The 127,207-nt window shown below is 43.0% G+C and overlaps 1 protein-coding gene across 1 annotated transcript; it reads left to right on the plus strand.

The window, feature by feature from the left end:
* Positions 1-4,220: 4,220 nt before the first annotated feature.
* cep120 (centrosomal protein 120) lies at positions 4,221-101,597 on the plus strand. Its single transcript, XM_055633123.1, is given in 22 exon segments — positions 4,221-4,334; positions 6,482-6,638; positions 14,851-14,901; positions 15,302-15,353; positions 16,319-16,460; positions 22,452-22,612; positions 26,744-26,809; positions 26,811-26,942; positions 28,975-29,199; positions 35,344-35,584; positions 37,989-38,157; positions 45,001-45,150; positions 49,831-50,013; positions 55,866-55,962; positions 59,432-59,593; positions 59,903-59,992; positions 63,002-63,094; positions 64,857-65,018; positions 72,969-73,091; positions 79,908-80,006; positions 95,531-95,676; positions 97,877-101,597. Coding segments are annotated over 22 exon segments (2,988 nt in total). The 5' UTR covers positions 4,221-4,285; the 3' UTR covers positions 98,115-101,597.
* The last annotated feature ends 25,610 nt before the right edge of the window (positions 101,598-127,207 follow it).

Raw genomic sequence — 127,207 nt, forward strand, 5'->3', positions numbered from 1 at the left:
GGTGGAAGGCACACAATTTGGCCAGTCCTCCTCCATTTTCCCCCGTGGTCGGGACCTCAACCCTCCGCAGCCGCCGCTGCGGGCGTCCAGATGGTAAGGACAAGGTACGAGTCCAGGTAAGTCCAGAGTCGGCTCTTCCCCACCGGAGACCGCGGCTTTAAGTTGATGTAGGCCGCAGGCCGGCGGCCGAAGATTTAAAGTTCCCTCCACGCCGCAGCCAGAAGCACTGCAGACTGCAGGGCCGGCGGTCGAAGCTCCCCTCCAGGGGTGATGTTAAGTCCATACCGCGCCCGCGGTAGAAGACGGCCAAGGGCCGGCGGTGGAAGCTTCTTCTTACCCTGGGTCCCCCCCGAGGGATCCCGGGCTGTAGACGCCGCGCCAGCTGGAGCTGTGCAGACCGCGGCTTCATGCTGCCGGCTGCTGTGGGCCAGCGAAACGGAGCGTTCCCCTCCAGCGAGCCCCAGCGAGGGCTCGCCCGCTCCGCGTTGACGGTCCACGCTGCACCCGCCGCTGGAGCCCCGAGCCCCAGGCGCGTCTCCTTGAAAGGCCGCGCCGATCCTCGCTGTTAGGCCATGCGGGAGGCGACCTGGAAAAAGTTGCCTCTCCTTGGAGGAGGCGACCAAAACGGTTTCCCCCTCACCCCCCCCACACCACCCCCAACACAAAACACACAAAGAAACATTAAAAACATACTTTAAAACAGACTAAAAAAATTTAAAAAAGTTGAAAATAACCAACGCGCTGCTGACAGGGCTGCCACCATTGTAGCGCCCCCACCGACCCCCAACTGCAGATGCTGGTTATACCAAAGATAGACACAAAGTAACTCAGTCGGTCAGGCAGCATCTCTAAGTTGTCCTCCCCTCTCCAATGAGTCCAGCATCTGCAGTTGCTCGCGTCTCTCTAAAGGGAGGTTTCACGGCAGTCGGGTCATGACCCATGACCCGTACTGTTGCTACGCTACTCCAAGTGGAGTACACGCGATGAACTACAGGTAGGCACTGACCATTGTTTCCAGCGTGGTGGGCCCATTAAAACCCGCTGAAATTGTCAATTTTGCACTGTAAATAATTATGGAAATCAGGATAAGCATAAGAGACATTTAGCCTACTTCAGAATTCCAAAAGTGAGGGGAAATGACAGTAGATAGAAGCGAGAGCTGATGGGACAACAACAGCCAAAGTTTGGCCTTTGGCCGTTTGCTCACTGCATTTCATCAACTAAGGCATTATTTGTGGGGTTTTTTATTCCTTTGGCCTTTATAGCCAAATTACAAAATTTTCCAGCCAGATTTATCACTTCTGAAACTATTGTTTCAGAAGTGATAAATCTGGCTGTAAAATTTTAAAATCGCCCATGGTTCTCAAGTGGGTTTTTACATACAAAAAGAAAACGTCTCTGAAGTAAAATTTACAGCCAGATTTATCACTTCCGAGACTTTTTAGATACCAAAGGAATCAAGAAAAAACGCAAATAATGCCTTACTTGATGAAATGCAGTGAGCAAACGCGATAATTCCCAATATTTTCAATTCCGATATCTGCACGGCCAATGTTCGCCAAGCACTTTAGCTGTTGTTGTCCCTTCAGCTCTCGCTTCTCTTTACCTTCATTTCGCTTCACTTTTCTGCGGTATGAATTCTGAAGTTGGGTACATGTCTCTCACACTTACCACGACTTCCACAATTTTTTACAGCGCAAAAATTCATTTTGGTGGTTTTTAACAGGTAGGAAAGTACGCGTTTCTTGCATTAATAACATATACCGGAAGTTACGGATGTCCTCCAGATGGATTGAGCGGCTCCGTGCGTCAAGCCCTATGACCCAGTGACCTTACGTGCAACCCCCCTATATACACTTTTGTCGAGCTAAACCGTGGCAGCTTCAGCATTTTGATCTTCCACAATGCTTTGCCTCAGATGTTGTTGCCGAGCTTAGCGGGACAGGCAGCATCTTTGGGGAAAAGGAATAGAAACGTAGAAATTAGGTGCAGGAGTAGGCCATTCGGCCCTTCGTGCCTGCACCACCATTCAATATGATCATGGCTGATCATCCAACTCAGTATCCTGTACCTGCCTTCTCGCTGATCGCTGATCGCTGGCGGCGCGACTCTGGTCAGCAGCGGCCTCTGCAGCCTGTCCGCGTTTTTATTATTTTTTGTCTGTTTTTTTTATGTAGTTTTTGTTATTTTATGTTGGGGTGTGTGTGGGGGGGGGGGGGTGGGGTTGGGGTGGGAGGGTGGTGGAAACTTTTGAATCTCTCCCTGCACTGGAGACCCGACTTTTTCTCGTCGGGTCTCAGTTGTCGTTGGGGCCGCAACGAGGAGCGGCCTCCAACAGGAAGAAGCCGGGGACTCAGGTGCCGACTCACCTCACCGTCGCGGAGCTGGCCAAGACCGGAGCAGGTGGAGCGGTGGAGGAACGCTGCCGCTGCCGCTGCTGCTGATGCGGAGGCTGCTGCTGCGGGTCTGTGGACGGCGGCACCAGGAGCCCGCGGATCCCTGGAGGGAGACCGCTTTTCGGGGCTCCTGCAACGGCGACTTCTCCCGCCCGAGTTGCGGGGTCGAAGAGCTCCTGGAGCGGGGCCTAGCACCACTGCCCCGCGTGGCTTGGAACGGCCGCGGGACTATGCGAGCGCACACCGGGGTCTTTAACACCAAGACCCGGTGCGCGACCTCGCACCACCCGGCGTGGCTTTGATGGCCGCGGGACAATCGCCATCGCCAGCCGGGGGCTTTGACTTTGACTCTGACATCGGGGGGGAGAGAGTGCAGTGGAGAGATAAGTTTTTTTGGCCTTCCATCACAGCTATGTGATGGATGTTTATGTAAAATGTAATTATGTTGTGTCTGGGGTCTATTTGTGTGTAATGTATGGCTGCAGAAACGGCATTTCATTTGGACCTCCAGGGGTCCAAATGACAATTAAATAGACTATTGACTATTGACTATATACCCCCTGATCCCTTTAGCCACAAGGGCCACATTTAACTCAATCTTAAATATAGCCAATGAATTGGCCTCAACTACCTTCTGTGGCAGAGAATTCCACAGATTCACTACTCTCTGTGTGAAAAATGTTTTTCTCAACTCGGTCCTAAAAGATTTCCCCCTTATCCTTAAACTGTGACCCCTTGTTCTGGACTTCCCCAACATCGGGAACAATCTTCCAACCCCTGCATTCTAGCGAGTACAAGCCGAGTCTATCCAGAATAGGGTTTGTCTAACCAGAGCCATCACCAGGTGCCGCTACAAGGTGATGTTTCGTGTTGAGACCTTTTTTCAGACTGAGTCAGGGGAAAGGGAAATGCAAATTTGGAGGAACAGCACCTCATATTTTGCTTTGGGCAGCTTACAAGCAGGTGGTATAAATATTGATTTATCTAACTTCAAGTAACCCTTGCATCCCCTCTCTCTCTGTCTCTGTCCCTGTCCCTCGTCCTCCCGAACCGTCGTACTAATTTCACTGTGTTTAAGAAGGAACTGCAGATGCTGGAAAATCGAAGGTACACAAAAATGCTGGAGAAACTCAGCGGGTGCAGCAGCATCTATGGAGCGAAGGAAATAGGCAACGTTTCGGCCCGATACGCTCCCTATTTCCTTCGCTCCATAGATGCTGCTGCACCCGCTGAGTTTCTCCAGCATTTTTGTGTATGAATTTCACTGTCGCCCTGGTGAGTCTAACTGTCTGCATAACTCGTGATCTACCCCACAGCCAACAATAGACCATTGTGGGCTCCACATTGCCTTCATCCATCGGATTTACTTCTTTGCATACCTTTCATCATCGCTGAGTAAAGCTACTCCAGCATGTTGTGTCTATGTGCGGTGTGAACCAGCATCTGCAGCAAAGATACCTCTGTAATGAAGAAGGGTTTCGGCCCGAAACGTCGCCTATTTCCTTCGCTCCATAGATGCTGCTGCACCCGCTGAGTTTCTCCAGCATTATTGTGTACCCTCTATAATCTTTGATCTGCAGTTCCCTCCTCCACCTCCGGGAGGTGCCGCCGCGCCGCGCTGCACTGACGGTCCGGTGGGAGGCGCCGCGGGCCGTGTGACGCAGCTTCCGGCCGTGTGCGTGCGGGTGCGCGTGCGGCTGCCGTTAGGGCCGGAAGTTGATGCGTTTGAACGGAGAGGCGGCAAAGGAGGTGGCGGCGGCGGGGAGTCGGCGAGTGGGAGGGGCCAGAGTGCGGAGCTCGAGCCGGGCACCGCCCACCCGCCCGCGCCCGCGCCCGCACCCGGACCCACTGCGTCCGCACCAGCACCAGCACTCACTGCGCCCGGCGACATGGGCTCCCGGTCCGAGCAGATGCTCATCGTCGTCTCCATCCTGGAAGGTGAGAACGAGAGAGAGATAGGGACACAGCAACAAGCCCGACCCCTCCCCCCCCCACACCCCTCGCCCCCCACACACTCACCCCTCGCCCCCCCACACTCACCCCTCGCCCCCCACACTGCCCCCTCGCCCCCCACACTGACCCCTCGCCCCCCACACTGACCCCTCGCCCCCCACACTGACCCCCTCGCCCCCACACTGACCCCCTCGCCCCCCACACTCACCCCTCGCCCCCCCCCCCCACACTGACCCCTCCCCCCCCACACACTCACCCCTCGCCCCCCACACTGACCCCTCGCCCCCCCACACTGACCCCTCGCCCCCCCCACACTGACCCCTCGCCCCCCCACACTGACCCCTCGCCCCCCACACTGACCCCTCGCCCCCCCACACTGACCCCTCCCCCCCCCACACTGCCCCCCCCCTCGCCCCCCACACTGACCCCTCGCCCCCCCCACACTGACCCCTCGCCCCCCCACACTGACCCCTCGCCCCCCACACTGACCCCTCGCCCCCCACACTGACCCCTCGCCCCCCCACACTGACCCCTCGCCCCCCACACTGACCCCTCGCCCCCCACACTGACCCCTCGCCCCCCCCCACACTGACCCCTCGCCCCCTCTGACCCCTCGCCCCCCACACTGACCCCTCGCCCCCCACACTGACCCCTCTCCCCCCCACACTGACCCCTCGCCCCCCACACTCACCCCTCGCCCCCCACACTGACCCCTCGCCCCCCACACTCACCCCTCGCCCCCCACACTGACCCCTCGCCCCCCCCCCCCCCCCCACCCCTGACCCCCGCCCCCACACTGACCCCTCCCCCCCCACACTGACCCCTCGCCCCCCACACTGACCCCCCTCGCCCCCCACACTGACCCCTCGCCCCCCACACTCACCCCCTCGCCCCCCACACTCACCCCTCACCCCCCACACTGACCCCTTGATCCCCACACTGACCCCTCGATTCCCACACTGACCCCTCGCCCCCACACACTCACCCCCTCACCCCCCACACTGACCCCTCGATCCCCAGCCTCGGTTCCTCTCCCCGCATGATCCCTTACTCCTCGCAGTCTAGGTTCATCTCCTACATGACAAACACCCCTTACTCCCGAGCTTCAGTCCCCCCCCCCCCCCCCCCCCCCCCCCCCCCAAATGCTCTCATCTCTGGGTCCCTGGATACCTTCTTCCTATTCCCCCTCCCTCCACTGTAACTAGTATAGCCACAATACACTGATAATAATAGAAATGACAGTTTTAGTTGGAGAGTGGGTGGATTTAACAGTGATTATGATTCACCTTACGTTGTGGAAATCCAGCAGTACACAAGCTTCCAAATGTATTTTAAAAACATTTTTCAATCAAGTAATAATATTTTTAACGTGTTTAATAACTAGAAACAGTATTACATTGGTTTAATTATGACTTCAATTAAATAAGTTATGATAAAAGCATGTGGAGGGGTTTAGGAGGTGTAAGGAACTGCAGATGTTAGAATATTGAGTAAAACACAAAGTGCTTGAGTAACTCAGCGAGTCAGGCAGCATCAATACGGAATGGACTGATGACATTTTGGTTTCGGACCCTACTTCAGATGAAGGATAATCCTGACTTGAAGTGTTGCCTGTCCATTCCTTCCACCAATCCTGCCTGACCTGCTGAGTTACTCCATAACTTTGCTTTTCATTTATGATCTGGGACTTTTCTGACGTTTTGAGAGAAATTGTCCAATGGAAATTTCTCCGGATAAGATGCCGTGCACTTGGACTGCCTCTACATGAATATCATATCTTTTCATTGTGGCAGGACTGGATATTTCTGTAACTTAGACAACTTTTTATTTGTCCTGTGTTTAAGTTGCTGTATTGATGCGACTCCTACCTTACTATTTGTAAAGATTCATTGTGAAATCAATTTGAACAGTCTAATTCAGTTTCTAGTTGTATTCACATTTTTTTCAGTGATCAAAAGGCTTTTATCTTTTTCTAATTTGTTTCACAATGTTGCTGGTTTCCAAGGAGATCCAATCAAATATAGCCAAGCTGCAAATTAAAATTTGATCCACAAGCTCAAAATGTTTGTATTATTTAGGAAATACAAATCGAGTAATCTTGTAACTTTGTTCCTATTGATTTTTTGTATTAGGACGGTATTTTCCAAAACGTCATCGACACAAAATTGTTGTTGAAGCCCGGTTTGATGGAGAGTTACTGGCCACAGACCCAGTTGACCATAAAAGTCAGCCTGACTTTGTTACGGAACTTGCCTGGGAACTTGACAGAAGATCATTGTATCAGCACAGGTACATAGAATAAATAAAAGGGGAAATTGTTTCTCACTTATGCCGACTGACATGTGCATTGTGCAGGAGGTAAAAACTCACAGTCATATAACGTGGAAACATCCCCTTTCAGCCCAACTCGTCCATGATGAACAAAATGCCCATCTCAGTCTCATTTACCTATGTTTGACCCATCCTTTTGAGGGGGATTTCAACTGCGCTCTTGTAATTATGTCCTGATTAAAGGAGACGTCAGACATTTGGAGGTGGACCTGTGCTATCCCTTGTGGAAACAATGCCATTATCTATATTACTAAAAGTCTCATCTTCACCACTTCCTGGTGCACTGTATGTTGATTTTAGAAAAAACGCTGCCACTTACGGCTTTAATTTTTGGCCATCTTACTCAGTCCCCCTCCGCTGTGCAGGACAAGAGGATTTTTCCCATCGTTGAAAAATAAAAGAGTTATTTGTGTTTAAAAAAATGTTGAGATTCTCTCTCCTTAAGGCCACGCCCCTCCCGGAGGGACTATAAAACCCGGAATTGTGGAGGCGCCTCAATTCTCTGCAAGATTGGGGAGCGAGAGGTCGCAATTCTCAGTCTGAGCTGTGAATAACACTGAACACATGTGCACTAAAATATGAGTGGCTTTACTGACCTGTCAGTGCCCTTAATGTGGTTTGAAAATGTAGTTTGAAAATGCAAAAGTGTGTTTTGGTTTGAAAGTGCTAAAGCTGTGTTGCCTTTGGTTTGAAAGTGCTGAAGCTGTGTTGACTTTGGTTTAAAAGTGCTAAAGCTGTGTTGCCTTTGGTTTGTGTAAAGAGCTCAAACTCACACGGGTTGAAACACAAGCATCGTTATTGTTCAGGTCATCAACTACACAGCAGGTCATCACACGTTCACACTGCTACTCTAACTGGTAGACAGCGGGTAGGATCTTGCACTATGAATGTTATAATTAGGCAGGGTTATAATTACTAAGCATTCTAATTGACATATGCTATAGCCAATCTACATCTCTTCTATAAATGAAAAGTAGATCAAGCGTTATCAGTACGTTCAGTAAATAAGTTGTTAAATGCAAAATGCCACATCTAATCAATCAATCAATCAATCAACCTTTATTGTCATCTTGCAAGCAACAGTTGTTACAGTGCAAAATGAAAAGACGTTTCCCAGTGAATAGCGGAGCATCGCACATGAAATTTAAACACTTCACACATAATAACACTTAAAAACAATCCAGTCCCTGATGGAACAGTATAAATAGTTAAAAGCAGGTAAAAAAAAACACAATGTTAAAATTCAATAAACCAATCATAAAAAATGTCCGGGGCCGCTGATTTGAGTGGCCAGTGCCAGTATTAAAGTGTCCGTGCCAGCCGCAGAGTCAAGTCAAGTGACTGTGGGTGCAGAGTGACTGTTTAGCAGCCTCACAGCCTGTGGTAGGAAGCTGTTTAGCAGCCTCGTAGTCCGGGCTTTGATGCTACGATATCTCTTGCCTGATGGCAGGAGATCCAGGTGTGCGTGGAGGGGGTGCAGTTTGTCCTTGGCAATTCTCTGTGCTTTCTTCAGACAGCGGCTCTGGAACAGTTCTTGTACCGAGGGTAGGGAGACGCCAATGATCCTCTCTGCTCCCCTCACTACCCTCTGCAGAGCCTTCCTGTCCGAACAGTTGCAGGTGGAGTACCACGTATTTATGCAGTACGTGAGTACAGACTCCACCGTGCCCCATAATAATGAGGTTAAACGTAGTCGCCGTATCTAACAGGCAGCTTACTAACCCGCCCGGTCCTTGTACGGTAGGGAACTGCCTCATCAACCTTTTCTTCCGAAAGGTTTAGGGCACGTTTGGGCAAGCCAATAAGGCTCTGGGGAGACACCGTAGAGGAAGGCCGTCGTGGGTGTACCGGTGAACCGGTTACAAAGGGAGAAGGGGGTGCAGATTGACGTGTTGAGTGGTGCGAGACAGCAGCTGCAGACACTGGAATGGCGATCACTTTATGGTTCAGTGGAGAGGCGTCAGGACCCTGGAGCGCCGGACGTCATTCCTTCACTGCAAGGAGGTGTTGACGGTTGCAACTGTAGATGGTGCTGCCGACATCGTCAAGGTAGGAGCGTGGCTCCTTCGCAGGGCCATGGACGAACCCCAGTTTGGTATGTCCTTTGTCCGTCTGCAAACAAACCACTTGGCCTTGGATCGGTGGCTTGTGGTTTGCTGGTCTTGTCGTAGGCACGTTTCTGCGCGTCACGATTGGATTGTACGCACGTTTGAATTACAGTGGGGCACAAAAACGTAGGCTTTAAGTGATCCTGTGTCACGGGCAGAGGAGGTCTTGTTAGCCGGGACATCAGTCGTTGGGCTGGAAGCACTGTCCCCAGCAATGTTCCTCGGGTTCAACAGGTCTAGGTAGACGTCAGATTTTGCCAGGAAGGAGCGTTTCATAAGTTGTTTAGCACTGCGAACAGCGCGTTCGGCAAGTCCATTGGACTGTGGGTACTCTGGGCTGCTGGTGACATGTTTAAAGTTCTAGCACTTAGCAACGTCTTTGAACTTCTGGCTGTTAAATTGAGTCCCGTTGTCAGTCTGAAGGCGAGCTGGAATGCCATGTATGGAGAAGTGCTGCTGGAGTTTCTGGATAACTATTTCAGAGGAGATGGTTGGTAGAAAATTATTTTCGAACCAACTCGAAGATATCAGAAGCCACGGACGACCAAGGTAGGGAGGGGTGTCTGCGATGTGCATGTCTTTACCTTTTTTGTCGACAATGCGGAAGTCGAACCGTTGTAGCTGCATCATCATGCCTTGAAGTCTTGCTGGGGCTGCATGGATCGGTTTGCTCAGGATTGTGACCAACGGTTGGTGGTCAGTTTCTACCGTGAAAGTTTTGCCGAAAATGAAGTTTATAAATTTGGAAGCGGCAAAAACCAAGGCAAGCAATTCTTTCTCTACCTGGGCATAGCGCTGTTTGGTATCCGTTGGTGTTCTTGAAGTGAAGGATACTGGCATGACATCGCGGTTGAAAGGGGTCTGCAACATGCAGCGCCTAGTTCATACTGGGGTGCGTCGCAGGTGATGGTATCTGGCAGGTTGAAATTAAAGTAGGACAGAGTGGGTGCACTGGCGAGCTGTAGTTTTAAAGTCTCAAAAGCTCGCTGGTGGTTTGGGTACCAGGGCCAGGTGTTGTCCTTGTGGGTTAGTTGACGCAGGGGCGCTGACAATTCGCTGAGATTGGGGATAAACTTTTCTAGGTAGTTGACCATGCCTAGAAATCGTTGCAGGCTGGTGACGTCAGTTGGTACCGGCAGCTAGTTGATTGCTGCAGTCTTCAGCGGATCTGGTTTCAGCGCATTGCTGGTGAACACTTGACCTACGTAAGTGACTTCGGGAACCCTGAACTTGCACTTCAAGTCAAGTCAAGTCACATTTATTTATATAGCACATTTAAAAAACAACTCTCGTTGGCCAAAGTGCTTTACATTTGTTATAAGAATAGCACAACAAAACAGACTACATACATATATACATGTAGCCCTCACTCAGAGGACGTCAGGAAAGGCTTGGGAGTATAGATAAGTCTTTAGTCTTGACTTAAAAGAGTCGATGGAGGGGGCAGTTCTGATGGGAAAGGGGATGCTGTTCCACAGTCTAGGGGCTGCAACCGCAAAGGCGCGGTCGCCCCTGAGCTTATGCCTAGACCGTGGGATATTCAGCAACCCCAAGTCGGCCGATCTGAGGGGCCTGGAAGTGGAGTGGTGGGTGAGAAGACTTTTTATGTAGGTGGGGGCAAGCCCATTGAGGGCTTTGTAGACATGGACTTCAGTGGGTTCAGTTTTAAATTAATGTCTCTGGCACGATCCAGTACTTTACTTAGGTTTGCATCGTGCTCAGTGGCATCACGGCCATCAACTAGGATATTGTCAACTATGATGGCACAGGGGAATTCTGCAAACAGTTGTTCCATTGCACGCTGGAAAACTTCGCTGGCAGAGTTGATGCGAAAGGGCATTCTTAGGAAACGGTAACGTCCGAACGGGGTGGCGAATGTTGTTAATGCCAATGAGGCACGGTCTAACGGAATTTGCCAGAGTTTTTGGTATACAAGACTGAGAAGACCGTTGCGTTACCGATTTGTGCTGCAACGTCTTTGATGGTCCTGATGGGGTAGTGTTGCCGTTTAATTGCTGTATTCAAATCTTTAGGATTGATGCAGATGCATAACTCCTTGTCTTTCTTTGTGGTGACAACCATGGTGGAAACCCAATCGGAGGGCTTGCTGACTTTGGCGAGGACTCCAATGGAGACCATGCGTTTAAGTTCATTCAAGATTCAAGAGAGTTTATTGTCATGTGTTCCAGATAGGACAATGAAATTCTTGCTTTGCTTCAGCACTACAGAATATAGTAGGCATGAATACAGAACAGATCAGTGTGTCCATATACCGTTATATAAATATAGACTCGCATGAATAAATAAAACAGATAATGGGCTATTAATGTTTAGAGTTTTGTTTGAGTTTATTAAACTCAATAGCCTGATGGCTGTGGGGAAGAAGCTATTCCTGAATCTGGACGTTGCAGTCTTCAGGTTCCTGTACCTTCTACTTGAAGGTAGCAGGGAGATGAATGTGTGGCCAGTATGGTGTGGGTCCTTGATGATGCTGCTAGCCTTTTTGAGGCAGCGACTGCGATAGATCCCCTCGATGGTAGGGAGGTCAGAGCCGATGATGGACTGGGCATTGTTTACTACTCTTTGTAGTCTTTTCCGCTCCTCGGCGCTCAAGTTGCTGAACCAAGCCATGATGCAACTGGTCAGCATGCTCTCTACTGTGCACCTGTAGAAGTTAGAGAGAGTCCTCCTTGACATATTGACTCTCCGTAATCTTCTCAGGAAGTAGAGGCGCTGATGTGCTTTCTTTATAATTGCATCAGGTATCTCGGACCAGGAGAGATCTTCAGAGATGTGCACGCCCAGGGATTTGAAGCTCTTAACCCTTTCCACCATTGATCTGTTGATATAAGCGGGACTGTGGGTCCCCATCCCACCTCTTCCAAAGTCCACAATCAGTTCCTTGGTTTTGCTGGTGTTGAGGGCCAGGTTATTGTGCTGGCACCATTTGGTCAGTCGGTCGATCTCTCTTCTATATTCTGACGTCCCACAACATTGGTGTCGTCAGCGAACTTGATGATGGAGTTTGCACTATGACCAGCTACGCATTCATGAGTATAGAGTGAGTGCAGCAGGGAGCTGAGCACGCAGCCTTGGGGTGCACCATGCTGAATGTTATTGAAACTGACACCTTTCCACCAATTCGAACAGTCTGTGAATGAGGAAGTCGAGGATCCAATTGCAGAGGGATGCGCAGAGACCCAGTTCTGCGAGTTTGGTAACCTGCTTGGAGGGGATGATTGTATTAAATGCCGAGCTGTAATCAATGATTAACAGCCTAACATATGAGTTTTTGTTGTCCAACTGGTCCAGAGCCGTGGAGAGCCAGCGAGATTGCATCCACTGCGGTAGGCGAACTGCAGTGGATCCAGGTCTTTGTCGAGGTAGGAGTTGATTTGCGCCATGATCAACCTCTCAAAGCACTTCATCACCAACGATGTTAGTGCCGCTGGTCGATAGCCATTGAGGCACATCACCTTGCTCTTCTTGGGCACCGGTATAATTGATGTCCTTTTAAAGCAGGTGGTAACCTCAGAAGTGAGAGACTGAAAATGTCTGTAAAAACTCCAGCCAGTTGGTCCGCACAAGTTTTTAGAACACGACCGGGTGAAGAATTTCCCCTCCGTAAGCATGTAAAGTGGAGGAGTCTTTTTTCATGAGCTCAATGGTTCTTATCTTGTTGAACACTTTGAGTGACATGACGTTCACGCGGGCGCCGTTATCGACTTTGATGATCAGAGGTTTGTTATTGATTATCATGGTCACAGCAGGATCAGTGACTTTGCCTGGGGTGCGCAGGCTTGGGGAAAGTACGGTCGACTCAGGGTCTGTGTTATCAGAGTCGTTCCCGTGACTCGTCGTGTTCATGGGAATCTGAATCTGATGGGTCTTGTTGGATCGGGTGCAGCTTCGTGCTTGGAGCTGTACCACTAGATCGACAACAATTTGCAAAGTGGTTGAGGTTTTTGCAATTATGACATACTTTCCCATGGGCCACACAAAATTGGTGCCCCCTGGGGTGGAAATAGTTACAGTTTGTGCACCCCGTGTTTAGGCATGTTCTGAACTTTGCTGGACACATTGAGAAATCTTTGCGGAGAGTAACTAGCCAAATTCACATTTAACTGTTGATTAGGATTCGCGCTATCAAAATCAGCCAGTGGTGCAACAGTCTCAGCCATCCGACAAGCATGAATAGCCTGCTCTAAAGTCAATTTTGCATTCCGTAGCAGTTCAGCTCGCAGCTTTCGGTCGCTCATTCCTCCCACAATTTTATCTCGAACTAGCTCATTTGTTAGGTCACCAAATCTGCATCGAAAGCTGATGTGTCTCAGGTCACTGATGAATCGTTCCACAGACTCATCAGCCTGTTGCACTCGTGCAAAAAATCTTGTTCTCTCAAGGATTCTGTTAGAAGGCAGGTCGCACAATTCTTTAAACTTTCTCTGCAACACCATGGAGTTGTCTATAGATTCTGCTGGCACCAATACCTGTCCATTCACATCCAGTTGAGCAGGTGCAAATTCGAACGAGTCAGCGCGAATCATAGCCTCCGAAGCCTTCAAATCATCGGTGAACGTGCGGATATAATGAGAGTAGTCCTTCTCAAACATTTGCCATCGCTCGGCGATATCAGAATCAAACACAAGCGGGCTAGGCTTTCGACAAGAGTTAGCCATATCCCCAAATTTAAAAAAAACTGGTAAACAAAATAAATTGCGGTAAACAGATGCGGGGTAGACCCGATAATCTGACACCATGTAAATAGCTCAAACTCACACGGGTTGAAACACAAGCATCTTTATTGTTCAGGTCATCAACTACAAAGTAGGTCATCACACGTTCACACTGCTACTGCTACACTGGTAGACAGTGGGTAGGATCTTACACTATGAATGTTATAATTAGACGGGGTTATAATTACTAATCATTCTAATTGGCTAACATGCTGTAGCCAATCTACAGTTTGAAAGTACTAAAGCTGCGTTGCCTTTGGTTTGAAAGTCCTAAAGCTGCGTTGCCTTTGGTTTGAAAGTGCGAAAGCTGCCTTGCCTTTGGTTTGAAGCAGTCTCGCCTAATTAAAGCTGCGTCGCCTAATTAAAGCTGCCTCGCCTAATTAAAGCTGCCTCGCCTAATTAAAGCTGCCTCGCCTAATTAAAGCTGCCTCGCCTAATTAACGTTGCCTTGCCTTCTATATAATTAAAAGTCTAATCTTGACGACTTCCTGTTTGCGCTTTATGTTGATTTTAGAAAACACGCTGCCACGTATGGCTGTCATTTTTGGCCAGCACAACAGGCTTGAGTGACTGCGCCACCAGCCCAAGAATCCATTCGGCCCACAATGTCCACATTAGCCCTCTGGAAACTAGTCCCCTCAGCACACAACACCAATACTAGCTCTCCAGAAAGCGCCCCACCCCCCCCCACTGGCCACCAATATTGGAATTGGTGGAGAGGTGGAATATTGTGTTGGAGGACCAGCCCTCCCGGGTGATGCTGGGACCCAACAGGTCCCACTTAGTTCCTATTAAATGTTTCCCCTCTAACCATGACCCTATGGATTCTAGTTCTTTATTTGCCCAACCCTGGGAAAAGGATTGCGTGCATTGACCCTATCTATCACACTTGTAATTTTTAACCTCTATAAAATCACCCTCGGTCTCCTACACTCTGTGGAATATAGTCAGCCTGCCCAACCTCTCCATAAAACGTACTCTCACATGTCCTAGCAACATCCTCGTAGATCCTTACTGCCTTGCTTCCATCTGAACGGCATCTTTCCTATAACAGGGTCACCTGAACACAATACTCAAGTGCAGCCACAACAACTTCTTGCACAACTGCAACATAACTTGTCACCTTCATCTTGTGTACCTATGATGCCATGACTGAGGAAAATCTTGGAACCATCTCTGAATAACCAAACTGGTGTTCAGTTGGTGGTGTTTCATCCGTATGCATTGCTCGAAATCTATGTATTTTAATTGATGTATGTCTCTCTTGTAGGTTACAACGAACACCCATCAAGGTGTATTGTTATGCAATTGATTCTTTTTCAACAGCGAAGGAGTCGGTAGGTTACATCATTTTGGATCTGAGGTCTGTTCAAGAGGGTAAGCAGGTATGTTACGTTTCTTTTTTAAATTTAAGGTACAAGGAAATTTCAATGTGTGTTTACACATCTTGGGTTGATTAGTCATCTGGTATTTTTATATTAATAGTGATGATTTTTTCCCCAAAAAAAACTGCACTTTATGATAGGTTCAATCAGTTAGGAACTTTGAATATAACCAACTCGTTCTGCGCAGTTCAGTTGGAAATTGTCCAATGGAAATTTCTCCGGGTAAGGTGCCGAGCACATGAACCCGGTGTAGTTCTAAATATTGTAGCCAAGCCTTATTCCTAATTAAATATCCAGCTCTGAATTAATATTTATCCTTTCTATTTAACAGTGATTCATTGTAGTTACTGATTTAATTACATAAAATACTCAACAAATGTGGTTTATTACAGATATTTGAAGAAGTCAATTGGAAAAGTTCAGTTTTTCCTTGGAACAGATGAGGTTAGCAAGAAATTTAGTAGTTGCTGAATATGATATTGCACTGATGTCTTGTTATTTTGCAGTCGTAGAAATTTTGTGTCATATATGTATAATTTGTTTTTGTGTATTTGTCTGAATCTATGTGCCTGTGATGCTGCTGCAAGCAAGATTTATCATGGCACCTGTACTTCACCAGACTGTACATGTGACAAACTCTACTTGACCATGTGTACAAAACTGAAATTACATACAGTAAGATTGAAACAGCATGTAATTTCTTTTCTTGAAAAAAGCTTAGCTTCAATTTTTTAAATGGCATTAAAATTATCTGTTGAATTGCACAAGCTAGCTGTAAAGTCAAGTCATTAATTGTATATACTCAAGTATAATGCAGTATAGGTGCTGGCGACAGTAGCACAGACATGGAGTCAAACAGCACGCAAAGACAAATTATACTTAAATCACACAAATTCTAAAGGACTGTGGACAGAAAAAGACCTCAAACAAAAATACATTTCAGCAAAACACAATTGGAAGACAAGTCCATAGCGGTGCTAGAAGTGGTCTTTGGTATTCCCCTGCTAAGGTAAGATCAGGGTTGTGTAGGTCAGTATAAGAACGATGGTTCTCGGAAAATAGCTGTGCCTGAACTTGGTGCTAATGCTACATTAGCTCCATTTTTTATTCTCCCCACATTCTCATGAATTCCTTCCAGATTCTACCACTCATGAGAGACATTTTAATGGCCAAATAATCTACCAACTCGCACATCTTGGGGACGTGTGAGGTAATCACAGCACCAAATTGTGAAAATAAGATAAACTTAATTATTTTTGTAAAGTATAAAGTTATTTTATTTGCTGTATTAGTATTTTTTATTAAAAAGCTGCTATGTTAATGTATATCTATCAAGATGCTTTCTGTAAAATCTTAAATGCTGCATCTGTTCCCACTGCAAATTTCATAATTTGAAACATTTATCTTAGGCTCTTAAATGGTATTCCTTGCTCAGTAGCAAGTACACAAAAAGTAAGCCCGAAATCAAGATTGGCATTGTCTTGGAGACTGATGCTAAACCACATGTGGAAGCCTTTAAAGCTAGAGAGGCACCACCAAGGGAAGGAAAAGGTGGGTGTATTTGTTTGTAGTTCATAGTGTTCTCATCGAAATGAAGACACAGTTAGGAAACAGATTTACTCGGTCTGTCCATGTTATTATGTTGATATTAGACTAAGTGAGACCCGTTGGGTCCCAGTCTCACAGGCCTGGTCCCCCAACGCAATCCATTCCCCAACGCAATATTCCACCACTCACCTGTTCCCCCAACGCAACCCGTTCCCCCAACCCAATATTCTACCAATCACCCATTGCCCCTTACTGCGCAGGCGCGGCTCATTTCCCCTCATCCCCGAGCACTCCCTCCCCCTCCACTTCATGTGTGGGTGGGGAGGGAAGTGGAGTGGGATGGGAGGAGGGGTGTGGGGGGGGGGGGGGGGGGGGTGGGGGGGGGGGGGGGGGGGGGGGTGGCGAGAGGGTGGGTGTGGGGGAGGTGTGTATGTGGCCAGGTGCGGTGTGGGGGGGGTGTGTGTGTGTTGTGGGGCAGGGGGGAGGTTGTGGGGAGAGGAAGGGGGTGTGGGGACGGTGTGAATGGGGGGGTGTGTGTGTGGGGTTAGGGGGGGGGGGGGGGGAGTTGTGGTGGAGAGGGGTGGGGGGGGTGACCGCGGAGAAAAGATGGAAGAGCCATGGGGGAGAGGGGGGCATCACGGCGGAGAGGGGAGGAGCCAGCGAGGGGGACCAGAGGGGTAGTGGCTGGAATTGGCGGTGAGATGGGGATTCACAGTGGGCGCTGGTCGTTCTCCACCGGGATCAGAGTCTGCTTTCCGTTTGGCGACATCTCCGACTCCGTGCTGGGCTGGGTCTCCCACGCTGGGTTGGGTCAGTTCTCCGATGCTGGGCTGCTGCTTGGGGCGGGGTTGGGCTGCTTCGGGCTCCTCCAAGTCCGGTTGGAAACCTCCGCCGGCCACCCTCAGCAACAGTAAAGACGCGATGGCGCAGGATAGGGCGGACCGTCCCGGGGAGTGACGAGAAGGGACTAACCCGCGTTGCACTGACTGGCAGGAGAAGAGATCGATCTGCGCACGTGGGGTTTTTAAGATTTTTAAACCGCGTTAATTTTTACGACATCCAACCGATAGGAACGAAACTTTGCACTTCTTGATTAGTGCAGGTGTCCGAGGTTATGGGGAGATGGCAGGAGAATGGGGTTTGGAGGGAGAGATATCAGCCATAATTGATTGGCGGAGTAGATGTGATGGGCCGAATGGCCCAATTCTACTACAATCACTTAAGATCTTATGCATTCAGATTTGTTGTATCAGCTATGATGATTGCAGCAGAGTGAGATGCTATCATTTCCACAGACTGGATCCACCAACCTGTCCACAGAGTACAGCAAGACCATGATCTATCAATGTTTGCCTGGCTGTTAGGGAGTGGCTTTGAAGAGGCTGGTGGCTTCATTCCTGACTAGCAAATGGCCAGCTGCTGGAGATTGTATGGCCGTCTGGATTTAGCGAGGGCTCGAAGAGGGTGGGCAAGATTGGGGGGGGGGGGGGTGTTGCTTAAGGAATAGGAATAGATTGCAAGCAATAAACGTTGGGGAGGATGTGAAAGATGGGCAGAGGTAAAGGTTGTGGGCACAATTTTATATATGTGGATCTCTGCATATATTTGCTACGTCTGTGCAACAGAGATTAGGACCTCTTTGCCTTTGTGTCAAGACATTGCATTGTTAAGGTCAAGTGGTAGATGGTGTGGAATAGCTGCCCAAGAATCTGTCACATTTCAGAATGGCATGTGAACAGTCATTCTCAATGTTGAGGGACTGACGAAGAAGTGTTAGCAAACCTTCAATGGTTTCTCTCCGCCAGTGACAATTGGAAGAGCAAATATGTAAGGAGATAGCAGAGATTAGTAGTAAGCACAAGGTAGTGATTGTCGGAGATTTCAACTTTCCACACATAGACTGGGAAACACATTCTGTAAATGGGCTGGATGGGTTGGAGTTTGTAAAATGTGTGCAGGATAGTTTTTTGCAGCAATACATAGAGGTACCTACTAGAGGAGGGGCAGTGCTGGACCTCCTGTTAGGAAATGAGACTGGACAGGTGGCGGAGGTATGCGTTGGGGAGCACTTCGGGTCCAGTGATCACAATACCATTAGTTTCAATATAACTATGGAGAGGGTCAGAACTGGACCTAGGGTTGAGATTTTTGATTGGAGAAAGGCTAACTTTGATGCGATGCGAGATGATTTAAAAGGAGTGAACTGGGACATTTTGTTTTATGGGAAAGACGTAGAAGAGAAATGGAGGACATTTAAAGGGGAAATTTTAAGAGTACAGAATCTTTATGTTCCTGTTCGGTTGAAAGGAAACAGTAAAAATTGGAAAGAGCCCTGGTTTTCAAGGGAAATTGGACATCTTGTTCGAAAAAGAGGGAGATCTACAATAATTATAGGCAGCATGAAGTAAATGAGGTGCTTGAGGAGTATAAAGAATGTAAAAAGAATCTTAAGAAAGAAATTAGAAAAGCTAAAAGAAGATATGAGGTTGCTTTGGCAAGTAAGGTGAAAGTAAATCCAAAGGGTTTCTACAGCTATATTAATAGCAAAAGGATAAGGAGGGATAAAATTGGTCCATTGGAGAGACAGAGTGGACAGCTATCTGCAGAGCCAAAAGAGATGGGGGAGATATTGAACAATTTTTTTTCTTCGGTATTCACCAAGGAGAAGGATATTGAATTATGTGAGGTAAGGGAAACTAGTAGAGTAGCTATGGATACTATGAGGTTCAAAGTAAAAGAAGTACTGACACTTTTGAAAAATATAAAAGTGGATAAGTCTCCAGGTCCTGACAGGATATTCCCTAGGACGTTGAGGGAAGTTAGTGTAGAAATAGCCGGGGCTATGACAGAAATATTTCAAATGTCATTAGAAACGGGAATAGTCCCCGAGGATTGGCGTACTGCGCATGTTGTTCCATTGTTTAAAAAGGGTTCTAAGAGTAAACCTAGCAATTATAGACCTGTTAGTTTGACTTCAGTGGTGGGCAAATTAATGGAAAAGATACTTAGAGACAATATATATAAGCATCTAGATAAACAGGGTCTGATTAGGAACAGTCAACATGGATTTGTGCCTGGAAGGTCATGTTTGACTAATCTTCTTGAATTTTTTGAAGAGGTTACTAGGGAAATTGACGAGGGTAAAGCAGTGGATGTTGTCTATATGGACTTTAGTAAGGCCTTTGACAAGGTTCCTCATGGAAGGTTGGTTAAGAAGGTTCAACTGTTGGGTATAAATGCAGGAATAGCAAGATGGATTCAACAGTGGCTGAATGGGAGAAGCCAGAGGGTAATGGTGGATGGCTGTTTATCGGGTTGGAGGCAGGTGACTAGTGGGGTGCCTCAGGGATCTGTGTTGGGTCCTTTGTTGTTTGTCATGTACATCAATGATCTGGATGAAGGTGTGGTAAATTGGATTAGTAAGTATGCAGATGATACCAAGATAGGGGGTGTTGTGGATAATGAAGAGGATTTCCAAAGTCTACAGAGTGATTTAGGCCATTTGGAAAAATGGGCTGAAAGATGGCAGATGGAGTTTAATGCTGATAAATGTGAGGTGCTACACCTTGGTAGGACAAATCAAAATAGGACGTACATGGTAAATGGTAGGGAATTGAAGAATACAGTTGAACAGAGGGATCTGGGTATAACCGTGCATAGTTCCTTGAAGGTGGAATCTCATATAGATAGGGTGGTAAAGAAAGCTTTTGGTATGCTAGCCTTTATAAATCAGAGCATTGAGTATAGAAGCTGGGATGTAATGTTAAAATTGTACAAGGCACTGGTGAGACCAAATCTGGAGTATGGTGTACAATTTTGGTCGCCCAATTATAGGAAGGATGTCAACAAAATAGAGAGAGTACAGAGGAGATTTACTAGAATGTTGCCTGGGTTTCAACAACTAAGTTACAGAGATAGGTTGAATAAGTTAGGTCTTTATTCTCTGGAGCGCAGAAGGTTAAGGGGGGACCTGATAGAGGTCTTTAAAATGATGAGAGGGATAGACAGAGTTGATGTGGACAAGCTTTTCCCTTTGAGAATAGGGAAGATTCAAACAAGAGGACATGACTTCAGAATTAAGGGACAGAAGTTTAGGGGTAATATGAGGGGGGAACTTCTTTACGCAGAGAGTGGTGGCGGTGTGGAATGAGCTCCCAGTGGAAGTGGTGGAGGCAGGTTCATTAGTATCATTTAAAAATAAATTGGATAGGCATATGGATGAGAAGGGAATGGAGGGTTATGGTACGAATGCAAGCAGGTGGGACTAAGGGGAAAAAATTTGTTCGGCATGGACTTGTAGGGCCGAGATGGCCTGTTTCCGTGCTGTAATTGTTATATGGTTATATGGTGAGAGCAGTGTTTCCACAGAAGCTGCAAGTATCATGATTTTAATATATAAGCAAGAAACACAAAGGAAGATTTAGATCAGATTGAGCTGTTATTGTCACGCCTTGTAGGGTCTGGATAGGCAATTAAAAACTACTTGTTACGTTAGTACAGGTGCACAACCTTTTATCCGAAAGCCTTGGGACTAGACACTTTTCGTAATTCAGAATTTTTCGGCTTTCGGAATGGAAGATTTTTAGCGTAGATTTTAACGGCTGGCGCAGTGGCAGAGTGCTCGGCTCATATCCGCAAGGTCGCGAGTTTGCGCCTCGATCCCGGCAGTTACTCGATCGCGAGTTTGAGTCTTCAATGTAGTTTTTTCTTGCAGAATAGGAGAGAATAGGGAGGGTTAGGTTGGGATCATTCTCTGCGAGATGATCTTAGTGCGGGAGACAAGTGTAGGAGAGGTGTACTGACTGTGTGGGCAGAACTTTGGAAGTGATTGCCCACCATTCTCAAAAGCCGCTGTGTCTCCCTGTCCCTCCAACTCCAGAGGAAGCCGCTCCCCGATGGGCCGCAACGGCGACAAGTGGCACTTCGCCCACAGCCCGAGCTGCGCCCCCTCATCCGCAACCCGGGTTCCTCTGGAGTTGGAGCGGGGCTGGGCTAGAATTGCTGCTGGCTGTGAGTCTCTGGGATCTCCGTGCTTGCAGTCGGTGTCCCGTTGGTCCTGACGTCTCCGGCCACCCCCCTGGAATGGAGCTGAGACTGGGAACTTTACCGCCCTTGCCCCCTCCCTCTGCAACTGCAAACAACCCCACAGTTCCCAGTCTCAGCTCCTGTACAGGGGGGTGGCCGGAGACGTCACAGCCTGAGCTGCGCCCCCTCATCCGCAACCTCAAGACCAAGACGCACCTTGCACACCATCAGCTTCGGTCCCTACGGGGAGCGTGTTCCTCTGGAATTGGAACGTGGCTGGGCTGCTGCTGGCTGTGGGTCTCTGGGATCTCCGTGCTTGCAGTGGGCCTGGGGGTCGGTGTCCCGTTGGTCCTGACGTCTCCGGTGACTGGCACTGGCGCCGACGTGAAGGCAGTGCAAAGCCCCCGCGCCGGTGCAATGGGCGGGGAGCTGGAGAGGGGAGGGAAGGGGTCACACATATGGCCGGGAAGCAGAGGGGTGTAGGTGGGGTGAAACTGAAGGGAGCGACAATTTGCTGCTGCCTGCCCACTGAGTTAAAAAGTTCCCACGCAAGACTCACGATACACTGTGTATCGTGAGTCTACCGTGGGAACTTTTTAACTCAGCGGGCAGGCAGCAGCAGATTGTCAATTATTAACCCTCACCTTCACTTTTATGAATGGGGATTTAGTTCCCCTTTCTTCGAGGACCGACCGGAGGTTCCGCTGTCACCTCTGCGGGTCGCCGTCGGTGAACGTCTTCAAGGGCCTTTCTTCAAGGACCGAAAAAATGTCCGCTATTCGGAGCTTTTCGTTATTTGGATCGTCGGATAAAAGGTTGTGCACCTGTATAACATAATTTAATTTTTGAGACTGCAGTCTAACCAGCCTGTACAAATTTGTTCTTTTGTTCAAATACTGTAGATTTAAAGTCACAATGTTGAAAAAATAATAATAAAACCCCTTTCTACCCTATTTTCATATTTCATAGTAATAGAAACATTGCCATGTTCCTTGCTGGATGTGGACCCCAAATCTCTAACAGCTATTCTAAATGAAGAAGAAAGCTACTATCAGATTGGTCCTGGAGAGTACTGCACTGATTTCTTTGTGCTTTCTGTGACAATTGCATTTGCCACACAACTAGAACAGGTTGGTGAAAGCTTCAGACTGGAACATGAAAGTGCAATATTAATAAAGTTATTATTGCTGAAGCATGTTACATTGTGCTTAGAAATTTTAAATAAATTCTTGGTAATAATGTGCAGGTATTGTTGGACTGGTGAAAAGGTTGAATTCCTGGGGAAAGTTTTGTTAAGTAGAAACAGTAAAAGTGCTTCCTGTTATTTTTGTTTTGATTGCATTCTGAAGTTCAGTAATCTTAGAAAAAACAAACTCTTCAAAAAGCTCTTTGAATATCTGAAATAGTGAAAGCAGGTGAAAGGAGAATCAGAGCTGAGTAACTTGTCATTTCTTCAATGTAATACATTGCCATGGATTTATGATTAACTATCAGACAATAGAATTAATGGCCATTTATGGATTGACAATAAATAGGTGCCATAAACAATAAGAACTGTCCTTGCTTACACAAAAGATTGACTGGGAGGAATCTAAATATATTTCTATTTCATACAGTCATAAGGAATAGGAGTAGAATTAGGTAATTCGGCCCAAAACTTTACTCCGCTATTCAATCAATCTTTCACTTTTCTGTATGTTTCAATTAGGTCCCCCCACCCCCCTCATTTTTCTAAACTCCAGCAAGTATAGGCCCAGTGCCGACATACAAACAGACTATATTTGGAAGGGTATATAGATATAGGGGGTGTTCGCAGTTAATAAAAAGGGGTTTCCTGTTTAAAAGCAACAAAAGCTTTTCACTGAAGCTTGATGCACGTGACAATAAACTAAACTAAACTCAATAAAATAAGGAATATTTCCTGAGGGTTGTAGCTCCTTCGCATTTTCAATTACAGAGACCTGTGTAGGCAGATTCATTGAGCATAGTCTGGATAGGGATGGATACGTGAACCACTAAAGATTCAAGGTATGAATCTTTAGTGGTTCTGAATATCATGACAGCAAACATTCATTAATTTAGCACTCAGTCATAGAAACATAGAAAATAGGTCCCTTCGAGCCTGCACCGCCATTCAATATGATCATGGCTGATCATCCAACTCGGTATCTTCTCTCCATACCTCCTGATACCTTTAGCCACAAGGGCCACATCTAACTCCCTCTTAAATATAGCCAATGAACTGGCGTCAACTACCTTCTGTGGCAGAGAATTCCAGAAAAATGTTTTTCTCATCTCGGTCCTAAAAGATTTCCCCCTTATCCTTAAACTGTGACCCCATGTTCTGGACTTCCCCAACATCGGGAACAATCTTCCTGCATCTAGCCTGTCCAACCCCTTAAGAATTAGGGTCTGAAGAAGGGTTTCGGCCCGAAACGTTGCCTATTTCCTTCGCTCCATAGATGCTGCTGCACCCGCTGAGTTTCTCCAGCTTTTCTGTGTAACCCTTAAGAATTATGTAAGTTTCAATAAGATTCTCCTCAATCTTCTAAATTCTAGCGAGTACAAGCCGAGTCTATCCAGTCTTTCTTCATATGAAAGTCCTGACATCCCAGGAATCAGTCTGGTGAACCTTCTCTGTACTCCCACAATGGCAAGAATGTATTTCCTCAGATTAGGAGACCAAAACTGTACACAATACTCCAGGTGTGGTCTCACCAAGACCCTGTACAACTGCAGTAGAACCTCCCTGCTCCTATACTCAAATCCATTTGCTATGAATGCTAACATACCATGTGCTTTCTTCACTGCCTGCTGCACCTGCATGCTTACTTTCAATGACTGGTGTACCATGACACCCAGGTCTCGTTGCATCTCCCCTTTTCCTAATCGGCCACCATTCAGATAATAGTCTACTTTCCTGTTTTTGCCACCAAAGTGGATAACCTCACATTTATCCATACTATACTGCATCTACCATGGATTTGCCAACTCACCCAGCCTATCCAAGGCACCTTGCAGCCTCCTAGCATCCTCCTCACAGCTAACATTGTCCCCCAGTGTCATCCGCAAAATTAGAGATGTTGCAGTACCTTGCGGTGCCCCACTAGTCACTGCCTGCCATTGTGAAAAGGACCCGTTTACTCCTACACTTTGCTTCCTATCTGCCAGCCAGTTCTCTATCCATATCAATACTGAACCCCCAATACAGTGTGCTTTAAGTTTGTATACTAATCTCTTATGTGGGACCTTGTCGAAAGCCTTCTGAAAGTCCAGATATAACACATCCACTGGTTTTCCCTTATCCACTCTACCAGTTACATCCTCGAAAAATTCTATAAGATTCGTCAGACATGATTTACCTTTCATAAATCCATGCTGACTTTGTCCAATGATTTCACCAATTTCCAAATGTGCTGCTATCCCATCTTTAATAACTGACTAGCAGTTTCCCCACTACCAATGTTAGTCTAACTGGTTTGTAATTCCCCGTTTTCGCTCTCTCTCCCTTTTTAAAAAGTGGGGTTAAATTAGCTACCCTCCAATCCTCAGGAACTACTCCAGAATCTAAAGAGTTTTGAAAAATTATCACTAATGCATCCACTATTTCTGGGGCTACTTCCTTAAGTACTCTGGGATGCAACCTATCTGGCCCTGGGGATTTATCGGCCTTTAATCCATTCAATTTACCACTTCCCGGCTAACCTGGATTTCACTCAGTTCCTCCATCTCATTTGACCCCCGGTCCCCTGGTATTTCCGGCAGATTATTTATGTTTTCCTTAGTGAAGACAGAACCAAAGTAGTTATTCAATTGGTCTGTCATGTCCTTGTTCCCCTTGATCAATTCACCTGTTTCTGACTGTTAGGGACCTACATTTGTTTTAACTAATCTTTTTCTCTTCACATATCTATAAAAACCTTTGCAGTCAGTTTTTATGTTCCCTACCAGTTTTCTTTCATAATCTATTTTCCCTTTCCTAATTAAGCCCTTTGTCCTCCTCTGCTGGACTCTGAATTTCTCCCAGTCCTCTGGTAGGCTGCTTTTTCTGGCTAATTTGTACACTTCATCTTTTGATTTGATACTATCCCTGATTTCCCTTGTTATCCACGGATGCACTACCTTCCCTGATTTATTCTTTTGCCAAACTGGGATGAACAATTGCTGTAGTTCATCCATGCAGTCTTTAAATGCCTTCCATTGCCTATCCACCGTCAACCCTTTGAGAATCAATTGCCAGTCTATCTTGGCTAATTCGCATCTCATACCCTCAAAGTTACCTTTCTTTAAGTTCAGAACCCTTTTTTCTGAATTAATTATGTCACTCTCCATCCTAATGAAGAACTCAACCATATTATGGTCACTCTTGCCCAAGAGGCCATGCACAACAAGACTGTTAACTAACCCTTCCTCATTACTCAATACCCAGTCTAGAATACCCTGCTCTCTCTTGGTTCCTCTACATGTTGGTTTAGAAAACTATCCCGCATACATTCCAAAAAATCCTCTTCCTCAGCACCCCTGCCAATTTGATTCACCCAATCTATATGTAGATTGAAGTCACCCATTATAACTGTTTTACCTTTGTTGCACGCATTTCGAATTTCCTGTTTGATGCCATCCCCAACCACTGCTACTGTTAGGTGGCCTGTACACAACTCCCACTAGCGTTTTCTGCCCCTTAGTGTTTTGCAGCTCTACCCATATCGATTCCACATCCTCCAAGCTAATGTCATACCTTTCTATTGCTTTAATCTCCTCTCTAACCAGCAACGCTATCCCACCTCCTTTTCCTTTCTGTCTATCCCTCCTGAATATTGAATATCCCTGGATGTTCAGCTCCCAGCCTTGGTCACCCTGGAGCCATGTCTCCGTGATCCCAACTATATCATAGTCATTAATAGCTATCTGCACATTCAACTCATCCACCTTATTACAAATGCTCCTTGCATTGAGACACAAAGCCTTCAGGCTTGTTTTTACAACACTCTTACCCCTTATAAAATTATGTTGAGGATTCATTGAGGATTACCCATACACGGAATGTATTCATTTAAATCTGGAATGTATAATGTGTAATTCTGTAATATGGAAAAACTAATGGATTCTTCGTGTATTTGATAAGTAAGCATGGCGGTTTAATACAGTACATAAATTATGTTTTTAATTAACAACCTAAAATGTTTTGAATTTCTGTATTGTTAAGATAAAATATGTAAAAAATCTAGTCACAAAAAAATAATACTTTGTGCTTTTCCTAGTTAATTCCAAGTACAATTAAGCTTCCAGATGAGCGACCTGAATTTTTCTTTTATTATTCTTTGCTGGGGAAATGATGTCACCAATGATCCTTTTACTGACCTAATAAACCCAAATTTTGCTCCTGAACGAGCTTCAGTGAAGATTCGGAGTCAAACAGAAATTCTGCGTTTATTCTTCGCTTCACAACCAAATCTGCAGGTAAATTTTATATTCTATGTTTCAGTTCACCAGATATAGTAATTAAGTTACTAGACTAACCTTTTGGAGACCTAGACGTACAACCTAGAGACCCAAGTTCAAATTGCACTATTTAAATTCATTTAATTTGGTTGATGCCCTGGAGTTGCAACAAAAGCTTATTGGTAATGACAAATATACATGTACCAGATGTTTATATTAACCCTTCTGGTTCAGTAATGTCATTCAAGGGAATCCAAGACTGAAGGAGGCACTAGAATTTTCTCACTAAATTTTTGCTCCCTGACTGCTTTATTGTGAAAAGGAAATCCTAACACCAACTTTTCATTTATACCTTTCCATCATTTAGTATTTGCATGCAATGACTGCTTGAAGTCTGCGACTCATGAACATCACCAGTTGCTGGGTGTCTTATCTGGTGATGCTCTGCCAGACCTGCATTGCAGCCATCTTTAGCTTCTGCTTGTTTTGGGGGCTAGTCCCCTTCAGTTTTCTCCTCACTATATAAAAGGCATGCTCACTTGGGTTCAGATCAGGTGATTGGCCACTCAAGAATTAACACATTTTTTTAATCTTTGAAAAACTCCCTTATTGCTTTAGCAGAATGTTTGTGATCATTGTCTTGCTGTAGAATGAATCGCTGGCCAATGAGTTTTGAGGCATTTGTTTGAACTTGAACAGATATGATGTGTCTTTACACTTCAGAATTCATTATACTACTACCATCAGCAGTTGTATCATCAATGAAGATAAGTGAGCCAGTACCTTCAGCAGCCATAGCTCATAACACACCCACCACCGTGTTTCACAGATGAGGTGGTATGCTTTTGATCTTTGGCAGTTTCTTCTCTCCTCCATACTTTGCCCTTGCCATCACTCTGATATGTTAATCTTCGTCTCATCTGTCCACATTTGGTGATTGTTCTGTATTATTGAGAGAATTTTTCTGTCATCAGCTGTGGAGGTCTTCCTTGGTCTGCCAGTCCCTTTGCGATTAGTAAGCTCACCAGTGCTCTCTTTCTTCTTAATGATGTTGCACACAGTTGATTTTGGTAAGTCTAAGGTGTGGCTGATGTCTCCAACAGTTTTATTCTTGTTTCTCAGTCTCATAATGGCTTCTTTGACTTTCATTGGCACAACTTTGGTCCTCATATTGATAAACAGCAATAAAAGTTTCCTAAGGTGATGGAAAAAATGGAGGGAAAGACTAGGTGCTTCTTGTGTATGGCGTGCACAGTCTAAAGTTGTAGGACAACTTGTTCTATTCTATCTGATCTTATTGGATTGTGCTCACCAGGTTGATTGCATTCATCGAAACAGGGCAGACCACGTGACAGTTGCCATCTCCCACCCCAGACTAGGTGCTGAAAGCTGTCTTATACCTGCGTTAAAGAGGCAATTAAACACACCTGAGCAATTACAAATACCAGTGAAGTCATGTGTCCCAAACATTATGGTGCCCTGAAATGGGGGGGACTATGTATAAACACAGCTGTAATTTCTACATGGTGAAACAAAAATGTATAAAATTACCCTTTAACATAATCTGACAACATGCACTTTAACCACATGTGATTTTTTTTTTCTATTACAAATCTCAACTGTGGAGTACCGAGGCAAATAAATAAATGATGGGTATTCATCCCAGACATTATGGAGGGCACTGTTATCTTTTTATAGTGTCTATTTGGTGGTAATGCATTGAAACAGAGTATTCAGTGCATTATATCCACTCTCTCTATCTTTTTGAAATAATGTGGTGTGCTCATAAGGTAATGCAAATTCTGCTTCGATCTCTGATTAAGAATGTTTCTTTTGAAAGGCCTATTAGCCTTACGTACGTCCAGCTTGTATTGATTACCTTAAGATTTAACTTGAAGTAACATCTATTTATGTCCCTGCATCTCTCTAGTGAAATCGTACATTTTAAGTAATTAATAGTAAAATAAATGTTATTTTCACTTTATAGTAATGTTTCCAATTGATGAATGAAAATGTAAATTAATTGATATTTGTCTTTTTAAAACTTTAGATACATTTGTGCTGTGGAGACAGGTCACTGGGCAGCACAGAGATATCATTAGCAGGATTATTAAAAGGAAACAGTGAAATACTCAGGCATCCTGCAGCAGTTGAAGGGGCCTTTACTTTGGTGCCACCTGAGAAAAAAAAACAGAAGTTACCTCCTCTGCCACTTGATCTGTCACCTACAGTCGGAGTTTCAGTTGCTCTTAAAAAGGAAGGAATCATTTCTCAGGTAATTATTGTTGGCTTTATTTCTAACATTCCAATTATTATAGTACAGTCATTATGAAATTTGTAGAATAATAATTACTGGTTTGTTAGGGCCTTTTGTAATTATATGAGGTAGGGTCTTGCGATTATGTAAATGACCATTGAGGTAACAATTCTTCCTTCTCAGAATCAGTGGCCTGTTGACGCAAGATTGGTTAAAGTTCACTGGTGAAAAGGGCAATCAGTGGCCTCTGTTGCAATATTGATCAGTTCATGGACCGACTTTGGACTGCACCACAGTGGGGTTGATGGCAATTTTCTAGGCTGGGAAACTGATAAACATTAGTAATCCCTGGCAGAGTAACTTTGGGAGGGCAATGGATGTCAGTGGCAAGAACACCATTTATTGTACCCCAGTGTTCATTCAGGTGGTTTTACTCCTATCCTGTTGTCAGGATTGGATCGACCATTGATATATCTTAAATTCAGAATGGTGTGCAACTTAGCCTGTCGACCTTGTCCTTGGTGGTGGGGGTTGCAGCTTTGAGTGGGGCTATCATTGGTAGTTACTCTTGCGATGGTAGAGCAAATCGGTGTTTATACTTCAATTCAATTCAATTCAATTTATTTGTCATTTGGACCCCTTGAGGTCCAAACGAAATGACGTTTCTGCAGCCATACATTACAAAACAAATAGACCCAAGACACAACATAATTTACATAAACATCCATCACATCGCTGTGATGGAAGGCCAAAAAACTTTATCTCTACTCTACTGCACCCCCCCCCCCCCCCCCCCCCCCCCCCCCCCCGATGTCAGAGTCAAAGTCAAAGCTCCCGGCTGGCGATGGCGATGGCGATTGTCCCGCAGCCATTAAAGCCACGCCGGGTGATGCCAGGTCGCACACCGGGTTCTTGGTGTTAGAGCCCTGGCGGGCGCTCGCAGAGTCCCGCGACCATTCCAAGCCGCGCGGGGCGGTGCTGTGAGGCCCCGCTCCAGGAGCTCTTTGACCCCGCAACTCGGGCAGGAGAAGTCGCCGTTGCAGGAGCCCTGAAAAGCGATCTCCCTCCAGGGACCCGCGGGCTCCCGGTGCCGCCGTCCGCCAGACCCGCAGTTGCAGCCTCCGAATCGGGCCGCAGCAGCGCTCCACCCGCTCTGGACTCGACCAGCTCCGCGACGGTGAGATGAGTCGTCGGCACCAGAGCCCCCGGTCTTCCTGTTGAAGGCCGCTCCTCGTTGCAGCTCCAACGACAACGGAGACTCGACAAAGAAAAGGTTGGGTCTCCCGTGCAGGGAGAGATTTAAAAGTTACCCCCACCCCCACCCCACCCCCCCCACACACACACCCCAACAAAAAATAACAAAAACTACATAAAAACATAGACAAAAAATAATAAAAACGCAGACGGGCTGCAGAGGCCGCTGCTGATGAGAGTCGCGCCGCCTACTGGTTGGATGGATGCCGCTCAACTGGTGTGGTGTGTCATATATATCGTCTTGAGCTTGAAAGTTGTTGGCACTGCGTTCATTTAGGCAATGACAATTGCCATGGACTTGATGTAATAAATGTCTGAAGAAAGGTCCTGACCTGAAATGTCACTTGGCCCTTTTCTCCAGAGATGCTGCCTGATCCACTGAGTTACTCTAGCACTTTTAGGTCTAGCTGCAGCCTTGGTAATGGCTGTTGTGATAATGCAAAGCACTGTCTTAGCTATGGAGCGTAAAGACTTTATAGAGTTTTACAGACAGTTTGTTACTCCTGCCTCTGACTACTTTGTTTTGCTTTAAAGGTTGATAGTTCATAGACTTGAAGCAATTTGATATCATCCCTGTTTATAGATTAAACATTTGTAGCTGTACCTCTTCCTGTCACCTTCATCATTTTAAAGCTCCGCATCTAAATTCATTGTACAGGATCTTACCCTAAGTATAGAATTGTCTAGGTATATCAACTTGTCATTGCAGTCTCCCAGCTTTCGAGATAACATGATTGGATAGTCTAAAGGCTTGGATAGAGTGGATGTGGAGAGGATGTTTCCACAAGTGGGAGAATCTCGGACTAGTCATAGCCTCAGAATTAAAGGACGTTCTTTTAGGATGGAGATAAAAACATAGAAATTAGGTGTAGGAGCAGGCCATTCGGCCCTTCGAGCCTGTATCGCCATTCAATATGATCATGGCTGATCATCCAACTCAGTATCCCGTACCTCTCCATACCCTCTGATCCCCTTAACCACAAGGGCCACATCTACCTCCCTCTTAAATATAGCCAATGAACTGGCCTCAACTACCTTCTGTGGCAGAGAGTTCCAGAGATTCACCACTCTCTGTGTGAAAAAAGTTCTTCTCATCTCGGTTTTAAAGGATTTCCCCCTTATCCTTAAGCTGTGACCCCTTCTCCTGGACTTCCCCAACATCAGGAACAATGTTCCTGCGTCTAGGCTGTCCAACCCCTTAAGAATTTTGTAAGTTTCTATAAGATCCCCTCTCAATCTCCTAAATTCTAGAGAGTATAAACCAAGTCTATCCAGTCTTTCTTCATAAGACAGTCCTGACATCCCAGGAATCAGTCTGGTGAACCTTCGCTGCACTCCCTCTATGGCAATAATGTCCTTCCTCAGATTTGGAGACCAAAACTGTACGCAATACTCCAGGTGTGGTCTCACCAAGACCCTGTACAATTGCAGTAGAACCTCCCTGCTCCTATACTCAAATCCTTATAGAGATGAGGAGGAATGTCTTTAGAGGGTGGTGAATCTGTGTAATTCATTGCCACAAAAGGCTGTGGAGAAAACGTCAGTGGATATATTTAAAGCAGAGATAGATAAATTCTTGATTAGTACAGGTGTCAGAGGTTATGTGGAGAAGGCAGGAGAATGGGGTTAGGGAGAGATAGATCAGTCATGATTGAATGGCGAAGTTGACTTGATAGGGCCATGTGACTTAATTCTACTCCTGTAACTTATGATCTTATAGATACATAGAAAATAGGTGAAGGAGTAGGCCATTCGGCCCTTCGAGCCTGCACCGCCATTCAATATGATCATGGCTGATCATCCAACTCAGTATCCCATACCTGCCTTCGCTCCATACCCCCTGATCCCTTTAGCCACAAGGGCCACATATAACTCCCTCTTAAATATGGCCAATGAACTGGCCTCAACTACCTTTTGTGGCAGAGAATTCCAGAGATTCACCACTCTCTGTGTGAAAAATGTTTTTCTCATCTCTGTCTTAAAGGATTTCCCCTCTATCCTTAAGCTGTGACCCCTTGTCCTGGACTTCCGCAACATCGGGAACAATCTTCCTGCATCTAGCCTGTCCAACCCTTTAAGAATTTTGTACGTTTCTATAAGATCCCCCCTCAATCTCCTAAATTCTAGCGAGACATAGTATAGTAGCTCTGGCACAATGGTGTTGAATGCAGAGCTAAAATCAACAAACAAAATCCTCGCATATGACCCCTAGCGGTCTAGGTGCTGGAGGCTGAAGTGGAGGCCCAGGTTCACTGCGTCATCCACAGATCTATTAGCCCGATATGTAACCTGCAGAGGGTCCAGCAGGGGGTTTGCGATATTTTTCAGCTTGGCCAGCACAAGCCTTTCAAGGGTCTTCATGACTACAGAGGTCAGTGCGACAGGCCTGTAGTCATTAAGACCAATAATCCTTGCATTTTTGGGTCCAGGGACAATAGTGGAGACTTTGAAGCTGGCAGAGACAGTACAGGTTTGCAGCGACTGGTTAAAAATGTCTAGAAATCGTGGATGCATTGGTGATAATTTTCCAATGTTCTATAGACTGAGGATCGGTTCCTGTGGATTGGAGGGTAGCTAATGTTATCCCACTTTTTAAGAAAGATGGGAGAGAGAAAACAGGGAATTATAGACCAGTTAGCCTGACTCGGTGGTGGGGAAGATGCTGGAGTCAATTATAAAAGATGAGAGCCGAACATTTGGATAGCAGTGACAACCTGGCCCTTAACTCCAAGAAGACCAAGGAGCTCATTGTAGACTTCAAAGTCTAAGGGCGGCACGCACACCCCCATCCACATCAACGGGACGGAGGTGGAACGTGTTTCCAGCTTCAGGTTCCTGGGGGTCAACATCGCCGATGACCTCTCTTGGACCCACAATACCTCAACTCTGATCAAGAAGGCTCACCAGCGTCTCTTCTTCCTGAGGAGACTGAATAAGGTCCATCTGTCTCCTCAGATCCTGGTGAACTTCTACCGCTGCACCATCGAGAGCATCCTTACCAACTGTATCACAGTGTGCTCTGTCTCCAACCGGAAAGCACTGCAGAGGGTGGTGAAAATTGCCCAACGCATCACCAGTTCCTCGCTACTCTCCATTGAGTCTGTCCAAAGCAAGCGTTGTCTGCGGAGGGCGCTCAGCATCGCCAAGGACTGCTCTCACCCCAACCATGGACTGTTTACCCTCCTACCAACCGGGGCGCTACAGGTCTCTCCGTTGCCGGACCAGCAGGTCCAGGAACAGCTTCCCTGTGGCTGTCACTCTACTCAACAATGTACCTCGGTGACTGCCAATCACCCCCGCCCCCCCCTCCCCGGGGGTCCTTGTACATCAGTCTATGAAAGTAAGCATGCAGGTACAGCAGGCAGTGAATAAAGCCAATGACATGTTGGCCTTTTTAACAAGAAGAATTGAATATAGGCGCAGAGAGGTCCTTCTGCAGTTGTACAGAGCCCTAGTGAGACCACACCTGGAGTATTGTGTGCAGTTTTGGCCCCCTAATTTGAGGAAGGACATTCTTGCTATTGAGGGAGTGCAGCATAAGTTTACAAGGTTAATTCCCGGGATGGCGGGACTGTCATATGCTGAGAGAATGGAGCAGCTGGGCTTGTACACTCTGGAGTTTAGAAGGATGAGAGGGCATCTCATTGAAACATAAAATTGTTATGGGTTTGGACATGCTAGAGGCAGGAAACATGTTCCCGATGTTGGGGGAGTCCAGAACCAGGGGCCACAGTTTAAGAATAAGGAGTAAGCCATTTAGAACGGAGACGAGGAAACACTTTTTCTCACAGAGAATGGTGAGACTGTGGAATTCTCTGCCTCAGAGGGCGGTGGAGGAAGGTTCTCTGGATGCTTTCAAGAGAGAGATAGATAGGGCTCTTAAAAATAGCGGAGTCATGGGATATGGGGAGAAGGCAGGAATGGGGTACTGATTTGGGATGACCAGCCATGATCACATTGAATGGCGCTGGCTCGAAGGGCCGAATGGCCTACTCTTGCACCGATTGTCTATTGTCTACTCAGAACGTCAAGTAGCATCTGTGGTAAATTGCTAGACGTACCAAGGATCCCCTACGTGTTTGTAATGTTCTAATTATCTTTGATCCTCCAAACTGCCTTCCTGCATCAAGTACTATGTACAATGGTTTGTACCTTTTTTCTAAAAAATGCCTGTAATTAGGTTTTTCATTCAGCAAGAAATACATTGTATTTTAAGAATTGCTCTTAAACTTGGACTGTTTTCTCTGGAAATCCAGAGGTTGAGTGAGGGGAAACCTGATAGAAGTGTAGAAAATTAGGAGCGGCATCAATGTGGCAGATAGACAGAACCTTTTTCCCCGGGTGCAAATGTCAACGGAGAGAGAGAGCAAAGTTTAAAGAGATGCACGGAGAAAGTTTTTTTCCCCTCAGCGGGTGGCGAGTGCCTGGAACACACTGCCATGAATGGTGTTAGATACAATATCAGATGATCATTATATTAGATGAACAGCCATGATCATATTGAATGGCAGTGCTGGCTCGAAGGGCCGAATGGCCTACTCCCGCATCTTTTTTTCCATGTTTCCAATAGTGACTTTTCAGAGGCTTTTTAGATAGGCATATGGATATGGAGGGACATGGATTATGTGCAGGCAGGTCTGATTGGTTCATCTTGACCTTGTGTTGGGCGTAGTTATTGTGGGCTGGGCTATGAGTTATTGGAATTAATAATTAAAATCCTGTGATTAAAAAAAATAAATATAATATATATATATATATATATATATATATATATATATTTTACCTAAATGTCTGTGATAAATGGGCATTCTTGATGCTGAATTTTCATTCTTCATTATTTAATTTCTTGGGATTTTTGTGCATTTACTGTGGGTATGCATGATAGTTGATATTTCTTTCTGCTTAAAGCCATCTAGTCCAGTTAAAATGGAACCTGAGCCCAAGTCTCCAGTTATGCAGAGAATTATGTCTCCTCAAAACGCAAAGACCCCTGACCAAGGCAAGCCTTGCTCTGCTGACCAGGTGACAAAGGTCGTTGAAGCTGGAAGTTTGACGCCTGAGCGTAGTGATTCTCCTCCCAGCAGAGATCAGGCAACAGAAAATGAAGCAAATAGTCTGCAAGAAGAGGCGAACAAGAAGACTCACAATGGTGAGTAAAAACCAGTACAGGTGCACAACCTTTTATCCGAAAGCCTTGGGACCAGACACTTCTCGGATTTCGGAATTTTTCGGATTTCCGAATGGAAGATTTTTAGCGTAGATTAGGTAGGTAGCGCGGGCGGCTTGAAAAGTCTGGAGCGGCTGCCTCCTCCCCGGAGACCGGGGAATCATTATATATCATTGCTTAAATGTTAGTCAGTTAGTTTGGAGGGATTTTATGTGGTGGGGGGGTTAAGGGGGAAACTTTAATTCTTAGTCCCCTACCTGGTCGGAGAGGCGGGGAGCGGGCAATGCCTTACCGGGTCGCTGTGCAGTAAGCTCCGGAGCGCTGTGGCCACCGACTCCCAACATCGCGGAGCTGGGGGCTGCGGGCGTCCGGCCGCAGGCGGCGCCGGTTGGAGCTCCAACCCCGGCAACTCTACCCCTGGCTGCGCGGCGCTCCAAATCCAGCGCCGCCCGCGGCCGGACGCCCGCAGCCCCAGCTCCGCGATGTTGGGAGTCAGTGGCGTCGCAGCGCTGGGATACCAGCGGGGAGCGTGCAATGCCTTACCGGGTCGCCGTGCGGTAAGCTCCGGAGCACTGTGGCTACCGACACACAACATCGTGGAGCTGGGGCTGCGGGCGTCCGGCCACGGGCCGCGCTGGATTTGGAGCGCCGCGCAGCCAGGGGTAGAGTTGCCAGGGTCGGAGCTCCAACTTGATCTGTAATGAGTTTCATTAGAATTCAATGTTAATCCAGTATTCTCTTCATCCTCATCCAACATCTCTTCATGGTGTTCTTTTCCTAGATCCTCACCACAATTGCACATTGTTGCATCAAAGAAAAATGATATTTAATATCAGTGCAAACATATGAATACTTGTTCTGGATGATCAGTTTTGCTGGACCAACAGAGTTCAAGGCCTTCGAGAGGAGTCGAATGGTACTTGGACGATCCAGTCGGCTGGAGTCCCAGAGCCCCTGCCGCTGGTGGCAAATTTGACACACGCCGATTGGCTGTGGAAGTCAGCTACGGGAACGGACCTGCTGGCTCCGGCCGGGCTGGAGTTCCAGAGCCCCTGCTGCAGTGGGAAAATTCTTCTCACAGATTTGCTGTGGAACTCCCAAATGAGATCGAGATCGGCTGCTTCATCCAGCCTCTACACCACATTTTCAGGGGGGTTTACAATGTACTCGTAGTTTTGTCCAGATTAAAGGCGGTGCCGGACCACAAGTTGCTGGAAAATCGGTGGTGGATCTGTAATAAAGTGGATGGTGCACTCGAGTTAGACAGGATGTCTAACAAGCTGCCGGACTAAATTATTGTAGGTGAAAGGGGAATAATATATCAGCATGGATTGAAGATTGGGTAATGGATAGAAATGAGGGGAGGACTCCAAATGAGAAACTTTGAAGTTGGGAGGCAATGACCATTGCTGGTGGTCCAGCTTTTCATAATCTTGGTATGGGTTTGGATGAAGGATTCAAATCCATTATTCCTAAGTCTGCTGATCTGTAAAGCTAGATGGCAGTGGGTGGTCTGCAGAATGACATCGGGGGGAGGGGGGTATAGGTAAGTCAAATTAATGCATAAGGCAGATGGAATAAAAGGTGGCAAAATCATTCACTTTGGTAGAAAATATAGAAAGGCAATAAATGGTGAAATAATTTAAAGGTTGTTGGTGTTTATAACAACCTGGGAGTCATTAATATGAATGGCATGAAAAACATGCAGGTGAAGCTAGCAGTTAGGAAATAAAATGGTACGTGGACCTGTTTATTGCTATATAATTTCGATTTGAATACAGGTGGCTTGCTCTGATTATTTAGAGCTATTTTGAGACCACATCTGTAATGTTGTGTACAGGTGTTATCTCCCTACCTAATTAATATAAAGAGTGAAGGTTGACTGAATTCCACAATGGTGAGTTTGTATGAGAGAATAAAATAAGAGATTTCAATGAATTATGCAAAATTCCTTCAGGACTTGACAAATGGATGTGCTGTTGATGTCCAGCTGTTATGTCTAAAGCGAGAGGTCACATTATCAAAATAAATGGTTGTCAAGTTGTTTTCGCTCTGCCACTGGTGAATCTTTAAAATTTTCAACCAAGGCCGAATGACAGAATTCTGACTTGTGAAAGAAGGCATCTATATATTTAGCTATTGGATTTAGATATTTAGACATTTTATATTTGTAGATATTAGGGAAAACAAGAGATGGGGTCAGTGCAGGGAAGTGCACCGAGGACAAATTCACCATGTTGAATGCGAGAGAAAAAAAAAATGTTTTTGGCCAACAACCATGTCCTTATTACGTTACCAAATACAGACCCATTCAGTGTAGTAAATCCAAATATGGAATAACATTGTTTTTTAATATTTTATTTATATTTGCTACATCTTATCGCAGCTCCTGCATTGGACTCCCAGTTTCGTCCAGCTCCAGCTACTAATGAATCTGATTCTACGTCAGCACCAAAGATCTCCATTCCGGCATCAGCACACCATTTCTGCTTTGCTCTGGATATAAGAAGTATTGCACAGTTGGATGTAAATTTTGCCATAAACTGCATAGTAAGGTAAAAGACTTGTTAGATTGAATTTCATTTAATTCTATGAAATACAAAAAAATTTCTAGTCTTGACAATGTGCATAACAATACTAACATGTCAATCTGACATTTGCATCCAATTTTCATATATTATCAATTTGCTGACCATCCTGGACATCAGTGCGGGTATATGAAAATAGATGATATATCCTACATATAAGAATATGTGGTGCCTGGAGTAAAAGATGAGAAATTCAAATGTTACATTGATTTGGAAATGGGGTATAAATATCACCATGACCGCTCAGAACTAGAGGAGTCTTTGTTTGCTTTCTGAAACTGAATGTTCTCTTTCTTGTGGATGAAATGTTGGTAGGTGAAGAACCATGTTTAACAGGCACGGATAAATTGATTATTAGTATATTCTAAAATGTTGCATAGAGTTTGGGTGTGATTTACCTGGCCACCTTAACTTTACCTTAACTATTGTGTGCGGCCAAGAAAAATAACTTGCCAGATTTGAAAATGAATACACCAAATGCAATGTCTTTCGGTTCTTGAGGTCTGGCCAGATTACTATTGTAGATTAAATTGTTAAGAATACTCGTGTCTGCAAACTCAGTTACATTGCTCCTATAATTAATGTACATTAAACTTTCACATGCCCAAATTCCTGATTAATAATCCTCTTGTTCCGCTTACATATTTAGAAATATTTGCAAAATGTTATTTATTTAGTGATTCTTTAATGAAATCCTGTAATGGTAGATTAATAAAACCAAGTACATGTATTATCATGTATAATAGTTAATCATTAACAAATGTGTGTATATTGTAACGTCGAGTAGATAAATATTTGGAATAAAGTGTACCATTGTGTCAAACAATCTATTAATTTTCTGGTTATGTCTACTCTATAGAATCTTGAAAACTTTGAGGTTGACTTTCAATGTCTGTTCTCCAGCATAAACTATCCTACTTTCCCTTTGGCCTAGATGCCCCTTTGTTTAATTGTATTTTTCTTTCCAATACCAAATTGTTATTCTAATTTATCATTTGGTTAACTGCAATGTTGTGCAGAAGGCTTCAACAGTCCATGACTAAATTATATTCAAATAACGTGGGTGTATATCAGCTGAAATATATCAGTGAACCACATCGAAAAATGTTCAGTTTTATAGAAACATTTTTGAACACATTTGCTTATGTTCTTGAAAATAACAAGATTTATTATTTCAGTGACAGCATAACATTGTGGGTTATGTTAATAGAGGTTGTGAAAGTCACAAAAAATTTAGTTTCATTTTTTTGGGTAATATTTTATACACACCTTTTTCTAATTATTGCAAATTGCTGAATATTTAGATGAATTTTTGCAACTAATCCGTGGTAAAAGGATTACTCTTTCAGCATCAGTGGAGTATTGTTATTCAATGTTCATAGAAGCATACAAAATAGGTGCAGGAGGAGGCCATTTGGTCCTTTGAGCCAGCACCGCCATTCATTGTGATCATGGCTGATCGTCCCCTATCAATAACCTGTGCCTGCCTTCTCCCCATATCCCTTGACTCCACTAGCCCCTAGAGCTCTATCTTAACTCTCTCTTAAATCCATCCAGTGACTTGGCCTCCACTGCCCTCTGTGACAGGGAATTCCATAAATTCACAACTCTGAGTGAAAACGTTTTTTCTCACCTCAGTCTTAAATGACCTCCCCTTTATTCTACGTGTGGCCCCTGGTTCTGGACACGCCCAACATTGGGAACATTTTCCCTGCATCTAGCTTGTCCAGTCCTTTTATACTTTTATATGTTTCTATAAGAATCCCTCTCATCCTTCTAAACTCCAGTGAATACAAGCCTAGTCTTTTCAATCTTTCCTCATATGACAGCCCCGCCATCCCAGGGATCAATCTCGTGAACCTACGCTGCACTGCCTCAACCACAAGGATGTCCTTCCTCAAATTAGGAGACCAAAATTGTACACAATACTCCAGATGTGGTCTCACCAGAGCCCTATACAAATGCAGAAGAACCTCTTTACCCCTATACTGAAATCCTCTTGTTATGAAGGCCAACATTCCATTAGCTTTCTTCACTGCCTGCTATACCTGTAAGCCAACTTTCAGTGACCGGTGTACAAAGACGCCCAGGTCTCGCTGCACCTCCCCCTTACCTAACCTAACCCCATTGAGATAATAATCTGCCCCCTTGTTTTTGCCGCCAAATTGGATAACCTCACATTTATCTATATTATACTGCATCTGCCAGGCATCTGCCCACTCACTCAACCTGTCCAGGTCACCCTCAACCTCCTAACATCCTCTTCACAGTTCACACTGCCACCCAGCTTTGTGTCATCCGCAAACTTGCTAGTGTTGCTCCTAATTCCCTCTTCCAAATCATAAATATATATGGTAAACATTTGCGGCCCCAACACAGAGCCTTGCAGCACTCCACTCGCCACTGCCTGCTATTCTGAAAAGGGCGCGTTCACTCCTACTCTTTGCCAACCAATTTTCTATCCATGCAACACCCTACCCCCAATACCATGTGCTCTAATTTTAGTCACCAGTCTCCCATGCGGAACCTTATCAAAGGCTTTCTGAAAGTCTAGATACACTACATCCACTGGCTCCCCTTCATCAATTTTACTTGTCACATCCACAAAAAATTCCAGAAGATTAGTCAAGCATGATTTCCCTTTCATAAAACCCTGTTGACTTGGACTAATCCTTTTCCTGCTATCCAAATGCCCCATTATTACCTCTTTAATAAATGACTCCAGCATTTTTCCCACCACCGAAGTCAGGCTAACTGGTCTGTAATTCCCCGTTTTCTCTCTCGAACCTTTCTTGAAAAGTGGGATAACATTAGTTATCCTCCAATCCACAGGAACTGATCCTGAATCTATTGAACATTGGAAAATAATCACCAATGCATCCACTATTTCTAGAGCCACCTCCCTGAGGACCCTGGGATGCAGACCATCAGGCCCAGGGTATTTTTCATCCTTCAGTCCCATTAGCCTACACTATACTATTTTTTGCCTAATGAAAATGTCTTTCAGTTCCTCTACCCCCTTAGATCCTCTGTCAGATCCGAAGTACCTATTCAACTATTCTGCCATTTCAATACAATACAATACAATTTATCCTTGTTGTCCATAATAATTTCACCCGTGTCTGCCTTCAAGGGGCCCTCATTTGACTTTGCTACTCTTTTTCCTTTATCATATCTAAAGAAGCTTTTACAGTCTTTTATATTCCAGGTCAGCTTCCTTTCATACTTCATCTTTTCAGCCTGTATTGCCAGTTTTGTTTCCTTCTGTTGTCCTATGAAAGTTTCCCAATCCTCTGGCTTCCGGCTACTCTTTGCTGTGTTATACATCTTTTCCTTTAATTTTATTCTATCCCTAACTTGTCTTGTCAGCCACGGTTGCCTCCTACTCCCCTTAGAACCTTTCTTCCTTTTAGGAATGAAATGATCCTGCATCTTCCGGATTGTGCCCAAAAATTCCTGCCATTGCTGTTCCACCGTAATTCCTGCTAGGATTCCTTTCCAGTCTATCTTGGCCAGCTCCCCTCTCGTACCTTCATTGTCCCCTTTGTTCAACTGCATCACTGACACTTCCGATTTAACGTTCTCCTTCTCAAATTGCAGATTAAAACTAATCATATTATGATCACTACCTCCAAGCGGTTCCTTTACCTCGAGTTCTCTTATCAAATCTGGTTCATTGGACAACACCAAATCCAGAATTGCCTTTTCTCTGGTCGGCTCCATTACAAGCTGCTCTAAGAATCCATCTCAGAGGCATTCTACAAACTCTCATTCTTAGGGTCCAGAACCATCCTGATTTTCCCAGTCTACCTGCATATTGAAATTCCTCATCACCACAGAGGCATTACCTTTGTTACATGCCAGTTTTAACTCCTGCTGCAACTTACACCCTACATCCGGGCTACCATTTGGGGGTCTGTAGATAACACCAATTAGTGTCTTCTTGCCTTTACAATTCCTCAACTCAATCCACAGTGATTCTTCCTCATCAGTCCCTATGTCTTCCCTCGCAAGGGACTGAATTCCATCCCTCACCAGCAGAGCTACTCCCCCTCCTCTGCCCACCTGCCTGGTCTTCCTATAGGATGTATAACCCTGAATATTAAGTTCCCAGGCACGATCCTCCTGCAGCCATATCTCAGTAATCCCCACAGTGTCATATCTACCAACCTCTAACTGAGCCTCAAGCTCATATACTTTACTTCTTATACTTCGTGCATTCATATACAATACTTTTAATTCCTTACGCATCTCGCCTTTCACATCGATCCCTATTACACTTGTCTATACGCTCCTATCCCTTTGTGAGCTTCCTTTCCCGTTAATTCTGGGGTCATTAACCATCCCTTTACTCTCTTTCCCTTTAACTCCGTCCTCGACTATCCCATTTGGCACCCCACCCCCCTTATTCAGTTTAAAACCTCCCGTATAGCAGTGGCAAACCTGCCTGCCAGAATGCTGGCCCCCCACCTGTTAAGATGCAATCCGTTTCTTTTGTACAGTTCCCCCTTTTTCCAAAACAGATCCCAGTGATCTAAGAATCTAAATCCCTTCCCCCTGCACCAGTTCCTCAGCCACACATTCAGGTCCCATATCTCCCTGTTCCTGCTCTCGCCAGCACGAGGAACTGGAAGCAAACTGGAGATAACAACCCTGGAGGTCCTGCTTTTCAACATTTTTCCGAGCTCTCTAAAGTCACGCTGCAGAATATTCTTTCCGACATCGTTTGTGCCGACATGCACTACCACTTCCGGCTGTTCACCTTCGCCCTTGAGGATTTTCTGCACTCTGTCCGTGACTTCCTGGATCCTGGCACCAGGAAGGCAGCACACCATCCTCGAATCCCGTCTGTTCGTGCAGAAACCCCTGTCCGTACCTCTCACAATGGAGTCTCCAACTACAATGGCGTTGCCTGACGTTGGCCTCTTTGGTTTTGGCTCAACAGCCCTTTTTGGTTCGCAAGCCAGTCCGCCGCTCAGTGTGATAACGTCTTCTGTCCCGACAGCTTCTAAGTTGGTGAACCTGGTTCACAAGAGGTACAACACCCGCAGACCTTTGCATTCCATGTTTCCCTCCCTTTCTCACCATCACCCACCTTCTCTCTTCCACTACCTTGGGTGTAACAATCTTACTGTAGGACTTGTCGAGGAACGACTCCGTTTCTCGGACGAACCTGAGGTCATCCACTTGCTTCTCCAATTCCCCAACATGGTCCTTCAGGAGCTGTACCTGGATGCACTTCTCACATTTGTAGCAGCCAGAGGCACCAGCAGTTTCCTTGACCTCCCACATGCTGCAAGCATCACACTGAATCATCTCCTCCTTTCATCTCTCCTTGTCCAGTGTTTTGCATAGCCTCTTCTCCGAAGACTTTCAAGCCAAAGACTTCCTCTTTTCTCACAAGGCTGCTCCCTAAGACCCGTCCTGCTTATATTGACTGATAAATTGCCTAATTTACCAATTTACAAACCAAATTCCTCAATTTTTAACTGTTTTCCCCCTCTGCCTCAATTCTGACTCTCCTCCCATTCGGGCTGGAGCCAATCCTTGCTTTCTCCTGCTTCTCTTTGTTGCTGAAGAATAGGCTTGTTGTTCAAGAATCAGTACTGAAATGATAGAAATAGATAGGCGGGCAGGAAAAGAAAGAATGCTTCCAGAAGTGTATGATGCATCTTGTGGATCAGAGGTACCTAAAAATGTTAGTAAAATCAGTGCCTGTATGTCTGGCTGGGCACGAGTGGAGGACATGCCTGACTGATCCTCCTGTCCCAGAGGGGGAAGAAAGGAGGAAAGGTAAAAACAAAAGAACAAACCAGTTAAGCTAATATCACAGATGGGTGACTGACATAGACGGAGAAATCAAGGTACTTGAAATAGCAACATTAAATTTTAAGTCCGGCGGTATGATTTATTTGCCTATATTAGTCATCCACCTGTGATATATTAGTTCAGCTTGTTTGTTTATTTTCCACAGTTATCGAGTTGTGCAGCACAGAGAAACAAGCTCTTCGGACCATGGTGTTCGTGCTGCCCACCACACCCATCCAGGCTTATCCCATTCCAAAGACATACGGGGATCACTGGTCTACGCAGACACGGTGGGCCGAAGGGCCTGTTTTTCCGCGCTGTATCTCTAAAATTAAAACTAAACCACTTGGCTGCATTAATTTCCAATCTCTCTGCCCTCATTTGGATACCTACCCAATTGTCTCTTAAATGTTGTTAGTATTACAGTCTTCACCACCATATCCGGCAGCTCATTCCGGATATTAGCTATTTTGTGTGAAAGGTTTACCTCATGGATCCCCTTTAAAACTCTATCCTCTCACCTAAAACCTATATTCTGTAGTTTTAGACAAAGTCAAAGTCAATTTTATTCGTGACATCCCTGACACCGGCTAGCTACCTTATCTTGGTCTCCTAATTTCATATCAGTTGTTGCTCTTTCGGTAGAATTGGCAAAAGGCCACGGAGGTCTCTCCATGTTCAGCTACAGCACAGACAAATTTTACCCACTGTTTGTTTTTAAATAAATGTAGATGATGTCCCCATCCTTGAATGCTTAAGGAATAATAGCCAGATGAGGCCATTGGGCTCCTTATTCTCATTAAATATGTTTGATTATTGGCAAAAAAAAAAACAGGGTGGCAATCACACAATTAAATTTGTTATTGTACTTTGTTCCCATTGTGGAGGTGCTGGGATGTTACATTGGAATTTAAAAAGTGCTTCTGTTGTTGGCGTCGTTCTCAGCCTATATTTACTTATTATTATTATGTTGACTCTTTTTGCTTTTGATTTGCTGATTAGATACACCTACCCGTTTTTTGGAACTGCGGCTCCAATCATGACAAATCCTCCAGTAGAAGTAAAGAAAAATATGGAAGTGATCCTTCCTCAGTCATTTTGTGCATTTGACTTTGCAGCACCACCTCATCAATTGCAAGATACATTTTTCAGGTACAATCATCAATGTTTATTTAGTATTTTATCTTATCACATACAATAATACATAGACATAAGTTGTACTCCCCATACCAGTCATGAACCATGAAGTAACTTTATTTTTCTTGACTTTGGGTTATTCAGATGGGAATTATTCAGATGGGAAATAATTAGGCCACCAAAGAGTAAAATGCTGTGAATACTGGTTATAGTGGCAGATCATTATATCATTCAAGGAATTTCTTCCTCTAGCCACTATGTTGGAGGTAAAGAGATAGCGCCGTTACGCATGGGAGTTCGCCACGAGACATTCGAAGCCATCCAAAGATAAATCTTTAAAACACAGTCTCTTGATTAATAGTTTCTTTATTGTCGAAGTTAAAAACAGCGAAATATTCATCCAAACTTCTTCTTGTTTAAGTACATTTTAATCTTACTCGTACTCAAACTTTGGCATTTTGCTCCGAAATGGTAGAATATTCCGACATGGTCGAAACCTATGCCATTCCCCCATGCTTCTTTGACTAAACTAAAAACAAACTAGCTTCTGCGCAAGAATCTCAGCAACAAACATGCCTCCGAACTACGTAATAAATCCCACCCACATAATTACAGGCAGACAAAATATAAAGGCAAATGGCCATAATTTATAATATTAAGCCAAATGGCCACTACATACCGGCCCCTAATTGTTCTGAGTATATAACAAGGTAAATACTAATAGACATCAAAAAAAGTAGCTATGAAGGCTTAACATATATCAAAAACAAATAATAGCATGCATTATATATCCGCATTCATAATATCCATGAACTTTAACTCTTCCCTGGACATTTCTTCAGATTCCTTACTGGTATTTTCATTGAAGTCATGATTGTATTGCTTGATCAATCGCTTTTCTAATTTACCAGTAAATATTTGATTAACAGCAGCGGCATTCCCGCTTTCGTTGTTCCTTCTCAAGGAGCCATAGATAACCCATCCTAGTAGGGTTTTCCCAGCAAATGGTCCATCACCTTGTCTTCTCACAGTCTGTATAGGTTCCAATGCCTTCAAAGCATTTGTTCCGATAAGTAGGTCAATACCAGAATTTATTTTAGGTATCTTGACATCCTTCAAGTAAGGCCATTGTCTCAAGTCCTCATGTCTGGGTATATTTTGATGATCAACAAGCATGGTCTCATATGTAAACACTTCAGATATTGGTATAAAATTATCTTCATCCAGACTAGATATTTCCATACTTGTAATGTAATGACTACAGCCAGGATGTTTAGGTGCTAAAAATCTCTGAAATAGGCAGGCAAAAAGGCATAATAAAATTACAAAAAAGGCACGAAAAAGGAATTTATTGACTAAAAAGGCATAAAGCATTTATTTCCACCACCAAAATATGGTTAAAAATTATAATTATAAAGGTATACTACATTAAATGACCAAAGTTGCCTGGTTGCACATAACTACCAGCATTTTTTCACATTATCTGCTGTTAAACTATGCCGTGCGTCAGACAGAATATGCTACAGTTGTGAAAAACTTCTTTCTACCCCAGCTGGGGTCACTGATGCATACCTGAACCAAGCTACAAACTCTACATTCATGTCGATATCTTGTGCATTACAACTACCTTTGAGAACTTTAGCTATGTTTTGTATTTCTTCAAGATCTTTCTTAGCTAAAATCACCCTCTCACATTTGATTTGTATGTCTTCCCCTACATCGCCAGGAACTTTAAGTACAAAGTAAAGCAAGTGAAGATGTAAACAACTGAGCAATGGTTGAGCTCTTTAACTTCTCCATTACTTACGATGTCAAGAAATACTCCTTTGATGGTTGACCTCCCTCCAGTGGATGACCACATTGGCAACAAATCTCCCCACAGCATCAGTCTATTGAGATCCATATTTTGTTGCATGCAACTTCATCTCTAATTTTCTGCACAACAATGTTATTGCTGTCAACATAATTTCTCCATAATGATGACTTGCTTGGTATATGTTCCTCTGTGTATTTCCCTAAAAAACCTGAGAGATTTGTTTTTCAATTTCCACAGTGGAATTCCAGCATCAATGAATGCGTTACACAGATCACTCGAAAACTCAGATTTGCGACTGGAGCCAGCAGTAAATGTTGTGAGGAGACAAGCTCGCGTATTTCCTACCTTCTCTTGCTCTGCCGCCAACTTGTGTTTAGCTGTCTGTACATGCATGGAGATTAAATCTTTTTGTCTCATGATTCGCTGCTTTCTCACATGCGTTGCAAAACAGCACACAGTTGTCTGTAGCGAATATATCACTCCCATACACTCTCACCAAATCGTTCAGTTTTTTACAAGGGGTTGACTTGACTAGGCCTTTTGACGCTTTGCGGGGTAGATCCTACAGGCGCAGGGATGCAGACCTCTACAGGCAGGCCAAGAACAAGCTAAGAAGAGGAATTAGAGCTGCCAAGGAAAGATATTCTGAGAAGTTGAGGAGCAAGTTCACAGCAAGTGACTCTTCAGTGTGGAAGGGCTTGCAAGAAATCACAAGCTACAAGAGGAAAAGCTCTTTGGACAATCGTCAGCTGACCAACGACCTGAATGAGTTCTACAGCAGTTTTGATAAACAGAAACTTAACCCTGGTAACCCCAACCAACACTTCACACCTACTCACAGCTTGACTCCAGTTTGAAAAGACTGGACCCTTCCCCAACTACTTCTCCCCAATCACCACTTCACACCGACTTAAAGCATGACTCCAGTTTGCAAAGGCTGGACCCTTTCCCACGCACCCTCTCCAATCATTACTTAACACCCACTTGCAGCTGGGTTTCGCCCCGGTGGTGTAAATTTTCTTGTAAGTTGCGTTAAAACGACAAAAAAAGCTGATTTAGGCACTTTCATGATTATGAAAAAGGCACTATCTTCCTGAAATCATCAAAAAAGGCATGAAAAGGCACATGGCATTTATGGCAAAATCCTGGCTCTAGTAATGACTAACGCACTCCTTCTCTTCATTCATGATACGCAACAGAATCTTAACCTTTTCTCATGTAATGTCCAGCCTTCTCATAAAGCTTTCTGTGCAAAAGGTAGCCACACGTCCATGATCCAAAAGTGCATACGTTTGCAACACTGTATTCGTAACAAGTAACGGTAAGATAGAGAAGATACAGGCTTCTACCCCGGCCCCAATATGAGCAGTTATCTGAGGTGAGGTGACAGCATCACTAGTAGCTGGCTTCTCCTTCTGTTCTATTTGCACCGGCTTCTTCCTTACAGTGTGAAGTGCTTCAGGATGATTTTGCTTGCACTTATCACAAGTTATAGGACTCTCATAATCTTTAACCATGTGTCCTTTTTTCAAACATCCAAAACAGATTCCCTTCTTTAAGAAGCCCATCTTTTCTTTATATTCCTTCTTCTTGAATCTTCGACACCACCTGTGACCAACTTCATCACATAACAGACAAAATCCTTTTTGCTTGATAGTACATACATCTCCTTTCATTCCACCTGTCGTGTCCACAGGTAATAAATATAGTGATAGCAAAACTGCCTCCCTTAGGTCCTGATCTTCCTTTAGTTTCAGTAAAGGTAGAACCTTTGACTGTTGCAATTGGTTTATAATCTTGAATACTCCCGTGGTGTGGATCTAACATGAATCGTACTTCCCTTTCCAAAAAATCCACCAGGTCTGGTAACATGGCTACTCAGTTCTTCTTTTCCATTATTCAGCCTGCTTGGTTTTATCTATGGGTTTATCTCTGCACTTTTCTCTAAGTCACCTGGGCAGTTTTAGAATGATGGCTCTAGTATTACTAACAAGATTCATCTCCTCCATGTGGTTGAGATTTTTCATCGAGCTACAACAACCTCTAAGAAATATCGCAAACTCACTTAATGGCTCCACATCTTCTGGCTTTATATCTTTCCAAGCATAGGCCTTCTTCATGTATGCATTAGCAATCCTCTGTTCATTACCATAACTTTCTTTATGTAACCTTATTGCCTCTCGATAGCCGTGGCCTTCAGGCCTATTTAGACAACTTTCTACATGTACCTTAGCACATCCGCTTGTGTAATACGTAATAAATCCCACCCACATAATTACAGGCACACAAAATTTAAAGGCAAATGGCCATAATTTATAACATTAAGCCAAATGGCCACGACACTGGTGTCTAAATTTGATTTTGCATTTGAAAACATTTTAAAGCATTGAATTGTTAAATTGATAATCAAGGACCAATCTCACCCCGGTCTGTGCATCTTCTCTCTCCCATTAGGCAAAAGTTTGAAAATGCATACCTCCTGTTTCAGGGACACTTTCTTCCCAGCTGTTGTCAGGCAACTGAACCGTCCTCTGACCTGCTAGAGTGTGGTCCTGACATCTCGTCCACCTCATTGGAGACTTTTAATTATCTTTAATTGGACTTGCCCTAAACATTATATCCTTTATCTGCACACTGAACAGCTTGATTGTAATCATGTGTTGTCTTTGAGTGGATAACATGCAACATAAGATTTTCAGTGTACCTCGATTCACATTACAATAATAAACTAAAGTGCAGTTAATTAATGTATTATATTATGATTATATATTTTGCTATTTTTACAGACGCGTTAAGCTGCCACAAATAAGCATTTAAGTGTTCTGTTGCCGGCACATATGACAATTCTTGACTTGACATTCTTGAATCTTTTTCTTTAGGTTACCATTGTTGATTGAAGTGTGGCACAAGGATAAGATGACTAAAGACGTGTTGTTGGGAATAGCAAGACTGAAATTGTCACACGTTCTAACAGTGGATAAAACCCGTTTTTTGGGTCTATCAGGTGATCAGTGTTGGCGTCAGACATACAGTGAAAAGATTCCAGTTGTAGCAGCACAAGGGCAAGTATGATTGTTAAATTGGTACAGTAAATCATTAACGAGAGTTATAATGTTTCATTCATAATCCTATATGTATGTAACATAGCAAGTACAGATCTTTTACTGGTAAATACTGTTTTCCTCGTCCTTGTCTTTCATGGGAAGTGGCATAAATTACAGCCACATGATATTTTTCTGTATAGCGCGGAAACAGGCCCTTTTCCGCGATCCCCGCACATTAACACTATCCTACACCCACTAGGGCCAATTTTTACATTTACCAAACCAATTAACCTTCAAACCTGTTCGTCTTTGGAGTGTGGGAGGAAACCGAAGATCTCGGAGAAAACCCACGCAGGTCACGTGGAGAACGTACATACTCCGTACAGATAGCACCCTTAGTCGGGATCGAACCCTGGTCTCCAGTAAGGCAGCAACTCTACGGCTGTGCCACCGTGAAGGCCCTATAATCTGTAGATTTATTTCATAGTCTTTTCTGCTATCTTTGAAGCCATATTATGGTAATTTGAGACCATGAATGGCAATGAGCAAATTGTCTACAAAAACATCTTGCATGTTTTATCTTTTTCTGCAACTTTTAGCATTATGGTTTTATCTTTGTCTTAGTATGATAACATTTGCATTAAGGTAAATTCTTGAAATTTCCATGTCTTATTCTCTCAATTTAATTTGATCAAATTAATTTGATCAAATTAATCAAAAATAATTCTCTATAATTTCATTAGTTTTCCAAGCTATAACTTCAAGCAACTAAATGTTCTGGCAATCATAATAATGTATTCCTTAGACTTTATATTAACTCCTCCACAACTCTTATTGAATCTTTAAAAAAGGGCATTGTGACAATGATGAAATGGAAAAGTCTTCAGGAAATGGCAATTTGGATGCCAAAAAATTCTTGTGCCTTTCCTTTTTATTTCTTCGTGGATTATTAAAATTGGTGAATGCCATGATGTGCATGTCCTGTAATTTAATTGAATAAGTAAATTAAACTTCTTCAGATTTTGTGCTTCAACGTGAGTTGACCAACCTAGATTTTTGGATAGGATTTGTAGATTCAATTACAAATAATAGATTGCTGCAGAATTCAAGGATGTTATATTTAATTTCACTTTGTTTGCTTTCTGTAACTTGTGCACTGTCACTGATCAGTGAGCTGTTACTGGCTAAGTGTGTATGTTTTCACAACATCTGTGCTAGTAAAAATCAATTAACGAACAAAACGACACCAATCTAGGATAATCCTATAATCTCCATGCCACTCTTTGTGTGGGAATATTCAGTCAATCTACACTAGAGGGCAGTGCTCACAAACTTTTCCAGTCATATTGCTGATATGATTTACAGATCGTAATGCTGATTGTTACTTATTGTCTTATTAGCTGACGGGTAAAGCCTGTGCAATCACTTAATATTATTGCCAAAAAGTTACCGTTACCATATTTTATATGGTAGGGTCTCGACCCGAAACGTCACCCATTCCTTCTCTCCAGAGATGCCGCCTGTCCCCGCTGACTACAGCTTTGTGTGTCTATCTTCGGTTTAAACCAGTATCTGCAATTCCTTCTTGCACCATATTTAAAATCTGAAATGGTTAGGCAGAAAAATGACTTTACATTCTTGGTAGGGAATAGTTTAGTTTAGAGAGAGCATGAAAATGGGTCCTTTAGCCCACTGAGTCCACGTCAACCAGTGATCACCCATTCATGCTAATTCAATGTTAACTCTCTTTCCCACTCCACAATAGGGTAATTAACCAATAAACCTTATTAATAATAATATAGTAACAGTAAAACCAAGTTTCCTGGATCGAGGAGCTCTGTAGAACAGGGTTTGCCTCTGGGTCATATAGCCTATTCGTGACTTTTTCCCCAAAATGTTGCAATCGGCTAATAATCTATTCCATCATGAATTGACTACTGGATGCCATGTATGTACACAGGATGGCGATTTTGTGGGGAGGGAAAGGCAGAGCATTCTTATGACAAATATATGGAAAAGTGAGATGCATTTTTGCTAATTGGAGAAACTGCATAAAATGGCTGAAGTAATAAATGATCAGAGGGAGTTATTGATCACAATTTTTATCTCGACTACTGGTATTTTTTTGTGATATTGGGTGACAGAATGGGTGATTGAGCACAACAATTAAAAGCACTTTTAGTCATAGTAGATGAACAAGAAGTTTGTTGCGAAATAGAAAGTAGTCCGATATACCTGGGTTGTCTCTGTTTTGTTCACCCAAGCAATACAATTTCTTGGACTCTAATCTTTGAACTATTGCATTCTGAAAACGGGTTTGAGAATGGTAATGTTTTGAGGTTGGGTGACATGTAAGTTTTATCTCTTTATTTAAATATTAAGGATTATATATTTATATTGGGATTCCAGAAATAACTTAAGATGGAAATGAATCAGCTTCTTGCAAAAGAATGCAAGTGGTGATTTTTAAAATTCACTGGAATGGCCCATTAATACGATTCGTGCCCAGAAGATTAGTTTTATCTACTGACAGAGTTTATGATCCCTTGACTTGTAAACTGAAGTACAAACCGTACAGTATATTAAATATGTATATAAAACATTTCAGTATATAAAATATATATACTATATAGCATACAGTGCCCTCCATAATGTTTGGGACAATGAGCCATCATTTATTTATTTGCCTTTTGTGCTCCACAATTTGTGATTTGTAGTAGAAAAAATCACATGTGGTTAAAGTGCACATAGTCAGATTTTAATAAAGGCCAATTTTATACATTTTGGTTTCACCATGTAGAAATTACAGCAGTGTTTATACATAGTCCACACATTTTAGGGCACCATAATGTTTGGGACACAGCAATGTAATGTAAATGAAAGTAGTCATGTTTAGTATTTTGTTGCATATCCTTTGCATGCAATGACTGCTTGAAATCTGCGGTTCATGGACATCACCAGTTGCTGGGTGTCTTCCCTGGTGATGCTCTGTCAGGCATGTATTGCAGCCACCTTTAGCTTATTTTCTATGTTTCTATGTCTAAGATCAGGCCACTCAAGAATTGACAATTTTGTAGCTTTGAAAAATTCCTTTGTTGCTTTAGCAGTGTTTTTTGGATCATTGTCTTTCTGTAGAATGAAACCTAGAAACATAGAAAATAGGTGCAGGAGTAGGCCATTCGGCCCTTTGAGCCTGCACCGTCATTCAATATGATCAACGCTGATCATCCAACTCAGTATCCTGTACCTGCCTTCTCTCCATACCCCCTGATCTCTTTAGCCACAAGGGCCACATCTAACTCCTTCTTAAATATAGCCAATGAACTGGCCTCAACTACATTCTGTGGCAGAGAATTCCAGAGATTCACCACTCTGTGTAAAATATTTTTTTCTCATCTTAGTCCTAAAAGATTTCCCCTTTATCCTTAAACTGTGACCCGTTGTTCTGGACTTCCCCAACATTGGGAACAATCTTCCTGCATCTAGCCTGTCCAACCCCTTAAGAATGTTGTAAGTTTCTATAAGATCCCACCTCAATCTTCTAAGTTCTAGCGAGTACAAGCCGAGTCTATCCAGTCTTTCTTCATATGAAAGTCCTGACATCCCAGGAATCAGTCTGGTGAACCTTCTCCCTACTTCCTCTATGGCAAGAATGTCCTTCCTCCGATTAGGAGACCAAAACTGTACGCAATACTCCAGGTGTGGTCTCACCAAGACCCTGTACAACTGCAGTAGAACCTCCCTGCTCCTATACTCAAATCCTTTTGCTGTGAATGCTAACATACCATTCGCTTTCTTCACTGCCTGTTGCACCTGCATGCCTACTTTCAATGACTGGTGTACCATGACACCCAGGTCTCGTTGTATCTCCCCTTTTCCTAAACGGCCACCATTCAGATAATAGTCTACTTTCTTGTTTTTGCCACCAAAGTGGATAACCTCACATTTATCCACATTATACTGCATCTGCTGCCATGCATTTGCCCACTAACCCAACCTATCCAAGTCATCTTGCAGCCTCCTAGCATTCTCCTCACAGCTAACACTGTCCCCCAGCTTCGTGTCATCCGCAAACTTGGAGATGTTGCATTCAATTCCCTTGTCCAAATCATTAATATACATTATAAATAGCTGGGGTCCCAGCACTGAGCCTGGCGGTACCCCACTAGCCACAGCCTGCCATTCTGAAAAGGACCCGCGTACTCCTACTCTTTGCTTCCTGTCTGCCAGCCAGTTCTCTATCCACATCAATACTGAACCCCCAATACCGTGTGCTTTAAGTTTGTATACTAATCTCTTATGTGGGACCTTGTCGAAAGCCTTCTGAAAGTCCATATATAGCACATCCACTAGTTCTCCCTTATCCACTCTACTAGTTACATCCTCGAAAAATTCTATAAGATTCATCAGACATGATTTACCTTTCATAAATCCATGCTGACTTTGTCCAATGATTTCACCTCTTTCCAAATGTGCTGCTATTGAACTGCCGGGCCATTGAGTTTTGAGGCATTTGTTTGAATTTGAGCAGGTAGGATATGTCTATACACTTCAGAATTCATTATGCTAGTACCTACAGCAGTTGTATCATCAATGAAAATAAGTGAGTCAGTACCTTCAGCAACCATACATGCCAGGCCATAACACCCCCACCATCGTGTTTCACAGATGAGGTGGTATGCTTTGGATGTTGGGCAGTTTCTTCTCTCCATACTTTGTTCTTGCCATCACTCTGATTTAAGTTAATCTTCGTCTCATCTACCCACAAGACCTTTTTCTTGAATTCTTCTAAGTACTTCTTGGCAAACTGTAACCTGGCCATCCTATTTTTGCAGTGAACCGGTAGTTTGCATCTTGCAGTTTCTGTTCATGAAGTCTTCTGCAGACAGTTGATGTCATTAACAAATCTGCACCTGACTCCTGAAGAGTGTTTCTGATCTGTCGTACAGTTGTTTGGGGATTTCTCTTGATTATAGAAACATAGAAATTAGGTGCAGGAGTAGGCCATTCGGCCCTTCGAGCCTGCACCGCCATTCAATATGATCATGGCTGATCATAACTCACCAGTGCTCTCTTTCTTCTTAATGATTTCAACCAGATGATTTTGGTTAGCCGAAGTTTTGGCTGATGTCTCTAACAGTTTTATTCTTGTTTCTCAGTCTCATAATGGCTTCTTTGACTTTCATTGGCACAATTTTGGTCCTCGTGTTGATAAACAGCAATAAAAGTTTCCAAGGGTGATGGAAAGACTGGAGGAAAGACTAGGTGCTGAGAGCTCTCTTACACCTGTATGAGGGAGGCATTTAAACACACCTGAGCAAATCTGACAATGTGCACTTTAACCACATGTGATTTTTTTTCTTTTGTCAAAAGCCTCAATTTATTTATCTTGTGTGAAGGAGATGGCTATGATAAAACATTTCCATTTGTCTATTGTTGAGGAAGATAGTTAGGGTGTGGGGGGGGGGGAGCGATTCATGGGAGGGAGTAGGTGGGATGACAGATGGAATCTACACTCTTTCAAAGCAGTTCCTTTAGCACAGGATTGTTATTAATAGGAAGAAAGTACCCAACAATATAAATGTCATTTTGCACGATGAGTTAAACCATAAACTGCTATTTAAAAAGATTCACTGTTTGAAAGGCAATTATTGCACCATGAAGAACGAGTTGCTGTTGCTAATGTAAACTCTAAACATTGGTTTCAGTGCACTCCATTATATTACAAAGTTTGGGATAGTAAAGTTATTGCGCTTATTTTGTTCTCGATTATTTAACGTGATCTTTGTGAGTAGAGTATTTTTGAATTTGTATACTTGAGAACTTTTTTTGGAAGGTTTTTTGCTGACACAGTTCCACTATTTTAACAGGACAAGTAACAAAATTGCCGAACTGTATTACTCCATGACTTTGGAAGATTATGGTTTAGTGAAAACACAACATATCACTGTGTCTGATTCTTCGCAGGTAAGCACATGATATAATTGCACGACTTCAAGCCTGACATTTTGATTATGAACTGGATAGATTCATTTTGATCTGCATTTCTTAAATACTGTTGTGTTGCCAGCTCAGCACACATAGAAACATAGAAAATAGAGAATACTAGAGATTCACCACTCTGTGTGAACAATGTTTTCCTCATAATTTTAAATGACTCTGGTTGTCACTAAAATGAGAATTTGCTATTGTCTGTAAACTTAGAACAAATTGGATTAAATTGCTGCCCATATGTCTGCATTAAACCTATCCATTTGGGAGAGGAGTATTCTGCCACTGTTTTCTCAGTTTTCATGTACTTTATTTCAAGTTTTCTCACAGATGGAGATAATTTTGCGTATAATGTATGACAGCTCTATCCATTCTCTTGCCCCATTCTCATTAATTTTCATGTTACATTATCTTTCATGCCCGACTCCAAACCCTTGATTTTCCTGCCAGCCTACTGTGTAGACAATGAACTACCAGCATGCCTTTGAGATGTGTGAGAAAACCAGAGCAACTGGTGGAGAACCATATGTGTACTGGGAGAGCATGCAAACTCCAACACAATAATATTCACTCTTTGGAAATGTTCTGCGGAAATAAATAAATATAAAATATGAAGGGGATATCAATTTTAAGTTTTAATCATTCAAGACTGCAGGACAATAATATGACATCACTGTGTTGACAGTTTGGTGGTTGCAGCCGAGTCCTTCCTTTGCCAGTCCATATATGTGTCTGAGTGCAGCACTGCTGTCCTCTTTGTCTGCAAGGTATATTCTCTGCACTTCATTGGGGAAGCTTACATTCACAAGGCCAGCTGGTTCCATAAAGTAATCCCATATCATCACACTTTAATATTCCTGAATTCCTACACCACCTTCCTCTCTTGAACGCTGCTCCTCAAACCCCATAGTTTCCCTGGTATTGCCACTTCCTAAGCCCTTTTCTGCCTCGGAAATGAAGAGCACAACGATTTGCTCAGAGATACAGTGTGGAAATGGGCCCTTCGGCCCACTGAGACCATGCCGACCATCGTTCTATTTTATCCCACATTTGCATCCTACAGACTAGGGGCAATTTGCAAAAGCCAATTAACCTACAAACCTGCACACTTTGGACTGTGGGAGGAAACTAGAGCACCTGATCGCGCAATCATAGGGAGAACATACAAATTCTGCACTGACAACACCCGTAGGCATGATCAAACATGGGTCTTTGGTGCTGTGAACCAGCACCTCCACCAGCTGTTCCAATATGTCGGCATTTGTCCATCCTCTAATTTCACTTCACCTCACCTGTTGTGCAATGGTTGTGGGTCATTTTGTTATTAAAATGACAATCATAGAGTCATACAGCATCGATATAAGCATTTCAACCCAACTTGTCCATGCCAGCCAAGATAATAATAATAATAATAATAATAATAATACATTTTATTTATGGGCGCCTTTCAAGAGTCTCAAGCACACCTTACAAAAATTTAGCAGGTAGAGGAAAAACATGTAAGGGGAATGAAATAAATAGTAGAGACATGACTAGTACACAAATTAAAGACATAATTCAATTCAAAACACAATATGAGGCAATTCATGCACAGATGAAAAGGGAGGGGGACGTGAGGCTAAGGATAGGCAGAGGTGAAGAGATGGGTCTTGAGGCGGGACTGGAAGATGGTGAGGGACACGGAATTGCGGATCAGTTGGGAGAGGGAGTTCCAGAGCTGCCCTGGAGAAGGCTCTGTCCCCAAAACTGCAGAGGTTGGACTTGTGGATGGAGAGGAGACCGGCTGATGTGGATCTGAGGGACCGTGAGGGTTGGTAGGGGGAGAGGAGGTCAGTGAGATATGGGGGGGCCAGATGGTGGCGGGCTTTGTAGGTGATGCCGCATCTTAGATAGTCTCATTTGCCTGTTTGGCTCAAATCTCTCCAAACATTTCCTATCCATGTACCTGTCCAAGTGTCCTGTAAATGCTGTTATGATACATGCATCAACCACCTCTCTGGTAGCTCATTTCATATATCTACCATCATCTGAGTGGAAAAAGCTTCTCCTCGAGTTCCTATTACATCTTGCCCCTCTTGCCTAGCCTAGGTAAGGCAGTACATTCACCCTCTCTATTACCCTCACGATTTTATACTTCAAAGATCACTCCTCGGCCTGCGATCCAAGGAATAAAGTCCCAGCCTGCCCGTCTTTTTCCTCTGGCTCAGGCTGTTGAGTCCTGGCCACATCCTCATAAAACAACTCTGCACTCTTTCAAGTTGAATTACATCCTTCCTAGAGCAGGGTGAGGGAAACCTAACACTGTTCTCCAGATACGGCCTCACCATTGTCTTGTACAACTGTAACATAACTTAATATGAGAGAAAAACATCCTAAAGAAACACATCTGCTTATAACTTCGCATTAAATAGGAAAAGGATTCTGCATTACAGAAAATTGTGCGAAGAATACTTTTCTCGGAATGCAACCCCTCTGAAATGTGAGGGTTTTTTGTCTTTGGGGTAAGGATCAAATCACTGCGACGGAACATCACCATCGGTGTTTTGTGCTCTCTGTTCCAAATTAGTTTTGACACAAAAATGTGATAAGGAAATTTGAATGGGAAGGAAGGTCTTAATCAATGACTCGAGTCAAATGTGGCACAAAGTAAATAAAGGGAAATCTTAAAGGAATTATGAAGACCATTGACTTATCATCAATATAATTTAGACTTTGAATATGCACTAGATTCTAAAGTTGGTTTAAAGATTCTTCTTACCTTTTGAGTAATTCACATTTTGGAATAAGGGTGTTTATTTAATTTATTTATTTAAATTTAAGAAATAGGGCCCGTCTCACTTATCATTACTTCCCTGTAGAAGAAAATTATTAATAGGCATATGGCATATTCTTAGGTTTTGCAAGAACATCTATGGCAATGAATAGAAACTGATGTTACATTGTTTAACAATGTTTATTGCATCAGTTAATGCAAAGCTGTATTAACAGTGTTGTTTCAGTTCAGTGTTAAGTGGATTACAAAGCTTTTTGAAAAGGATAGTTTGGGTAGATAACCAGGTGGTGGTGGATTCCAACTGCTAAAATTCAAAACAAAATGATGGAATATTGACACAAAAAACCAGGGCTGGATTCTACTTGGCAGGCCAGGCATCTGAATTGAGGAATTGTGTATTTAAGATCGAAATCTGGAAGAATGTTTTTCCATTTCAAATGTTTCAGAAATTTGTAATTTCTCAAAAATACTAAAATAATTGTGGTTCCAAGGGTGAGATTTTTTTTTAAATCAATAAATGAACAAGCCTGATTTAATAAATTGAGATGCAGAGTGGCTGCACTGGAATAGAAGAATTGTTCAGAATGACCTACTACTACTTATGGGTAAATCATGATCTGCTTAGAGCAGACATTTTCTGTGTTAATTTGGTGAATATCTGTTTAACATTAGAGCGCAAATATTGGACTACAACAACCATCTGATCTTCCAACTAAGCCAGTTCAGGCTTCGGAGTTAGTCGCTGATACTGAACCACGTGAGACAATGGAATATAAAGCGGCCTTTGAGTTGGAAATATGGAAAGAAATGCAAGAAAACTTGTTTGAGAACCAGGTAAATGCTTTTCTGCATCAAAGTAATTATTAAAGGGCAACTGGCTTTCTGTTCAAAGTATACTTAAATTGTTCTGAAAATAATTTCATCGCATCAAAATATATATATATAATTCAGTTCATGTTTTTTTTTAATTAAATATGTTTGCAATATAGAAAAGTTAAATATTTTGGAGTCCTTTTACTTTTTAGTCCTTGTGATTAATTGCTTAAATGGTTTTTCTGAACAAAATACATTTTTTAAATTTATAGTTATAGTATAAATACTACATTTTTTGTGAATGAGACGTATTGTTTTTTTAACCCATAGTTGAAACAAAAAGAGCTGGCACATATGCAGACCCTTGGTGATGAATGGAAGAGGAGAGACCGAGAGAGGGAAGCTCTTGTGAAGAAAAAGGTAAGGAAGGGAGGAGAGAGTTGTGTGGTGGCAAAGTCGTTTTATTCTGGTTCCTTGCACTGATCTGCATTTTCATAGTTTTAAAGGTTTGGTACAATTTTACTGTCAATGTTAACCAACATTACAAGAATACTGTGTTTTATAACCAGTTGCTTTCCCAACCTAACTTGAATGGCTTATGCAAAGGAATGCTGGTGGTAGCAATTGTGAAGAGGTGTGGTATTCATTTTCCACTTACAGTGCCCTCCATAATGTTTGGGACAAAGACCCATCATTTATTTATTTGCCTCTATAATCCACAATTTGAGATTTGTAATAGAAAACATCACATGTGATTAAAGTGTACATTGTCAGATTTATACATTTTGGTTTCAACATGTAGAAATCACAGCAGTGTTTATACATAGTCCCCCCCATTTCAGGGCACCATAATGTTTAGGACACAGCAACGTCATGTAAATGAAAGTAGTCATGTTTAGTATTTTGTTGCATATCCTTTGCTTGCAATGACTGCTTGAAGTCTGCGATTCATGGACATCACCAGTTGCTGGGTGTCTTCTCTGGTGATGCTCTGCCTGGCCTGTATTGCAGCCATCTTTAGCTTGTGCTTGTTTTGGGGGCAAGTCCCCTTCAGTTTTCTCTTCAGCATATAAAAGGCATGGTCAATTGGGTTCACTTGGCCACTCAAGAATTGACCATTTCTTACCTTTTAAAAACTCCTTTGTTGCTTTAGCAGTATGTTTGGGATCATTGTCTTGCTGTAGAATGAACCGCCGGCCAATGAGTTTTGACCAAGCAGATAGGATGTGTCTATACACTTCAGAATTAACTATGCTGCTACCATCAGCAGTTGTATCATCAATGACGATAAGTGAGCCAGTACCTTCAGCAGTCATATATGCCCAGGCCATAACATCTCCACCACTGTGTTTCACAGATGTGGTTGTATGCTTTGGATCTTGGGCAGTTATTTCTCTCCTCCATACATTGCTCTTGTCATCACTCTGATATGTTAATCTTCGTCTCATTTGTCCACAAGATCTCTTTTAAGTACTTCTTAGCAAACTGTAACCCGGCATCCTATTTTTGCCGCTAACCATTGGTTTGCATCTTGCAGTGTAGCCTCTGTATTCCTGTTCATGAAGTCTTCTGCTGACGGGTTATTACCAAATCCACACCTGACCTGAAGAGTGTTTCTGATCTGTCGGACAGGTGTTTGAGGATTTTTCTTATAGAGAGAATTCTTCTGTCATCAGCTGTGGAGGTCTTCCTGGCCTGCCAGTCCCTTTGCGATTAGTAAGCTCACCAGTGCTCTCTTTCTCCTTAATGATGTTCCAAACAGTTGATTTTGGTAAGCCTAATGTTTGGCTGATGTCTCGAACAGCTTTATTCCTGTTTCTCAGTCTCATAATGGCTTATTTGACTTTCATTGGGATAACTTTGGTCCTCATGTTGATAAACAGTACTAAAAGTTTCCAAAGGTGATGGAAAGACTGGAGGAAAGACTAGGTGCTGAGAGCTCTCTTATACCTGCATTAAGGAGGCAATTAAACACACCTGAGCAATTACAAACACCTGTGATGCCATGTGCCCCGAACATTATGGTGCCCTGAAATGGGGGGCTATGTATAAACACAGCTGTAATTTCAACATGGTGAACCCAAAATGTATAAAAATGGCCTATAATAAAATCTGACAATGTGCAACTTTAAATTGTGGAGTACAGGCGCAAATAAATAAATGACGGGTTTTTGCCCCAAACATTATGGAGGGCACTGTATTCTCAACAGCAGCAGGTGAATAAAACGTATTTAATGCACTATGAATTAGGAACTATGCTGGGTGGTCGTATAGACATTGCTGTATGAGTTCATCAGGGTAATGTCCAAAAGGGAAACCTTAACCATGTAGCCATGTTATTGATAATGCCGTTGATTGTCAAGAACTGCAACATCAACATCTGAGTGGAGATATTCACTTGTCCAGCTCAAGATATTAGAACTAGTAGACTTGCTCAGCCTTGCTGCCACCTCGCAGTTATATTTATATTTTCCTCTGAGCGCATGGATTTCTTCAGGCTATTTTGGTTTCGTCTCGGAATACATGTTGGTAGGTTAATGGTCTACGATAAATTGCCCCATATGCATGATGGTAAGTTTTAGAATCCAGGGAACGTTAATGGGAATGTGTGAAGAATAGAATGTAATTGGTGCAAAGGAGTGCTTGATAGTGAGTTTATAGTTAGTGGGATGAAAAGCCTGTTTCCATACTCTTGACATATCTGGATTAGCAATAAAAAGGTGGTGACTGCAAAAGCAGATCAATAAGTGTTATCTTACAGTGATTGGTGTGCAACTTCCCACCTTTAAAGCATTTCCTCAAAGTGCACGGTTCAAGCCAGGAATGTGATGGACTATTCGCCAGCTGCCCAGGTAAATGCAGCTCCATTAGAAATTGTGAACCATGACACCATCCGCACAGACCTGACATCCTATCCACCGCCATAAACATGGATTGTGACTTAATTATTCACAATTAACAAAATATTCTATAGTTACTTGCCTTGGTTACTCTGAGAACACCTTCCAACTCCATGACGTTACCACCATGGAATGCAAGGACAGTAGATACATGGGAACACTGCCAGGTACAGTTTTTTAGTGAGGTTTAAAAGCTATCCTAATGTATAAATCTATCACTGTTACTTCATCAACGCTGGGTCTAAATCTTGGAAACCGTAACCATAAAGCAGGGAATAACATTACCAGGATGGTGTGGTTGCAGAAGGCAAATCACTGCTACATAAGGACTATTGGAGATGGTCAATAAACATGTGTTATCAGTGTGAAACACATTCTGTAAATAAATAATGACAAGCATGGACATTTCATAATTAAAATAATTACATTAATAAAATTCATTTTTTAGAAAGGCGTATTGCAATGTGTTTTGTGGATTATATTTGCTATTGGAAAGGATTTCTACATCTGCATATCTTCATGATGACAGGTGGTTGAATATGCTGCACTGGAGGAACAACTACAAAAAACTTTGGCAGATTTGGAAGAAAGAGAGCGCCACCTTGGTAATGGTGAAATAGAGGTAATTGTATTTAAATTTATTTTCTGCACTACTGAACTTGATTAAAGCCTTTCTATGAGTAAATGCCGCTTTATTGTCACATGTACGTAAGTAGTGAAATTCTTTATTTTTCCATACAGTTCAGTGACAATCCTACAGTATGCATTATGGTGCAGGCGCCTAAAACCATGATTTAGGCACCATCTTGTACCCTTCAAGTTCGCTAATTTAAAAATAGTGTTAGTCTTAATGTCCATCAAGGTCCATTATCCTGACGGCAGCACCATGTCAGAGTTGCAGGGGTCGGCCTGGCGATGTGTCCTTGTCTTCCACTAGCTCTATTATGATCATGGTGGACCAATTATATGTGCAGTTTTATTTTGAAATTTGATATCTTGGGAGCAAGAAGGTTACTGTTGTAGGGAATTATAGTGACATTAAAATTAGATTTATTCTATATTTCCTTTTCTCCTATAAAAAAGGCCTTGTTGATAGTAGGTGGGGGTCTTCTGTATATTTGCCTAGCAAGAAGGAAGAGCAATATATGCCTAGGTCAACAAGATGCATCGTATGAATCTTTTGTTCCAGTGGTGTTGCTGCTTATGAACTCAAGTAATTTAAAAACGACATAGTGGAATTTGCTGCTGTAATCCGGTAGTGAGTTGCTGTAATCTAATGTATCGTGAAAGGGATTGAAGCTTATGTAAGGGCACTAATGAAATGAACTGCTCCCTTCTGGATATTGGAATTTCTGAATGCTGCATTTCTTGGGCTTACCAGATAATTGAGTAATAGTCACACTCGGTTTTGATTAGAGATGGGTAGAGCAAACCTGAAGAGTTTGGGGCTAGGTCACTTGTCTGCCTCCTCAACCTCTCAGTATAAGACCTGCACCTAAAATTAATTGTAGATGTTGTCAGTGCAGAGCAGAATGTAGGAGAGTGGCCATTAGAACTTGTGAAGGAATTAATAACTGCGACCCAACAATATCCAAAAACACAATAAGCTGGGGAAGGCAGCATCTCTGTTGAGAAGAAACGGGTGACGTTTCGGGTCGAGACCCTTCTTCAGACCTCTCTCCAACAATATCTGCAATCAGTTTGAGCTAGGATGCCGTTTGAATCCATTGAAACTTTGCCCTGTGCTCTTGTCAATGAACAGTTTGGGAATTGTCACTGAGTCTCTACTTAGGAGTTATTGAAACTGTCAACTCGTACAGTTTCACAACCCTCCAAATCTTTGTTTTTCTGTCATTCTAACCACTTGTAAATTCACTCCGTCATTAATAGGTATAGAATCAATGAGAATTAATTAACCATTTCTTGATGATCAAGTTGATAAAGAAAACCATTTGGATATTTTTAGTTTTCAAGGTTTTTGGTTTCATAAACATTTGTTTTGTTGGCATTCAATGACAGAACTAGCAAAATATTGCAGATTCTGGAAATCTGAAAGAAAAACCCAAGTAAACTGTTGTGATGACAGACTTTTGTTTCTCTACAGATGCAACGTGACCTAAATATATCCAGCCTTTTGTATTTTTATTTCAGTATTTGAACTGAAAATGCAGTTTTGAGTTGAATTTCCAGCTGTTCTGCGGCTTCCTCGTGTTTGTTTTGTGAGAGGGAGGAAGAATAAGAATCTTTGTTTGGAATCTGTGATTGGAATTTGCAGTTTTTGAAGATTATTTATCTATTTGGGAATGTGTAAACATACTGCATATTATAACTATTCTATCAGGGCAACATTTCAAAGTAAACTCTTGACATTATTCCGTGTAAAGCTGCAGAGACTGCGGAAAGAATTACAAGATGATCACGATCGGAAGTTGCGCGAAATGCAAGACACCACACGACGCTCCACTACAGATGCTACCCATCAGGTGGAATTGGAAAGGTTGAAGTTCAATCAGTTGCAAGACGATAAGTTGCGTTTGCAGCAGCAAGTAAGGAAAATAAATAATAAACAAAGGCAAAATGAAGTCTTAATGGTCTAATGGTGTGAAGGTTCTTTATTATGTTCATCCAGCTTTCTTGTTAAGCACAACATTTTAATTTTGTCTTATCTCTGTCTTTGACAGTAGTAATCCTAGGATACAGTATTTCTGGAAATTTTCATTTTGTTTACATTCAATTTGTCTTGTTATTTATCAGATCATAGCATCAGGGATCCACATCTGAATTCTTAATAGATGCCTTTTCACTTCTACATCTGATTTCCAGAATGCAGTTTACTGACCACATTTCATTGTACTTCTGATCTTTAAGTTCTCCAAGACTGCTGTTTGACAATAATCCCACAATTTCTGAGCTACAGTGTTCTTCATAATATTTGAGACAAAGGCCCATCATTTATTTATTTGCATCTGTACTCCACAATTTGAGATTTGTAATAGAAAACATCACATGTGGTTAAAACCCACATTGTCAGATTTTATTAAACATAGATAAAAACATAGAAAATAGGTTCAGGAGTAGGCTATTCGGTCCTTCGAGCCTGCACCGCCATTCAATATGATCATGGCTGATCATCCAACTCAGTATCCTGTACCTGCCTTCTCTCCATACCCCCTGATCCCTTTAGCCACAATGGCCACATCTAACTCCCTCTTAAATATAGCCAATGAGCTGGCCTCAACCACCTTCTGTGGCAGAGAATTCCAGAGATTCACCACTCTGTGTGAAAAATATTTTTCTCATCTCGGTCATTAAGGCCATTTTTATACAGATTGGTTTCACCATGCAGAAATTACAGCTGTGTTTATACATAGTCCCCCCATTTCAGGGCACCATAATATTTGGGACACATGGCTTCACAGGTGCTTGTAATTTCTCAGGTGTGTTTAATTGTCTCCTTAATGCAGGTATAAGAGAGATCTCAGCACCTTGTCTTTCCATCACCTTTGGAAACTTTTATTGCAGTTTATCAACATGAGGCCCAAAGTTGTGCCAATGAAAGTCAAAGAAACCATTATGAGACTGAGGAACAAGAATAAAACTGAGAAACAAGAATAAAAATCCACAAACACCTGTCTGACAGATCCTAAATACGCTTCAGGAGTCAGATGTGGATTTGTCAATGGCCACAGTCCGCAGAAGACTTAATGAACAGAAATACAGAGGCTACACTGCAAGAGGCAAACCACTGGTTAGCCGCATAAATAGGAAAGTGGACAGATGAGAGGAAGATTCACTTATATCAGAGTGATAGCAAGAGCAAAGTATGGAGGAGAGAAGGAACTGCCCAAGATCCAAAGCATACCACCTCATCTGTGAAACACAGTGGTGGGGGTGTTATGGCATGGGCATGCTGAAGATACTGGCTCACTTATCTTCATTAATGATACAACTGCTGATCCGACAAAAAACAGTGCAATCAACGAGCTACCAGCACCCATGATGTGCTTAGACTGCACAGATTCCTTGGCATGGTTAACTACCTGAGTAAATTTATTCCAAACTTCAGTGAAATATCAGCCAAACACTGCGCCAGCTTACCCACAAAGACACTGTTTGGGCCTGGTGCGAGCAATAGCAGAGGGCGTTCGACACTCTTAAGCAGCAAATGTCTTGTTCAAGATTCAAGATTCAATTTATTTGTCATTTGGACCCCTTGAGGTCCAAACGAAATGACGTTTCTGCAGCCATACATTACAAACAAATAGACCCAAGACACAACATAATTTACATAAACATCCATCACATCGCTGTGATGGAAGGCCAAAAAAACTTATCTCTCCACTGTACTCTTCCCCCGCCCCCGGATGTCAGAGTCAAAGTCAAAGCCCCCGGCTGGCGATGGCGATTGTCCCGCGCCCATTAAAGCCACGCCGGGTGATGCAAGGTCGCACACCGGGTCTTGATGTTAGAGCCCCCGGCGTGCGCTCGCAGAGTCCCGCGGCCATTCCAAGCCGCGCGGGGCGGTGCTGTGAGGCCCCGCTCCAGGAGCTCTTCGACCCCGCAACTCGGGCGGGAGAAGTCGCCGTAGCGCGATCCCTGAAAAGCGGTCTCCCCTCCAGGGACCCGCGGGCTCCCGGTGCCGCCGTCCGCCAGACCCGCAGTTGCAGCCTCCGAATCTCTGGAGGTCGGGCCGCAGCAGCAGCAGCGCTCCACCACCGCTCCACCCGCTCTGGACTCAGCCAGCTGCGCGACGGTGAGGTGAGTAGTCGGCACCGGAGCCCCCGGTCTTCCTGTTGGATGCCGCTCCTCGTTGCAGCCCCAACGACAACGGAGACCCGACAAAGAAAAGGTCGGGTCTCAGTGGAGGAGATTTAAAAGTTACCCCCTCCATCCCACCCCACCCCCACCCCCCCACACACACACCCCAACAAAAATAACAAAAACTACATAAAAACATAGACAAAAAATAATAAAAACGCAGACGGGCTGCAGAGGCCGCTGCTGACGAGAGTCGCGCCGCCTACCTCTCCTACTCTCGCTTATTTTGATCCTAAATGACCGGTCACACTGACGTGACGCTTCACAACATGGACTAGGCGCAGCATGTCTTCAAGATGACGGTAGCGGCAGCAAGCCTGTCGCCTATGCCTCGCGGACCATGACTGACACAGAACAACGCTACGCCCAAATGTAAAAGGAGCTGCTAGCAGTCGTTTTCGCCTGCAAGAAATTTAATTACTTTATTTTCGGACATACGGTCACGATTGAAACCCCTGGTCAGCATCTTTAACAAGCCGATTCATGCCTCTCCAGGATGCCTTCAACGGATGTTGCTGCAACTTCAAAAGTATGACATTGTTCTGACCAATACACGTGGTAAGGATATGCACCTGACTGACACTCTCTCGCATGCACCCCGAAAGACCTGCGAGGTTCTGCCTTCGCTGATGCAGGCTTTATAATAATGAAGCCTTTTATTCCCTCGTCCTTTGTGGAAGGCCTGGTTGCACACACTGCTGCTGACAGTACCTTACGGTTGCTCGCTTCCGTCATTAAGCGCGGCTGGCCAGACAAGCATTACAATGTACCGCTGCCAGCTCGGCCTTTCGTTGCCGTCCGTGATGAGTTAGTACGACAAGATGGTATTATTGTAAAAGGCCAGAAGGCTGTAGTCCCTGCTTCGCTATACTGCAAGTATTTTAACGCTGTCCATGCAGAGCACCCAGACGCCGAATCAACTGTCCTATGAGCGAAAAACATGTTTTACTGGCCTGGTATGGCTGAATACATTCTAGAGAATGTGGCATCCTCTGCAGTGTAACAGCTTAGCACCTTAGCAACAAAAGCAACCACCTCTCTCACACCCGGCTCATGCCCTCCTGTGGTCTACAGTGGCAACTGACATATTTGAGTGGCATGGCAAGCAGTACTTGGTACTTGTCGACTAGTATTCCGGCTAGTTTGACACCAATCTTCTTAGTAGCCCCACTTCTCATGGGGTGGTTCTAAAACTCGCTCGCCATTTTGCAGACCACGGAGCTCTTTGCATAAAGCTATCTGATAACGGCAGTCAATTTACCAGCCAGCACTTCAAAAGAGTGCTGCACGCCGGGGTTTTTGCCTCATCTCCAGCAGCCCTGAATATCCTCAGTCGAATGGACTTTGCTGAACGATCTGTCAAGATTGAAAAACAGCTAATGGAATGATCCCACAGAGCTAATTCCGATGTGTACCTGGACCTGCTCAACCCACGTAACATCTCCCGCGACCCCATCTTGGGTTCACCTGCTCAACGTTTATTGTTAAGGCAGTCCCGAGCCACGTTGCCTGTTGCAGATCAGGCATTAATCCCGCAGGTGGTCCCACCATCAGAAGTCCAGTTCAGGCTGCAACCAAAGCGTGACATTCAAAAACAGTGGTATGACAAAACAAGCAGACCGCTGCCTCCATTAGCCAAGGTATTTTGTTTGCAAACTGACAAAGGTCATGGCTGTATCAGTGTAATTTCTGGAATTGTGTCTGCGCCACGCTCATATTTAGTCAATGCTGATGGCGGCACCTACAAACCTAACAGACAACATATCCTGCCTGTGAATAAGCCGGCTCCACTTCCGTATTATCCGGACCGTACAAGTGTACTTCTGTCCACGTCCAGCGGCATCGGAAGTACAAGTGTACTTCTGTCCACGTCCAGCGGCTTCGGTCCAGTTGTACCAGTACAACAACCTAATTCTAAAACGACTACTCTGCCAATGGCGATGCTTCCTCGGCCTGTGCCAATGTCCCCTCACCGGGAATGCCGTTTCAATCTCCACCACCAATTACAACCACCGACTCTCCCTGGTGGCGAAAAACTGAATTGTTTTTTGTCGCACACGTGCTGGTCATGTTTGCAAGCTCACCGTGAAGTACCCGGGCTACGTTTGATTTTCCTCCAGCCTCTTATCAATTGCTATTTATGCCTTACTTAGTCAATGGTTTTTTTTAATTGACATTTAATTCTTTAAGAGGGAGGATGTAGATCAGTGTCACTCATGCTATGAGTTATACTGTGGCTCCGCCCACTGGTTTAATAGTAAGCACTTTTCCCTCTCTTCCATAGTCTTGAGTAGTATGTTAAGTGAAGTTACCTATGCTGTATTGCTAATAAAAGTCTTTGGGTCTTAATCACTGTACGTGAGTTAAGTCATTCCAACACAAAGGTTTTGTTCACTTGACCTGCAGCTTGATGTCAATGCCTGTTTTCACATGTCCATTGTCAGATAATTCCTAAGGTTTTCTCATCATCAGTGTCTATTCATGGAAATGTTTACTGCTTAAAATGTAAAGTAGCATTCATCATTTTGTCCTTGACTGAGTTCAGGTTCAAGGAACAGAATTAAGCCATTCAGCCCATCAAGTTTACTCCACCATTCAATCATGGCTGACCTATCTTTCTCTCTCAACGCCATTGTCCTGCCTTCTCCCCATAACCCCTGACATCTGTACTAATCAAGAACCTGAATCTCTGAAGTCACCAATCAAACTTGGAGTTTACTTAATGACTAATGGCTCGAAGGGCCGAATGGCCTACTCCTGCACCTAATCTCTATGTTTCTAAATGACTAACGCCTAATTTATATTGGGCCTCAGCCTGTACAAAGAAATCATCCTTGCCACTCAGAAGAGTAGGATCTTCCAGTCCCACCCCGTGATTGAAGCCCATAGTTTAAATTGATAGTTCAGTGTGGTATTCAATTGTCTTGATTCTCAGTTTGGGGGGAATTATGTCGCATTACAGCATGGAAACAAGCTCATTGGGTCATCAGGTCAATTTTGACCATCAAGCAGCCTTTTACGCTAATCGTTTTCTGTCAAAGCTCATTGGTTTAAAATCCCATGTAATAATTTGAAGAGCAAAAGGGTTCTCATGCCTAAGGGTGGGATGAAAATAATATTTATCATAGAAACATAGAAAATAGGTGCAGAAGGAGGCCATTTGGCCCTTCGAGCCAGCATCGCCATTCATTGTGATCATGGCTGATCGTCCCCTATCAATAACCCGTGCCTGCCTTCTCCCCATATTCCTTTACTCCACTAGCCCCTAGAGCTCTATCTACCTCTCTCTTAAATCCATCCAGTGACTTGGCCTCCACTGCCCTCTATGGCAGGGAATTCCATAAATTCACAACTCTCTGGGTGAAAAAGCTTTTTCTCACCTCAGTCTTAAATGACCTCCCCTTTATTCTAAGACTGTGGCCCCTGGCTCTGGACTCGCCCAACATTGGGAACATTTAACCTGCATCTAGCTTGTCCAGTCCTTTAATAATTTTATATGTTTCTATAAGATCCCCCCCAATCCTTCTAAACTCCAGCAAATACAAGCCTAGTCTTTTCAATCTTTCCTCATATGACAGCCCCGCCATCCCAGGGATCAATCTCGTGAACCTACGCTGCACTGCTTCAATCACAAGGATGTCCTTCCTCAAATTAGGAGACGAAAACTGTACACAATACTCTAGATGTAGTCTCACCAGAGCCCTATACAACTGCAGAAGAACTCTTTACTCCTATACTAAAATCCTCTTGTTATGAAGGCCAACATTCCATTAGCTTTCTTCACTGCCTGCTGTAACTGTAAGCCAACTTTCAGTGACCGGTGTACAAGCCGCCCAGGTCTCGCTGCACCTCCCCCTTACCCAACCTAACCCCATTGAGATAATAATCACCCCCCTTGTTTTTGCCTCCAAAGTGGATAACCTCAGATTTATCTATATTATACTGCATCTGCCACGCATCTGTCCACTCACTCAACCTACTAGGTCACCCTGCAACCTCCTAACATCCTCTTCACAGTTCACACTGCCACCCAGCTTTGTGTCATCCACAAACTTGCTAGTGTTGCTCCTAATTCCCTCTTCCAAATCATTAATATATATGGTGAACAGTTGCAGCCCCAACACCGAGCCTTGCGGCACTCCATTTGCCACAGCCTGCCATTCTGAAAAGGACCCGTTCACTCCTACTCTTTGCTTCCGGTCTGCCAACCAATTTTCTATCCATGTCAACAACCTACCCTCAATACCATGTGCTCTAATTTTATGTTTATGTTTAATGTTTTATGTATCATTCCTAACTGTCACTATGTCATTTTGCCGCTTGCGGGCAGAGCACTAAGGAAAATTCCTTGTATGTGAATACTTAGCCAATAAACTTATTAATTCATATTAACTGAAAATTTTGTTTGAGGTAATAGCCGTTTATACTCAACAAATAATAATCTAAGTGATAAATGTACCTTTGTAATTGTCAAGCAAACTTTTTCTGTGCAAAGAGGAACAGATGGGATGATAAATAAAATTCTAATCAACTAATAATTGCTCTTAATTTTTTTTTTGTATCTTAAGCCTTGCACAATTATTTATCAACCACATCAGATGCCTTTTATTTTCATGTGTATTTTGCTATTTCATAGGTTTTATTTGATAGATTGAATAATTAGAAATTAGTCATGAGGTTCACTTAATTAAGTTTTTGTTACTCACGTAGGACACACTTGAGTTAAAATTAAAAGCCACTTCATCTTTGTTGCATTTTATTAGCTTGACTGCCAATCTTTTTTGGCAATTTGACATTGAGTCATAAAGTTACAAGCTGTTCGTCAAGTACTTTTTTAACATTAAACTTGCTAATTAATTGGAACTAAATATGGATTTCGAGGTTGGCAAATGCAACCTTGCTATAAACTTGCTATAATTAGGAGTTTGCTTTCCAACAGCATTACTCTTTGAAAATGTTCTGTTTTTACATGTTGGGATTGTCTGCTAAGCATGATGCATTTTTCAGACTGCTCTTGGATTGTAATCCGATACATTTCAGGCATTCAATTGCTAATAGTTTTCTGGAAACTTTATCTCAAATCTGCATTAATTTCAATTTTGTTTTTTATTGCCAAGAGTTCAAAAGCAGGTTTTCTTTCTGGAATTTGTTGCGTAGATTATTGGGTCAGAGGCATTGAGGATCATACAATCAATCAATATTTTTTTTATACATTGTTATTGCTTCATTTGTGGCTGAAAAACAATTTTTAATTTTCCTGGAAAAATGACACATGGAAGTTAAGTTTTCAGTCTATTAGCTTGACTGCTTGATTTAGTAACAATCAAATACTGACCATATAAATGTTAAAGTGGTACTTTATAAACAACCAGATAAGTGTTAACTGAATAGATGGATAAATAATGATCTGCTACGGGAGGATTAGCCCGTTATATGTCGCTGCTTTGTATCGCCGCCTGCTCTGTCAGCAGGATGTAAACAATGACATTATTCACTCATTTTTTAAACCAGAGCTTGATCCGTGTTCAGATTTCTTGCTGTTGTCTGCATGTACTTTAGTTGAGTTAAAAGTCCATTTATTTTGAATGTGAATTTTTAGAGCATCTGTTCAGTATCTAAAGGATAAGCTGACTTCCTTTGTTTCTTGTCTTTTTTTCACTTCCATGAACTCTCTAAAGCTCCATGAAGCAGAACAGAAGTACAAACTGCTTGAGAAGGAGTTTCATCAGTACAAGGAGCAGCAGAGCAGCAAGCCTGAAATTCGACTTCAATCAGAGATCAATCTTTTAACTCTAGAAAAGGTAGAATTAAATTTGATGTCTACAATATATTTTCAGATTTCCGTTCACTTCATATGATTTTATAACAAAACCAAATTCTTGTACTTTTTTGTAAGTATGATGATGGAATGCATCTCAATGAGCATGGTCCACATCAGAGATTCATTTTCCGCATTCACCCTGACATTGCAACTAACTTTTAAGGTTAACTAGCTAACTCCTTGCACCGTGCCTTGCACAAAGCAATGTTGATCAGTGACTAAGCTATCATCAATGAAAACTTAAGTTTTGTCCATAGGTTGTCCTAAATGACAGTTCATGCACAAAGACCTTTGCATGACCAGCCATGATCACATTGAATGGTGGTGCTGGCTTGAAGGGCCAAATGGCTTACACCTGCACCTATTGTTTATTGTCTTTTTCACCATTTTACATTTTCTCTAATTGGAGACCATTTTAAGCAGCAAAGGAATACATAATCCAAACCACGTACCATTTTAATGAAAGTCACCAACACATTCAAGTGAGAAACCCCAGCAATGGCCTGTGTACAGCTTGAGGGTAAGCCATGAATTTCTCTAATGTCAGAGTCAAATGGTATGGTACGTCACTCTGTTCAATTCCACTAATTGTGGGATGAAGTCTGGGAATTGCCAGCTGCCTGTTATCACAAACCAATCCAATCTTTTAACATTAGAACGCTTAATTTGACTGTTCCATCAAATAAACTTGATCCACTGAATATCACGTTGGTCAGCTGGACTAGATAAAATAACTGCAAGTGATTACATATTTGAATGTTTGCATGCTGCATAATTTTTGTGTTCCTAGAAATGTATAAATTAACTTAATTTTCAATAATATTCATGGGAATGAAAGTAAGTATAGTGATTCTTCTTTAGATTGAAGATGGGGAATCTACAGTGACCTTTCAAAAATAGTTGCTGTGACAGTGCCTTCTCCCATCGCCAACATTCCTCCTCATGGACACCGCTTGCCAGCCTTCTACCCTCTCTGTACCTTTTTATTTCCAAGTGCCGGCACGACATAAGCTGTTTTGACTTCTCCACTCCAATCTTGCCCCATTTGTACGCACAACCCTCCCCTCACTCAGCAACAATCCCAGCATTGTTAGTAAACCCGTCAACAAGGCAGGTGCCTTGTAGTTGACCTCTACTGTGCTGAGGTCAGGTACCAGCTCTCGGACATCTCGAATGTACCCCTTGTCCATGACCCCACAGACGAACACCAGGCCATTATGTCCCACGCTGCTATCAATCTCATCATCTATCATTATCTCCCACGCTGTTATCACTCTCATCATCTCTGGTGGTTTCCCCCCTCCACAACCCTGATAGTTCCCCTGCCCTGGCAGACCCACTGCTACTTTCTCCTGACCTCCAAAACTCTTCTCCAAATACCTTGAATCCATCCGATCCCCCCTTGTGCAGTCCTTCTGACCTACATCAAAGACACCTCACATATCCTTCAACTCTTCAATAACTTTCAATTTCTAGGATTCTATTGCCTTATCGTTACCTGGATGTCCATCATTTTACATCTCCACCCCCCACCAGGAAAGTCTTGAAGCCCTCCAGTTCTTCCTTGAACAGAGACCTGATCAGTTCCCTTCTATTAGCACTCCTGGTGCAACTTCTCTTGATTTCTCCCACTTTCTTCAAGTGAAAGGTGTAACCATGTAAACTCACATGGGTCCCAGCTATGCCCGCTTTTTGGTGGTTACGTTGAACAATCTTTGTTCCAAACGAACGCTGGCTCCATCCCCAACTCTTTCTCACTACATTGACAACTGCGTCGGGCCTGCCTCTCTGCTGAGTGCAGGACTCATTAATTTCTTTTTTAATTTTTTTTATTTTTTTATTTATTTTTTTTTAATTTTTATTAGAAGTACGGTAAATTACAATTCTACACAACACATATATCTTAATACATTTTTAGTACCGCTTCATTTTTTTTAAAATTTTGAGCTTTAAGAAAAAGGTAGAAGTAAGGAAAGTAAAGAAAGTGCAAGAGAGTCGTGCAGTGCAAGAGTGTAAGAAAAAGAAAGCCCCTTAGGAAAGAAGTTAGAGAAGGAAGTAAAGTGAGAAAATAGACCCTAGAAAAGAGAGAAAGAGAAAATAGAAACAATCGCTCTATTATAACATTAAACTCCGCAGAAAGGGGACTACCAACCAAGTCTGTTTTTGTTATTTTACCTCCCGTTACCAGGTCCTGATTCCGCTTATTTATATATTTGTTTTTTTTAGATTACTATTGCACCTCATACTTGTAATAGGTCCAGAAACATAGACCACGTCTTTTGGAATTGGTCTCATTAATTTCAATAACTTTACCATCAACTTCCACCCTGCCCTCAAATTCACGGACTCTGGCACTTCTCTCACCTTCCTTGGTCTTTCTGTCTCCATCACGGGACAGGCAATCAACTAACATCTATTACAAATCCACTGACTCCCATTGTTATCTGAACTATACTACCTCCCGCCCGCTATTGCCAGCATGAGACCACGTGGGGACAGCACCCAACATTCTGCTTGGATAGCTTGGAACCTAATGCTTTGAACATTATATTCTCCAATTTTCAGGAACTAACTTCTAAGCCCCATCCCCCTTTCCCCTCCTTTTTCTTCATTTCAGTTATTTTATTTCCAACACAGCATAAAACATAATTGTGAAATCGTTTTCCTTTGAAATGTTCCTTGGAATTAATTATACAATAGGTTGGTTAAACAGACAATGTTGTTATCTTTTCAACAGCTACAATTTTATAATGAGTCTGGGAATTGTAAAATTTCCATTTGGATAAGCAGGGAAGTTTCAGAATATTGTGTTTCAGAATCTTCTTGCTGTCTCAGACGTGTTGAGCATTTCTATTTACTTTAGATGCATCTGATGCTTGTTTGAAATGTCTAGAATATTTTTAAAAATTATCTTGCATGTTCAAAGAATAAAGCATGTTAAATGTTTGCTTTTAAACAATGTGGAATTCTAGGTAATGGAAAGATATGGCATATTTATTCCCTCAAAAGTTCCACATTTAAAAATGTTATTTCTGACCCTGCCTTTTATGCTCCGGTCTTATTTCTTCCAGAACCATGAATAATCCTTCCACTGTTTCCTGCTTCAGCCTTGACTATGCATTTTGATCTTTTTCTTTAGCTGCTGTTGGGTTATTCCTTTGTGTATCTTTTTGCAACAGTTATTTGTGTATGCCATGCACTTGCAGTACCTATCTGTGATGTTAGATGCTGACTAGGAACAGGAATTCAGACAGCATTGTAGGGCACAGTAATTCTTCAGGTCCTAATATCTTTTCCAGATACACATTGATCAAATTGTTCAAATTTTAGACAATATGGACCTGTTATTTTGATTGAAAAACATATTAAGTTTAAAAAAAACACTTATGGCACAGTGGTCAGTTTAGTTTATCATTAGCTATTGTCATGTCCATTTGGAAATGTTGCCATTGAGAAAATTGAAAAGTGAAAAAAAAAATGCAGTTTCCGAAATACCAGAGCAATCAATTAATATTGGTTGGTTATATTGGTTACATTTGGTTACATTAATTGGTTACATTTTTCTTCAATTTTACACTAAGAATTAAACACATGGTATGACCATTGAAATGATGGCTGCAGAGATTGCTGATTGCCTCCCTTTGATTGCCTCGTAGATAATTGAAAACAGTTTTCTGACATTTTGCTGCAAAACTGCACAATTTGGTCTTAAATTAGTTAAGTAAAGTTGGACCCTTGAAGACTGAAAAGGGTGAATTTATTATAGGGAACTGGCAATGAATTGAACAGGTACTTTGGATCCGTCTTCACTAAGGAGGACACAAACAATCTTCCAGAATGTACCAGTGGCCAGAGGACCTAGGGTGACGGAGGAAATGAAGGAAATCCACATTTGACAGGAAATGGTGTTGGGTAGAGTGATGGGACTGAAGGCTGATAAATCCCCATGACCTGATGGTCTGCATCCCAGAGTACTTAAGAAAGTGGCTCTTGAAATCGTGGATGCATTGGTGATCATTTTCCAATGTTCTATAGATTCAGGATCAGTTCCTGTGGATTGGAGGGTAGCTAATGTTATCCCACTTTTTAAGAAAGGCAGGAGAGAGAAAACAGGGAATTATAGACCAGTTAGCCTGACATCGGTGGTGGGGAAGATGCTGGGGTCAATCATTAAAAATGAAATAGCGGCACGTTTGGATAGCAGTAACAGGATCGGTCCGAGTTAGCATGGATTTACAAAGGGGAAATCATGCTTGACTAATCTTCTGGAATTTTTTGAGGATGTAACTAGGAAAATGGACAAGGGAGAGCCAGTGGATGTAATGTACCTGGACTTTCAGAAAGCATTTGATAAGATCCCACATTGGAGATTAGTGGGCAAAATTAGGGCACATGGTATTGGGGGTAGTGTGCTGACATGGATAGAAAATTGGTTGGCAGACAGGAAACAAAGAGTAGGGATTAACGGGTCACTTTCAAAATGGCAGACAGTGACTAGTGGGGTACCGCAAGGCTCGGTGCTGGGACCGCAGCTATTTACAATATACATCAATAATTTAGATGAAGGGATTCAAAGTAACATTAGCAAATTTGCAGATAACACAAAGCTGGGTGGCAGTGTGAACTGTGAGGAGGATGCTATGAGAATGCAGGGTGACTTGGACAGGTTGGGTGAGTTGGCAGATGCAGTTTAATGTGGATAAATATGAGGTTATCCACTTTGGTAGCAAAAAAAGGAAGGCAGATTATTATCTAAATGGTGTCAAGTTGGGAAAAGGGGAAGTACAACGGGATCTGGGGGGTCCTTGTTCATCAGTCAATGAAAGTAAGCATGCAGGTACAGCAGGTAGTGAAGAAAGCAAATGGCATGTTGGCCTTCATAACAAGAGGAGTTGAGTATAGGAGCAATGAGGTCTTTCTGCAGTTGTACAGGACCCTAGTGAGACCACACCTGGAGTATTGTGTGCAGTTTTGGTCTCCAAATTTTAGGAAGGACATTCTTGCTATTGAGGGAGTGCAGCATAGGTTTACAAGGTTAATTCCAGGGATGGTGGGAATGTCATATGCTGAGAGAATGGAGTGGCTGGACTTGTATACTCTGGAATTTAAAAGGATGAGAGGGAATCTTATTGAAACATGTAAGATTATTAAGTGTTTAGACACCCTAGAGGCAGGAAACATGTTCCTGATGTTGGGGGAGTCCAGAACCAGGGGCCACAATTTAAGAATAAGGAGTAAGCCATGTAGAATGGAGATGAGGAAACGCTTTTTCACACAGAGAGTTGTGAGTGTGGAATTCTCTGCCTCAGACGACGGTGGAGGCTTGTTCTCTGGATACTTTCAAGAGAGAACTAGATAGGGCTCTTGAAGATAGTGGAGTCAGGGGATATGGGGATAAGGCAGGAACGGCGTACTGATTGTGGATGATCAGCCATGATCACGTTGAATGGCGCTGCTGGCTCGAAGGGCCAAATGGCCTACTCCTGCACCTATTGTCTATCTATTATACTTGTAAAACTCTGATCTTGGACGTGTGTGTATTTGTGTGTGTGTGTGTGTGTGTATGATGTTCGTGTGCGTTTCCCATCTCTTCGAAAACACGACGCACTAATGGTAACATTTTTACATATTCCGAGAGATTTATGCCGTGAAGTCAAAAATCACCACCTGAAAATTTCTTGCATTATTTCTCGAGTTATTTATGAAAATGTTCACAAATGTGCAGAAACTTGGAAAAAATAACTGCTTTTTCCCAGCTGTGACGTCCCAATGGGATTGTAGGCCTGCTCGCAACATTGTTGCTATCTAAGTACACTGAGTTCTGCTCGCTCTAGCAAGTGCAAATACATTTTTTTTAAGTCACAGTACACTGAGTTCTGCTAGCTAGCAAGTGCAAATGCATTTTTTTTTAAAGTTTAATAATGACGGAGGGTGCATAAGGCGAAATGAGCAGTCCGAGCACAGTTGTCGGCTATTGGTGAGTGGTGGAATATTGCATTGGGGACCAGGTTTCGTTGAGGAAACAGGCCTCCCATGGGGGCTATGGGTGAGTGGTGGAATATTGCGTAAGGGAACGGGTTGCGTTGGGGGACCAGGCCTTCCGTGTGACAGAGGCCCAACTTGTACCACTTGGTCTAGTTGTCTATAATGCTGTTCTGTAAACCATGATCTGAGTGACTTCCATAAATAGGATTGTGGTGACTCATGCTGTTGCAATACTAGTAAATGTCTTGATTTAATCAGTCTCCTTTAGGCTTAATTTTAGTTCAGGCTAAGTCTGTATTACTCTTGAGCCACTGCTTTTCCAAAGTCATTCCGAATTTTTGCCCATCATTAATTTCCAAACCTCCAAAGATGAAAACTCATTCAATTATCAATGTTATTTTATTTATTTATCACTGATCTATTCCGTTTATATCTAGAAAGCCAAGACTTGAGGTTAAATATTTCATCCCTGCCTGCAATGTTCTAATTTTAACAGATTTAAGCAGCTTGTTTTCCAGCATTATAAAATCTTGAAATAAACAAAATGAATTTGGAATGTCAACATTTGGAGTCTCAAATATAAATTAAACTGATTATAGTCCATTTGCTTTTATGTGTTCAGCTGTCTGAAATTACAAGAAATACATTTCATCTGGAGAATGTTAAGTAAAAGTCCTTATTTTGAGGGGAAAAACAACATTGTCTTTTTTCAGATTAATGCTTTTTTACAAGGGGTATTAAGTTATTCATCAAGAAGACATTTTTAGTAATCATATTTCAACATCTCTTATTCATCCCCATTTTTTATTAGGTGGAACTTGAAAGGAAATTGGAGTCAGCCACCAAATCCAAACTGCATTATAAGCAACAGTGGGGACGTGCCTTGAAAGAGTTGGCTCGCTTGAAACAGGTAACAGGCCTATCATTTCTTTCAATGGTGATAAACGTGATCATTTGAGTACCATACTTGAAACCAAAATGACCACCTTATATGAAAAGTTGCCCCACAATTGTTGAAAATCCATTTGCATCTTTGCATGTTAACTTATGGATTCATTAAAGATGAACAGTTAACCTCTGTTAAACATAATCTGTTTTTCTCTTCATATTATGGTTTCACATAAATTAAACTGTAAAATAATTCATACTGAAATAATTTTAAGTTCAGTTTTCAACTGCTGCCATAAGAAATTACTAATAATAGTGATTTTCAGGCTTCAGCATTTAATAGGGAGTTTTGTTGATGCTGACTGGCAGCTTACATCTTGCAGAGGCTAAATCACTTTAGAATAAGCGTACACTAATACAATTTCTGGAAATAAACCTTAATATAATTTTTTTGACTCGCAAATCTAAGGTAAACAATATTTTGTTTGAATGCTTTTATTTCTTGACCAAAGTTTTATACCTTTCATTCATTGAGTTACTTGGGGTTATTTTTAGGACACCATAACATTGATATCAAATATGGTGGGTGCATTTAAACATGTTAGTAATGGTTTTATATGTTTTGTTTCTACTAAGTAAAGTAAAATGTATAGTAATGGGTCAGTTGGGCTATACTACACAGCATCAATATTTACCCATGGTGAATAAACAAATCCTTTCATTATCTCTCCTAATGCTGCTTGTGGGTTCTTAATGCAAATTGAGATCAAAGGTTGACCATATTGGCTCATCCAAGGTTCAGCAGGCAGTGAAGAAAGCACATGGCATGTTGGCCTTCATAGCAAGAGGATTTGAGTATTGGAACAAGGAGGTCCCACTACAGTTGAACAAGGCCCTGGTGAGACCACACCTGAAGTATTGTGTGCAGTCTTGGTCTCCTAAATTGAGGAAGGACATTCTTGCTATTGAGGGAGTGCAGTGGAGGTTCACCAGGTTAATTCCCACGATGGCGAGACTGACATATGATCAAAGAATGGATCGACTGGGCTTATATTCACTGAAATTTAGAAGAATGTGAGGGGATTTTATAGAAACACAAAATTCTTAAAGGATTGGTCAGGCTAGATGCAGGAAAAATGGTCCCTATGTTGGGGGAGTCCAGGCCCAGGGGTCACCGTTTAAGATTAAGGGTAGGCCATTAAGGATTGAGATGAGGAAAAACATTTTCACCTAGAGAATTGTGAATCTGTGGAATTTTCTGCCACAGAAGGCAGAGGCAAATTCACTGGATGTACTCTCCACTGAGGCAGATTCACTGGATTTATTCAAGAGAGTTAGATATAGTTCTTAGGGCTAACGGTATCAAGGGATATGGGGAAAAAGCAGGAACGGGGTACTGATTCTGGATGATCAGCCATGATCATATTGAATGGCGGTGCTGGTGCGAAGGTCCGAATGGCCTACTCCTGCACTTACTTTCTATGTAATATTTAACAGCCCTCCTATTTTCTCTATTATTGAGTGATAGGTTTCTTGTGTGCAGAAAGGACACGTGAAATGCTGAAGGATGAATGATGGAAATAGAGAATGTGTTTTTGTATTTCAGCGTTAATTTGCCATCAGGCATCATAAAGGCAGTGGGATGCTTTACTGTAATGTGCCTCGCAAAATCTGAAATGGCTGATGGGGGCACAGAATTGGTCCACCATAATTTACCACTGTAGTTTTAAGCATTTTTTGTTTAGTTTTTACTTTTAAGTTTGTGTGTTGCCTCTAACAAAGTTCACATGGGGATAGAACAACATCAGAACTGTGTAGGAAGGAGATGCTGCTTTACACCAAAGACAGACACAAAATGCTAGACAGGCAGCATCTCTGGAGAGAGGGAATGGATGGCAGTTCGGGTCAAGACCCTTTTTCAGTCTGTCAGGGGCAAGGGAGATTGGATATATGTGGATGGATAAGATGTGAAAAGGACAGATCAAAGCAGACGATGATCAAGGAAATGTTGACTGGACCATTGTTAGCAATGGTGAAGGTGGCAACGAGGCATACAATCAACAAAATGAATCAGGAGGAGTATGAAGCTAGTCAAAGAACTAGGGTGGGGGAGGAATGGAGATTCCATATTAGTGTGTTAGTACGATATATATGTATATATATAATGTGTGTGTTACCACAGATTATGCATGCTGCACATTCCTTATGTCACTCACACTGCTGATCCGCCCACAGGCTTGATAGTGAGTTCGCTCTCTCTCTCTAGTTAGACTAACTGAATGCATGGAGACAAAAGCACCTAGTGTTTCCTCCGCAGAGTTGCTAATAAAAGATTATGGATTCTAATCACTATGTGTGAGTCTGATCATTTCATCGGTGTCAGAAATTTCGAACCCTCTCCTCACCTAGTTGATTTACGTTTATTTTAGTTTGTTTTTTTGTTCAGTTTGTGGTTTTACAATAGCTGCTTCTCTTCACAAGCCTGAGCCTTTAGTGTTTGATGGTGACCTCGCCGTAATGTTGGCGCATCTTTGAAGAGGATTTCACTGTGTATGTTCATGCGGCGCACACTGCCGCCGCTCCAGATATTAATGCCTCTATACTCCTCAACCTGGCCGGTACAGAGGCCACTCGATATGCTAGAAGATTTCATTAGGCCCCGGCACAGTTCAATGCTGCGGGCGTCCAGATTGTTCCGGCTGAATCTATTCAAGACCCTGAGTGCCTACTTAACAAGTTCAGACAACTATGTAAGTTCTGCATTAATCTTGTGATGGAGCGCCATAAATGTTTTTTGCACAGCCAAAGGCAGGTGAACCTGTCGAACCGTACGTCAGTTCTTTGAATCACATCGCCAGCCGATGCGAGTTTGACAATTTGTGCGATAGTCTGATACGAGACAGGCTGGTTTATGGAATTCTCATTGATGAACTTCTACATGATGCTGATCTCACTCTGGAGTGCTGAAAATCGCTGTAATATTGCAGAAGTGACAGATTCTCACACCATACCTTTGCGGCAGTGTCCCTATTCTGCCTATAATGTTAATGTTGTCGGCATAGTTTATCAAGCCCAATGCCAGTTTTCACAGGTGCCCGATAGATCTGGTGTTGTTCATTAATAATTGTGTGAACTGTGGAGGTTCGCATGCAGGCATTCGTGAACATTGCCCGGCTTATGGAAAACTTCTGTAAAGCACTTCATTCGTTGTTGCCATCTGCATGGAAACAGAATACAGACAAAGCAATCTGTCCACCTGCTCCAACATGAAGGCTTGGATCCACAGCCTTCGCATGCGGCTCCCATGACTAATGACATACTGCCTGCTAACGAGAGACTGGATATCAACATACATTCCTTGTTGGATTTGTTTCGTAAACATCAAGATCCCATGGCCTCTCTCATTAACGGAATTAATATTATTGTTAAACTCAAGACTGGAGCTCGTTGCAATGTTTTATGCTTTTCTGAACTTAATAGAAAATACGAGGTAATCAATCACACGGCCGCCACACTACTTCCATTTGCAGGTGGCACAGTGCTCCCTGTCGGTCAAGTCGAGCTACGATGCTATCTTGATTCACGTGTCTGCAGCCTGGGCTTTGTTATTGTCTGAGAAAAAGTGCCTTCTCTGCTAGGCATTGATGCTTGTAACGACCTGGGTCCGGTCACCTTCAGTACATCTGTATCAATTGTCTGCTACATGTGGCTTCACTTAATAAATCTTGATACAATACAAAAGTCTATTTGACTGACCCCGAGGTACTCCCAGTTGTTCGTCCGGCATACCGTATTCCCCATGCTATGCGGCACCATGTGCAAGGTGAACTCGACAGAATGGTTACTATGGGTGTGATTACCCCCATCGCTGACCCATTGGATTAGGTCTCGACCGAGGTCTTAGCAACAAAAAAGAATAAGGAAGAAATACGGATTTGTATCAATCCTAAAGATTTTAAACACTGCCATTAAACGGCCACACTATCCCATGTGCACGGTGGAAGAAATTGCAGCATAGCTACACAAGGCGAATGTATTCACAGTGCTAGATGCTAAGAGTTCATTCTGGCAGATGGCCCTGGATCACAACCCGAGCCACATTGCCTGTGGCGAAACAGGCATTGGTACCGCATGTGTTCCCACCATCCGAAGTCCAGTCCAGACTACAACAAAAGCGCAACATTCAGAACGGGTGGTGTGATAAGACGAGCAGACTGCTTCCACCGCTGGGCGAGGGACAGGTGGTGCATCTGCAAACCGACAAAGGTCACGACCGCCTTGGTGTAATTTCTGGAACTGCCTCCGAGTCACGTTTATACTTGGTCAATGCCGATGGCGGCACCTATAGACGTTTTAGGTAACGTATCCTGCCTGTGAATGAGTCAGCACCACCTCCGTACTATCCTGACCGCACAAGCGTACTTCCATCCACATCCAGCGTTATCGGCCCGACTGCACCAGCATGACAACCTGTTTCTGATCTGGTTACTTCGCCTATGGCCATGCCGCCTCCACCTGTGCCAAAGCCTCCTGTTTCGTCACCGGGAATGCCGTTTCAATCTCCAACACCCACTTCTCCACCGATCGTGTCCCCAGTGACATGAAGGCGATGCAGGACTGTACCGTACGTGTGCAGGTCATGTTTGTAAGCCCACCGTAAAGTACCCGGGCTATGTTTGAACTTCCTTCAGTTTATTGACATATACTATATGTGCTCTGCATAATCAGTAGTTTTACATTTGCATTTAATTCTTTAAGAGGGAGGAAGTAGATTAGTGTGTTAGTACTATATATATATATATACTGATTATGCAGAGCACATATAGTATATAGTTATCACAGAGATTATGCATGCTGCACATTCCTTATGTCACTCATACTGCTGATCCGCCCCAGTGATTTTTTTTTTTTCCTCTCTCTCTCTCTCTCTCTCTCTCTCTCTCTCTCTCTCTCAATCAAGTAATCAAGAACATTTAAACTGCCAGCCATTCATATCCAGCTCGGCGTGGCTTATGAGAGCCGGCTGACCTTGGTAGTGTACAGCTGTGTAGTACCGTAATACCATGTAATGGGTGGCATACATATATTTGTAGTGCAGATTATAAATGGCAAGGATTAATAAGGGTTAATCTACATCCTTCCTCTTAAAGAAGCAAAGCATATATAGAGTGGTTGGAGTATATATTGTAAAACACCAGTATAAGGTGTGTGCATTTCTTATTTTACTTATACATACTTGTGCATATGTGAGCACATAAAACAAAACTGGTCATGCACAGTTCAAGTATAACCGGTGAATTTTCCAATCTGCAGGTTTGGCTTGCAGACATGACCTGCATGTGTACAGTAGTACCCCTTGTGCACCTCATCCTTCTCTGAGGGAGCAAGTCCCTTATCGGGTGAACACAGATGAGAAGACATAGGTGGAGATGGGGGATCCAGGGAAGGCAGGCATGGGGCTGGCACCGGTAGAGGAATCGCTGGAGTGGCATTCACGGAGCGTGAGGGAAGGCTGGTTGGTCCGGGTAAGGATGTGGAGATGCCGGGAAGAGGTATTGGCGGGTGCGTCGATAGATGACACTGTCAATACTAACCAAGTACGAGCGTGGCTCTGCGGTTGACCCCAGAATGACTACGAGGTGGTCGTAACCTGAGTGACCGTAAGCGGACAACCTGTCACTTGTTGAGCGGTTGAAACGGAGAACTGCTTTTACACCATAACGGAGAACAGGTCTGACACCATGTTTGTGAATGATCCATGACAACACACATAGTGAAAGATCAATCTTTATTCCATAAGTAATCCAGAACATTTAAACTGCCAGCCATTCATATCCAGCTCGGTGTGGCTTGTGAGAGCCGGCTGACCTTGTTAGTGTAAAGCTTTGTAGTACTGTAATACCATGTAATGGGTGGCATGCATATATGTGTAGTGGAGATTATAAATGGCATGGGTTAATAAGGGTTAATCTACAGTGAGTCTGATCATTTCAACAGAGATAGAGAGTAACTTGGAGAAATCAATATTCATGCTGCTGGGTTGTAAGCGAAATACAAGGTGCCGTTCCTCCAATTTGCATTGGACCTCGCTCTGACAGTGGAGGAGGCCTAGGACAGAAAGGTCAATATGGGAATGGGAGGGGGAGTTCTAGTGTTTAGCAACCGGGATATCAGGTTGGCTAAAGCGGACTGAGCCGACGTGTTCAGTGAAACGATCACCAAGCCTGCGCTTGGTCTCGCCGATATAGGCGTCCACACCTGAAGCACCTGATGACTTTGGAAGAGGTGCAAGTAAACCTTTGCCTCACCTGAAAGGACTTCGATGGAGTCGAGGGAAGAGGTATAGCGATGTCCGAACCCATAGGAAGCTGGAGTGATAATACTCTGGAATTGCTTTTAACAAAGTGTGCATGGTAGGCTGCTTAGAAGGTTAAGTGATACAGGAGCTGAGGGATATTGGCAAACTGGAACCAAAATTGGCTTCATGATGAGAGGCAGAGGACAGTGGTGGATGTGTGTTTTTCTGACTGGATATTTACAACAAGTGGCGCACTGTAGGGTTTTGTGCTGGGACCTATATTTGTAATGTATCTCAATGACTTGAATAAGAATGTAGGTGGTGTGATTAGTATGTTTGCAGATGACACAAATTGGTGGAGTCGTAGATTGTGAAGAAAGTTATCTAATGCCCCTGTCCCACTTTGGAAACCTGAATGGAAACCTCTGGAGACCTTGCGCCCCACCCAAGGTTTCCGTGAGGTTCCCGGAGGTTCCGTTCAGGTTTCCTAAGTGGGACAGGGGCATAAGGATGCAGCAGAACATCTGGTGGAAAATTAGGTAGAGTGGTGGCTGATGGAATTTAAACCAGGCAGTGTAAAGTAATGCATTTTTAGAGGTCAAATTGGGGTGGAACATTGCAACCTTCACGTGGTCCACCCTGTTTCGGTTAATGCAATCAACTCAACGTGCACAAACGGAAGATCAAATAGAACAAGTTGTCCAACAACTTCAGGCTGTGCACGCCACACGAAAGAAGAAGAAGAGATCAAATTGTGGTAGGACAAGGAGTAAATGGCAGGGACCTTCTGAGCACTGATGGACAAATAGATTTTAATATTATTAAACTTGCATCAACAAGAAAAAAATTCCTCTCCATTTTGTTGCCACTGTGAAACAGTGCATCCCAATTGTAAAGATTTTTGACAAAGGACAAAGGACATTTATTGTCACATACATCAATTGGTGCAGTGAAATTTGAGTTACCATGCAGCACACAAATAAGATAAACACAACACTATAGAAGTTAACATAAAAACATCCCCCCACAGCAGAATCAATGTTTCCCACTGTGAGGGAAGGCAACAAAGTCCAGTTATCTTCCTCCCGTTCACCCTATTGAGGCCTCCGCAGTTGCCGTAACGGCGGCCTGATGTTTCAGGCCCTCTCGCCAGGATGATGGAGCTCCAGCGTCGGAACGGAGAACACTCTCAGTGACTTGGAGTTTCCGAATCGGCCGCTTTCTACCGGAGACCGCTGCTCCCGAAGCCGAGCTGGGCAGAGATTCAACGCTGGCAACCCCGGCAAGGATCCCAGGCTCCACGATGTTAAAGTCAGCGCCGCCCGCGGCTGGATGCTCCACAGACTACAGCTCCACGGTGTTAAAGTCGGCAAGCCCCCAGAGCTCCAACACGGTGATCCCGGTAAGGCATCGCTCGCTCCGTGATGGTAATTCAGTGCTGCGCCACTGCTGCAGATCTGGCCGGTCTCCGGCAGGAAAGGCCGCGCCAATCCAGATCGTAGGCTGCGAGGAGGGGGCGAAGGTGCGGCTCGGAGGAAAGACGCATCCTCGATCAGGTAGTGACTGAGAAAAACAGTTTCCCCCTTCCTCACCCCACCCCCACATAAAAAAGACTAGAAGACCTCCAAAACAAAACTTTTAAACAGACTAAAAATTTAAAAAATGATGTAAGGACGAACAGCTGCTGGCGAGGCTGCCACACTCGATGGTGCCACCTGGATGGGATCCTGAAAAACATGGTTGGTTTCCCAGCAGGGCAGATGTTGATGAAGAATTTCACCATGTTCAGTAACAGCACAACTTTAACCATATAACCATATAACAATTACAGCACGGAAACAGGCCATCTCGACCCTTCTAGTCCGTGCCGAACACATAATGTCCCCTAGTCCCATATACCTGCGCTCAGACCATAACCCTCCATTCCCTTCCCATCCAATTTATTTTTAAATTATAAAAACGAACCTGCCTCCACCACCTTCACTGGAAGCTCATTCCACACAGCTACCACTCTCTGAGTAAAGAAGTTCCCCCTCATGTTACCCCTAAACTTCAGTCCCCTAATTCTCAAGTCATGTCCCCTTGTTTGAATCTTCCCTACTCTCAGTGGGAAAAGCTTTTCCACGTCAACTCTGTCTATCCCTCTCATCATTTTAAAAACCTCTATCAAGTCCCCCCTTAACCTTCTGCGCTCCAAAGAATAAAGCCCTAACTTGTTCAACCTTTCTCTGTAACTTAGTTGCTGAAACCCAGGCAACATTCTAGTAAATCTTTGCTTGATTACGGACAAGTGGCAGCATAGTAGTCGAGTTGCTGCCTTAAAGTGCCAGAGACCCAGGTTCGATCTTGACTGCGGGTGCTGTCCATACAGATTTTGTACGTTCTCCCCACGACCGCTTGGGTTTTCTCTGGGTGCTCCGGATTCCTCCCACATTCCAAAGAAGTTCAGGTTTGTTCGTTAATAGGCTTTGGTAAAAAAAGCAGATTGCCTTTGTATGTAGGAAAGCGCAACTGTACGGTGGGGGGGGTGTGATCGCTGGTTGATTCAAACTTGGTGGGCCGAAGATTTTGTGTAGTATCTCTGAAGTGTTGGGAGATTAAGACCTCAAACAGGGCTGAGAAGCAGGGATCTCTCCCCTTGTGCTTTTGTCATCTGGACCAGGCACCTCAATGCATTGGAATGATATAAATGTATCTCTACAATTGTCCAAAATCACTGGAAGTGTAATCACTCCAATGCACAGGTTATTGATTGGGGACGATCAGCCATGATCACAATGAATGGCGGTGCTGGCTCGAAGGGCCAAATGGCCTCCTCTTGCATCTATTTTCTATGTCCCTGTACTTCCCCTGGCCAATGCCCCAACATTGTGAACAACTTCTCTAGCCACAGGTGAGGTCCCAGAGGACTGGAGAGCAGCTAATGTTGTTCCTTTATTTAAGAAAGGAAGTGGAGAGAGTCCTGGGAATTATAGGCTAGTGAACCTCATGTCAGTAGGGAAACTATTGGGGAGGATTCTTTGCGATAGGAATTAATCCCATTTTGAAGAGAATGGGTTAATTAGGGATCATCAGCATAGCTTTGTACTCGGCAGATCGTGTCTTGCTAACTTGATCAAGTTTTTTTAAGGAGCTGACAAAGGTAATCTGAGGGGTAGGGTTGTTAATATTGTTTACATGAATTTTAGTAAGGCATTTGATGAAGTCTCCCCTGATCCAGAATATAACCATAAAACCATATAACAATTACAGCACGGGAACAGGCCATCTCGACCCTTCTAGTCCGTGCCGAACACATAATCTCCCCATGTCCCATATACCTGCGCTCAGACCATAACCCTCCATTCCCTTCCCATCCATATAACTATCAAATGTGCAGAATGTAAAGCAGAATGTGCTGCATGGGATTAATAGTGACTGATCATATGGATTCAGAACTGTCTTACTGATAGATGACAGAAGGTCGTGGTAGAAGGATGATATTCAGGCTGGACGTCCGTAACCATTGGAGTTCCGCAGGAATTTGTGCTGGATTAGACTTTATATGTAGAGAATGGAGTGATAAAGGTTATGTGTAGGTAGATTAGCAATGGTCTTGGCATCATGTTCGACAGACATTGTGGGCTGAAGAGTCTATTGCTGTGCTATACTGTTCTATGTTCAGAAGGAGTGCAATGTAGATCAACAGTACTGCAGTGGAAGTAAGTAATCTCATTCCCCAGAGGCGTTGTAACAAGAATTTGACAATTTAGTTTGATATTTTCGGAGTGGCGGCGCGGCTCTGGCTGCAGCGGCTTACCGGCAGTCCCGTTGTTTTGTGTTTTTTATGTTGTTTATTTTGTTTTGGGTAGTCTAGTTTTTGGTTTTAGTTTGTGTTTGGGGGGGGGGGGGGGGGGGGGGGGGTTGAATCGGGGTTTGCAGTCTCTCCCTGCGGGGGAATGCGACCTTTTTGTCGTATTCCCCTTCTCTGCCTCCGTCTGCGATGAGGCCTAATGGAGCTGACGACCTCGAGGCTCCGGAGGCAGAGCCCGCCAGGACTCGCCCTGAGCTCGCTCCCATGAGGGTGGTCCGGCTCAGGGCTCAGGGCTGAAAGAGGTTTGGACGCTCTCGTGAGGGCGGCCAGCCCGAGGGTGGAACGAGGCTCCCGTCGGAGCGGCTGAGCTCGGGGAGGTGCGGCGCTCGCAGCCCGAGGGAGGTTCGGCGCCCAAGTCGGGGCGGCGCGGTCCGGGGGAGAAGCGACGCCCAAGTCAGGGCGGCCCGGTCCGGGGAAGAAGCGACGCCCATGTCTGGGGCGGCCCAGCCCGAGGCTGAAGACGGCGCAGTACTCACGTGAGGGTGGCTGGGACGGTGTTCTGGCGGTGGTGGCCTGAGTCCGGGGTTCGGCCGCGGGCCAGCGGCTGCGTCTGCAGGACTGGTGGGCGGCTGCTTCAACCACCCCGGGCTGCGGTGTTTGAGCCGCGGGACTGATTTTAACATCGCCCCAACGCAGAGGGAGAAGAGGAAGAGACTGCAGATCTAAGACTTTTGCCTCCATCACAGTGAGGAGATGCTGGGTGGACTCACTGTGGTGGATGTTAATATGTGTTTATTGTTGTTTTATTGGATTGTATTGTATGTATGACTGCTGCAATTTCGTTCAGACTAAGTCTGAATGACAATAAAAGGCTATCTATCTATATGCTAGCTGCAGGTCTCTCTCTCTCCACACAAGGTGTTTGTCTGTCGAGATTCTCTCATTCTTGTGTTTTAAATATATATACATTCAACTGACAAGGCAGCATCAACCTTATGTATTATGCAGTTGTTTAATATGTTATGGATCAAGAACTGGAAACTTGTATTTGCTGCAACATTTTAAGTATAACATGTAGTCAGCTACAGAAATCTCATTTAGTTTCAAGAGATTCATAAATCTTGCTTTAATTTTCTTTTGGAAAATAGTGTCAAAACATGACCCCAACAAACTTTAATATTTTTACAGAATTGTGGTGGGTCTGAAATCTCAGCCAGTAAATCCCAAATCTTTGTGTTCTGTCAAACATTTCCATAAACAATTATATGCAGGAGGAAGTATCTAATGTTCTCTGTAAAATGTCCATGACAGTACCCAGCTGCTGCCTACACTGTGTACGTTTTTTTTTTTATATTGTTTGCCAGAAGATCAATGTGAATACAGATTTGTTATTACCACGTCTTTGAATTCAGACCACCACTTTGAGCTGATGAAATTGTTTTAATTTTGTTTCTGCAGTCCATTTTCTATGTAAAAAAAACTTTTAAAATAATGATTTAGCAGAGAGATGGATCCCTTCCTGACTGTAATTTCTCATAAACTGTTATAAATCACCCTGCATTTTTTTCACTCTGGCTATTTAAGCTAATGAATTTCTTGACAACATTTTTGGCCAAAGGCTTTAAATATCTGGCAAAGGCACTTTTGTGGTTCATTCTTGATGTCATCCAGGTCTTCCAACCCACTTGTCAACTCAGGGTTATTTTCAGAAAACTACACTTGAGGTGTTTAGCTTTTGACAGGGTGATTGCTAATGTCAGCATCAGTATGTAGTGGCTAGTGTTTGACCACGTTTCGTCTAGCTGCATATTAACAATTCTTCAGATTTATGGTTGACACTCCCATGTGAAGATGTTTATTTATGTGATGGAGATCTCTGAATGGCACCTGGAAGAGAGAGTTACTTAAGGCCGAGAGTCCTGTGCTTTGTGTTAATACTTTACAATCTTTGAACGCATTAATTTTTTTCAGCGCTTAGGGTTTGGACATTTCACTATTTTATAATTATAAACGGGTGTCCTCGTATTAGTTGCATTATCACTATCTCTAGAATTGCTTGTATAAAAAAATTAAGTTTAACTTTTTGACTAACTTGGATGTTCTTACAGTGGTGGCGAACTTGAACAATTGAATATAGCGTGTATTTTTGATAATTGCTCGTTTCTAAGCTTCCCCCCCCTGTCTAGTTTCAGTAAAAACACTGACTCAAGCACTTGAATTAACAAAATTTTATTTTAGCAAAAACGCGTCACAGATCACACACTGTACCTATCCCACCGCGGGTTCGATCCCTGCGTCTATCTGTTCAAGCCCTTCAGGCCTCGCGCAGACAGAGGCACTCCAGAAGGGTACGCGGTCCTGAGCGCTCTTCCAGAAGATCGACCCTGAGCCTCGTGATCACAGCCTTTTATATGTCCCGTAAACCTGAGGGCCAAACCACACGGGGGGTTGTCTCTTAATTACCCAATTACAAATATCGATTAACCCCATCCATAACAGACATTTTCCTAACCCAATGATACAACAGCTCCATACATTGTATTAAACAGAAAGCTCACAAAGGAAGCTAACAAGAACAAACATTGAAACGTGCCCTGGAAACCCAACAACTTCTCCAAGGCTCAACTGTTCAACCAATCATCAATTAACAGGATGACCTTCTTGCAACAATATATATACTGTTTTACAATGCTTTTGCAGCGGTCCAATAGAAACGATGCATTTAAACAATGTCAGTTTGCAAAATCATTATATGTTGTCAATTTAAGGGAAACATGGAGAACACCTGGACCATTTACCATTCTGCGTATCAGTCTGAGCCTAGACTAGCTGACGCCAATTGAAGCCTATAAAGTTCAGCTGACAATGGTTAAGCAATTCTGATAAAAGCAGGGATCCTCCATTTTGTAATGTCTTTAATTTAGCCAATATTAACATTTTCACAGTGGGTTTTTGTTTGTAAATGGGTGGGGAAAATATCGTCTGGTTTTTAGGCCAACATCCTTCTGATTAGAATTTTGCCACGACAGGCAGTTCTGCTTATAGCACGTGTTTTCATAATGCAAATTGGCTATGCACAATTAATGAATCAGGGAACACTATTTATATTCCAAGGACCAAATTGGTTATAACCGTTTCAATTGGGATCCAGCGAACTACTTAAAAAGTTGCTTTGGAAATTGCCAAAAAGAAAACATTTGAGGGAGAAAAACTTTAGTCATTACCTCTCCACAGTAATAATATACTATAAAAGGGCACAAAGTGCTGGAGTAACTCAGCAGATCAGGCAGCATCTCTGGAGAACATGGATAGGTGATATTTTGGGTTGAAACGTGTTTGGACTGATTGTAGGGAGGGGGAGGAGAAGAAATCTGGAAAGAGGACAGGCGGGACAAAGCCTGGCTGGTAATAGTCATATGGTCATAAGTAATCGTAGAATTAGACCATTCGGCTCACCATGCCTACGCCATTTAATCATGGCTGATCTATCTCTGCCTCTTAACCCCATTCTCCTGCCTTCTCCCTATAACCTCTGACACCTGTACTAATCAAGAATCTATCTATCTCTGCCTTAAAAGGTTGACATAGGTGAGGGGGGGGTTATACATCAGGAACAGGAATACATCTCTTGGCCATTAGTCTTATCTCCTTAGTTGTTGAGAAACGTAAATTCCCTGAGAAAAAAAATAGCGTTATCAAAAGTCTTTAATTGTCACTAGACCAAGTGGGGCCCGTTGCGTCCCGTCCTCTCAATGCGGGGGGGGGAGAGAGAGCTGTGGCATCACACACACACACTGACCACACCCCCCCCGCACACACACACACACACAGGGGGGGGGGGGCGGGAGGGGAGAGGGGGGGGGGTACGGTGGAGGGAGAGGGGTGGGGTGGAGGGAGGGGGGTTGGGAGAGGGGGAGAGGGAGGTGGATGTGGGGGGGGGGGGAGGATAGGTGTGAGGTGGAGGGGTGGAGAGAGGGGGGTGGAGGGGGGAAGAAGGGGGACAGGGGATTCCCTAGAGAGGGAGGGGGGCAGAGAGGACGGGCCCTCTCCCCTTTCCCCCCTCTCCCCTTTCCTCCCCTCTCCCTTTCCCCCCCTCCACTTTCCCCCCTCCCCTTTCCCCCCCTCCCCTTTTCCACCCCCCTCCCCTTCCCCCCCCCCTCCCCTCTCCATCCCCCCCTTTCCATCCCCCCTTTCCCTCCCCTCCACCTGCCCTCTCTCTCCCCCTCCACCCCCGGCCGCCATGGACCGGTGTGATGCCTGAAGCGATTTGAGGACTGTAAGAAACAGCGGGGTTGGCAGCGCACTCACCAGCGTGACAGAAAAACGGGCGGGGGAGACGGAGAGGCGGTCGTCCCTTGTGACGGGCGCGACGGCGACTTTTCAACTGCGCTTGTCCGTGGCTGTGATGCAATAACGACCGCCACCGCCATGTTGTTGAACTTCAAGAAGCCCAGCGTTCATGGGTTTCAATCCAGAGCCCGTGTGGGGGGGGGGGCAGCTGGGCCATGTAATTCGTAGCTCGTGACTGCGCATTGAAAAGTTTGCAGCTGGTTGTGAGGAGCAAAGACATTGTGACATAATCAGCTCGTTTCAGATTCAGTTAGATTTTAAAACAATGTTAGTAAAAAACTCTGGAAATAATGAATTAAATTTCCAGATGAGGGGATTTTTGAAATCGTGAGGTAAATCTCTACCGGAATATGTAAAAATGTAACTGTCACAGTGTTTTGGAGGAGATGTGACTGACAAACAAACAAAGGTACTAACAAAGAGAGTTTTAATAATTATTTGAATATGAATGATATGACTTGTACCAGCAATTGAACATTGAAATTCTTACTTGCTGCAGCTTTACAGATCCATTAATCCAATGATGCATAAATATACAGCAATAACTAATGAAATAAATTAATCACTGATACTAGATAAATAGACCTGAGTAGTGTAAAAAACAATGTCTGTAAACAACCAAAATAAAGTCCATAGTAGATCAGAGTTGCTGACGTGAGGTGATTAGATTTGTACATTGTTCAAGACTAGTAGCTGGGAAGAAGCGGTTCTTGAACCCGGGAGTCATGAATTTCCGTCTTGTCTACCTTCATCCCGATCATAGCAGCGAGATGAGAGCATTAGGTGAGGTGGGTCTTTGATATTAGCAGCTTTTCCCGCAGATCACTTCAATGTTGGAGGTCATTAACCATGATGGGCCCGGCAATGTCCACTACTTCTGCAGCCTCTTTTGTTCCTGGGCATTTGTGTTCCAAATCAGGATGTGACGCACGCAGTCAATATGCTTTCTACCGTACATTTGTGTAATCCAGTTCTTTAAAAGTTCAAAATTCATCTTTTTACCATGCAAAGGGAGCAATTCAGCTGGTTCAATTGGTTAGCCATTCAACTTTTGAACCTGCAAAACAATTAGTTAATTGTCTGTATTTTAATTTCATTGGCTTAGCGTGAACAAGAAAATGCCATGGCAAGACTTAAGAAACAACAACAAGAACTAGAACATATGAGGCTACGATATCTTGCAGCAGAGGAAAAGGAAGTGGTTAAAACAGAGCGTCAAGAATTGGAGGAGATTAGGACTGAATTGAACAGGTACCAGAGAAAAATGAGATGTGCAGTGTCTAATTAGACATGTTAGTTTTGGTTTAATGATATAAAATGTAAAAAAATTCAAACCATGCATGATATAAAGAAAAATTATACAATATCCAGAGGTTCTGTTTTTAACTACAAAAAAATGTCCTTCTTTTTACCTTTCTGTCTATTTTCTATTTGGAAATCTTTATTTTCATCCTGCATATTCAAACTTGCTTTTTCTGTAACTGAAAGATAATTCTTCTGAAGTATCAGCTGTTTCACTTCAGATTTCTTGTATTTGCTTTTTGTCTTTTTTACATTTCCACTCCCCATAACATCGTTTTTCCATTCAAATCTTTGCAAGTTGTTGATTTAATTTATTTGATTTGATTTAATTTATTGTCATTGTCTTCAATTAAGAGACAACAAAATTATTTTTCCCTTACAGTCATACAAAAAAAATAAAATTAAAAAAACACAAAAACACAGAACACAGTAGTCCACAACACAAACATCCCCTTGTATGGCATCCTTTATATTTAAACTGATCGGTAGTTCTCTCTCCAACCATTTTTTTTATTGAATGGGGGAGGGGAGGCTTACATTTGTAATCTTCCAAATTACAGGAAATATTCCATATGTACGATAGAATTCTGGTGAACAACCCATTAGCATCCATTAGCTACAACTACTTCCTTTCGTACAAGTTGGTTAAGGTGGCAGACGATTTGGTCATTATGGCCTTTAACCAGCAGTTCAGACTTCAGTAGTTTGTTTCGGTTCTTCAGCTTGTTTCCAGCTTCTGTGCCTCTTACCTGAAATGTGGGAACTAGAAATGCACATGATGTCAGACACCAGCATGCCTGATTCCTGCCAGGGTGTTACACTCCAACTTGGAAAGGTTGGATACACTTGTCATCCAGCATCAAAGCCTTTTGCCATAACTGCTTATCTCAAGAAGTACACTCCCTTTCATTTGAATAAAAGGTTACGTTGTTTCTCTTGTATGTTGTTGTACTCTTTTTTGTTTGCTTGTGCGTGCCTGTGTGTGTTTCTTCACTATCTCGGTGCACATGACAGTAATAAACCAGTACCAACATTTTTAATATTTTTAATTATTGGAGTTCATTTAAAGTGACATTTAAAGTCAGAGACATTGAAAATTGTTCAAAGTAGGGGTGGTATTACTCTTTGCAAAAACAAAAATTGCCTTGCAATTCCTTCTGAACCTTGGCCCTCTCGCATTAAACTTGTGCCTTCTGGTATTTAACTTTTCCTCTTCTGTATAGCTACCCTTTCTTTGTCATAATCTTTTATACTTCACTCTGGTCGCTCTGCAGCTTAAAATGCTTCATAGAAGACAATCCAAGTTTGTCCAACCTATCCTTGCAGTTAATACATTCAATCCAGGCAACAGTCTAGCAAACCAATTCTACACTATCTCAAGTCTCTGCTTCCTTCCTTTCGTGTAATGACCAGAAATGCTCCAAACATGCCATTTGTTTTAGTTATCACCTATCTACTAGTGTTGCCGCTTTCAGGGAGCTACGTATTTGTACCCCAAGATCCCTCTGTTCATTTATGTTCCCAAGCCTCCATTTACTGTATACTTTACTTTTCCAATGGACCTCCCAAAATGCATAATTTTGCATTTTTTCCATATTAAACCATATTAAACTATATCCTGCTTTTTTCTTGACAACCTTCCTCGCTGTCAACAACTGTGCTAATCATCTGCAAATTTACTGATTAGACCATCTATAATTTCATTAAATCATTGATATACATTAAACATTTCAAATGTATATTTCAAACATCAGAGGCCCCAACACTAATCCTTGTGAAACACCACTGGCCTTGGCCGCAGACCCCAGTCAGAAAAACACATCTCTCCACTATTCTTTGTCTTCTATGACCAAGCCATTTTGGATCCTATTTACTAATTCATCATGGATCCCATGTAATATAATCTTCTGGAGCAGCCTACCTTTCAGCAGTCCTGAAAAGAACGTTAGCATGTTTTTGGTCAAAGATCAAAGAAAATATCAAGAGTTTAGGGTAAGACTCTATTTAAGGTAAGATTCTATTTGACGTTGCGTCCTCACCTTGAAGGTATCTAAGCATAATCACGCAGAGAATACCAGTCAGAATTAAATTCCGATTGCTGTTTTTTCAGAAAAATAGTCTTTGCTCATTGTTTGCATTGATTCATCAGGTTAAAACTGCAAGATGATAAAAAACAATCCTCAGTGCAGCGAAATCCTGTCAGTGGGGAAGAGGCTGGAGATCACGTTCAACGTCCAGATGAGGCCTTGGACAATTATCTCACTCGGCTCATCGAAGAGAGAGACACTTTGCTGAGGACAGGAGTATACACTCACGACGATCGGATTATCCGTGAACTTGACAGACAAATACGTGAAACTATGGTGAAGAGAGGTGGTCATACTTGAGGATGGTGGTGTGTCAGTAAAATCTTCGGATAGCAATTCCTAGGGTACCCACATTTATCCCTATAATTGCCTTAATGTGGTTTGCTAATTATTTCCCTTTGGTATAAAATTCTTATGAATATACCTATTATGAAGACTTCAATCTTCTGATATCACTGGTTTATTTTTTGACTTTTATAGAACTTTGTGTTTTTGAAAACATGTAATATTACTGAGCTAGAAAGTTAGTTTTATATGTACAGTGGTTTTGTACAGTGCATTTTAATCTATCTGTAAATAGCTATATTTGGAAAATGTATTCAATTTCTTAATAAATTGTGAGTATTTTTCTTTCAACGGACCACTTCGCTGATAAAGTCCTACCAATATAATGTTGATAAATAACGTCACGAAGAACATTGTTCATAATAAAGACGACAGTTGATCCAGCGAAAGCATTTATTTTGGAGCAGGACCAGAAAGTATGGAGATCATTTACAGAGCAGATTTGTTCTGGGGTAAACCGCAATAAATTCATAACCAAGGACTCCGAATCGGTGAACTTTTGCAACATTGAGATACTGGTATTTTTATTCTCCCTTTAACAGAACTAGATGAGTTCCCTCAAATTTCACTTTTTTTTATGGTAACCTCAGTTGGAACATAACATGCCTTGTTGATATGACTAACTGTCTTTTATCCATGTTGTTTGTGTATCTAACATTTTTTTCTATCCCTGTGGCAGGAATACCTTTTCAAAAAATCTGAGATTTATATTTCTTTGAGACTTCATGGTCGTTTAATGTGCTACAATGAATGGCGTATTTCAGAGGTCCTGACAATTTAAGGGAATTTATTAAAATACTAGACTAAGTGGGACCCGTTGGGTCCCAGCATCACACGGAAAGTACAGGGCTGGTCACCAACGCAATATTCCACCTCTCCACCAATTCCAATATTGCTCGCCAGTGGGGGAGCTGTCTGTTGCGCTAGTAGGGGTGTTGTGGGCCGAAGGTACTGTTTTCCAGAGGGCTAGTATAGACTTTGTGGGCCGAATAGATTCTTGGGCTGGCATCCAACTGTTGCAACGATTTTAAAAGCCAAGCCAAGAAAAACAATTGGGCTGCAGCCACCCGACAACCAAAATTCATTTTGTGAACACAAACTTGTTAAAAACGCGAGGTGAATAATTGGGCTGCAGCCACCCGACAACCAAAATTCAATTTGTGAACACAAACTTTTTAAAAAGGCGAGGCCACAGCCTTCTGAGTCTTTTTGTTCCGTTTTGGGTCGGGACCCTTTAGATTGATTGGAGTAGGGGAGGAGCAAGCTTGAAAAGAGAAAGGCAGAACTTGGCAAGTGAAACATGCACACCGATGAAGGGGTTGGTGATTGCCAGATGAATGGAGAAGTGATGAAGGCTAGAGGTGAAAAGGAGACAAAAGTGTGTTAGATAAGGAAAGAACGAGAGTGAAATTTATGGGTGGAAGAGAACGGGTGTGGAATGCGGGGGAAAGTACAGGGAAATTAGGGACTCAAAGATGGGCAAGTAGGAAATTAGCTTAAGAAAAGGCAAAGATCAGGGTGATGGGTGGTGGTGGAAGAAATGTGTGTACACTGAGGGGGGAGAAATAAATGGTCTTGTGTAAGAACAGCACCTCCATATTTTGCTTGGACATCTTACAACAACAGCATGAGCACTGAATTCTCCAATTCCAAATACAGGCAACTTGCGTTTTACACATGTTTGATTTGTGCTTTTTAAAATAACGCGTTTGTTCCTTTAATACCAAAGCTTGATTTACACACTGATATTTTTGGAATAACGAGTTCCAATTTGCCAACATCATGGTCACATATATGTTTAATACACGTGTTTTTGAATTACGAGCTGCTTTTCAGGCACATAACCCTGTGTAAAATGCGAGGTGCTTGAAATGCACCCCCTTCCCTGCCTCTTATCCCAGTACGCACACATTTTTTCCACCAACATAGTTACCCTGCTCCTCTCCCCTCCTCCGTGTACTTATCTCGCCTTTCTTATCTTCCAGCTTCATTCACCTTACTTCACCAGTATGAAAGAGTCCCGACTCAACTTGATCTGTGCATTCCCTCCACAGATGCTGCTGGGTTTCTCCAGCTCTGCTTTTTGCTCAAGATGCCAAATCAGTATTGGTACATTTCAGGATAGGTTTTACAGGATGCACCAAACATAAGCATCGAACATTTCTATTAATTAAATTATTTTAGTTTTGCTTCAAGGTCAATGAAAATATCCAATTTTAACATGTTGTTGACATTTGGTGAATAATTTTAACTTAAGCATAATGTTGATACCTCTTAAATATATATATATATTGTTTCTATGTTCAGCTGCACCTGATTGAAATGTTTTGTTTGGAGTATTGCAGTGAGTAGGTTACTTTATATTTTTAATTTCAATCTAATAATTGCAATATTGAAAAATAACAAATTTATTGACAGCAATACTATTAACCCAGACCCTGCAGGATTTTAAAGCATGTGTTTCCTGTTTAAAAGCACAATGTAGGCAGTGTACCCATGTCAAAAACTGCTGTGCACGTCATATCCCTTTAAACTTGGATTTATTTTCTGTGACAAACGATGAATTGAAAATTTGTTCTCAATAAACTTCTTGCCTCCATACAAGTTAACCAAGGAAAAAGTAGTGAACGGCCCTGAATAATATCAGCTTGCTGATTCCTTACAATCTAAACTGCAATATGAATTTTATGTTGTGAAGAATGGCATATCACTTAAACGTAAATTTATTCTAGTTTAATGAAAAAATACCTGACGGCTGAAAATCAGGAAATGGTTTACATCATTTGAACTTTCTCTCATGACCATTTTCATTTTCCTCATGACTTTGCCCACACTAAAGCATGCACAATCTTATAAAATTTCAACTCGCATTTTGAGCAATAAACAATGAGTCTCTAATAAAAATCAGGGTGCATCAGTTGTCAGTGCAGAATAAATGAACCCCTATTTAAATCTCAAATTTTGAAGTTCCATTACCAAACAGCAGAGGGAGCTGCATCTTCAAAATCTACTTTGTCTTTCAGTCTTGTTACTACACCTTAGTCTTGATTTTGTTTGCCACTTGGAAGTTGATCTTGTTAAACATACATGGAACAAACTTAACATTTGCTTACTTTCAATGCAAGTTTTGTTTAAATTCTGTTAATGTTTGCTTTTATATTTTATAGATGTGATCTGTTTAAATAAATTTTGTTGTTTCAAGATTTTTGTCATTCAGTCAATCCGTCCAAACCTTTTATATTCATGTGCCTGTCTAAATGTGATTCCAATGTAAATGTTGTAATTGTACAAACGGCCACCACTTCCTCTGGCAGCTCGCTCTGTGTGGAAAAAGTTGCCCTTCAGGTTCCTCTTTTAAATCTTTCCCATCTCACTTCAAAATCATGCCCATTAGTTTTGAACTCCCCAACCCTAAGAAAACGACTGACCTTATCTATACCTCTCAACAACCTACGCTCCAGGAGGAAAAAGTCCCATGCCACAACTCAAGCAGTCCTGTCCTGGTATAAACTTTGTGAATCTTTTCTGCACACTTTCCAGCTTAAACCCCTGTCTCATGGTGCGAGTCCACCCACGAGTGATGTATTCGTGCTCAGTACTTTGTTGAAGCACCTTTGGCAGCGATTACAGCCTCAAGTCTTCTTGGGTATGATGTAGCAATGTTACAAAATTTTGAGATTTTAAAAATCAAGTCTGCAATTTATCCCATCAGATAAAGCATAAAAAGAAGTTTAATTTGACACCTAATTCACTTTCATATCTCAAGTATTTAAAAAGTTATGGCCATTTACATACTCGGAAATTAGCATCTTGTTCCCTATTTACTTTCTATGGACATAACAAAAAAGCTGTGATCGAGGACAGTCAAAGGCCCATAACTTTCTTAAAAATTAAGAGAACTGAATGAAATTTTCAGTTATCATAGATTGAAGCATTCTGAAACAAATATAAAACAATCTTACTTGGATAACCTGAAATTAAAGCATATAATTAGTTAGTTACCCAATTGTAGCTAATTTCAAACTTCAATTACTAGATCTAAACATCTATCCATTTCTTAATAAATGATTAACATTTTTAAATAGCCTAAGTGTCCAAATAATATTCACAAATAATTCACAATAAAACATGATTTTTAAATCTCATTGACATTAATTTATAGGCCAAATGGAAGGAATTTAGTGTTCAATTGCTGTAAACTAAAGTCAATTTAAATCAGCTTTCTAGTGGGTTCCTGTGAACGCGCTGGTTTAGAACGTTCACATTGCGGTGGATTTGTGCCCTCAAATGCTCAGAAAAATACTGCGTGATATAATGAGGTCACAATGAGCTACTCGCAACATTAAACTTTGTATAAAGGGATCTTAAGAAGCCCTTTTTAATGTAAGAATAAACAGCCTACCTTCTGTTGTCCACAGTATGAGATCCGGCCGGTTGCCGGTGGTCGGGGGTTTAGAGGTTAATTTTTAAACTACTATAACAACTAGATAAAGCCCTTAAAAGTAATAATAGCCAAAGCGACGGAATCTTCCAGCGATTTTTCGTTAATAATTAACTAGGCTGAACATCCTCGATTTGAACAGCCTTGGGGAAATCACGTTTTAAACCCGCCCCCTCTAAACGGCGCCAAAATCGCACACACGGGCTGGGACAGATTTTCAGCGACGCTTCAGGTAGGCTTTGCAACATACCTATATGATGCTACAAGCTTGGCACACCTGTATTTGGGTAATTTCTCCCATTCTTTGCTGCAGATCCTCTCAGGTCTCTCCAGGGATGTTCGATCGGGTTCAAGCCCGGGCTCTGGCTGGGCCACTCAAGGACATTCACAGACTTGTCACGAAGCCACTCCTGCGCTATCTTGGTTGTGTGCTTAGCATGGTTGCCCTGTTGGAAGGTGAACCTCTGCCCCAGTCCAGAATGCTCTGGAGCAGGTTTTCATCAAGGATCTCTCAGTACTTTGCTCCGTTCATCTTTCCCATGATCCTGACTAGTCTCCCAGTTCCTGCCACTGAAAACATCCCCACAACATGATGCTACCACCACCATGCTTCAACGTAGGTATGGTATTGGTCGGGTGATGAGCGGTGACTGGTTTCCTCCAGACGTGACGCTTGGCATTCGGGCCAAAGAGTTCAATCTTGGTTTTATCAGACCAGAGAATCTTGTTTCTCATACCTTTTGGCAAATTCCAAGTGGGCTGTCATGTGCCTTTTACTGAGGAGTGGCTTCCGTATGGCCACTCGACCATAAAAGGCCTGATTGGTGGTGTGCTGCAGATATAGTTGTCCTGGAAGGTTCTCCCATCTCCACAGAGGAACTCTGGAGCTCTTGTCAGAGCGACCATCGGGTTCTTGGTCACCTCCCTGACCAAGCCCTTCTCCCCCGATTGCTCAATTTGGCCGGGTGGCCAACTCTATGAAGAGTCCTGGTGGTTCCAAAGTTCTTCCGTTTAAGAATGACGGAGGCCACTGTGCTCTTCGGGACCTGCAATGCTGCAGAAATTGTTTTATACCCTTCCCCAGGTCTGTGTCTTGACACAATCCTGTCTTGGAGGACTACGGACAATTCCTTCGTCTTCATGGTTTGGTTTTTGCTCTGACATGCACTGTCAACTGTGGGAACCTATCTAAGGTGTGTGCCTTTCCAAATCATGTCCAATCAATTTAATTTACCTCTGGTGGACTCCATTCAAGTTGTAGAAACATCTCAAGGATAATCAATTAATCAATTGAGTGTCATAGCAAAAGGTCTGAATACTTATGTGATCAATCAATCAATCAGTTATATTCGTCACTTGCATATAGCAGTGTGATGAAGCTGCTGAAGCCCCGGGCGCGTCTCCAGGAAAGGCTGCACCGATCCTCGATGTTAGGCCACGGGGGTGGTGACATGGGAAAAGTCGCCTCTCTGGAGGAGGCGACCGGAACGGTTTCCCCTTTACCCCCCCCCCCCCCATGGTGCGAGTCCACCCCCCACACATGACACACAGGGCTGCGGCTTGCAGCGCCTCCACCGACCTAACTGATGGTTCAGTTATTTATTTTTAATTACTTTGCAAACATTTCTAAACACCGGTTTTTGCTTTTTTATTATGGGGTATTGTGTGTAGATTGATGATAAAAAAAAATTAAACCCATTTTAGAATAAGGCTATGACATAACAAAATGTGGAAAAAGTGAAGTGGCCTGAATACTTTCTGAATGCACTAAATGAGTTGTATAATCCAAGCAGCCATATTTTTTATTTTGAAGTCAAGAGAGTCAAGAGTCAAGAGTCAATTTAATTGTCATTTGGACCCCTGGAGGTCCAAACGAAATGCCGTTTCTGCAGCCATACATTACACACAAATAGACCCCAGACACAACATAATTACATTTAACATAAACATCCATCACATAGCTGTGATGGAAGGCCAAATAAACGTATCTCTCCACCGGCCCTCCCCCCCCCCCCGATGTCAGAGTCAAAGTCATAGCCCCCGGCTGGCGATGGCGATTGTCCCGCGACCATTAAAGCCACACCGGGTGGTGCGAGGTCGCACACCGGGTCTTGGTGTTGGAGCCCCCGGTGTGCGCTCGCAGAGTCCGCGGCCATTCCAGCCGCGCGGGGCAGTGATGTAGGCCCCGCTCCAGGAGCTCTTCAACCCCGCAACTCGGGCGGGAGAAGTCGCCGTTGCGAGAGCCCCGAAAAGCGGTCTCCCTCCAGGGAGCCGTGGGCTCCCGGTGCCGTCGTCCACAGACCCGTCGTTGGAGCCTCCGACTCTCCGGTCGGTCGGGCCGCAGCAGCAGCAGCAGCAGCGCTCCTCCATTCTTTGCTGCGATCCTCCACCCGCTCCGGACTCGGGCCAGTCCCCGCGACGGCAACGGTGATTCGACACCTGAGTCCCCGGCTTCTTCCTGTTGGAGGCCGCTCCTCGTTGCGGCCTCAACGACACCTGAGACCCAACGAGAAAAGGTCAGGGTCTCCAGTCAGGGAGAGATTTAAAAAGTCATCCTTTCCCCCCGCCCCCACCACACACCCAGTTCCCAACACTGAAAACATCCCAAAAACTACATAAAAACACAGACAAAAAATAATAAAAACGCGGACAGGCTGCAGAGGCCGCTGCTGGCCAGAGCCGCGCCGCCTACCGGTTGGCCTTATTAATGATAACTACCTGCATAAAATTTACTTGACAGAAACTATCATATAATATAACCATATAACAATTACAGCACGGAAACAGGCCATCTCGACCCTTGTAGTCCGTGCCGAACACATAATCCCCCCTAGTCCCATATACCTGCGCTCAGACCATAACCCTCCATTCCCTTCCCATCCATATAACTATCCCCCAATTTAGTTTGGCTAAATGATAAAAACGAACCTGGTTCCAAACCACCTTCATTTGGAAGCTCATTCCACACAGCTACCACTCTCTGAGAAAAGAAGTATCCCCCTCATGTTACCTCAACAAACTGTCTCAGTCCCTTAATTCTCATCTTCATGGTGTCCCCTTGTTCTGAATCTTCCCTACTCTCAGTGGGAAAAGCTTTTCCACGTCAACTCTGTCTATCCCTCTCATCATTTTAAAAACCTCTATCAAGTCCCCCCTTAACCTTCTGCGCTCCAAAGAATAAAGCCCTAACTTGTTCAACCTATCTCTGTAACTTAGTTGCTGAAACCCAGGCAACATTCTAGTAAATCTCCTCTATACTCTCTCTATTTTGTTGACATCCGTCCTATAATTAGGCGACAAAAATTGTACACCATACTCCAGAATTGGCCTCACCAATGCCTTATACAATTTTAACATTACATCCCAACTTCTATACTCAATGCTCTGATTTATAAAGGCCAGCACACCAAAAGCTTTCTTTACCACCCTATCTACATGAGATTCCACTTTCAGGGAACTGTGCAAACAGTTATTCTAAACACCCCTTTGTTCTTTTTTATTATTCTTCAATTCCCTAGACCATTTACCATGTACGTCCTATTTTGAGGCTATGACCTGCCAAAATGTAGAAAACCTCACACTTATCAGCTTTCTGAACACTCCATCTGCCATCTTTCAGCCCATTTTTTCTTCCAACTGGCATAAATCTCTACCTGTAGACTTTGAAACTCTACTTCATTACCCTCAACCCCACCTATCTTAGTAGTTCTGTGTTTACTAATCCAATTTACCACAGCACCATCATATCAGCTCAATTTATCACACTATCTTATCAGCTCAATCTACTCCACGCAAAGTTGGTGTTTGAGTCCAAACTGTTTAAATCATGAGCAGCAGTGATTCCGTTACCCAATTCTTCCGACATGCAGCTTGATTCTAAATTCCAAAATTTTAGACAACAAATTATGAGAGAGATGTGATTGCACTGGAGAAGACACAGAGGAGATTCGAGGATATTGCCAGCAGAGAAAGTTGTATACATGAAAAAAGTTTATATAAGGCAGAGTTATTTTTTGTGGAACGGAAAAGGTTGAGGGGAGACTGCCTCCTCTGCAGTCGGTCTGCTCTCCATTCTGCTTCATGATCGCTGACTCCACCTGCTTTGACCGTAAGCATTTACTCTGTATAATGTTTTATCATATTATGCCTTTTGGAAATCAAAATGTAGTCATTTAATTTTCTTATCTTTCTATTTCCTCAAAGAATTAAATGAGGTAATTATGTTTTCCCATTTTGAAATGCATCTTTGATATTTGTTATTTTTTACATTTCAGAACATTTAAATTTAATCTTTGAGTTTGGATGCCATCTTTTCAACCACTAACGCCAAATTACTTGTATTATCTTTATTTTTAAGTTTAAGAACCATGTTAACTGTCCACAATCTGCGCATTTCCATTAATAATATACAATCCTAACATACCATGTATTTTATTCTCAAAATCTGACGATTATCTTCCACCCTTTGTCTTAAACATCTGTGCATTTACATTTAAATCACAAATCTGTTTTGCATCTTTGCTTTTTGTTATTGATTAAATCAAAGGTAAAATGTCTCTTTAGATTCAATTCATTGTCACATTCAAAGATTTGTAAACATCTCTCAGGTTTCCCATGTCCTACACTTACATCAAAAATTGGTTTATATTGTCACACCTATTCAACTTCTCAACAAGAATTGCTTCGTACTTCCATGTTAATTTTGATATTTCTACCCAGTCTGGTGCTGTCATTTATTTCCTTGTTTTCTCTATTTGAGTTTAATGCCATCTACATATTTTGAAAATCTATTATGTTATGCAAGTCAAGGTCATAGTGTGCTCCTGACATCAATTTCTGGGACAATGTTGCCATATCCTTCATACTGGACAAACATTTACTGTTCAATAATAATTTTATATCCATGTTGTCGCCTCTTTTAGTCCCAGTGACTTCAAATATGCTCTTGTCTGTAATACGATACATCATCAAAAGCCTTATACCCTAAATACACACAACTTCATTTGCACTTTAATCAAATCCTAATTGACATCGTGATGAAGCTAAAATCAAGTTAGTCAACAACACTGATTTATTATAACATTACTTGAATACTTTAGAATGGATTAAATGACCTGCAGAAGCGTGTGTTTATGTTATGCACTTTAGAGAAATGTATTTTCAATGGTGAATTTGAATTAGTGCAAAGAAGTCAAAGGGCCATGAGAATGCTTGTGGAATTAAAATTGCAAGGATTAATTGACCATTTATAATTTATTTTCTATTATAATTAGTGTCAGTGTTTTAGCAATTGAAAAGCAAGGTTGCAGTGGTTATAATTTGTTTTGAGCAACAAGAATGGGCAGTTCAGTCCCTCCAGTGGGCTCTACTGTTTAATTAAATTGTGTCCTTTCTGTGAAACTGCAGTGAATTGGAGGTAACCTTTTGACAGGGCTTTGAAAAATAAATGGTATTTTCTCTGGTAAATAACCTCTTGTAGTTATTTTTTTTCCAAATATCTTGTAGGATATATTTATTTATTTTTTAATGATTAGATTAATCATCGCCCTTCAGTGATTTGGATCTATTTGAACGCGCATTAAACATGCGGAAAAAGTGGCAATAAAAAAGATCAAAGCGAAATCCATAGAAAAACTGCAACAATTAGTGCAAAAGCTCCCACTTAGAAAGGTGGAGAAAATGAGAAAACGTATAAATGAGAAATTTTAATTAGAATGCGGAAATGAGTGTTAACAAAACACTGATTCTTGATCCTAAAGCTGTTCTTCTTGTGCATGTTATGTGCATTTTTTTGGCAATTGTCAGCATTTCGGATAAAGCTGCTGTAGTGTGGATATTTGCTGCAATATGATGGCAATTGTATCACGCGCATTAAACATTGCAAGGAAAAAAAAGCGTCTCATTGGCTAAATAAAAATATCAAAGAAAAATCCATAGAAAAACTGCAACAATTAGTGCAAAAGCTCCCACTTAGAAAGGTGGAGAAAATGAGAAAACGTATAAATGAGAAATTTTAATTAGAATGCGGAAATGAGTGTTAACAAAACACTGATTCTTGATCCTTGTAACTTAAAGCTGAATGTTACCAAATACCTTAAAAACTTCTGGGGTGCAAGGAAAGATGTTATGTGACCTTTTATATCAGTTTATGGTTTCAAAAATTGACTGAAAGCCAACAATTAGAATCAGCATTCCTCATAGGAGAGAAAGACATGGATTACAGCTTGAGCCTCACTGTACCAACTGGTAACCTGGCATCGACCCCTCCCTCTGCTGACAATACTGGACTTTCTGACCCCAGTCTGTGATGGCATGAAGTCAGGGCTGTGGTGAGCCCCCTCCTGTACCTATGACTGCACACGCTCTTTAACACCATCATCAAGATTAACGGTGATTCCTGATATTTCTCCAGGGAGGACTTACTTAGCAAGCTACAAGCTTAACTCCAAGAAGACCAAACTGTAGACTTAAGGCGTCTCAACCCCCCATCCACATTAACGGGACTAACGTGTTTTAGCTTCAGGTGGGAGTCAGTAAGATTGGACCCACAATAACTGTGGTGTCTCTTCTTCCTTGAAGAAGGTCCTCTGTCTATCCTGGTGAACTTCTATGCTCGAGAGCATCCTTACCAAAACGTATGGGTGGCAAGCTCTGTCTCCGACCGGAAGGCATTGCAGAGGGTGGTGAAAATTGCCCAACGCATCACCGATTCCACGGTGAGTCTGTCCAAAGCAAGCGCTGTCTTCACTCAGCATCGCCAAGACTGCTCTTGACTGGTGACAGGTCTCTCCGTTGCCGAACCAGCAGGTCGAGGAACAGCTTCTTTCCGGCCGCTGTCACTCTACTAAACAACGTACCTCGGTGACTGCCAATCACCCCCCCCCCCCGGACCCTTATTATTATTATTTTTTTATTCAAATCGTTTGCTATGTCGTTCTTCAAGGGAGATGCTAAATGCATTTCGTTGTCTCTGTACTGTACACTGACAATGACAATTAAAATTGAATCTGAATCTGAATCTGAATCTAAGATTAACGTGGTGTTGGGTCTATCTAATGCTAGAAACGTGGGTGCAAGCTGATGCATTGTGTCTTCATCACACAAGAATGAGGTGAGAAAAAACTTTTTCACCCAGAGAGTTGTGAATTTGTGGAATTCCCTGCCACAGAGGGCAGTGGAGGCCAAATCACTGGATGGATTTAAGAGAGAGTAAGATAGAGCTCTAGAGGCTAGTGGAATCAAGGGATATGGGGAGAAGGCAGGCATGGGTTATTGATTGGGGACGATCAGCCATGATCACAATGAATGGCGGTGCTGGGTCGAAGAGCCGAATGGCCTCCTCCTGCACCTATTTTCTATGTTTCTATGTTTAATACCTGAGCAACGCAATTGTTGAGGTGCTGTGAATGATTCAGATGAAACCTGGAACAATATATCTGCACATAATGTTTTTCATTTGACTGCTGAATGTTCTGCAAACAAAAGTGGTTATAGCTGCAGTGAACCCAAGTTGTTTGATAAACAGGACATTTACCATCATCATCATCTTTTGTAAATTGATGTTTTAACCCCAAGACTATATCTGAGGGCACTTAATTGTTCCTCAATAAAAACAGAAAATGCTGGAAATGTTCAGCATTCTTCATCCTTTAATTTACCCCTTTCAGCTACATCAAGGAAATCTTCATCATTTTAGTCCTCATGAAAAGTAAAATAACTTCTCTCAATGACTATCACCCAGTTGCTCTAACGTGGACCATGATGAAACTTAGTTTAGATATACAGCATGGAAACAGGCCCTTCGGCTCACCGAGCTTTACACTAATTCTATGTTATTATAGTCGTAGAGAGTCAGAGTGATACTGTGGAAACAGGCCCTTAGGCCCAACTTGCCCACACTGGCCAAAAGCATCCCTCCTGCCCGTATTCGGTCCATATCCCTCCAAACCTGTCCTATCTATGTACCTGTCTAACTGCTTCTTAAATGTAGGGATATTCCCTACCTCAACTGATAATATTGGCTATTTTAGTGTCTGACAAAATGGAGGATTTCTGCCTTTGCAAAACCTGCTTGGCATCTTTTTGCAAAGGCTGCAAAGACCATGAGTTTCATGGCTCCAGAATGTCTGGGTCCTGGGAGGAAGTTAAGTAAACGATGATGTCCAGATGTCCCCTCAATTGTTAATATGTATGAGGGTTTTGCAGAAGGAGCTGAGCTCTGCTGCAAATGAAAGATCAGGGTTGGTCGGGGAAAGGTATGCTATAATACCACTGTTAACTATGGTCTTTGCACTGTTATCTTATGATTGGTCAAGGCAAGGGGCCTTGCCCGAATTGTTTATATTACCTGGTAAAATGTTTCTTTACTTAGGGGAGCTGTCTTCCATGAGGAACACTATGTAGAAACAATGTAATCGGATATTTTGTGATTGGGTTAAGGAACTGTCAATTAATGTATTCTATGATCTTTACTTATAGAACCATAGAAAATAGGTGCAGGAGTAGGCCATTCGGCCCTTCGAGCCTGCACTGCAATTCAATATGACCATGGCTGATCATCCAAATCAATATCCCATACCTGCCATCGCTCCGTACCCCCTGATCCCTTTAGCCACAAGGGCCACATCTAACTCCCCTCTTAAATCTAGCCAATGAACTGGCCTCAACTACTGTCTGTGGCAGAGAATTCCACAGATTCACCACTCTCTGTGTAAAAAATGATTTTCTCATCTCGGTCCTCAAAGACTTCCCTCTTATTCTTAAACTGTGACCCCTTGTTCTGGACTTCCCCAACATCGGGAATAACCTTCCTGCATCTAGCCTGTCCAACCCCTTAAGAATTTGATAGTTTCTACAAGATCCCCCCTCAATCTTCTAAATTCAAGCGAGTACAAGCCGAGTCTATCCAGTCTTTCTTCATATGAAAGTCCTGCCATCCCAGGAATCAGTCTGGTGAACCTTCTATGTACTCCCTCTATGGCAAGAATGTCTTTCCTCAGAGTAGGCTTGGTTTGTAGGGGTTGTATTTCGCGTCACGGGTCTGATATGGTATATAAGAGGGGACAGCACATGAGTCTGTGTTGATCTTCTGGGGATCACTTGGGACCGTGCTGACCTGCTGGAGGTGTCTATTCTCACAAGGCTGAAGGGCTTGGACGAGTAGAGGCAAGGACCGGATCCGCGGTGTTGGTTAGGTATCGTATAGGGCAGTGTATTTTGTGATTGGAAATAAAGTTAGTTGAATCCAGTGCTTGACTCAGTGTTTTACTGAACCGGATTAACGGGGTGAGAACAGGAGCAGAATTACACAACTACCTCCTCTGGCAGTTTGTTCCATACATCCACCACCCTTTTTGTGAAAAAATTACCTCTCAGATTCCTATTAAATCTTTACCCCTTAAACCTATGTCCTCTGGTCCTCGATTCACCTACTCTGGGCAAGAGTCTCTGTGCATCTACCTGATCTATTCCTCTCATTATTTTATACACTCATTAAGATCACCCCTCATCCTTCTGCGCTCCAAGGAATAGCATCCCAGCCTACTCAACCTCTCCCTACAGCACAGACCTGCTAGCCCTGGCAACATCCTTGTAAATCTTCTCTACCCTTTCCAGCTTGACAGCATCTTTCCATGGTGTCCAGAACTGAACACAATACTCTAAACGCGGCCTCACCAGCGATTTATACAACTGCAATGTGACCTCCCTATATTCTACATAGTAGGGGGTAATTTACAGAAGCCAATTAACCTACAAACTTGCACGGTCTTTGCAATGTGCGAGGAAACCGGTGCACCCAGAGAAAAGCCACGCGGTCACAGGGAGAACGTACAGACTCCATACATACAGTACCTGTAGACAGGATTGAATCAGGCTCTCTGGCACTGTAAGGTAGCAACTGATCATGGACTTTAGGAGGGCACATCATCCGAGGACGCACACTCCATTGAGGATAAATGGGGATCCTGTGGATAGGGTGAACTGTTTTAAATATCTGGGAGTCAACATCTCCGAGGATATGACATGGGCATCACACGCCTCAGCACTCGTGAGTAAGGCAAGGCAGCGCCTTTACCACCTCAGGCAATTGAGGAAATTCAGAGTCTCCGAGGATCCTCCAGTGTTTCTAGGCAGCGGCGGTGGAAAGCATCTTGTCCGGAAACATTACCATCTGGTTTGGGAATTGCTCTGCCAAGGACATGAAGGCTCTGCAGAGAGTAGTGCGTTCGGCCAAACGTACTATGGGAACTTCACTCGACCCCCTGCAGGAACTATACAACAGGCGGTGCAACTCCAGAGCAAATAAAATCATGGGAGACCCCTTCCACCCCTGCAACGGACTGTTCCAGCTGCTACGGTCAGGCAAACGCCTCCGTTGCCATGTGGTGTGAACGGAGAGGTTGAGAAGGAGTTTCTTCCCTGAGGCAATTCGGACTGTAAACGCCTATCTCACCAGGGACTAACTCTACTGGACGTTTTTCCTTCCATTATTTATTATGTAAAAGAATGTGTGTGTTATGATTGTGTTTATAATTTGTTTGGTTGTTTTGGTGTTTGTCTTTTGCACAAAAGTCCGCGAGCATTGCCACTTTCCTTTCACTGCACATCTCGTATGTGTATGTGACAAATAAACTTGACTTGACTTGACTTGACTTGACTTGACTTGACTCTTCCGCTGTGCCACTGTGCTGCACTGTATGCTTCAAAATATTATTAATGGCTGACAACTGCACCAATCTTGCAGACAATCCAGACCTCTTGCAAAAAAAAAGGTCTAGAGAAGACGCCATCTTCATTACACTATGTACTGCCCTGGATCACCTGAACAATAAGAGCACCTATTTCAGGATGCTATTCATTACTTCACTTTCAACAGCAAAATTATATCAAATAAGCTCATCTCTTAATGCCCGGACCTTGTCTTTGGGGCCTCCATGTGCAACTGGTTTCTCGAATTCCTGACCAGCGGATTTCAATCAGTTAGAACTGGTCAGACCATTTCATCCATTCTGACCCTCAACAGTGGATGTCCTCATGGTGGTGTGCTCAGTCTCCTGCTCTACTACCTGCACACCCATGACTGTGTGGACAAGTACAGCGCCTACTTTGGTTTCCATTTTGCTGATGATATTGTAGGTCGGACAGATCAACAATAATGATGAAGCAGAGTACAGGAAAGAGGTTGGGTACCTTGCGTCATGGTGTCAGATCAACAACACAGCCCTTAAAGTCAGTAAGGCAAAAATAGTTGATGGTAGGCTTAAGGGAGTGAAGGTGGCTAAACAGAACCCTGTCCACATTAACAAAGATGCTGTTGAAATGACAGTCATAGAGCATGCAAACAGGCCCTTTGGCCCAACCTGCCCATGCTGACCAACATGCCCCAACATACACTAGTCCCACCTGTCTGCTTTTGACACATATCCCTCTAAACCTATCAAATCCATGTACCTGTCTAAATGTTTCTTAAACATTGTGATAGTACTTGCTTCAACTACCTCCTCTGGCAGCTTGTTCCATACATTCACCACGCTTTGAGTAAAAAAAAAAGTTACCCCTCAGGTTCCCATTGGGTCTTTTCCTCCCTCAACATAATGCTATGTCCCCTGGTTCTCGATTCCAACACTGGGCAAAATTTACACGATCTATTCCTCTCATGATTTTTTCTTTACACTTCTGTACACTTTTTGACAGCTTCAAGTTCCTCGCCATCCATATCATCAGAAACGTAATCTGGTCCCCACACACTAACGTGTTATTATTGTTATTGTTAATGATGCAGTGATCAAGAAATCTGAGAAGTTTCAGCATGTCCAAATGGATTCTTTTGAGGAGGGGGTTGGACAAAGCCTGGCAAGTGATGGGCAGATACAAATGAGGGGTAGCGAGAGCTGAACTATGGAATACAGGGGTGACATGAGCAAGGGATCCATCCACGACCACAGGGAGGCAAACCACATTTACTACAGAGAGAGACATCTCAGATGCAGGAAGATTGTTCCCGATGTTGGGGAAGTCCAGGACAAGGGGTCACAGCTTAAGGATAAGGGGGAAATCCTTTAAAACCACGACACACAGAGAGTGGGAATCTCTGGAACACAGAGGGTACATTGGCTTATTTACTACAAGGGGAGAGGGTATGGAGAGAGGCAGGTCGGGAGACTGTTGGATGATCAGCCAGTGGCGGTGCAGGCTCGAAGGGCCGAATGGCCTACTCCTGCACCTAATTTCTATGTTTCTATGTTTCTATGTCCTTGGAAGCCTCTTTGGATCGCTCTAATTCCATCATAGGGGACAGACTATCTACTGATATCTGTTATTAACCTACTGACTCCCACAGTTATCTGGACTAAACCTCTTCCCACCCTGCCTCTTGCAAACACTTTTTACTTCATGGTCATTCTCAATCTCAATTTCTCTAATTTATCCACTCCGAAGAAGAGGCTTTCTACTCTAGGACATCCTCGTCCTTCTCTAAACATGGATATCCTCCCTGCTGTTGTAGATGGATCCCTCTATGAATACAGATGTGTCTTTTCTGTATGACGTAGTTCAGCTCTCATTCCGCTTTCCCCTGGATGGAATAAGGATCTCTGCACCCAACATATCCTCTGTGCCATTACTGCCACCTTTAGTATGATCCCACCATCAGTCACATCTTGCCATCACCAACACTTTCCACGTTTCACAAAGACTGTTATTAAATATTATTGCAATACAGTCCACCTGAGGCAAACAGAAATTATAGAGGAATTCTTAGTAGGTTAGTCTAGAAATGTTGCATGTTGTTGTGGGTTCTTGTACTTTTAATGAGAATGGATAATTCTAACTTGGCAGAAGCATAATTTTTGTTTCCTCCAAGTAAAATGGATTTGGAGTTTCAAAGCCTTTTAAAAAACATATCATGCATTTCTGATTATCTGTAGTCACTCATGTATTAAAATCTGTTGGTTTCTCTGTCATTTGTTGGTGTAGCATATTTTTGCTGCTCTGCTATTTATATAACAAGACAACATTTTGAGCTGTGAAACCTGGGCACCAGCTTATTTTTTGTGTATCAATGAGATGTATTTTATTATATCTAAAATAAAAATTACAATTAAAACACAAAGTACTTGTGCTATAACGCCAGGATAAGTACTCAACTAAGAGAATCAAGCCCAAAACCAAAGTATTATCTAACTAAACACACTAACTTACAATAAATGAGTCCATATGCAAAACAACCCAGCTACCAACATATTACCAACATACCAACAAAAAGTGTGTAGGGGGCGCTGCACTGGCGGCAGCCTGTCGGCAGCGTGTCCGTTTTTTTCAACTTTTTAATTTTTTTTAGTATGTTTAAAAGTCTGTTTTTAATGTTTCTTTGTGTGTTATGTGTGGGGGGGGGGGGGGGGGGGGGTGTGGGGGGGAAACCGTTTGGGCCGCCTCCTCCATGGAGAGGCGACTTTTTTTCAGGTCGCCTCCCCCGTGGCCTAACATCGAGGATCGGGCGGCCTTTCCAAGAGACGCGCCCGGAGCTTCAGCGGTGGGCGCAGCGTGGACTCTCGGTGCGGAGCGGGTGAGACCTCGCTGGGGCTCGCCGGAGGGCAGTGCTCCGTTATGCTGGCCCGTGGCAACCGGCAGCCTGAAGCAGCGGTCTGCAGAACTCCAGCTGGCGCGGCGTCTACAGCCCGGGATCCCTCGTGGAGGACCCGTGGGGGAAGAAGAAGCTTCCACCGCCGGCCCGCGGCCGTCTTCTACCGCGGGCGCAGTATGGACTTACCATCTCCCCTGGAGGGGAGCTTCGACCGCCGGCCCTACAGACTGCGGTGCTTCCGGCTGCGGCACGGCAGGTACTTTAAAACTTTGACCGCCGGCCTGCGGCCTACACCAGCCTGAAGCCGCGGTCTCTGGTTGGGAAGAGCCGATCCTGGACTCACCTTGACTTTGACTTTGTCCCTTATCATCTGGACGCCTGCAGCAACGGCTGTGGAGGGTGGAGGTCCCGACCACGGGGGAAAATGGAGGAGGACTGGCCAAGTTCTGTGCCTTCCACCACAGTGATGAATGTTGTGGTGGATGTTTGTGTAAAATCTTTATTGTGGTTGTGTGTTCTTTATTACTGTACCGCTGCTGGCAACCCAAATTCCACCGACCTTGGTTGTGTGGCAATTAAATTATATCAATTAAATTATATCAATTATATCAATCAATATTAATTAGCTCTTTAAAAAAAAACTAGTCAGCCCCGTAAATGCAAGTATATCATTGGGGTTATCAAATGGGCACCTCCCTTCATGGACTCCTCGGGAAGGCTCAACAGTGGTTATAATTATTTTATGCAACTTCTGCAATTTGAAATAACTGTATAACAATTACAGCACGGAAACAGGCCATCTCAGCCCTTCTAGTCCGTGCCGAAATGTATAAATGCCGAAACGCATAAAATGAAATGCATAAAAACTTTAGTTCATGAAAATGTAAAACAATGACATAAAATGCAACAAATAATGCAAATGCTCAAAAAATAGCAGTTTAATTTTGACATCGCCAACCATCTGGCCTCTCATTTTGTCTGTGATATGTAGTACCATAAATAAATAAATATTAGGACCAATGCTCCACAGGGAATTGCTGCCTTCCAGTTCTGTTTCTTTCTTTCACCCTCCCTTCAGGCATGTAGATAGGAAATTTCATTTATAGGTTTATTTATCATTCGTTTAACCCGATGAAATACTTTTGTGGTACAATAACTGTGTATGGAATGAAGGATTGGTCTTGGATTTATATTAAAAAGCTTTAATTTCCACGTGTGGCCAGATCTGAACTATTTTCTTTGGAAATATTTTCACAGATGTTTGCTTACAAGATATGAAGACTCTGTGAGTGGAGTGACTGAACCTTGGCTTTCAGAGTGAAAATAAAATGTAGGCACTGTTTATTATTCTGAAGACTCTTTTACAAGGATGGAATTTATTGGGTTGGTGATATTTTATTGGCAAATCTATTGCATACGGCAAATAAGCTTTTGTTCTCACTTAACCTTAATTTTAAGAATAGGCAATTTTGGGTCTTAGCAAATTTGCAGGAATTTTATATGACAGATTAAATTAATGAGTTTTGAATCCAGCAGAAAGTTTCCCCCCCCAGTATCTGCAATCATTCATTGGTGTACTCGAAGTGTGGTAACACTTCCAAATTTGAATTTGAATTTGAAATTGATTTCCTTTATTGTCATTTAGACCTTTCGGTCTGAACGAAATTTCGAGCCTTGCAGTCATACATATAATAATAAATAACAAAAACACACAATAAACACAAATTAACAACCACCACAGTGAGTTCACCAGGCACCTCCTCACTGTGATGGAGGCAAAAGTCTTAAAGTCTCTGTCTCTTCCCTCCTTGTTCTCCCTCTGCGCTGAGGCGATCCAGGCCTCCGTTGTTGTGACCCTGCTGGGTGATGGTAAGTCAGTCCCGCGGCTCAACCAGTGCTCCGTGAACGGGCCGGTTCAAACTCCGTGGCCCGGGGTGGTCGAAGCTGCCGAAGTTGCCGCTCTTCAGTCCAGCGGACGCAGCTGTGGTTGCGGGAGCTCCGAAAAAACAGGTCACCAACCTGTGACCTGCGAGTTCCCGATGATGTCGTCCACTGGGCCCGCGGCCGAGCCCCGAATTCAGGTCGCCGCCACCGAATGCCACCACAGCCCGAAGCCGGCCAGCTGGTAAGACTCTGCCTCTGGAGCCTTGAGGTCGGTCGCAGTTGGAGGCCGCCAGCTCCGCCATTAGGCCTCAGCGCAGAAGGAGACAGAGAAGGGGGATACGACAAGAAAAAGCCGCATTCCCCTGAAGGAAGAGACCAAAAACAAATGATAAGAAAGGAAGAGTTGCAAGGTTTAGTTATGCCAGAGATATTTACAATCAAGGTGGGTTATGGACAGATAGTGAAACTCTTCCCATTGACATAGGGTCAGGAATTGAATGACACAAAATGAAAGTGATTGGCAAAAGAACAAAGTGATTTGAGGGTAAACTGTTTTTTGTAGCAAGTGGATATGATTTGACAAGGGTGGAGTTGAGGCAGATTCAACTGTTGCATTAACACATGAGTTGCACAAGGCAGAGATTCAGTGAGGCATCTGACTGCTATCACATTCTATAATTTGCTGAAGAAGGAATATGTTGCTGCGAATTAGAGTGGTTTAACAGTCCTTGAATCAGACTCAGGTTTAAGTATCTATGCCAACTTAATCCTACTATTGCAATCTGTTACGTTTGGTGGCTAAAACACACAGTGCTGGAGGAACTCAGCAGGTCGGTCAGGATCTGTGGAGAGAATGGACAGGCGGCGTTTTGAATCAGGACCCAAATGGTGATCTTGGCAATTGCTCTGGGTGGCACAGCGGCGCAGTGGTAGGGTTGCAATCTTATAGTGCCATAGACCTAACCTCGGGTGCCGTCTGTATGGAGTTTATATGTTCTCCTTGTAACCGAGTGGGTTTCCTCTGGGTGCTCTGGTTTCCTCCCATGTTCCAAAAACATGCAGGTTTACAGATTAAATGGCTTCTGTAGATTGTTCCTACAGTGTAGGGTAGAACTAGTATGTGGGTGTTTGTTGGTCAGTGTAAAAATACGCTGTATTGCTAAAACTAAAACTAATTGAAACCATGTCCACTAGTTTTTTGTAAAGATCACTGACTAATTAGTTTGTAACAGCCTATTTGAAATGTGTTTGATTTCCAGATCGGCCTTGCAGGCAGTGGGATGGAGATTTTCACCATTCTACAGTTTTCAAAATTCCTTTAAGCCCATTATATTTTTCCTCCATAATATGTCCCTGTTTTTTAATCATGCACCATGACATTCTTGCATGTTTCACACATTAAAGATGCACACACACATGTATGCCATCAGAGTATGTTGATTATTTACGAGGCAGTTGTGATGGATTGGCGATGACTTGCTTCCATTCTGATATTGGAGAATCTGAAGTGACTGATGAGGCATTGTTGGAGCCACAGACTCTCCCATCAACGGGGCAGGAGGTGGTTGATGATACAGGTAGTCTGTGAGAAGATGTGTCCTTCTGATGCTTATACAGGGTTTCTCAGTGCTTCTGGAGCATGGTCTTCTGGTTGTCAATGCCGCTGTGTGTGTTCCTTCACCAGTTTCTGTGCAAATACCTTTATTGAAGCACAAATGGTCTGCATATTGTTCCTCACTTGATGAATGAATATAATCTAATTTTGAGAGCCCATCTGTTCCACCATTTCCGCATCAAGAAAAGATCAGAAAAACTTCTGGTGTCAATTGACAGGTCATAGATATTCCATACTATTTAATCCCTCTTCCATTAATCTTAGTTCAACATGTGATGGATAATCATTTAAAGTTTTCTGATTTCTTAGGAGCAAATTCAATACATGAAGCATTGCTGCTGGTGTCAACCATGGAATTGTTGGTTTGAGAAGAGTGCTAAGGTGTTGTAACAATATTTTCACTTTTTCTGCTCGTAGGTATGGAGCTTTATGTTAACAACCAATACTACATGTGGTAATACGGTTCTTAGCAATGATGTAGAGTAAATGGACAAGTTTGCATAATTTAAAAAACCCATGATTTAAAAATTATGATTATTTCAGCATGAAGAACCTTATTGTGAGGTAACTGTAAAACATTTACAGTTTTTAAGTTAAAATGTGTGTACATGTGTGTGTTTGGACATCATATGAGATTGGAACTTAATTTACTGGATATGCTATAAAGCAAAATACAAATTGCTAGAGGAACTCAGCTAGTCAGGCAGTACTTGCGGAGGGAAATTGGCAGAACATGCCTCAGGTTGGGATCCTTCCACAGATTGATGGAGTGGAGAGGAGATTGCTGGTGGAAAGTTGTACGCCAAGCTGGCGAGTGATAAGTTGATCCAGGTAAGGAGGGGACAATTAGCAGATCAGTCTAGTGGCGGAAAGAAGGTTGGAGATAGTAACCGAAGATGGAGAAGACAAAAGGGTGCAGATGTGTAATGTGAAAAGGAAGAAATGGTGGGGAGTGAAATGTAGAACCAGAGGAAGGGATAGTGGGAAGAAGGGAATGGGGGAAGAAAAAGGGGAAGCCTGGAGTAGGAAGGGATGGGAGATTAGTGAATGGTAGAGGTGGAGGTGGAGAAAGAAAGCTGGTGGGCGGAGTGGAAAGAGAGGAGTGCGTAGGAGGGGGAAACTGGTTAGATGACAAGAAAGGGGAGGCTCAAATGAAATTGGACTATTCAATATCCGTGTCGTCAGTTTGTAGGCCACCCAAGTGGGAAATGAGTGTCTTACCATGGCAGTGGAGGAGGCTGAGGTCAGACAGATTGGTGTAGGAATGGAAGTCAAAAAGACTTATGGGAGCTCCCATTGGTCCCAGCAAACCGAACGCAAGCTTTCGGTAAAGCAGTTGCCAAGTCTACGCTTAGTCTCATCAACATAGGGGAGGACACGTTGAGAGCACTGAATGCAACATATGAGATTAGGGAAGTTGCATGTCAATCTCTGTCTCACTTGGAAGAGCTGTTGGGGTCCGTGAATGGAGGTGAGAAAGTAAGTGCAGTGACAGGAGTTGAATCTGCTGAATGATGATAAACCAGAATACCAGAAAGAGCTGGAACACCTGATTCAGTGGTAGCACCACCACAACAACAACAACAACAACAACAACAACCTTTAGACTGTAGCATTATACTGCGTGGAAACAGGCCCTTCAGCCCAACCAGTCTGTGCTGTACATTAACACCATCACACACCCCAGTCAGGGTTAAGCCAGGTCTCTGGCTCTGTAAGGCTGCAACTCTACCACTGTGCCACTGTGATGCCCAACCTCTTGCTCAACATCAACAAAAAGAATGACAAAGGCAGCATATGGCATGCTTGCCTTCAATGGTCAAGGAAGATAAGGGTCAGGAAGTCATGTAGCTTTAAAATACTTTGTTTAGGCCACATTTGGATAATTGCATGCAGTTCCGGTCATTCCATTGCAGAAAGGATGTGGAGGTCTTAGAAAGGATACAGAAGAGGTTTACCAGAACGATGCCTGGATTAGACGGTGTTAGCTATGAGGAGAGTTTGCATAGACTTAATGGGGGGTTGAAGTTTGAAGGGAGACCTGATAAAAAGTACATGAAATGATGAGAGCAATAGATAGCCAATTAGAACATTTTCCAAGGATGGAAATATCAAATACAAGAACACATAGCTCTAAGGTGAGAGGGTGCAAAGATATGAGCAGGGTACGTTTTTTTTACTTAGAGTGCGGTGGGTGCCTGAAACATACTGCCATGGGTGGTGGTGGAGACATATTTGATAGTGTTGTTTAAGAGGCTCTTGGATAGGTGCAGGGAATGGAGGAATATGGATCACGTGTTGGCAGATAAGTGTTTGTCTTAGCAGCATGTTCGGCACAGACATTGTGGACCAAAGGGCAGCTCCTGCATGGCGTTCCTTCTCTCCAGAGATTCTGCCTGTCCCGCTGAGTTACCCCAGCTTTGTGTGTCTATCCTGCGTTGTATTGTTCTATCTCCTATTTTCTAAAAATAGGAACTAATTATTCACTCCTGTGGGGGAACTGAGGAGACAATGTGCCAGATGGTGGAGAGAGTTATCGGCTTTAAATTCCTGGGGGTTGAAATCTTGGATGACCTGTCCTGGGTCCAGTACGTAGATGTTTTTTTTTTTGTTTTTTTTTAAATTTTATTTTTATTAGCAGTACAGTAAATCACATTAATACATCGCATATATCTTATTACATTATGTTGTACCACTTCATTTTTTGAGCTTTAAAAGAGAAAGAAATAAAAGAAGTATGGAAAGTAAGCAAGAATCGTGAAGGTGCAGGAAAGTGTTGGGAGAAAAGAACCCCTTAGGGAAGGAATTAGAGAAGGAAGCAAAGAAAATAATTAAGACCCTAGAAAGAAAGGAAAAAAAAGGAAAATCAGTCGCTCTATTGTAACACAAAACTCCGCAAAAAAGGATCTACCAACCATGTTTTTATTAAAAATTTATTTTATACTCCCCATTACCCGGTCCTGGTAGCCTATATATTTTAACTTATTATTGCACCTTAGCTTGTAGTAGTTCCATAAATGTAGACCACGTCTTTTGGAAGTGATCTGCTTTACCTGCTAGGAGGAGTCTCATCTCTTCCAAGTGTAATATTTCGAACATGTTTGAAATCCACATTTTTGTTGCTGGTATTGGAGCATTTTTCCAAAATTTAAGTATAAGCTTTTTTCCGATTATTAGCCCATAATTAAGTAAGTTCTTTTGAAACATATTTAATTCAGGGTTAGCTACGATATTCCAAAAATGATCCATTCTACTCTAGGTAGAAGTTTTGTTTTAAATAATTTTGTAAAGATTTCAAATATTTCGTTCCAGAATTTTTGAATTTATGTACAGAAAACAAAAGAGTGCGCTATGTTAGCTTCTTGTACCTGACATTTATCACAAATGGGTGAGACATTGGGGAAGAGTTTATTTATTTTCGATTTTGAATAATATAGTCTGTGTAATGTTTTATATTGGATTAGAGTATGTCGTACGTTGATCGAGCATTTATGCACATATCTTAAGTGTTTATCCCAGCTCTCTTTTGAAATTTTTATAGCTAATTCTTGTTCCCAATCTCTTCTAATATTATCTGTTGTAGGTATTTCTATATTCAATATAATATTATATAAGTATGATATTAGATTTGCTGATTCAGCCTTTATCTTCATGGCTTCATCTAATAAGTCTGGGGGCATATTATAATAGTCTTTCGTATATTTTTTCAGATAATCACGGATTTGAAGATATTTAAAATATTGATTATTTTTCAAGTTATATTTCAGTTGTAATTGTTGAAATGGTAATAATTTCCCTAATTCATACAGGTCTCCGAGCGTTTTGATTCCCGTTCTTTCCCATTGTGTAAATGATTTATCTATAATTGAGGGTTTAAACGAAGGATTATTGGCTATTGGCATTAGCAGAGATAGATTTCTTAATTTTAAGTTCTGTTTTATTTGTTTCCAAGTTCTGATTGTACTATGTATCATTGGATTTTTATTATAATATTTGTTATTCAAATTCGTTGGTGAGAGGAGAGTCGCGCCTGTATTACCAGGAGCGCAGTCCTCTCTCTCCATTATAATCCAGTCCACCTGCTGGGCAGAGTTGTCCAGCAGGTGGATCATATTTTTAATATTTACCGCCCAATTATAGTACATGAAGTTAGGGAGCGCTAGACCACCCATCTCTTTTGGTTTACTGAGGTGTGCTCTTTGTATTCTGTGGGATTTATAATCCCATATAAAGTTGGTGATGTCTGAGTCTAATTTTTTTTTTTTTAATTTTGGAAGATACATTGGAATTGATTGAAATAAATATAGGATTTGTGGTAAAAAAATCATTTTTATAGCATTTATTCGACCTATTAAAGACATCGGCAGCGTTTTCCAGAATTTAATTAGATTATTTAATTTCTTAAGTAAGGGGCTATAATTAGCATTAAACATACCGTGGTAATTTCTAGTGATTTCAATTCCTAAATATTTAAATTTTTCTGTAGCTATTTTAAAGGGGAATTTCAATAGATGTGTTGGGTCATTCGGTTTTATTGACATTCGGTTTTATTGACATACGTAGAAGTAAGTAGGAAAAAGATGCACCAGCTCCTCTGTTTTCTTAAAGTTGAAAGAGATTCATTATGTTACAGAATACTCTTACAAACTGCGACTGATGTACTGTAGAAAGTATCCTGACTGGTTGCATCATGGAAGGGCATAGCAATTCCAATGCACAGCAACGCAAGAGACTGCAAAGAGTCTTGGACTCCGTCCCGTCCATCCCAGACATAGCACTCCCCACTATCAAAATCATCTACATGAATCACTGCTTCAAGAAGGCATCATCTATAATCAAGAATCTCCTCCATTCTGACCATGTTCCCTTCTTGCTGCGATCATCGGCCTCGAGAACAGTTCATTTGAACTACTATCTCAACTATTATCTACATCTTTGATGACCCTTGGACTTTGCTGGCTTCACCTTGCACTAAACGTTATTCCCTTATTATTCGTGTATCATACACTATAAATGGATCAATTGTAATCATATATTTTCTTTCTGCTGACTGGTTAGCACACAACAAATGCTTTTCACTTGTACACATGACAATAAACTAAACTGAAACTTCCTTGCAGCCATCGTGTTTTTGAACCAGCCTTCACAATCTCAGTCCAACCGTGGTAACATAATACTATGGACCACCTCTTGCACTGACATGCACATTTTATAATTAATTGCGCTTTGCAATAAGGTCTTGTTTTGCACTTAATTTTTCTTTTCACCATCTGATGGAAGTTATGTGTGATTTATATCCAATTTATCTCAATGGTTAATGGTTCCTTTATTATCATGTGCACCAAGGTACAATGAGATTCTTTTTTTACATACAGATCAGTAAGAATATTGCCATACATAAGTACAATCTCGGTTTAGTGCATAATTCATAACATTGGTAGACAAAAGTTCTGGAGAAACTCAGCGGGTGCAGCAGCATCTATGGAGCGAAGGAAATAGGCAATGTTTCAGGCCGAAACCCTTCTTCAGACTTAACATTGTTGTCTGAGCCTATGTATTGGTGATGCTGCTCAAGCAAGAATTTCATTCTACCTGGAACTCACTTGCTATTGAGGGCGTAGGTCCACAAGGTTAATTCATCTGTGAAATGAATTTTCCAGCAGCGATACACTTTAAAAAAAGAACACACAATACACAATAGAATTTAACACTAACATCTACCACAGCATTCCTCACTGTGGTGGAAGGCAACAAAGTTCAGTCAGTCCTCCTCCTTTGTTCATCCGTGGTCAGGGCCATGAACCCTCCGTAGTCGCTGCTACGGACGGCCCGATGTACAGGCCCTCTCGTCGGGATGATCAAAACTTCGACGCGGGACGGTCAAACACATTCGGCACTTTCCTACTGGAGACCGCGGCTTCAGAATGTTATAGGCCACAGGCCGGCGGTCGGAGCTCTTCTCCGGCGATCCCCGGCAAGGGATCTCAGGCTCCAGATGGTAAGTCCATGCCCCCCATGATGCCAAAGTCACCAGACCAGCGATTGGAGCACTCCTCTCTGGCGACCCCCGGCAAGGGTTCTCCCGCTCCGCAATAGAAAAGTCCCCACTGCGCCTGCTGCTGAAGCTCTGGGCCAGACTCTGGGAAAGGCCGCTCCAATCCATGTTGTTAGGCCACGAGGGAGGCGACATGAAAAAAGTCGCCTCTCCATCGAGGAAGGGACCAAAAGCGGTTTCCCCCTCCCCACCAACCCCCCACACAAGACACACCAAGAGACAACTAAACCAACATTTAGACACACCAAAAATCAAAAAAAGTAGAAACAACAGACACGCTGCTGGCAGGGCAGCCGACTCGCAGCCCCTACCGACCCATTGAAACATATAAGATTATTAAGTGTTTGGACACTCTAGAGGCAGGAAACATGTTCCCAATGTTGGGGGCGTCCGGAACCAGGGGCCACAGTTTAAGAATAAGGGGTAAGCCATTTAGAACAGAGATGAGGAAACACTTTTTCACACAGAGAGTTGCGAGACTGTGGAATTCTCTGCCTCAGAGGGCGGTGGAGGCCGGTTCTCTGGATACTTTCAAGATAAGGCTCTTAAAGATAGCGGAGTCAGGGGATATGGGGAGAAGGCAGGATAGGGGTATTGATTGTGGATAATCAGCCATGATCACATTGAATGGTGGTGTTGGCTCGAAGGGCTGAATCGCCTACTCCTGCACCTATTGTCTATTGTCAGCATACTTGTGCATATGATAATAAACTTCACTTAACTCAATTTGACATGGCAGTCGCCCTGGGTACCTACCACAATCTATGTTTAAAAAAATGGACTCGCATCCTTTAAACATTGCTCTCTCACATTGAACCTCTTGATGTTTCCATCCCGAGAAAAAATATCTGAATATCTACCCTATCTACCTCAAGAGTGAGGAATTGTATCTACTTCTACCAGAACTGCACACAATATTCTGTAAATGTTGCCCAACTAACTTTTTATACAATATTATATATTATTTTACACTTTCTAACTTTGATATTTATTGCCCCAATTGATGACAGGAAGTGTGTTGTATGCATTCTTTACCATCCTATCTACTTGTGCTGCTACTTTCAGGAACCTATCAACTTGCATCCTAGATCCCTACATCCCTCTGTACGCCAATGTTTCAAAAGGTGCTGCCATTTTTTGATTACTTTCCTCTTTCATTTGACCTGCAACAATGCAACACTTCACACTTGCCTGGATTTAAATCCATTTGCCATTTCTGCACCCAAATTTCCAAATGATCCCTATCCCACTGTATCCTTTGACAACCTTTCTTGCTATTCCCAACTCAACCAATGTCCATATTCTCTGTAAACTTAGTGATGAGACCACCTATATTTTCATCAAAATCAGTCATCAATATTGTACACAACAAAGGTGCCAGCACTGACCCCTGCTGAGCACCACTGGTCAGAGACCTCCAGTCAGATTAACACCTTTTCCCTGTTATCCTCCGTCTGCTATGACCAAGTAA

This window comes from Leucoraja erinacea, chromosome 3 (genome assembly GCF_028641065.1).
Source record: "Leucoraja erinacea ecotype New England chromosome 3, Leri_hhj_1, whole genome shotgun sequence".
Taxonomy (NCBI): Eukaryota; Metazoa; Chordata; class Chondrichthyes; order Rajiformes; family Rajidae; genus Leucoraja; species Leucoraja erinaceus.